General features: G+C 47.4%; 2 protein-coding genes and 1 long non-coding RNA gene across 5 annotated transcripts; 2 read left to right on the forward strand and 1 right to left on the reverse strand.

The window, feature by feature from the left end:
- Window positions 1–4618: 4618 nt before the first annotated feature.
- MAP6 (microtubule associated protein 6) lies at window positions 4619–93379 on the forward strand. Its single transcript, XM_032640713.1, has 4 exons — window positions 4619–6187; window positions 63868–64081; window positions 66389–66585; window positions 92256–93379. The coding sequence occupies exons 1-4, from the start codon at window positions 5277–5279 to the stop codon at window positions 93235–93237; spliced, it is 2304 nt and encodes a 767-aa protein (XP_032496604.1). The 5' UTR covers window positions 4619–5276; the 3' UTR covers window positions 93238–93379.
- A 4633-nt stretch (window positions 93380–98012) lies between these two features.
- SERPINH1 (serpin family H member 1) lies at window positions 98013–117306 on the reverse strand. 3 transcript variants are annotated; one of them, XM_032640200.1, is made up of 6 exons: window positions 117113–117266; window positions 112359–113014; window positions 111069–111167; window positions 110722–110954; window positions 107610–107921; window positions 98013–98879 (listed from the first exon to the last, which is right to left on the reverse strand). In XM_032640200.1, the coding sequence occupies exons 2-5, from the start codon at window positions 112978–112980 to the stop codon at window positions 107619–107621; spliced, it is 1257 nt and encodes a 418-aa protein (XP_032496091.1). In that variant the 5' UTR covers window positions 112981–113014; window positions 117113–117266; the 3' UTR covers window positions 98013–98879; window positions 107610–107618. The 3 variants fall into 3 exon arrangements, with proteins under 3 accessions (XP_032496091.1, XP_032496090.1, XP_032496089.1); XM_032640199.1 differs by lacking the exon at window positions 98013–98879 and adding an exon at window positions 115568–115611 and having other exon boundaries at window positions 106890–107921; window positions 117113–117185; XM_032640198.1 differs by lacking the exon at window positions 98013–98879 and having other exon boundaries at window positions 106890–107921; window positions 117113–117306.
- On the forward strand, window positions 98868–102252 carry LOC116757843. The gene is made up of 2 exons (XR_004351099.1): window positions 98868–99750; window positions 101915–102252. It is a non-coding gene; the product is annotated as an uncharacterized LOC116757843 (long non-coding RNA).
- Window positions 117307–127072: the final 9766 nt, after the last annotated feature.

The following is a 127072-nucleotide window of genomic DNA, read 5'->3' on the forward strand; positions in this document are numbered from 1 at the left end:
TCACATGGCTGATAGCAGGAGGCCTCAGTTCCTCATCATTTGCAGCCGAGCTTGCCTGAGTACCCTCCCAGAATGGTGGCTGGCTTCCCCGGCGTGGGTATCCAAGGGAGAGCAAGACGAAGCCACAATGTCTTTTCTGACCTGGCCTCGAAACTCACACACCATCATTTTCACAATATCCTATTGGTTGCTCGGGTTAGCGCTAGGCAGTGTGGGAGCGGACTACACAGAGCTACGCCCTCCAGGAGGTCAAGATTATTGTGCGTCATCCTGGAGGCGCCTACCACACAAGGTTTTTCAAATTTATCAGCAGACAGTAATTCTTAGTATTTGCCGATGAGTCTTTAAATCTCTGCTATATCTACAATTGTCCCTCCTGCTATCCTAAAATTGTTGATGTGTGACTTTTGCTTACTTGTGTGTTTTTGTTTCTGGATGAATCTGTCAAAGGTTTGTCTATTTTAAAGAAGCAACTTTTGAATTTGTTGACATTCTCTAACATGTTTTTTTTTTAATTTAATTACCTTGCATTTTCTTTTTTTTTTCCTCTTCTACTTTCTTTATGTTTGCTCTGGATGGTCTCTAACTTCCTGAATCTGTTCAGTAGAGTATTTTTAATCTTTCTTTGTTTCTAAAGTATGTATTTAGGTGATTAATTTCCCTGTGAATATTGTTTTTAGCTGCATCCCATAAACTTTGATGTATAATGTTTCATTTTCTTTCAGCACTGAATATTTTCTGGTATCCATTATAATTTCTTTTTAAACCCATGAATTATTTAGAAGTATTTTTTTTGCTTAATTTCTAAACATGTGGAGGTTTGTGATTATCTGGTGTTACTGGTTCCTAATATCATTGCACCGTCATCAGAAGAAGTGATTTGTAGGAGTCTTTCGTACTTGTTTATGTTTGTTTTGCAGCCTACTATATGGTCAATTTGTATATATTCCATTTAAGTTTGAAAAGAATGTGTATTCTCTAATTGTTGGATGCAGGGTCCATTAGATCAAGCTTATTAATTGTTTAAATCTTCTACATTCCTAACAATATTTTATGTTTGTTTTACCAGTTACTTAGATGTGTTTTTTTTTAATCTCTCTTTTTGATGATAATAATGGACTTGTGCATTTTTTCTTAAAATTCTAGCAAGTTTTGCTGTATATATTTTGAAGCTATATTGTTAGATACAAACTATGTCATATATTTCTGGTGAATTGTTTCTTCTATTTTTATGTGATGACCGTTCATTTTTATCCCCAATTATGATTTTTGTTTTAAGATCAATTTGTCTGATATTAATATAATGGTATCAGCTTTCTTTTGGTTAGTATTTGCCTGCTACACATTTTCCGTCACTTTTTAATCCATATTTATGTGTCATTATGTTCTAAATATGTTTCCTGCATACAGTGTACAGTTGCGTTTTGTTTTGTGTTTTTCTCCAGTCTGACATTCTCTTTTAACTGGAAAGTTTTGATCATTGACGTTTACCTCAATCACTAATATATTTGGAAATATTCCTACCACCTTGTATTCTATTTTCTATTTGCTATGTGTTTTCTTTGCTTATTTTTATGTTTTTTCTGGCCTTAATAAGGTTTTCTATATCTGCTTTTCTTTCCTTCCATGTGCATTTTTAAGTTAATAAACATTTTAGGTTAGTAAGTTAATCAATAACTCTTCTCCTCACAAACAAATAAGGACTTTGGACTACTTTAACTCTGATTACTCTCTCCCATCTTACATGTATCTTAGTTCCACACTGTCTTCATGTTCCTCAAATTAGTTCAATCATGGCCAGATCCACATGCTCAAATGGCTAAAAGACTGAAACAGAGACCCCAGAGCAATGGTTCAAAGAAGAGAAAAGTGTGTGTCTTTCTCACATAACAGTGCAGAAGCAGGCAGGTGGTCCAAGGCTGCTGGGAGAGCTCAGTGCTAGGAGGTCATCCAAGATAGGTTTCCTCTATCTTGTTCTCTATCCTCCCATACTCAGGGGTGAATCCTGGCACCTGAATGTTCTTATCCACCATGTCATAGGCACTGTAACCCCCAGATGATAATTCACCTCTACTGTGTGGAGTCTTCCATAGACATCATCAGAATCTTGCAGCCTCTTCTGATTTTCTCTGTTTGAGTCAGCCTTAGGCAGGCAGCCTCCCCCAATGATGGCAAAGATGGTCACTAACAACAGTAGCCTCATGGTCTCGCGTGTAGCAATTCAGTAGAAAAGAGAGTGGCTCTTTACAGGTAGTTTCAGCTAAAGTCTAGGATTTCCTCCAATTGGTCCAATGTGGACCACATGTCAATCAGTAAACTAGTCACTTTGGCTAGCGTGTTGCAGTGACTGGCAAACAGGTGTGGGTCACATAGTCACATCTGGAAGTGGACTGAGTAGGTTAACCCCACCCAAATCATATGGACTGAAATTAGAAAAGGAGCAGTCTCCAAAACCAAATAATGAGGTGTTATCATCAGAATTGATGCTAAGCAAGCCACGTAAGAGATAACCATTAGACTTGACTATATCCCACTGAGCCATTGTATGGTTGAAGAAGGTTGTACGATTGAACGTGTTTAGAAAATCCAAATGTGGGAGGTGATATTGATGGTGAAGTTGCCTGGAGCACTCTTACTTACACTTCTGCTAGGAGAGTTCCTACTCATCTGTTGTTAGTCATTCATTCAGCACCTTGTGAATGAACCTCTCTTATGCTGACCATACTATTTGCTAATTATTTATTTATGTATCTATCTCCCAGTTCTTTCATAATGCACCCCTGTAATTGAGGGCTCCCCCAGAGCTAGAATTCATCTGTGTTCCACAGTGCCCAAGGCACAGAGTGGGCGTCTAAATTAAGGAAGGATAAAATCTCAATGACTCTTAATGACCTCCAACTCCAATTGCTAGTCCATTTTTTTACCTTTGGAAATAATTATTGGAAAGACAGAAGCCAAATCCCAGGGAGTTCTGCAGAATTGGGGAGAGGAAGGGTGAGAGCAGATTATTTTGTTTATAGAAATGTATCTCCTCATGACTGAAAACAGTGCCAGGCATCATTTTATTTGTGGAACTCAAATCAAATCACCAAGAGGCCAAGACCCAAGTAGGAGGAAGTTCAGCAGACAATTGACTAATTAGAGCTGTCTTCTCATCCTGTTTGATTCTAAGGTTTAAAAGAAAAGCTGTATTTTGCAATCAGTTCCCAATCTAAACACATAAATGACTTTTTCCCCCATAAATACCAATGCCCCCAGCTTAACTGAGGCTGAAAACTCTGTCTGTATTGGAGAGAAACAGAGCTGTAGGCCCGTGAATGTAGCTAGGGGTAGGGAGTGGAAAACAGTGCAAGGAGATACCAAAAGGAGATACTCAGAAGAACAAGAGGTCTTCCTGGAAAAGGTGTCCAAGTGCCTGGCCTGCTTGGGAAGCTCCACCTATGGGTTTCCCAGGGTGGGTCCTGTGAGTACTAATAGCTACCATTTATTGAGCCATTAGTATATTCCAGATATTGTGGTAAGCACTTTTAGTGATTATCTCATTTTAATTCTCAGAACAACCTTGTGAGTTTAGAGCTGGCACCCCCATTCAAAGATGAAACTAAAGGTCAGAAAGTTGCAGTGATGTGCCCATGGCCATGAGCTAAGGCATGCAAAAGCCAGGATTTGAATCCTCTGGGATCTGATTTGACTCATAGCTTCTGCTCTGAGTCCTTAGCTATCTTCACAAAACCACTTTGAGGTAGCTATTATTTCCTCCATTCTATAGGTGAGGAGACTGAAGTTCAGGGATGACCCAACTTGTCCAAGTGACACAGGTAGGAAGTATCAGAGCCAAAGCAGGAACATCTGACCCCAAAATTTTTCTGCCTCCCAGGTAGAAGAAAAGCAAAGGCTAGGGGTCAGGAATACGGCAGAAAGCCACTGCATGTCAGGCCTACCCTTTCCCAGGACACGATCTCGCTGTTTCCCACCCTCCGTGACCTCCCCACTTAGGCCCCTTTCAAGAATTTACTTCTCACTCCCTCCCCTCCAGTGTGGCCCCTGGGCTGAACAGGGATTGGATGGTCCTTGGGAAGCTGTAAGACATCCCTTCCCCCAAGGGTCCCCTAGGAAGGGAACAGCTAAGGTACCATCAGTCTGCAGGTTCCTCTTCCCACATGTGAGCAAGGTCTGTGGATAAGACTGACAAGTGCTTGGATCAGAAGCCAGCCAAAGGGTTCAAATCCAGGCCAGAGACTTTGGCCAATAACAGGAACTTCCTTTTTAAAAAACCTATATTCTGGGACAGACATTTCACTAGGGGTTTCCTCCGTATTTTTAAACTGAATCCCCCCCACCCTTCCCACATGTTTGACCCTATTTCACAGAAGAGGAGCCTGAGGCTCCCAGTTGGGAAGCAACCAGTGTAAGGACAGCAAGTCATAAGGAGCCTGGTACTTGAACCTACCTAGGCCCCAGATTCTGTTGTTGCCTAGGAACTGAAGAGGGAGGAGCTGCCAGATCAGAGGGAGGAGGGAAAAGAGAGAGGGCGAGTTCCCAGCAGCGCGCGCTGACGACAGCAGGTGATTTTTTTTTTCTGCATCGCGCTATCTCTCAGCATCTTTCCTGGATTTTTCCCCCCCTCTACTGACCGGCAGAAAAGGGTGGGGCCGCTTCCCCGCAGCAGAGACAGCAGCGGCGGCGGCGGCGGCTGCAGCATCATTGGGAGCATTGGTGGCGGCAGCAATGCTCGGTCTCCTCGAGAGGTGATCTCCTCTGAGCCCTGCTAGGTGGCCGACTGCGACTGGACGCCGGCGGGAAGGAGAAGATAGAGCTTTGTCCGCGGCCCCTGCGGCCACACCGCCCGGTCCTTCCTCTGCGCCATGGCTTAAGCCTGCAGTCACCTCGCCTCGCGTTGCCTTGCTTGGCAGGGGTCTGAGCGCCGCAGCAGCCGCAGGGAGGGGCGCGTCCCAGACGCCCTCGCCTGGGGACCCGGGACGCGGTGTCTCACGCTGCGCAGCCCACAGCAGACCGCGCTCCCGAGACCTGTGCGGCGGCTCCCGGAGGCGTTTACAGCCGGGCATCGAGGGACTTTACGGACTTTCTCAGTGATAGCTCTGCCCACCCAACCTTCCCGGGTGCTCTCTGAGGTAGGAGGGGGCGGTAGCTCAGGCCACCAAGGAAAACACGGTGAGAACCAGATTGGCCGGACGAGGGCCGGGGGGCTGAGGAAGATTAGGGACTTGCTTTAGAATCGAGCAAGAAGAGGGAGGACTAGCTCTGAGGCGAGCACCATGGCGTGGCCGTGCATCACGCGCGCCTGCTGCATCGCCCGCTTCTGGAACCAGCTGGACAAGGCAGACATCGCCGTGCCGCTGGTTTTCACCAAGTACTCGGAGGCCACCGAGCACCCGGGCGCCCAGCCGCCGCACCAGCAGCCGGCGCAGCCTGCACAGCAGGCGCCCGCGCCCCCCTCGGCGCGCGCGGTCGCCATAGAAACGCAGCCGGCCCAAGGCGAAGGGGATGTGGTTGCCCGGGCAACAGGGCCGGCGCCGGGGCCTAGCGGCGAACGCGAGGTTGGGGCCACCTCTGGCCGGAGCGGCCCGGGACCGGGCTCTGGCTCCGGCTCCACCTCCAGCGCGGGGCCCGCGGACTCGGTGATGCGGCAGGACTACCGCGCCTGGAAGGTGCAGCGGCCGGAGCCGAGCTGCCGGCCGCGCAGCGAGTACCAGCCTTCGGACGCGCCCTTTGAGCGCGAGACCCAGTACCAGAAGGACTTCCGCGCCTGGCCGCTGCCGCGACGCGGAGACCACCCGTGGATTCCCAAGCCAGTGCATATCCCCACCTCCTCCCAGGCGGCGGCGCCTGTACTCGGGGCGCCTCAGCGCCGGCCGCAGAGCCAGGAGCGCTGGCCGGTGCAGGCCGCCGCCGAGGCCCAGGAGCGGGAGGCGGCCCCTGGAGGAGCAGGTGGCCTTGCGGCTGGAAGGGCGACCAGTGCGGAAGAGCGCGACACACGCAAGAAGCCTGGGCCCGCCTGGATGGTGCGTCGCGCCGAGGGCCTGGGGCACGAGCAGGCGCTGCTGCCCGCAGCCCAGGCCCAGGTCCAGGCCACGGGCCCCGAGGGGGGCAAGGGGCGTGCGGCGGCCGACGCCCTCAACAGGCAAATCCGCGAGGAGGTGGCGAGTGCGGTGAGCAGCTCTTACAGGTGAGACGCAGCCCGTAGCTCAGGCCACGGGGCTGGTCATCCTTACCCTTTCCCACAGATTCTCTGCATCGCAGGCCTCCCTGTCAGCCTCCCCCTCCAGCCCAGAACACACCCCCTCCCCTCCCCAGCCCTGGCCGACTGCTCTTTGGCTCTTTCTTTTGTGAAAGCTGTTAGTATTATCCATCTCATCTTGCCAAAGTCTTTCACTTAACCACTTCAGCCATCTTTTCCCCATCTCTGCCCCAGCCCGAGTCCCTACCTGCCCAACAGAGACCTTTGCAGTTTCTTCACTGGCTGTGCTTCCATTCTGCCCCACCCAACTCACTGGCTGCATTAGCCTGGATGCTGCCCCTTGCTGGCTCAGCTGCCACCCAAGGGCCTCCATGCCTTCAGCATGGCCAATCCCCCCCAAAGAAGAGTGATCTCTCCCCCTTCCCCTCCTCCCTAGCTCGGTTCACTTGGCCCTTCATTCTTACCCCCTCTGTCTCAATCCCTGGGAGACCACCAAGCACCACACCCTTTTCTAGATTCCCTGCTGGTCCCTTATAGAGCACCCTCCTCTTTCAGCCACTTATGCTGAAAGCAGATTCCTTACACCTCTAGCTGTGACTCACTGGGCAAGTTTCTTAACATTTCTTGGCCTAGGGTTCTTATCTGTAAGACGTGATGGATAATAGATTCTTCTCTTAGATTGTTTGCTCATGTATTGATTTAATATTAAATACTCAACATATTTTTGAGCACCTACTATATGCTAAGCACTATGCTAGACATTTTGAAGATTAAATGAGATGATTCAGGAGAATTATGCCTGGCACGTGGTAGGTAATTAGTACATCTTGGTTCCATTCCAGCCTTCTACATGATGCCTCATTACTTTGATTTCCACTTCCCAGACACTTCCAGCCTTCTCCCCTATTGATGCGTCTCCTTTCCTTTCATGTTTGCCAAATGTGGTTCTCATTCTGTTACCACCAAGAACCCCCTCTTCAGCACATTTAAATTCCCTTTAAATGAATGCCTTCAACAAGAGCATATTTATTCATTCATTCTCTTTCTCCCTCTCTGTTTTTCTAGAATTCTCCCTCTGCTGCAGCCTCAGTCCTTCCAGTCTGCTTTCTCACCCTTCATTCATTTAATAAGTATTTCTGAATGCTAAGCTTTCAGTCCTGCCCTTATGTTTCAAATGGAAACAATTAGCTAGCAGATCACTGTTGACTCTGAATATGTGGCATTGGGTTTGGGATCTCTGGGGAAGAAGATGTACACGATGAGTAATTGAGCTAGAGGTGTTCAAAATGTGGCTTATGGGGTCCTTCATCAATGCCACAGCCAGTTGCCTCCTTCCTGCAGGAGGGTGTGGACAGGAGGACTGCAGAGTTAGTGTCTTTTGCCAGGACCGTATATATAGCCTCATCAGACTGATGTCCTTCTCCATTAGATATGACAAACACTCCCTCTTATGCTGAGGAAGAATAGCATTGATAGACATCCTCTCTTGTTAAGGCAAAATCTGCCCCCCACTCAGGTATTACCTCTGGAAAGCATTTCCCAATGAAACGGGGCAGTGAATCAATTGGCCCCTATTCCTTCTTCCTGAATTCCACCTCCCACCTGGCATTTGTCTCTTGGTGTCTTGTTATCATGACCACACTGGTCCCCCAGGAATACACCACTTCCTTTTAAAGCTCTGGGTCAGGCAAGGACATGGATCCTTTTCCTTGGTTCTAGCTATGAGAAGGTGGAATTTTCACAAAATCTTTATGCTGTTACCAAGGAGAATCAAAAAGAAAAGAAAGGAAACGAATAAGCAAGGGGAATAAAAAAACAAAGCCAGGATACAATTTTATGACTCTGTCATGGCTTTGTTGTTTACAAGGCCCTACCTTTGTTCTCTAAGAACCCTAAGGTTGGCCTAACATCACAGATTTCTGGACTGGTCTCTTCATCATCCTACTCGCAATCTACCACCCTGCGGCAGGTGGAACCTTACCACCTACCAGACAGAATCTACCTCTCCTCACCTCAATACAGTCAGTGCCAATCAAGAGAGATCCAGATTCTCAAATCTCATTTGATGATCCTACTCAGTTTATGTTTCCAGGCTGGTAGGACTTGCTTTGTTCATAAATGATGGTTCAGTCAGGGCGTAAACCACCCTTCAGACACAACTCACTCCAAATATTTTGGGCTGTACCTTTGTTCTGTGTAGCCTCTTTCCTCCCAAACAACACCTTAACTGTGCAGTAAGCATGTCATGCTTTACAGTTAGAATTACACACATCCTGCAAGTGATTTGATTGAATAGGGGCAGGCTATGCTCTTGCAGCTGGTAAGAATGATTATTTTTCATAGCTATCAGAATTTCATCAACCTGTCAAGAAAAATCTCTGTGTACCTCAAAAAACATTTTTTTCTAATTTGAGTCTTCTGTAAAATTTAATTATGCATATGACTTTGGGATCAGCAGTTCCATTTTGCTGTATCATCAGAAGGGTTTTGAAGCATTAGGAGAATGAGTATTGCTAAGAAACGTCAATTTCTTTAATGGACAATTTAAGTACTTGACAAATTTGATGTGAAATTTAACATTATTTTTTGTTCCAGAAGAAAAATTAACTAATAATAGGGAAATGCACTTTGGGTGAAAGTAGATATGAAGAAATAAGATAATCAATTAATTAAGTGTACAATAAAGAAAAAAATGCCTGGAAATTATAGGCTTATCTGGAACATTGATTATTTCTTCCCCGCTATTCTCTCACATCCTTTTCCTTGCTAGGATTCTAAATATCTCCTGAATTTAAGTACGTTCCATGTCTTCTGTAGATGAGCCTTACATCACCTTAGAAGCCAAGCTGGGCTACATTTCACTGATAATTTGACAAATCCTTTTCTACTGCCACTCTACATAAATCATGGTGGTTTACACCATGGTGACTGGTACATCTCATGGGCTTTACAAGTGACATCTGTCATGTAACATCAGTGTGAGCAGTTTGCTTAAATAGAGAAAGGATATACAATCCATCAGCTTGATATATTGGTACATAATATAAAATATATATTCAGCATCCAGAGTCATATACATGCTATTTGGTGTCCTCCTGCAATGTACAATCAGTAGATAACATCAAATGTCCTTTGACGCTATGGTTTTGAGAAACCTTCCCTGTTCAACAGTTCATTTAATTCATAACCTATCCACACTAGCCTGAGACTTTTTGCATTCAAGCGGTATCTGAGGTATCTTTAGAATTATTCTCAATCATGAAGTTGATTTTCAATACATTCATATGACATAAATGACATTATAAAATTGAGAAACATGTCTTTGTTATTTTTAATGTTAAGGATGGATTTTACTGCGCAGCTATTTGTGACTTTAGACCTAGCATTCTCAGTTAGGAAATAGATGAGTCATAGGAGGGGATTAAAATTCCTCTCTCAGCCAACCCCATTGCCCCAGCCGTCGGTTAAGAGTGATAGATGGGGTAGCAGGTGCTCCCCATAGAAATGCTAATGAGCAACTTTTCCTGGAAGAAATCAGCTGGGGCACCAGGAGGTAGAATTAATAAACCAGAGGCAAAATAGTACTTGAAAAATGAGAGCGGTAACAAGGAAATCAGAAAGAAAAAGAGCCTTTCCTATCTACCCTGCAGTCTTCCATAAAGGTTAGAGAAAGGCCCATCTGACTTGGCTTATGCCAAGTGCCTACAGGGCAACTGCCCGTTTCCCTAGGATCTTCCTAACTAAATCCCAGCAATACTTCAAGGCCAATCTCAGATACTAGTCTTCAACAACGCCTTCCAGGTCCTGCCACGCAGGACTAATTTTTCTCTTATTCCCCTTTCGTATTCTGTACACTTCTCATTGTCTGCTTGATTGTAAGATACTTTTGTCTCTGTCTGCCTCCCCTACCAGATAGGAACACTTGAAGGGAAGGGGGCTGTATTTTGTTCATCTCTGTATCTCTCACAGTGTAACATTGTGCCCAGCTATCATATAGATTTGTTGAATCCAGTGAAAGTTTTAAAGTTAGATGAAAAATTTATTCACCTACATATCGATTCATTTCATTCAGTTTCATTTAGCTGAATTAATTTTGGAAAATGACCACCAAGCCCCTGCAATGTATCAGACAGGATACTGGAGATACCAAAAAGTGATAACCCTATGTGAAGAAATTGTGTTTTCCTTAATCAAAATAAAGGGGGATTCCTACTCGGTTAGCACTAGAAGTAAATGTTCAAATGGGGAAGGGCAGCAAACCTTACAGACCTGACTCTAGGTGCACCTTCACCCAGGGCAGTGGTCCCCAACCTTGGCTGTACAATGGAATCACTGGAGAACTTTAAAAATGCTGTTACAGGGCTTCCCTGGTGGCGCAGTGGTTGAGAGTCCGCCTGCCGATGCAGGGGACACGGGTTCGTGCCCCGGTCCAGGAAGATCCCACATGCCGCGGAGCGGCTGGGCCCGTGAGCCATGGCCGCTGAGCCTGCGCGTCCGGAGCCTGTGCTCCGCAACGGGAGAGGCCAAGGCAGTGAGAGGCCCGCGTCCCGCAAAAAAAAAAAAAAAAAAAAAAAAATGCTGTTACATAGCTGCCTTGCCCAGAGATTCTGATTTAATTGGTCTGGGGTATAGCCCGCGCATGTGAATCTTTTCAAACTGCGCCAGGTAATTCTCATGTTCAATTCAGGTTATGACCTCTTCCCTTAAGACGGAGGTTCTCAAAATTTAGTACACAAAAAAATCATCTGGAGAGCTTTCTAAAATGCAGATTCCCGGGCCTCATCCTCAGACGTGCTGACTCAGTACTTTTAAAATGGAGCCTAAGAATCTGTATTTTAAGAAGCACTCTAGGTAATTTTTATGCAGGTTAACTTCAGACTTGCTTGTGAAAACACCGCTTGGGAAGATTTGCTATCTTTAAGGTATTGAGTTTTCCCATATACGAACGTGGTATTGCTTGCCATTTATTTGTCTTTTTGTCCTTCACTTACATTTTGTAATTTTCTCCACAAAAATCACATACACACACAATAGTTTTTAAGTTTTATTTTTCTATATTTAAGCCTCTAATAATATAATTGGATTTAACTTTATGTATGGAATGAGGCAGGGAACTGATTTTCCTTTTTCCCATATGGAAAGTCATTTATCCCAATACCCTTTTTTTTTTTTTTTTTTTTTTGCGGTACGCGGACCTCTCACTGCTGTGGCCTCTCCCGTTGCAGAGCACAGGCTCCAGACGCGCAGGCTCATCGGCTGTGGCTCATGGGCCCAGCCGCTCCGCAGCATGTGGGATCTTCCTAGACCGGGGCACGAACCCGTGTCCCCTGCATCGGCAGGCGGACTCTCAACCAGTGCGCCCCCAGGGAAGCCCCCAATACCCTTTTTAACAGTTCAACTTTTCCCCATTAATATCCCCACTGATATCTCTTCTATCACATAAGGGTCGCATATGCTTGAATATATTTCTGAGATCTCTGTTCTATTCCATTAATCTGAGCTAATGCCATACTATCATCTTTTTTTTCTGAGCTATTTAAAATTAGTTTTCCTATTTTCAAGCATATATCTTATTACATTTTCTAATTTGTTATTGCTCATATGTATTAATTTTTATATGTTTTTATTGTATTCAACAATGTTACCACACTCTAATTTTGTTTGTAGATTCTCTTGGACTGTCTGTGGAGATAATGTATACTTTTAGCAAATATCAGTTTATTGTCTTCATTCTGATATTCATATATTTTTGTGTGTATGTATATTGCTACACTGGTGAGGATATCCATATAGTATTTTTTTTTTAATGCTTTTTCTTTCTTTTTGGCTGCATTGGGTCTTCGTTGCTGCATGGGCTTTCTCTAGTTGCTGGGAGTGGGGGCTACTCTTCATTGGGGTGCGTGGGCTTCTCATTGTGGTGGCTTCTCTTGTTATAGAGCATGGGCTCTAGTTCAGTAGTTGTAGCACGCGGGCTCAGCAGTTGTGGCTCGCGGGCTCTAGAGCACAGGCTCACTACCTCTTTGTAGTGTTGATTTGCATTTCCTGCACGGCCTTTGTTGCTCCGCGGCATGTGGGATCTTCCCGGACCAGGGCTCGCACTCGTGTCCCCTGCATTGGCAGGCAGATTCTTAACCACTGCACCACCAGCAAAGTCCCTCCATATAGTTTTGATAATAGGCTTCTTTGTCTTGAGACATGGGAATGCTTCTTAAGTTTCATCATTAAGTATGAGGATTGCTCTGTTATTATTGCTCTGTCATTATAATATAGCATCATATCAGGTTAAGAAACTTGTCTTTATACTAGTTTACTAGGGGTTTCTAAAAATATGGATTGGTATTGAATTTTTTTTGAATTCCAGTTTCTTTATTTTTTTATACAGCACGTTCTTATTAATTGGTATTGAATTTTATTAAATGATTTTTTTGACATCAACTGAGAAAGTCTTATGGTTTTTATTTTTAATCTGCTAATAGATTTTTCTGATACTGAACCATCTTTCCATTCCTAGGGTAAATCTTACTTAAAAATATAGTTTATGGTGCTGAATTCTTTTGCTACTTTTTATTTGAAATGTTTGCATATATATTCATAAGTGAAATTAATCTAAAATTTTTTCCTTTTTTATATCAGTCGGGTACAGTATTGGAATCATGGTTATGTCTATAAAGTTAGATAGTTAGATTTTCCTCTTTTTCAGTTATTTGGAACAATTCTTATATCAAGTACTCCTCCTCAAATATCTGATAAGAGTCTCCTGTAAAGCTCTCTGTACCTGGTGTCTTTTTCATGAATAGACTAGTTTTTAACTACCAGTTTGATGTCTTTAATAGTTATTCATTTATTCAGCTTTTGTATTTCTTCTTGAACCAATTTTAGTAATTTATATTTTTCTAGGAAATGTTATAATTTTTTTTAATTTTTAAATTTATTGACGTAAGAGTCACCATAGCACTGTCTTGTGGATTTTAAAATCATCTCTACTTCTCTGCAGTTACATCCCCTTTCATACTTAATATTAATTGGTGCCTTGTCTCTTTTTTTCATAATTGTCTTATTGAGGTTTGCTTAGTCTTTTCAAAGAATCAAAATTTGGTTTTGTCGATCATCTCCCTTTTCAGTAAGTTTTGCTCTTATTTTTACTATTCCTTTACCTTTTATGCTCTGAGAGGTAGGCATAGGTCATGTTAGGAACAGTTTTATATCCCTGGCTGAGGAGTTTGGATTTTTTTTTTTTTTTAAAGAAATGAGTCACTGAAGGAATCTAGGTAGAGGAACTACATGATAGTTTAATATGATTTAAATTTTATTAATGTCCCACTGACCGGTGACCAGGGGAGGTTAGAGAAAGAGTGGCCTTTCAATAACGAGCCTATTGGAATAATCCAGGGACAATGATAAAGCCTGAACTGAGGCTGTGGGACTGGAGATTTATAACATAGTACATACAGTTACTGAAAAACAGATCGTAATGACCAATTGAGATGCAAGGAAGAGGGTAAATCCAGGGTAACTCTTTTCTGGTTTGGGTAACTAACTGGTAGTGGTCCTAGTCATTGGAACAGAGGGATGGGATAGGGAGGGTGGGAGGGAGGCTCAAGAGGGTGGGGGTATGGGGATATATGTATACATATAGCCGATTCACTTTGTCGTACAGCAGAAACTAACACAACGTTGTAAAGCAATTATACCCCAATAAAGATATTAAAAAAAAAAAGCAACAGACTTTTATTTAGAATTCTATGATGAATGTAGAGGAGAAGAAAGTCAGGAGTGGAAGTTGAGCTTAATTTTAGTATCTAGAATTTGAGTTGTCTATGAGATATCTGACAAGAAATTTCAAGGGGCAGCTGAGTAAATGGATCTGAAGTGTATAGAGAGATCCAGGCTGTGATTTGAAACATCCTGTGGATATTATTATTATTTTATTTTTATTTTTTTTAAGAAGATGTTGGGGATAGGAGTTTATTAATTAATTAATTTATTTTTGCTGTGTTGGGTCTTCGTTTCTGTGCGAGGGCTTTCTCTAGTTGTGGCAAGCGGGAGCCACTCTTCATCGCGGTGTGCGGGCCTCTCACTATCGCGGCCTCTCTTGTTGCAGAGCACAGGCTCCAGACGCGCAGGCTCAGTAGTTGTGGCTCACGGGCCTAGTTGCTCCGCGGCATGTGGGTTCCTCCCAGACCAGGGCTCGAACCCGTGTCCCCTGCATTAGCAGGCGGATTCTCAACCACTGCGCCACCAGGGAAGCCCTGTGGATATTATTAAAGCCATGGGAGGAGGTGAAATCATCCCTAGAGAGGAAGTAGAGAAAATTAGCCATCAGAGAATGGAGCCCTGAGGGATACATGTATTTGGGGTACTGACAGCAGAAGGGATAACCGTGAAAAAGACAAGAGTGATCAGAAGGGAGGGAAGAAAAGCAGGAGAGAGTCTAATCATGGAAACCACATTGGAAACCTAACTCAGCAAAGCCTTATGCTGCCCTGGAAATTTTTACTGAGGAATTACTGTGTGCAAAGCATTTTTCTAGATCATTGGTTGACCTTGAGCAGTTAGATATAATGTTACTGAAACTAACCCACAAAGAGGAGAGGAGATAAGATATGCACAATTAATCCTTGGTTGCCGTCCTAGAAAAAAATGGCATCTAATGCATCTATGAACTTTCAAAAAAAGTCAAGCCAGTGATAGTTCTAAATCTATAATCACAAAGAATCACTGTGTCCAGGATATAAAGCTAAAATAATCCAACAATGTCCACTAGGATTAAAGAGCCATCTCTGTAATCAATGCAGCTTTGGCTTTTCAAATTAGGTCAGTTGTAGACATCTAGACAGGTGAGCTTCTAATTCTCCGCCAAATGAAGAAAACTGCAAATGGACCGCGACCAGCAAACTAAAAATTCTCTCGATGTTCACTAAAGATGCTAGTTTTCACCATTAGAAACAATAGTAGTAGTTAATCAAGTGCCTCCTATACGCCTGGCAGGCTGCTAGAAACTTTAGACGCATTTTCGCCTGCAATCTTTATAGTAGCTCTGCAGAAGTGGTACTGTTACTTCCCTGTTAGAGCTGAGGACCCACAAGACCTCTTCTCTGTCTTTAGGTTTTAAAACTGTTGAAGGCACAGACTTTGTCTAACACTAATCTTTCTCTACACAGGGCACTTCCTCCACGTCATATTAACATGTATTGTCTCAAACCATTTTCAATCCACTGAATATTGATTAGTGTCTGCTCTATATCTGGCTAATTCCTAGGAAGACAAAGTAGTCCTTGCTCTTGGAAGACTTATGTTTATTAGGCAGAGACAGGTGAGCTGAAAAGTTACAGGTGCCCTAACAAAAAGTCTATGCAGGGTTTGGTGGGGCGCAGAGGAGAGAGAAGTTAAGTCTACTTGATTTGAGGGTTATCAAGGAAAGGGTTCAGTAGAGAAGGGACTGGTAGGCTGAATCTTCAAAGATGAATGGGCATTACATGGGGAAGGGATCAGTCTGAGTAAAAGTACAGAAGAGAAATTGTCAGCAGTTCTGAGCAGGTAGAACTTAGAGGTCTCATTGGATGAGGATAGAATGGCGAGAGGTGGACCAGGTAGGTAGGCTGGGCCAGCTCCTTTATCCTATGAGCAAATGAAGAAGGAGGATTAGGTTTTGGATTTTAGCAAAGGTGACTTTGGCAGCAGTGGGAAGGATGGATTGGAGGGGATTAGACTGGGAGCATGGAATCCAGAAAGGAAGCTGTGGTCTAGGTGAGAGATGATGAAGACCTCCAGCCACGAAAGGATGTAAACAAGCACTGATGGTACAGAATAACATAAGGCTAATTGAAAGTCGGCAGAAAGGGAGAGGGAAGAGTCTAGGATGTTTCCTTTAGATGCTTTGGATGTCTGGGGAAACAATCATTCACTGAGCTAGATAGCAGAGTTTTGGATAAGTTGAATTTGAGGTGTCTTTAGAAAGACTACATGGAGGTGTTCAATAGAAAATGAAAATAGAAACCCACACTGCTGGTAAAGGGTGTAAATTGCTACAGTCACCTTATAAAACTCTTCAGCATTATCTATTCAAGTTAAACATATGTTTACTCTATGACCCAGCAATTGCACTCTTGAGTATATACCTAGCAAAAATGAGTGCAGAAGCCTTGTACAAGAATGTGTAGCAGCTTTATTAATAATAGCTAAAAAGTAAAATCAACCCAAATGTCCATCCGCAATAGGAGAAATACACTGTGGTATATTCATAAAGTGGACTATCTCCTGGTAGGGTGTGGTAGACAGAATCATGGTGCCCTTCCCCCACCCCAGAATGTCCACATCCTAATTCCTGGAACCTGTGAATATGTTATGTTACAAAGCAAAAGGGACTTTGCAGATGTCATTAAGTTAAGGCTCTTGAGGTGGGATGAGTATCCTGGATTATCCAGATGGGCCCATTGTAATCGCAGGGACCCTTATAAGAGAAAGAGGCAGTGTCACAGTGATGCAGTGTGATAAAGACGTGGCCAGCCATTGTTGGCTTTGACATGCACCAAGGAATGCACCAGCTTCTAAGAAGCTGGAAAAGACAAGGAAATGGATTCTTCCTAGAGCCTTCAGAAGGAACACTTTGCTTCTGCTGACACCATGATTCTAGCCAGTGAGACCCATTTCTGACTCTTAACTACAGAACTATAAGGGAATACATTCATGTGGTTTTAAGCCATGCAGTTTATGGTAATTTGTTAGAGCAGCTATAGCAAACGAATACACAGGGTTTCTCAATCTCGGCACTACTGACATTTTGGACCAGACAATTCTTTGTTGTGAGGAGCTGTCTTGTGCACTGTAGGATGTTTGGCATCATCCCTGGCCTCTTTCCAAGCCTTGCCAGTAGCGTTCCCCACATTATCCCCCTCCAAGTTGTGACAATCAGAAATCTTTCCAGACATCGCCAAAAGCCCTCTGGGTGTGCCAAAATTGCCACTGGTTGAGGTCCACTGTTACACAGCAGAAAAAGAAAGTTACTGGAATACTCACTAATATGGCTAGATCTTACAGACATAACGATGAGTGAATGAAACCAGATATGAGTGTACTTACCGAATGATTCCATTTATATGAAATTTCAAAAACAGGCAAAGGTAAGTGATGGTGATGGATGTCAGAATAGTGGTGATCTCTGGGGGGGGGGTGGTGGTAATTGACCAAGATGTTGGAAATGTTCTACCTCTTGATCTGGATGGTGGTCATGTGGGTCTATACATACGGACAATTAAGATTTCTGGGCTTTTTTCTGTTTATTTTAACTCCACAAAAAATAAGAAACAAATTACAAGCTAAGTAAACGGAGATATAAATTTGATGCTCAGGAGAAAAGGCAGAACGGAAAAGAAATATGTGGATATCGAGCTGTCAGTGAGGATCAAACCCGTAGGGGTCAGGGAGGGTGGGAAGAAAGAGAGTGAGGAGAATAACATGCTGCGGCCACAGCCCAGCCTCCCCGACGTATCAGGGATGAGCAGAAGAAGAGTCAGGCGAGGAAGGAGCTTGTGTGTCTGTGTTGTTCCCATCCGAGAGCGAGAGCATAGGCCCGCCAGAGTCCCACAAAAGCTACCCACACATGTATAACGTAATAGTAGCCTTCTCCATCCTCCCTATCCCGGCATGGTCCATTGTCAGTGTGTGTTTCTCTTCAGACTTAATGAAGAGGCTTTGCAGGAACAAGCCTGATGGAACCTCTTTTGGTAGGAAAATAGGACCCAAGCCCCAAACCACAAAAGCCACCATAAGTGCCTCCACTGTGCCGTTGCTTGTGGTCACTGTCTACTTTGTGCAATGACTTCAAAAAGCTGGCCCATGTCGTGGCACATCCTAGAGTGCCTTTTTGCAATCTTCTTGGCCCCTAAGAATCGTTTTCTATTAAACCGTAATAATGGGCGAGAGATAGGCAACGGCAGAAAGCAGAAGAGCAGAACGTTAGAACAGAGACATAATTGAGTTTCAGCCTCATTTGCTGAGTGCACAATGCCGATTGCTTTAACATATTTTTTTTATTTAGACTTTATCATGACCTTTTAAGGTAAACATCTCTCTCTTTAAAGATGAAGAATAGAGTCAGGGAGGTCTGGGGACTGAGGTCACACAACCAGTCGGTGACTGGGCTGGTTCAGGAACCTGGTTCTCCTCATTCCGGCCTCCAGCTGTGTCTCACTCGTGGGCTCAAGCTGACCCCTGCCATGTCTCCGCAGTTCAACATGCCATTCCTGGGAGGGCTGCTACCTGCCCCCCAACTCCCACTCTCCTAAGCCCATGTCATCCTCCTTCACCACCTGGTTCTGCAGGGGGAGAGGGATTGATAACCATCCTGAGCTCTCCATGGATCTCCTTCCCTTCCAGGGCAAGGCCTTGGCAGCTCAGCCTGTGGTCAAGGCTTTCCAGGATCGGACCTATCCGGTGCATCCAGCATTTTTGCCCACTGCTCCCTTCACAACATCTGATGCTTTTTCCTGCAGGTTCTCAGCTCTGGTTGTACCTTAAAATCTCAGGGTCCCCAGCGGGTGATCTAGCCAAATCACAGGCTGAGCTGAGCCTTGACAAGCTCCACACGTAACCATTGCTGGATTTTGCTCACAATTTTCCCTCCTGCCCACCTTCCATCTTCTTTCTAAATCCTTCCTATCCTTCGGGGCTTTTAGTCCATTGTGAAAGAGGCTTATACTATAAAAGCAGGGAATTAGGCTGGATTTATTTGATCATAATAGCATAATAATAATGTAGTGGGCTTAATATCATTTTTATTTCAAGTTCAATGCATCATCTTAAGAGCATGCAACGGCTGGGGCTATGGGCTATGAGGATTCAAGGTGCAGAGCACACGGTCCCCCATACAGGGACTTGCCGTCTTGTGGGGGAGGTAACATGGATGCAAGTATCATAAGTACCAAGCAGGGCCTAGTGAGGTTTAATCAGGGCCAGAGTTCTCAAGGGCCACAACAAGGGCCGGTTAATCCTGTTGGAAGATTCATGGAAGAGATGGTTGTATGAGTCCTGGTGGCCAGTAAAGGATTTGGTAACCACTAAAACTGGGTTTGAATCATCTCTCTCTAACTAAAAATCTGTGTGACCTTGAGAAAGCCTTCATATTTCTCATCAATAAAAGGAGATAATTACAGTAGTGAGTTCACAGAGTCATGATGAAGGTGCAGGGAGGTAATGCTCTTAGGAGTGCATGCCCATCAGTAAGTGCTGCCCACTTTTGTTATCACTGAGAGAACAGAACAGATTGGTTACCAATAAAAGTCTTTCATTGATTGATTCATTCATTGAACATCTGCCACATCTTGTATCAGGCACTCTGCTAGAACCTGGGCATTTAGAAATGAATTTCATAGTACCTGTCCTAAAAGAGTTCCGGGTCTAGTGAGAGAAACTATAGTTTCTAGTGAGAGAAACATATTAAGTTTCAATAGTTCCTAGTGAGAGAAACATATTAAGAAAATTATAGTAATGGTAGCAAGTACAATAATAGAAATATGCACAAGGCATTGAGGGGATATAGAGGAAAGGGGGGTCTGATTCATTCTGAATCAGGGACCACTTCCTGAGGAGGTGTTGACCTATGCAGTGTGTCAAAAGCATGGAGTTAGTTCCACTGAGAAGGCAAAGATTAGGAACTATATATTCCTTCCTAGAGGTCTTTACCAATGAGATAAGAATGAAGAAGGCCTTTTAAGAATACAATAGTTGGGCTTCCCTGGTGGCGCAGTGGTTGAGCGTCCGTCCGCCTGCCGATGCAGGGGAGACGGGTTCGTGCCCCGGTCCGGGAAGATCCCACGTGCCGCGGAGCGGTTGGGCCCGTGAGCCATGGCCTCTGAGCCTGCGCGTCCGGAGCCTCTCCTGCGTACCGCAAAAAAATAAAACAAAAAAAAGAATACAATAGTAATTCCAGCCCCTCCCAGATATCTAGCTTTATTTGGAGCTTTGCGTTCAAATCCTGCTTACCATTTATTAACTGTATGTCTTTGGTCAAGTTGCTTAACCTCTCTTCTCTGATTTTGTTTCCTGGTTGACAATGACACCTACCTTGCAAGGTTGTTGAAAGACTTAACATTTCATTAAGTCTGTGACTCTTTTTTTTTTTTTTTTTTTTTTGCGGTACGCGGGCCTCTCACTGCTGTGGCCTCTCCCGTTGTGGAGCACAGGCTCCGGACGCGCAGGCTCAGCGGCCATGGCTCATGGGCCCAGCCCCTCCACGGCATGTGGGATCTTCCCGGACTGGGGCATGAACCCGAGTCCCCTGCATCGGCAGGCGGACTCTCAACCACTGCACCACCAGGGAAGCCCAAGTCTGTGACTCTCTTACCTGTAATATTTACCACTGCACCCCAAGCACCAAGCTTAGTGTATGGTCTTTAGGAGATGCTTAGTAGGTTTTAATTGAACAAATGAATGAATGATGTATGTGCAGTACTTAGCATAATGCTTAGCCCATAGTGAGTGCTCAGTAAACAACAACTGTCCTCATCATCCATCTCCCCAGTGGGTTCGAGTACCACTTGGCTAATATAAAGAGGTAACTTTGCCCTTCTGTGCACACATTCTGTATTTCTGGGAACAGAACCATGAACTGCTCAGATAAAAGATTTTCTGTGAGTGTTTTTAGTCTGACTTGAAGGATCAGGGAAGACCTCAGAGAGGAGGGTATCATCTGAGCTGAACTTTGAAGGATCAGCCGATTTCAGTAGACAAAACGATCAGTGGGCAGGGAGGTGACACACTGCAGGCAGAAGGGATAGCTGGAGCATGTGGAACTAGATGTGCATTTGGGGACCACAGCTATTCAGATATGGCAAATGTTCCCAGCGTGAGGAATGATACGGCAGGAGGCAAGTCTGAAAAGGTCTAGACCAGTGATCAGAAAATTTTCTGTAAAGGGATAGATAGTAAATATCTTAGGCTTTACTGGACCTTATATAACTAGAAAGAAAAAATTTCCCCAAAATTTTTGTTGATGAAATTCAAAATATAATAATAATAATAGAATATAATCTTTTGCAATATGGGTCTACTAATGAGAAGAATGGATTTTTTTTTTAAGAAGATGTTGGGGGTGGGAGTTTATTAATTAATTTATTTATTTTTGCTGTGTTGGATCTTCGTTTCTGTGCAAGGGCTTTCTCTAGTTGTGGCAAGTGGGGGCCACTCTTCATCGCGGTGCGCGGGCCTCTCACTATCGCGGCCTCTCTTGTTGTGAAGCGCAGGCTCCAGACGCGCAGGCTCAGTAGTTGTGGCTCACGGTCCTAGTTGCTCCGCGGCATGTGGGATCCTCCCAGACCAGGGCTCAAACCCGTGTCCCCTGCATTAGCAGGCAGATTCTCAACCACTGTGCCACCAGGGAAGCCCCGAAGAATGGATTTTTTAGGGGAATAACATTTGCTGAAATCGGGTTCAAAATTAGTGAACTTTTTCATCATATTGATTGCAAACATTTATCTACAAAAACCATTCTTAGCTCCTGGCTGCACAAAAACAGATTGAGGGCCAAATTTGGTCCATGGACCGTAGTTTGCCAATCTCTGATCTGTATCACTGAGGACGGAATATTGTGCTACCAAGGTTCAGACTCTGTATTTAAGCAGCAAATCACCTCCTGAACAGCGTGCCTGAGAATACTTGGTTTGACCATGCCTTATTAAGCACATCATTTATTCTCCCCAAGTGACATAGTCACTCTCTTGTTTCCTTACGACTGAAAAGCAACAGGGCACTGATGTACGTGTGAGAGTCTCTTTGTCTTTATATATAATGGGTAACCAACCCATCTCTCATAGCAACCAAGGATACAAGGTACAGGAGTCTCCATTGTGAAATATTATTAGTCTCTGGCTGCTATGACCATCCGTTTGGGGTTTCCCCAGGTGCTGAAACAGACTTTAAAAGAAATAGACAAGGAAATAGTGGTATTAAAAGTTGTAGAGGGACATAATCCACTTGCCTAGGACTCAGCATCCAAGAAAAGTATGGAAGAGAGCTCTGCCATGAGAGTTTTGTTCTGACTCCTCAAAGAAGCACCTGATCCAGCATTCCTCCAGAGTTGGCCAAACGCTGGCTGTGAATTGGAGAGAGGTTTGGTGATTCTAGCTGCTAAGAATCTAATCTAACACCATTCTCTGGGGAGCCTTTTTAGCACATCCTGATAGTCCTAATTCAAACAACATTTGTGAGAAGGTGATACTTTATAAGTGCTACCTTAATCTCTACCTAGATGGAGGAATTTTGGTAGACAGTATTACTCTGTGAATGAATGGGTTCAATTCAATTCGTATTCAATTCATTCATTCAGTTTAATTCAATTCCTATTTGTTGAGTACTTCCTATGTATAAGACACTGAGCTCAGCTCTGGGGATATGACTGTGAGGTCCACAGTTTGAGACATCTTGATTTACTCTGTGTCTGTTCCTACTTTAATAGCAGGGAGATACATGAGGAGGAGGAAGATGGTGATGATGATGATGGAAAAGGAGGAAAAGGCAGAAGATCTTGCACTGGCAGAAGCATGAGTGCTTTTAACCAGAAGGGTATTTAGGGCTGGGGGGCAATAGAAGAGGGAAGAGCTCTGAAGAAATTGTGAGGAATGTAAGGGAAATTAATAATCACTGATAGATGAATGGATAAAGAAGATGAGGCACATATATACAATGGAATATTACTCAGCCATAAAAAGAAACAAAATTGAATCATTTGTAGTGAGGTGGATGGACCTAGAGTCTGTCATACAGAGTAAAGTAAGTCAGAAAAAGAAAAACAAATACCGTATGCTAACACATATATATGGAATCTGAAAAAAAAAAAGGTTCTGAAGAACCTAGGGACAGGACAGGAATAAAGACACAGACGTAGAGAATGGACTTGAGGACACAGGGAGGGGGGAGGGTAAGCTGGGACGAAGTGAGAGAGTGGCATGGACACATATACACTACCAAATGTAAAATCGATAGCTAGTGGGAAGCAGCCCCATAGCACAGGGAGATCAGCTCGGTGTTTTGTGACCACCTAGAGGGGTGGGATAGGGAGGGTGGGAGGGAGACGCAAGAGGGAGGGGATATGGGGATATATGTATAGGTATAGCTGATTCACTTTGTTATACAGCAGAAACTAACACAACATTGTAAAGCAATTATACTCCAATAAACATGTTAAAAAAAGAATAATAATCACTGATACTGATCTGGTAGCCATGGTGCAGTGGATCAACCAAATGTCTTGGCATCAGATAAACCTCAGTTCAAATCCCAGCCTTTCCATTTACTATTCATGTAAACTTGGTGAAGTTATTTCAAGTCTCTGAGCTTCAATTTCCTCTCCCAGAAAATGGGCAGTATTATATGTCACAGTTTGTGTGGATGTGAACATGTTTTGTAAACCATTAGGTCCTGCAGTTTTAAATATTTATACTCAGAAATGAGCATGGAATCTAAATGCACAGCACTTCAGAGGCCAGGAGAGCAGTCACTTCAGGGATCAGGCTCTTCACTTAAGTTCCTGGATTACCGCTATGAGCAAGACAGATGCGGTTCATCATGGGTGAGCAGTACAACAACAGATGTGGTGTTAAGCATGCATTCTGATAACTAGTATTAAACACAGCTGTGAGGAATTTTAGGCAAGGAAAGCACAAGGTGCTAACAGAGCACTTAATGAGAGTTGACAGGCCTAACCTAAACCAGGAGTTGGAGCTGTCATCTGAGGAAGTAGCATTTGAGCCGAGCCCTGAAGGATGAAGATGAGCCTTGACGTCTGCCTTCCCGTGTGACCCTGAACAAGCCTCTCCTCTGGCTTCATTTTCCTCGCCTGTCTCTAGAAGCCTGGCCCAGTCCCCTCTCAAGTCCTTCCCAGTGCTAAAGGACCAGACTCAAAGACCCCCAGTGCATGGTACCAGAGAGCCCTTGTCATTGGCTTGCAGTAGACAACACAGGGTAGAGGAGGGAGCACGACCGTGACTGGAAAATCCAATGACATTGAAGAGGGAGCTTGTGGCTAAGGATTTGGTTTCATCCATTTGATACTGCTCTTATTCCCTGCTAAATAGCTGATGCTATCTTGTCTGAGAAATCTTCAAAGCACTTTCTCTTTTCTTTCTTTTTTAGAACTTTAAAAAATACTCTACGAAGAATAGTATAACACCCATATTGCTACTACCCAGAATTTTTTTAATTATTATATTTACTTCCTGTCTTTTTTGTGTTAAAACATTTTTTCTTCCATAGTAAAGGTCTTTTTGCCCACCTGGCCAAAAGACCCATTCTGTTCCTCCCTCTGCTCCCCAGGAGGTTACCACTTTTGGTGTACACACCTCTTTGTCCATAAACTATGTAAGGCATTGCTGTATGTGTGTGTGTGTGTTTACTTAAATGACCTCCAACGCTATGTATCATTTTGTGACTTTGTTTTTTTCATGCAGCATTATATGTCTTGAAAAAATACAAACATGCATACGTAAACATCCACTCATATAGTTCCTTCGTTTTTTGTTTTGCGGTACGCGGGCCACTCACTGCTGTGGCCTCTCCCGTTGCGGAGCACAGGCTCCGGATGCGCAGGCTCAGCGGCCATGGCTCATGGGCCCAGCCGCTCCGCGGCACGTGGGATCCTCCCGGACCGGGGCATGAGCCCGCGTCCCATGCATCGGCAGGCGGACTCAGCCACTGCGCCACCAGGGTAGCCCAGTTCCTTCTTTTTAATGGCTGTATAATCTACCAGCATATGAATATATTACATATTATTACTTATCTTTACTTATATTTAGATTTTCCTAATTTTTAACTATCACAAATAATATTGCAATGAATTTTCTTATGTCTCTCTGTGAATATATTTATGAGTTAAACATGAAACTGTTGAATCTTGGGTTGTACACATTTTACTAGATATTGGAAAATTACTGGGTTCATTTATACTTCAATGAATAGTGTATAAAAATACCCCTTTTTCTTCTAATGTCAGAATTTAAAATTTTTGCAATTTCATAGTGTGGAAATGGTATATTGTTTATTTCGTATTTCCCTAATTTTCAGTGAAATTAAGAAGCTTTTCATGTGTTTATTGGCCATGTGCCTTCCTCTTCTGTGGACTGAATATTCATACCCTATGCCTGTTGTCCTATTAAGAGGTTTTCTTTTCTTTTAATTGATCTACATCGATTCTGATTATTAATCCTTTTTCCTGTGTCTTGTCTTTTACCTTTATTTACAGAGTCTCTTGTCACACAGAAATTTTTCATTTTAATGTATTCAGTGTATTTAGTCCTTGCCTTCATGGTTTATGTTTTTATTCCTAATTGAAGAAATACTTCACTATCCCAAAGAGAGAGACGCATTCTTTTATATTTTCTCCTGATAATTTCAAGGTTTATTTTCACACATTGAGGGTTGTAATACATCTGGAATTAGCTTTTCTGTATAGTGTGAGACAGGGATATGTTTCACATTCTTCTGTGTAGAAGGCCAGTGATCCAAATCCACTTGTTTAAAGGGTCATTTTCCTCCAGATTTAAAAAGTTCCCTCTGTCTCATAGCAAGTTCCCTCATTGGTGTGGATCTGCTGTGGGCTCTTTATTTTGTTCAATGACCTACTTTTCTGTTCCTCACAAACACCACACTTACTATAATAGCCTTGCAATGTGTTTTGATTTTTAACAGGGAAGTCTCCGTCTGGTTGTTTTTTGTTTTTTTTTTAGAATTGTCTTCATCTTTCTTAGGCATTTACCCTTTCATAATTATTTTGGACTCAGTTTTCAGCCACCACAAACGTTACTGTTGAGATTTTGATTGGACTTGGGTTAAAGTTATAGATTAATCTGAAAATTGATCTTGAATAATACTGAGTACTTCTATGTGTAAACAAGGTTCTGCAGATGCAGAACCTAGGCATATGGAGGGCAGGCTGGACTGCACCATTTTATCTAAAGGACTTGAGCGTCCTCAGATTTTGGTATTCATGGAGGTCCTGGAACCAATCCCCTGCGGATACCGAGGGATAACTATACGTCATTACATTTACACAGGTTTTCTTTTACATACTTCAAAAAGGTCCTTTTCTCTTTGTTTTTCCTAGATGTTTTCTAGATTTTGTTGCTGTAGTGAATGAGATTGTTTTCCCATTATCTTTTCTAATTGGTTGTTGGTGATGCATAGGAACAGTTTGATTGCTGTATACTTACCTTGTGCCTATAAACTTGCTGTATTCTCCCATTAATTCTAATATTTTCTCTTCTGATTGTCTTAGATTTTCTATTTGCCATGATTTCCTTTGCTCCTGCTTTGATCTATTCCTGCCTTTTATTGAATTGATTAAAATTTTCTGTATTTCCTTCTGTGTAGTAGTTATACATTCTATTTCTGTTTTTTATTGTTGTTGGGTAGTTTTGGGGCGGCTATCCTTATTTTTTCAATCTGTATATCTCAGTTTCCAGTTAGTCAAACTTTATACCTCTGATCACCCCCCCCCAACCTGCATGTTCTTGTTGTCTTATATTTTAGCTCATCTTTGCTTTATAAGACATTTCATATAGAAATAATCAATAATACATTTTTTTGGCTGCGTTGGGTCTTTGTTGTTACGCACGGGCTTTCTCTAGTTGCAGCGAGTGGGTACTGCTCTTCGTTGTGGTGCACGGGCTTCTCATTGCAGTGACTTCTCTTGTTGCGGAGCACAGGCTCTAAGTGCATGGGCTTCAGTAGTTGTGGCTTATGGGCTCTAGAGCGCAGGTTCGGTAGTTGTGGTGCACAGGCTTAGTTGCTCCGTGGCATGTGGGATCTTCCCGGACCAGGGCTCGAACCCGTGTCCCCTGCGTTGGCAGGCGGATTCTTAACCACTGCGCCACCAGGGAAGCCCTAATCATACATTTTTATATTCAGTTCTTATTTAGACTTGCCTTAATATTCAGCAATATTTTGCTCACCATTGTTTTTTGACTATCACTCTTGCCTTCTGGAGTATGTCCTTTGTCTGAAATATCTTTATCTCACTTCATGCTTTAGTGATAGCTGAGTGAAGAATCTAGGTAGACAAACGTTTTCTCTAGCTCTTTGAAGACTTCATTCCACTGTCTGCTGGGCTCTGTCATTACCTGTGAGGAGTATGTCATAACTCTAACAGTCATTCGTTTCTGTGTGATCTTTCTTCCTTGTTTTTATTTAAATGTTGTTCTCTTTGTCTTTGCTGTCCTACCCTTTACTATAATGCATCTAGGCATGGATTTATTTTTATGCTTAAGGCTCACTGTTTTCCTGAGATTGAAGATGCATTACTTCTTCAGTTCCATGAATTTCTCAGGCTGTATCTCTGAATAATGCCTCTCTCCTTTTTCTCTGTTCTCTCGCCTAGAACTTACATACACTGTTTCTTCTCATATATCCTCCTTGTCTTTGAAAGTCCTTCTTATTTTCATATGTCTTATCTCTTTGTGCTTAATTCTGGATAATTTTCTGAATTTGTCACTAATTTTCACATATATGATTTTACCTCATCCACTGAGTTTTTCATTTCTATGGTATTTCATTCTAGAAGTTCTATTTCATTTTTTCAGATATGCTATTCTTTTTTTCATAGTGCCCTGTTGTCTCATTATGATTTCTCTTTCTTTGTGTCTTTAAACATTTATTAAATAGTCTCTTTCAGGTCATGATGTTATTTCAAGTTCTTAGGACACTAATCATCATGGCAAACCATTTCCTCATATGGTTTTAAAGTTTTTATTGTGGGTTGTAAAAGTGGCCTCCTAGAGCAATTATGCACAATTAGGGACTCCACACCCATGCTGAGCAGATTGATTAGTTGTGATAGGCTTCCCCACCCCTGCCATCACCCCCACCTAGACCCTTAGCAGAAAGGGGCTTCCTTGTTACTTCTCTAGGCCAGCAACTCCCTTACACAGCAGGAGTGCCTCTGTGGCCCTGCTTCATGCTGGAGTTTCAGTTTCCACTCCCCAGACTCCAGAGGCCTGGTCTCCTCCCACTGCCTTACCATTAGAGCTGATACTGGGGTCTAAGGGTTCCCCTCGGCCATAGTGGTGTCCAAGGGTTCCCCTCGGCCATAGTGGTGTCACTTCTCAGGCTTACTGCTCTGATGTGGGGATGCCTTTGTTTTTGGCATCTGAGGTTTCCCATTTATTTCTTTTGAGCTCATCTCTGAATGTAAAAAAGATTTTTATTATATTTTATTATAATTTATCCAGCATTTCTATGTGTTTTAAGCGGGGGGAGAACTTAGCATACTCAACCAAATTTCCATTCTTGGATGATCATATTATCTGCAATTAATGACAGTATTTTCTCTGTCTTCACAATCTTTCTCCCTCTTATATATTCAGTTTTATCTTATATCACTGTCTAGGAACACCAGTACACCATTGCAAAGCTTCTCCATAGACTAGTATAGAGACCAAGGAAGTATAATATAGTGGTTAATTTTGGTATCTAGCAAGTCTGGATTGAATTCAAGCTCTGTGACTTAATACCTCTGGTTTTGTGCGGGTTGCTAACTTGTTTAAACCTAGTTTTCTCATTTATAAAATGGGATAATCATGGTATTTACCTTGAAGAATTATCTTTAGAATTAAACTAGTTACTATATGTAAACCACTTGGATTAGTACCTGACACATAATACAAGTATCATAAGTATTAGCTATCAGCAGTAGTAGTTGTAGAAATAATAGTAAAAGTTTAGTATACATTATAGCTAGTCTTCCCAAATCTGTTGTAGAGGTTTGTTATCTGAGACTCAGAGAGGTCAAATACCTTTCCCAGTGTCTCATAGCTAATAATGGGAAGCATAATTTACACCCCAGAGCAGGTCTTCTGAAGCTGTATCTTCCCCTCCCTAGATTATCCTGCCCCCATCGGAGTAGTGGTTTGTACAGTTGCAAAATCAGGCCCTGGGCAGAGTACTTGCTAGGCCATCTGTGGGAAACTGGCTGACAAGGGTCCTGGTACCTTGCTCAGCACTTCCAGAGCAAACAGGGAGAAAAAGCTCAGGGCCAGGCAGGATTCTTGAGAGGAACCTCAAAGAAAGAAATAAGCTTATAGCCATGCGTCTCTAAGAATAAGAATTCCTGTTTGCCAGTGTGTTGAAAACGTAAACGATAATATATAGAATCAGAAGCTACCTAGGAGAGGAGCTGCTTTGCAAATCATCTGTCCGTCCATCCACCCATCCATCCATCCATCCACTCACTTCTGGATGCCTAAAGCCAGGTGACCTGGGTTCTAATCCTGGCTCTGCTCCTTAACCTTGGACATGCTTTTTGACCTCACTAGACCTCACATTCTTCACCTATAAAATGAGAATAATCATAACAGCACCTACCTAATGGGGTGGGGATTAAATGAGTTAAAGCACTTAGAGAAGCACCTGGCACATAACATATGCAGGACATGTCGGGTTTTATTATTATTACTTGGTTCTGCATACAGTCAAAGGCCTACTCTGAGCTCCATCTCTAGGACCGCCAGGAGGGACGTGTGAGACGTGTGGAAATCGCTGCAGGTGCACAGTTGGCTGGTTCTATCACGTGTGGGTTTCAAGAAAGATTTGGTAGATGAAGTCGGATTTGCCTTCAGCACCTATCAATGTCCTCCTTTGTGCCAAGAACCCTATTAATCAGCGGGTTTGTGAAGATAGAAAGTTCGAGGTCCCTGCTGTCAAGGAGTCTTCATTCTGGGTGAAGAAACAAATATGTAAATCAGGGATTTTATAGACTGTGGGCTCATAAGTATTAAAAAAAATGCAAGGTTGGGCTGCTGTAAGAAAACAGAGCAGGGGCATCTGCAGTGTTGTGCTGGGAAATGGTTAACAACCAGGTCCCCAAGGAAAAAAAATACATTCTGTATTATTGACATAAAGGATGTGAACACACTTGACAAATAATAAAATACACAATATTTTTACTGAAAACTCCAAGCACCTATAACTTCAGTATGATTTTATATTTCTTAGCAAAAATCCACCATCAGTTTTTACAATTCCACCACCAACAAATAGGTCACAGACCAGACATCACTATCTGACTTTACAAAGAAGGCACTAATGTTACTGACACACGAGTGTAGGTCTGACAAACGTTGGTTGCTACTCTTGTTTATATTAAGGAGGAGGTGAAAGGGAAGCAATGAAGATGCAAAGACACGTCAGAACTTCACTCAGTAGTCACTGCTGTGAGCGTCTTTGCTCAGATAATAGTTTTGAATACTGGAAAAATATCTCCTCAACTTTTTGTGCTGTTCACAATGGAACAGCCACAGATATAGCACACTTTTAAGTTTAATCTGCTTCATTAACATTTACCCTATCACTTCCTTAAGTCTGGACAGTCAGCAAAACAAGAAAGCTAGTGCTGATTTGTAACATTTGCTGATTTCCATGGTGTCAACATCCCACCACATCCCACCACGGCTCATTTCAGGCTGCCCACCTGACATCACCCGCTACAGGGTGGGCAGGAGCATACCGGTATGTAGCCTTTCCATCCAGTGCATACAGTCGATCTAAATCATCCCCAGAGCATAGATAACAGTAGAATGTGGTAAAATAATTAGAAAGTTGTGCGTTTTGAGCATTTGTTACCTTTATTTTTAATATAATTTATTTAATCATAGGTTGATATAATTACATTTCTATAATGGCTGTGCTTAACAGCTAGCTCAGAAAATCTAGCAGTTGGCTCCCTCCAGATAGTATGAGCTGGCTGCAGCACATCACTGACATCTGAAATAGACGTGGAAATCAGAGAAAGCTTCTGAAGGACTGATGTGTGAGCAGGGTTCTGAGGGTTGAATAGAAGTCTGCTGGGTAGAGGGAGGCATCTCAGGCAGAGGGAACAGAATGAGGGAAGCTCATTCCCAGGCTTCTGAGGAACAGGGTGGGAAGTAGGAGAAAACCAGAGAAGAAAGGCAGAGGTAATTCATGAAGGGTCTTGTGGACCCCTTATCCCCAGAATTCTAGGGAAGCATTGAAGAATATTAAACAAGAGAGTGAGTGATTGGATTTGCATTCTCAGGAGACCTGTCTGGGAGCTGTGTGGTGAGAGGTTTGGTGTGCCATGATGCTGTGGTGCAGTCAGCAAGGTGCCAGGTAATGGAGGTCACGTGGTAAGGGAAGTGCACCCCAAACAGCATGTGCAAAGGCTTGAGGCGTGAGAAACCAAGCACAGGAAATGAGATCGTATGGGAGGCCTGGGCATAGACTTCCTGCTGGGGAATAGCAGGGATGTGACTGGAAACCTGGGCACTGTTGGCACAGTGCCAAGGACTCTCGTGCCAGTGGATGTGTTGGATGTAGTCCTGCTCTCGGTCTGCCCTGGCAGGAAGTGGGGTCAGTGTTCTGCACTCTCTCTGAACCATACTACTGAATAATTGCTAAGTCCAATGGTTTACCTAATTGGGCTGTTGGCAGGTAACTGCTGCATGCACCGGCCTCTGGAAGACTGACCATTTAGTTTCTTACTGCTCAAAGTGTGTTCCAATGACTTGCAGCACCAGCCTCACCTGGAAGCTAATCAGAAATGCAGAAATTCAGGGACCACCTCGGACATCCTGAGTCAGACTGCATTTTAACACACCCCATGGGTACTCTAAAGTCTGAGCATCCCTGAGTTAGGGCAGGCTTTCTCTCAAGTGGTCCAGACCACCTGCATTGGAATCCCTTGGGCCCCCTCCCAGACTCCTGGTCCTACGCCTGACCTTCTGAATCTGAATTTCTAAGTTTGGGCCCAGGAACCTGAAATTTCAGTATGCTTCTGAGATTAGTCTTAGGCACGTCAACAGTCACGTTAATCCCCAAAAGACTTGGTCCAAACAGCCATGTTTGAATTGGGTCAGAAAAACTGAACTGCTTAAACTGTTTTGGTAAATTATTTCTTTTGCTTCGTATGCAAAGCACTTCGTAGGTCAATGACTGGCAGATGGTTGGTGCTCGATAAATGTTAGCATTGTTGTTGTAGTATTTGTGATACTTAAAACATCATGAGTTCCTTGTCAAGGCCAGAACCAAGCAGGATCTAGGGAAAGACGTGTGTGTGTGTGTGTGTGTGCGCGCGCGCGCGTATGTGTGTGTGTCCGTGTGCAGTGCGTTGGGAGGGGGGTAACAGAAGGATGCAGGGTGCTGGGTAACTCCCATGTCCCCCAGTCTGTGCCCCACCCAGAGCCGGCGACCATCTGCTCTGAGCAGCTGCCTGTCTGGGAGTTGAGGGTATCCATGGGAACCAGTATGGAGGTTGCCAGGAGGGCTCCAGGGCCATCAGCCAGAGGGGAGAATGGAAATCAAGTGGAACTGAAAGTGACAGACTCATGTGTGTTCAATAGAGTGGGAAGCCGTCAGCTGTGAGAGCAAGGGTGAGGCATGAGCAAAGCCAACCCAGCATCTGGCCCCGGAAGGAAACCTCCAGACAGCACTGTGACTTGCACCCAGGAGGGTCTCTTGAGGCAATTTGAATGTTAGCATTTCTCTCCCTCTCTCTTCCTCCCTCCCTCCTTCCTTCTCTCCCTCCCTCCTTTAATAGGAAATTTAGGTTTTTTAAAAAAAGTACAACTTAGTAGAAAAGTAAAACATGAATTTTTTTTTTTTTTTTTTTTTTTTTTAGCGGCACTTGGGCCTCTCACTGTTGTGGCCTCTCCCGTTGCGGAGCACAGGCTCCGGACGCGCAGGCTCAGCAGCCATGGCTCACGGGCCCAGCCGCTCCGCGGCATGTGGGATCTTCCCGGACTGGGGCATGAACCCGTGTCCCCTGCATCGGCAGGCGGACTCTCAACCACTGCGCCACCAGGGAAGCCCAAAACATGAAAATTTTTAATTGCCTCAAATCCCACCACTCATAATTGGGTGCTTTAATGTTGGTTAGTTTGCCTTTTTCTCTATGCATATTTTTGTAAGGTTGAAATCATGCATTTTCAGTTCTGTATTCTGCTTTCTTAAAGGTTCTTTTGAGTCAGGCATTTAGCTTCAAGAGAAAAAAACAAAACAAAACATGGGATGTGTAGTGAGATGCCCCCCTGCATTCGCATCGCAGATCTGCCGGGTTGAAAATGAATGGCTGAGGCCAAAAGGACAAATTGATACAAAATCGATATTCCTAAGTGATTTCTATTGTGCCATCTGAGCCAGTGGTGCCCATTTTAGTAGTTTCACCAGTTTTTGAATTGGGCATTTCTTGTGTGTTTAAGCAACTTTGATAAAGCTTGTGCATAAAGAAAAGCAACTTCCAAAAGGAGAAGAGAATGGAGATTGTTTTGCTGAGATATTTTTGAAAAGAGCATTGAGATTTAAATGCTGTATAGAACATAGAATGTGGCATAGTGGGTAAGAACTGTGTATCTGGATCATTTCTCCTGAATTTCCCGATACAGCCAAGCCCAATCATTCCTGTTACCCCAAGAGCACTTACACCACATGGCGGGTGCTGTGTCCTCAAGTGACCAGTCATATTTGAGGGAAAGTGACATCACCAACTGAAATATGCAAACTGCTGGTGAGACCAAGATGCCATTTGAAAGAGTGTTTCTCAGATTGAATCGTTGTTGACACCAACTCTTTTCTCATGGGTTCACTCAGTTCTGTATGACCTTGAGCAAGACCTCCACAGGGATGATAGCAGCCGCCATGAGAGCTGTAATAAGGGCTATTGGTGATGAGTGAGGAGAGTGTGATCAAATAAGGGCTAATAAGGGCTACCTTAGTATCCTCAAATTTTCCTGAAGCATTAAACTCCTTATTTGCATCATTTAAATGACTGCACACTATTCCATCACGTGGGCATAGTACCTTTTATTTAACCATTCTTTTTTTTTTTTTGTTTTTTTTTGTCTTTGCGGGCCTCTCACTGTTGTGGCCTCTCCCGTTGCAGAGCACAGGCTCCGGACGCGCAGGCTCAGCGGCCATGGCTCACGGGCCCAGCCGCTCCGCGGCATGTGGGATCTTCCTGGACCGGGGCACGAACCCACGTCCCCTGCGTCGGCAGGCGGACTCTCAACCACTGCACCACCAGGGAAGCCCAACCATTCTTCTATTACCGCACATTTCACCTGCTTTCACTTTTTTACCACTGTTAATTCAAAACATCATGATGGACGTCATTTTCCCTGCTGCACCTCTTCTATCCCTCCCTCCCTCCCTTCCTTCCTACTTTCCTTCCTTCGCTTCTTCTTTCTTTCAGAAGAACTACATTTCAAGGCCTTAATTTTTATCCACTGGCAGCTTGGTGACTGGAAGTAGTTTTAAAAGTAATTTGTCTGAACTCCCATTTTACAGATGTGGCAGCTGAGGCTGACATCTGGGTTTGTGATTCGCCCAGTGACACACACAGATGGGTTCAGAGTAGGGAATCAAATCTAAGTCTTTTTGGACTCCTGGTCCAGTGCTCTCTTTTCTCTCACCAAGCAACCTGCAGCTCCATCTTTTTAATTTGCCTGCTCACGTATTTCTCATCCCATTGCACAGAAGTACTCCCAACTTAGCCCACTGGAGACTCTATAAAATAGCTGAGTTTATTTTATTGGGTATGTTTCTGCCCTTTTAAATATTTCTGTCCTTTTACATGTTTATTAATGAGTAAAAACTGTCTGTTTTCATGGCAAACTAGAAAGCAGGAAATGTGTCTTTTTCAACTCAGTGTCAGTAAATACTGTCCTTGCATGATTGAAGGGAGCCTGTGATAATGTTACCAAACTAGGTTTATTTCCCCCTACGCTCAGCAAGCCAAAACACTGAGACATCAAGGTTTGCTGCAAAGAGAGGGTTTATTCACAAGGCAGCGAAACGAAGAGATGAGAGAAAAGTCTCAGATCTGTCTCCCCAAAGGCAAGGGGCTCAGGGTATTTATGGGGTAAAGAATAATGAAGCAGGGCGGTCTGAGGCTTGGGGAGCAGGGGAAAGGTGATTGGGAAAAGGTGCGACAACTGTCTTCTGCGCAGGCGAAAGTAAGCTTCAGCCCTCGGCACATTCAAAAGGTTACTGAGTGGAGAGTGGACATTTACGCATGCTCAGTTGAATGGTCAGTGGTCCTATCCAGCTTTAATCAACTCAGCTCGAAAAAGACACAGGTGACTCCAAGTCCCTGGAAAACAACTCAGGCAGACATCTTATTGTTTAGGCTAAGTGCTGCTTCGAGGAATTCCCTGCTGGTGCAGTGGTTAAGAATCCACCTGCCCATGCAGGGAACACGGGTTTGAGCCCTGGTCCGGGAAGATCCCACATGCCGCGGAGCAACTAAGCCTATGCGCCACAACTACTGAGCCTGTGCTCTAGAGCCTGCCAGCCACAACTACTGAGCCCGCCAGCCACAACTACTGAAGCCCGTGTGCCTGGAGCCCGTGCTCCGCAACAGAGAAGCCCCCGCGATGAGAAGCTTGTGCACCGCAATGAACCATAGCCCCTGCTCGCCACAACTAGAGAAAGCCTGTGCGCAGCAACGAGACCCAGCGTAGCCATAAATAAACAAATAATAAATACATAAAATGACCTTGATTAGTGAAGGCAGATGAAATGGATTTGACCCACAATTTCAATAACCCAACCATCATGTGACCATATGTTGTTCACTTGTACACTCCTGCTTGAGAGAAACAATGTAAGTTTGGGAGTAGCTTCAAATTTTACTTCAAATTCTAACCCCCAAAATGAACAAAGTCACTGAAGCTTCATTTAAGCTTCTCGATTAAATTTTAGAAACAATTCAACAAATATATTTTGAACACCCGTAGTGAACAAGACACTGAGTTAGTCTAATAGCTGTTCGGAGAGAGACAGAATTTGTCCTCAAGTCGCTTCTAGTTTACTATGGGACACTGCTAGAAAATGTAGGCTTTATTGTTATTCAGGTGTGATAAGCCAACACATCAGCAGAGGACGGCCATTGAAAAGACAGTTTGTTGTCAGAGGAGGGGCAGACCACACATGCACTGCAGGGCCACGTGGGGAGGCACGGGGGCTGGTCAGGAGGCAGAAGGAGTGAGGGAAAGCTTGGGCAGGAGCCTTTGTTGTGGGTTTCACAAGAAGGAATGGGTGAGGCAGAGTAAGCAGGCTGAGCAGGGTCAGGATTGGATAGTTTCAGTAATTCCAGTGGCTCTGGGGCACAGAGGTGGTCCATGGTTATCTGGTGCCTTGGCCCTGCGGCAGTTAGGGCAGGAGGGTAGTGGCCCAGGAATGAGAGCCCAGTAAAGGAGGTGGGGGGGTGGTGAGCACTGGATTTGGGGGGTTTGCATGTGAAAGGCCTGTCTGCTCTCTAGGAACAGCTAGCCCTGGGGTGGAGGTGGGAACAGTCTCCCCAGGGTCAGCAAGTCCCCAGATACCAAAACACCAGAATAAAAAGACATGCTTAATGCAGAGACAGGGCAGGTGCCTATTCTAGCATTGTATTGTACAAGGAGGAAAGCTATAAGTAATAAAAACAGAAGCACACTTGGGATGTAAAGAGGAAAAGATTATTTCAAGAATACTTGTTCTGACAAAGGCTAATGGAAGAAATGGCTTTTCAGCAGGGCGGGGTGAGGGGAGAGAATCCCAGCTCTGCATCCATTGGCCAGTTGCCCACCCTGGGCAAATCACTTAAACCCTCTGACCAAAGTTTATTCTGTTTATATCTTGTGTATATTTGTGTATATTCTGTTTATATCAAACTTGTGCAGAACAAGTGAATACCTCAGTTGTTTCTCTCCCCGTGACCTGCATCAGAACTGCATGGTGGGCTTCCCTGGTGGCGCAGTGGTTAAGAATCCACCTGCCAATGCAGGGGACACGGGTTCGAGCCCTGGTCCGAGAAGATCCCACATGCCGTGGAGCAACTAAGCCCGTGTGCCACAACTACGGAGCCTGCGCTCTAAGAGCCCGTGAGCCACAACTACTGAAGCCTGTGCGCCTAGAGCCCGTGCTCTGCAACGAGAAGCCACCGCAATGAGAAGCCCGCGCACAGCAACGAAGAGTAGCTCCCGCTCGCCGCAAGTAGAGAAAGCCCGCGCGCAGCAGCAAAGACCCAACACAGCCGGAAAAAAAAGAAAGAACTGCATGGAGGGTCTGTTTAAAATGCAGCTTCCTGGGACTCAGAATCAGACTATGAGGATGGGACCCAGGAGCCTGCATGTTAAAAAGCCCCTCATTCCCACCCTAGCTGATCCTCAGGAACACTGAAGTTGGAGACCTAGGGAAAACAAGCTAGGTGCATTCTAGAACCTAAAGAGTAAAATACTATACATATGTAAAGAAATCTTAGGTACTTATTCCAACCATTACCTTTGCTGTGCTTCAGTATCTTCTACATGTCAGCTCTTAAACAAGAATTATGTTTGGGTTGCCTGCCTCACGTAGCATCTGCTGAGCTAGGTGTTAAACACAGGACGACAGAGGTACAGCCCCGGCTCTGCCTCCTCTGCCCTGGCTGTCTGAGGCTGGCTGCTGGGGAAGGCTGGTACTACAGATGCTCTGATGGCCTCAGGAGGGAACACAGCCAGGGCACCAAGTCCCCTCAGAAGGCCAGCAGGCTCCACGCCCAGCTTGGCCTCCAGTGCAGCTGTGTGATCTTTCGAATTCCATGTTTATCCCCGGTATTTCTATTTTTAGCTCAGATTTTTTAAAAAAAAATAGAACTGACAGACTAACTGCAAGTGGTTGGGGCACTTTCAAGGGAAAATACGTGGGTAAGAATTATGAATAATGCTAAGGCCTCTGGCCTTGCCTAACTGGGGTCTCGGCAGATGGTACTGTGGCAACCGGTGGTGACTGGGAAGGCTGAGAGGAAGGCTTACTAAGCGGTGCTAGTTTGGCCTTGGGGTTGCTGTGTTAATCCTCCCAGAAGACCTCCAAGGTGCACTTCCCCCTGTCTCTCTAGTACAAAGAGGCTCGGGCGGATTCAGGTGCTTGCGCAGGATTCATGGAAGGAAGGGGTGGAGGGGATTCCGGGCAGCTGTTCGATTACAGAGGCCCCTTGCTTTCCCAGCCAGGCTGCCTCAAGAAGATACCGGAACCCCGGGGGCTGGAGTTAAAAGGCATGCTTCTAGCTAATGACTTTATAGAACCCTGGTGATGTAGCTCTCACTTTATGAACTGAAAAACTTTCAGTTTCTGCCTTTCACAGAAACCATGCTTATCGGATCTCTGACAGAACAACCCAAACCCTGGCTGCAGCTTTTGTTCTGCGTTTTCCTTCTACTCCCCTAGTAATCATGCAGTAATTATCGTGTTGGTAATTACCTCATTAGTAATTTGGTGTGAGAAAGCTCCGGGAAAGAATAATGAAAGGGGTGTCTCTTTATAGCGAAAAGATTACAAATGACAATTGCAGTTTTCATAGCCCTTAAACCCTCACTAAAAGAAAAGGGAGAATTTTTCCTGCACAATGTTTTGAAAAGTGTCAGCATAACTCTTAATCAATACATGTTTCTCTAAGATTTCCTTGTGCTCCGAAGAGCCCATTCCTAAGTGAGTGAAAGCCCTCTGAAAGTTCTAGAAAAGAAGAGTAGCAGCAACAATGATGAGCAGCCTCACATGCCCCACTGCCCCTCGTAAAACTGAGAAAGACACACCCGCCAACGGAACTAGTACCCTGGTCATTGGTCTCCGGCGCCAGCCCCTCAAAGTCCATTCTGCTGAAGCCAGGTCAGAAGCCCCTGGAGGCCAAGCCTCTGTCCTGCCTGGGCCTACCCAGCGTGGCTTTTGGCCTGAGGAGTGGAGGAATGTGAGTGGGCTCTCAGCACAGCAGGGCTGGCTCCCCACCGTCTGGTCATTGACTGCCACGCGCCCCCGTGCTCCCTACCCTCAGGACTCTGACCACAGGGGTCTTTGTGAATTTGCTTTCACCATTTTGACCTTGAAAAGCCCGATGTTCTGCATCTTTGGTGAATTCTTAATCATCAAGCTTCAACGGTAACTTCTTTGACATTTCTGCCCCCTCTCCCATAAAGTGGAATCAATCTTCTCATTTATCTGCCCTTAGCACTTTTTACATACTTCTGGTGTGAGATTACTCATTCATTTAGCACCTATCTCTACTCAGAGTGTCTGTCATCTGCCTGGCCTGGAGATGGGGACACAGCTACTGCAGCCCACTCACCTGTAATCTCTCACGGGGACTGTTGAAGTAGCCTCTCCCTGGCCACCCTGCTTCCTCCTTGCATAAGTAGTGGCTGTTCTTAACTTCCTAAAATGACCAGTGAATCGTGGTGCTCAACACTAGATGGGGTCTCCTCACATCCTGCAGTGACTCCCGACTCACACAGAATAAAATCATATCCCTCGCTTGTATGTGCAAGGCCTACCCATCTGCCTGTCCTTTTCTGCTCCCATCTCCCTTGACCTTGGTCCCTCACACGGCTCTTGCCTCAGCATCTTAGCATCCTGCTGGAGCACTCTTCCCTACACATTCATGAGGCTCACCCATCAGGTCTCTGCCAAATGTCCCTTCATCAGAGAGGTTGTCCTTGACCCTAGGTAACACAGCACAAACTGACACAGGCATATGTGACTCTCTGTTCACCTTTATTAGTCTTGTTAGAACTTACCACCACCTGACCTATTACATAACTGCTTATTGCCCGTCTCCCCTCACCGGAATGTATGTCACTCCCTCCAAGACAGCAGGGACTTGGTCTCTTCTGGCCTCTGTTGTATCCCAATCTCCTGTCCAAAGAATCCAGGTTAATATATGTCGAAGAAATGAATGAGTGAATTACTGAGCATCACTCAGTGATCCCTCAGTAGTTACTGATGGAAAATCCTGTGTGCTCAGGTGATCTGCCCGAGGAGGGAGATTTAATTTCAAGTCATATGAGGATTAACCTAAAGAACAATAGGCAGGTGGGCCTGTTGGAAAGATCATTTGCCTTCACAAGTCCTGCAGGATAGGGATTTATGAGCAAACACCAAGGAACTTGAAGAACACAATGGGATGATTTCTAATGCCCTCTAAATGGTAACTCAAGTGAAATACTTACATAAAGGTACGTTGCAAACTGTTAGGTTCTGCGCAGATTGTCATTTTTAATGACAACATATATTAGCAACTTTAAAATAATCAGTCTATTCTGGTGGGGAAAATAAAATAAACAGACTAGGACTTGAGCGACTTGATTGCTGGTTCCCTCTCTGCCGCTAGTTTTTATGCCACTCCATGGAGTTACTTTCCCTCTCTCCACTTCATTTTCCCAATTTGTAAAATTAATATACTGGATTAAATCATCTCCAGAATCTGCCAGCTCTAAAATTCCACCACATTTCCCCAGGATTAACTCTCCTGATTGGTTCTAGTTTCTTCTTTCTACTCTTTCCTAGTTGGTTCTAGTTTCTTCTTTCTACTCTTTCCTAGTCCAGAAGATCCCTGTTCTTTACCTGAAAATTTGTTATGTATACCCCTGAGGTCCTTATGTCTTTTTTGAATAGTAGACAGTTAGCAACCAGTAGATTATAGAATAGTAAAAAGCAGAAATGATGGTACCTGAAGCATATTTATTCTGTGAGAAAGGAAGGAAGAAGAGGGATAAATATACTGACTTACTTCCAAGAATTGGGGGAGAAGATAAAGTTCATGGGGCCTGCTTTAGTTGTTACTGTCTGTTTTTGAGAGTCATTCCTTTACACGCTTTTGCACAAGAATTACAGAGAATTACACATTGACTCTTCCCTCTGGCAAATTATAATCCCAGATAGCTGGATATGGAAAGACCCAGAAGAACATGTGATGGAGATCTTGCCCACCTAACTTGGTATCCTTGGGCAAATGCCCAGAATTGGAGTGGATGAGAACACAGAGGAGCCTGCCCAGTTTCAGTCCACCAGTCACTTTCTAGGTGACCTTGGGTAAGGCACCCCCTACACCTCATTTTCTTGGAAATGGAATAGAGTTAATAGGGTTGACGTGAGAATTCAATAAAAAGGCTCGGTGAAGTAAAGTAACATGCCTCCAAGGTCACAGAACTAATCATTTGGAGCCCAGAGCTCTCGTAGGAAGTGGATATAAAAGGAATCAAAAGAGATTCATAGTTTTAGACTATCTGTTAATTAACAGATTTAAAGTAAGAAATGTCTATATGGTGCCCGCAGAGGTAATTTCACCATCGCTGGAGATTTACTCACTCACACACTTGGTGTCCATTGCAGCAAAATATGCCAGAAATGCCTTGGCAGGTGGTATTTGCTGGATGGAATTGTATGATCCCATCTAAGTAACATAATTGGATACTCAGTGCCTATCTCCTGGGACAGCAGAAATGATCACTTTACATTGATCTGCTTTTAGATCTGACCTTGGTATTCCTTCCTGTCTCCCCCTAAATATATCAAAGCACCAAGGATATAAGCGTTTTCTCCTTCAGTTGAGTTTCACTGCTCTCATGCTGAGGTTTGTGTTCAGAAGCAAGCCTGTGATCTTCTGGTCACCAGCCTTTGAGTCTGCCTCTCTTTCCCCCTTTTCATGTTTGAGTTTTGTTAGCTCAGAGAGCCACCTGACAGTCATCCATTGTCAGGGCTGTGAAAGTGCATCTGTGCCGTGTCCTGCTGGCTCTGTGTTAAATGATCTCATCTGGAGGAGGGGCAGGGAAGGGGGTTAGCAAAGGGCGAAGGTCAGGTAAGAAAATACTTTTGCTGTATTTCATTAAGTCATCACACTATCAGAGCAAGGTAGATGACATTACCACCGTTTTACAGATGAGGAAACTGAGGCTTAGAAAGGGCAGGTGACTCTCTTGGTTACACAGCTGGTCAATGGCATGTTTGGGATTCAAACCCAAGCTCTTTCTGATAGGCCAGGCTTTGTTGGGAATGAATGGAGATTGTGAAAGAGTGACCCCAAATACTTGGATATGGCCTGCGAGCCTGCCAACAGTTAACTTTTTACCCAGCTGCAACCCTCTTGGAGGTAATTCAGCTGGTACTTAAACTAGTCACACTGGCCCCTCAGCATGTGCCTTGAGCCTGGGGCTGTGCCCAGCCCTCTCCAGACACGGTTTCTTTATTCATCACCTCCCATCCACACGGTCATGGTAACTTTAAAGTGATGTTTCCCAAAATGAGTTCCTCTGACCAGCTGTATTAGAATCACCGAAGGAGCCTGTTAAAATACAGATTCCAGGACTTTATCCCGGGGGTGCGAACAGTGGAATTTTCACTATTAACAAATTCTCTGGTAATGTTTGCCACTCAAAGTTGGAGGACAGTTGTTTTTAAAAGGTAATAAGTTCTTGTGACTAATGCAACACTGAAAATCACTACTTTTTTGAAGGCTTTCTGAGCTAAGCATTTTGTATTTGAAGTGCAGTTATAGGTTCTTCTAGTGAACAGTGAGTGAGTTTAGGAAAGAAAGGAGGAAGCTGGAACTCAGTACAGGCTGAGGCAAGTGAATATTTCTGGGCAGTCAGAGGAATTTGAGGGAGTTTATTTTTAGGACTGATTGTAGTCACAACTATAAAATTCAAGTCCTGGTATAAATAGTTTGGAAAATGGCCTCCATTCTGGACTTGTGTAATATTCTATGATGTATCGAGTAGCCTCTTACATATTTAAGTAAAATATTTATAATAAAATTTATAAGATGCAAAATCATAGAAACAGATTCATTTCTTCAATATCCCTTTTTTAAGTTAAAAAGTTTTGATAGAGGTATAGTCGATGGACAATATTATATGTTTCAGGTGTACAACATAGTGATTCTCAATTTTTAAAGACTGTACTCCATTCATAATTATTATGAAATATTGGCTGTATTCCTTGTGCTGTACAATATACCCTTGTAGCTTGTTTATTTTATACAGAGTAGCTTGTACCTCTTAATCCCCTGCCCCTATTTTGCCCCTCCCTCTTCTGTCTCCCCACTAGTTTTTTCTCTGTTTTTCAATATCCTTTAATGAATATCAATTCTGTGCCAGGTGCAATGGGTTACCAAAAATAAGTAAATAAATAAGCTGGTGAATTCTACCAAATGTTCAACAAGAATCAATCCCAATCCTTCACAGACTTGTCCAAAAAATAGCAGAGGAAAGAGCGCTTCACAATTCATTCTGTAAAGCCAGTGTTACCTGTTACCAAAACCAGACAAAGGCATGAGATTCACCTGCAAAGGTGGGAGGTGTGAGCCCGAGTCACCCGCTCATTCTCTGACTCTGGCAGGCAGATTTCAGGGAGCGGGTGGGACAGAAAGATCAGCTGTGATGAAAACAATGACAAGACGGTGGTAGTGATTATAATTACAACAGGGCGGGCACACTGTCACACGCACAGACTGAAATTCAGCCGTGTGATTTCGTGAGACATCTTCTCTAAGGTAGATCCTGGTCTTTGCCTTTCTCTAGATAGCTCCTTTCTGTGGATAATTATAATGTATTAACAGACGATATTAAAATTAAATATTTATCTTACGAGCAACGATCGGGACTCTTGCTCCTGTGTCAGCGAGATTTACTCTCCCTGACTTCTCTTCTCCCCGCCTCAGCCGTCGTTCCCCTCCTATTCTCTCCTGTCCTATAATAAGAGCTCGCTGCATAGAACCCCAGCACACCCCTGCCCATATAGCTCCAGCCTTGTTTCACAACTTGAATGCAGATCCAGACCCAAATCCAGCCTCTCTCATTGTTTTACTTGGTTATGACTCCTGCCGTTTATGGTAATCCTTTGACAGCCAATCAGGTGATGGCGTCTTCAGAATAAACTGTTTCCTTTCCAGTCCCTTTGGTCTCAAAATTTTAAAATACATTTGAGTCACTTAGTATTTAGACCAAAGCCTTTTATCCTTTGTAGTGAAGTCTTTATTGAGTGAGAGCGGAGCTAACGCAGAATAAATGTACTTGTGGTTCAGAATGTCAAAGAAGCTCCCATCCCGACTTTCTTCGGCTCAGGTTGACCTGCCAGCATCCGGAGCAAAGACATGCGAGAAAGATCCTGGGGTGGAGTCCCTGTGAGTCTGGGCCCCGGCACTGCCACCTGCCAGCTCTGTGACTTTAGATGGGGCACTTTTCTTCTCTGAGCCTCCATGTTCTAATGTGTAAAATAGGAATAGTCACTTCTATCTTGAAGGATTGGTTTGAGATTAAATTAGATCAAGGGTGTGAATCAACTATGAAAGCTTCTGGCGCACAGTAGGCTTTCACTAATTGTAACTCATAGGGTAGGACAGAATAGTAAGGCGACTTTATTTTTGCCTCCACTATCCCTTCAAATTTATTCTGGGACAAGCTCTTCCCGTACCCTGGCATGAAATTTTGGGCAAGTCCCATCACTTGTACATCAGATTTCAGTGAATGAAAGTCCTTCAGTCATTAAAAAGTCCAGTCCCGGGCTTTCCTGGTGGCGCAGTGGTTGAGAGTCTGCCTGCTGATGCAGGGGACATGGGTTCGTGCCCCGGTCCGGGAAGATCCCACATGCCGCGGAGCGGCTGGGCCCGTGAGCCATGGCCGCTGAGCCTGCGCGTCAGGAGCCTGCGCTCTGCAGCAGGAGAGGCCACAGCAATGAGAGGCCTGCGTACCGCAAAAAAAAAAAAAAATAGTCCAGTTCCCCTGTTGTAGTTTTGGGTCAGTCTAGTTCAAGTTAAGGCTCTTCCCCTCCTGCAGCTCTGCCTGCTCCAGAGTGGAAGTCTGTGGTGGGACTTATGTCCTACCTGTCCTGCTCCCCTCCTCCAGCACTCCACCTGCCCAGGTTGGTGTTCAGGGAGCGAGAGCCAAGGGAGGAGAGCAGGAGGGTTCTAGCCTGGACTGACGCAGTCGTGGTGACCGGTGCCGTCCGGACCGGCAGCTGTGTGGGGTAGACTCTCTCTTGTGGGCACCGTGCGGGGTTCTCTGGAGACCCCCACTCATCACGCGGATCTCAGCCTGCAGGTCCCTTGATAAAAGACCTCCAGCAACTCCACTTATTGCTAGCCAAGGTCGTGACCCTTAACACCCTCAGCTCCTGTTCCCTCATCTGTGAAACGAGAACGATAACAAGAGCACTAGCCTCATAGGTCCTCTGTGACCCCTGGCACTGAGAAGGTTCTCTGTGATGTGAGCTGCCTGCACTGCCATCACCATTATCATGATCAATCTCAAAGCAAATCAATCTCTAAGTGGGAAAATTCCTCATTTTCATGTCCTTTTGTTGCCAACCCTCCCTCCTCTTACTGTTTGGCCAGAGCATATACACGCACACACATAGGAACACAAATGGGACATACAGGCACGGCCACATGTGCAGAGTAGTGGCTGTTTGGGGGTGTCTCAGTTCCTGACTCCCTTTGATGCTGGCTCTCCTGCAGAAGCACCCTAGGTGCCCTGTCCCCCACCACCCCTGACTTGTGTCTCTCTTACACTGTCCCTCACTAATTAAGTGGTGGGCCTGTGTGAGGCCATCCGCTGCTGGATTGTCAGCCATCTCTCTCCCACGATCCCTGGGACTCCCCTAATGGCCCCGGAGTTTCCTGCGGCAGAAAGAAAGGGCTCATCCCACTGCTGGGAAATCACACACAGGAGCCTCTGTGTTAAATGATTATAAGCGTGAAGATGATTTTTGAATCTCATGCAGTGATGCTCTGCGTACTTTTCCTTCTGCTTCGAGTTATTTATTTTTAGGTTTTGCATAGCCTGGTTTTGCTCCAAAAAAAAAAAGTACTAATAGGATGATGGGCTGTTTCCAACTTGTGATGCATTTCTCCTGTCACCTGTCACAATAAGACTTCATTCGTCACCCCCTAAGAGTGATTAGAGCCCTGCTCTGGCCTCCCAGCCCCTGTGTTTCTTGGTTACAGCACCTCTCATACCACAGGTCTCAAGGCTGCTTATCTTTCTCCTCTGCCGTCACTCGAAGGGGAGCGCCTTATTCTCTCTCCCCAGGGGCTGACACGGTGCCTGGCCCCTAGGCTCTCTGAGGCCTTAGACACTCACTTCACCTCTATGAGCGTCCTGTCCTCACCCTTAAAATGGAAGGTAATCACGTCCATCTGAAAAGGTAGTTCTGAGGATTAAATGAGTGCAAAGCATCTGGCACACCGCAGGCCCTCAGCAGAGGAAAACCATCTTATAACTGCTATAGGCACTAAGTGGGGGATTCAATAATTTGTTAGCAGAGTTGACACTAAGTTTGTAATGCTGTCATCATTAACTGAAACGTACCTGAAGCCGCAGCGTCAGTCCCTCCATATCCCCAACCCCTCATTGTCCCCAGGTGGCCCGAGTCACCCCACCAAAGTACCTCCCAGGCCACATGATCACATCACTCCCCCGCTCCCAAGTCTCTAGTGACTCCTGCTGCCTCCAGAGTCAAGTCCAAGTCCAGTACGTGTTCCCACCTCACCTCTCCACCTTCTTTGCCTCCACTGCCCCTCATGTAATCCTCTGCTGTAGAATAAGGTGAGAGTCTCCAGGCACCTGTCTGGCTCTGCTGCTCTGTGATTCTCATGCAGTTGTGTTCACCCAACATGCCTTTTCTGAGTGTCTGCTCTGTGCCTGGCCCTGGGCTCAGCTCTGGGGACACAGCTCCTTCCGTCAAGAACCTCCAGTTAGAGGAGGAGGCAGGCTTGTCGAGAGACGAAGGCAGCAGAGAGGATGTGCTGTGGGGCTGGGGTGGGAGTCCTCTGCCTGCCTGGGGATTTAGGTGAGAGCATGTTTTTGTGAAGCACGTGGCTCACTGTGGTCCCGACACATCCCTTCTCTTCTCTCCCCCTCAGTCGCCAGGCTGATGACCTGCTCAGTGTGTCAGATAGAGAAGGCAGGGCACTGATCTGAAGGAGGCTGCCTATGAAATATTAATTGCTTCCCCCAAAGACTAGGTGTTCTGAAGGGCTTTGCTTGCCCAGCTGAAAGCTCGTGACCTTACCAGCTAGAACCTACCATTCCAGGCTGCTGGGGGAGGAGGCTGCTAAGACGGCTCTGTGCATAGACAATGTTCATGAGTTTCTGGACGGGATCTCCTTCCTATCAAGGGCCCTGGAAAGCTCAGAGGGGGAAAGGATTGCAGGAATTTCAATGCTTCTTCCAGAAATGTCAGTGCCTCCCCTTCTCTGAAAGCCCCTACTCACCTTCTGAACCCCCTCAGATTCCTCTGTGGGACCTTCAGCTCCCGAGCACTTGCCCTCCTCAGGCCCTGCCGTTCACCTTTGCTTTCTTGTGTTGGTGGGGCTTCTGCAGAAAGTTCCTGAAACGCAAGTGCATACTTCACCTTACTCAGGGATGCTTCACGCATGCCTATTGAACAGAGAGCTAGCAGAGGCTCAGAGGCATGAAACAGGACTTGAAATATAGTTTGGGTGCCTGCTGTGTGCGAGGTGCTGGGTTCAATCACGGTTGCTGACCGGGCCGTGGCCAGGGGTCAGGCAGGATCTAGTCCCAGCCCAACACGTGCCCGTCTCAGGAATGCAGACCTTTTCCTGACCTCTTTTGGGGCCTGTATTTGAGTTGCATCTTGACACAGCGGTTTCCCCAGTCAAAAGGGGGAGGAAAAAAATTCTAGGTTAAGGACAAGCCTACGCAACACACAGAGTAATGGGAGTGTTTCGGGTTTCATAGGGCAGCTTATGGAGGTGAAATGTGGAGTTGAACAGACCTGGGCTCACATCTGGCCCTGACTGACAGACACACCCCAAGTAAATTGTTGCCCCAATCTGAGACTCAGGGAGCCTCCAGCCTTAAGGGCTGCACTGATGGTTGAAGAGCGAACGTGTAAATTCCTCCTGCCCCTGGAACAGAGAGGAAGAAGGATGTAATGCAGCCCTACCCTTCTCTGGCCCCTTAGCAACCAGCCTCTGAAGGCGCCTGCCACACCAACTCACTGTGACGCTGGTCCCTGACCCAGGCAAGCGACAAACAAGACTGCAGCGTCATGAAGCAATTCTCGACCCCAGTTTTGAGGAAGCCCCTCCAGATTGTGTGGCCTGAAAACAGCCTCACGTTTTCTCAGACCCTGATGCCTCTGAGGATGTCTCTCGCTTCCTCAGACCTAGCAGGCTGCTCAAAGACCTCCTGCAAGTGAATTTACCGTGTGAAAAGAAAGAATGATATTGAAGCCATAAAGTTTAGTCTGCCTGGGTCAATGAAGTCCTTAATTCACTCACCCAACTGCCCACCCCTTTCCTGCCAGGCTGCTCTCTCCCTGACGCATCCCAGACTTCCCCTGACCTCAGACAAGATGGAGCATAGGCAGTCAAAGGCAGAATTTAAGGGGTACCACGTCCAGTGAATCACTAGCAACAAGAAGCACACTGACATCCAATGCACGAAAAATGGCATCATGGAGATCACTTACTTAATGTTGTTAGGCTAAATATTATTTAATAATTTCTGAGATTTAGCTGTGCTCCAGCGCTGTCAGACTTGGAATGCATTCGTATTTCCAAACAGAGGATTGATTTGCAGCCTTCACACATGATGATAATCCAGAGTTTGTGATACTTGAAAAAAAGACTTTCTTGTCCAGTTGTTTCTTTATGGCAAGTTCCTAGAAATGGAATTACTAGATCAAAGGATAGCAATTTTAAAGGCCTCATTCACTAATTCACAAATTCAACAAATACTTATGATGTTCCAGACCCTCTCTGGGCCCTGCAGTTACTGTAGGTGCCCTGCTGCACTGGGCCAGGCTACACTTTCCCCACATCCTTGATAATAGTGGGTACTGTGATTCTTTCTCTGTTTTGGCCGTCTACATGAAAATAGTAATATATTCCCAATGGCTTAAGATTTAAAGGTAAAAAATAAATACATAAAGAAGAAACTCTAGGTAAATATTTATATGATTATGGCATAGAGAAGGGTTTTTAAAGGTTTTTAACCTCAAGAGTGAAAGGATAAAGGAAAAGATTGATAGAATAGGCCATGTGCAAATTTAAAGCTTATATATGGATGTAGCCACAAGTGAGGAAGTCACGCTGACTCTTGTCCCTCCTCAGGCCTTATGTACACAGCTTTCCAGTGATGCTCAGGAGACTGCTGAGGAACACTGGGGTCTCTCATCATGGACTTGTCTAAACACCCTGAGGCCCCTAGAGCAGAGCTCTAGTCCAAACAGGGGGCCATGGTAGGTCACTGTTATGTAAGCTGGGATTTGCATAGACATAGATAGAGCCATAGAGAGGCAGGCAAAGGACAAGCTGGCAAACACAGTGGCAAAGAAATATTATGTCTTATTTTTATCTCTAATACTTATAGAGATTCATACCAATTAATAGGAAAAAGAATAGTAGACAACTAATTGTAACTGCTACGTGTTACTTTTACAATTAAAAAAGTAAAGACAAGGGTGTTTATTTACATGTTCAGCAACACTGACTGGGCGAATGGTCAAACGTTCCAGCCTCCAAACCAGGCACCTGGGACACAGAGAGGGCTTGGGAGCCCTGGCTGTCCTCCCAGGCCTCCCAGATGGGCTTGGAAACAGCCAAGAATGCAGTGTGAGCAACCAGACAAAGAAGCTGGTACAGAGAAGTCCCAGGGCACTAAAGGAGGCAGGGGCCAGCTCCCTGCAAGGGGAGGGATGTCAGGAAAGAAGACAAGACAGCTGGATGTTTTAACAGCTTTATTGAGTTATAGTTTACATAACATAAAATTAACCCCTTTTAAGTACAGTTTGATGAGATTTAGTAAATCTATGCATCAGGGCAACTGTCCCTGAAAAATGGTATTAGGATATTGTCATCTGTCCCACTCATTTACAATCAATCCTCCTTCCCACTCCTGGGCCTAGGCAACCATTGATCTTTCTGTTTCTATAATTTGCCTTTTCTATCAATTTCATATAAGCAAAATCATATATGTCATATCTCTGTCTGGCTATTTCATTTAGCATGATACTTTTGAGATTCACCCTTATTATTGCTGAGTGTTATTCTGTTGTGTGGATTTACCATTTTCTTTATTTGTTTATTGGATGATGAATATTTGGGTTGTTTCTAGCTTTTTGGCTACCATGAATAATACTGTTATTAACATTTGTGTATCAGTTGTTTGTAGATGTATATTTTCATTTCTCCTTGGTACTTAGGAATAGAATTGCTGAGACATGTTGTAAGTGTATGGTTAATTTAAAAACAATGTTTTTTCCAAAGTAGCTGTACAATTTTACATTCCCATCAGCAATGTATGAGAGATCCAGTTGCTTCACGTTCTTGTCAACACTTAGTGTAGTCAGTGATCTTTATTTTAGCCATTTTAGTGAGTGTGGTGGTATTTCATTGTGGTTTTAATTTGTATTTCCCCTTAAAATGTGGTGTTGACCATCTTTTCATGTACTTATTTGCCATTTGTATATCTTCTTTAGTAAAGTGTCTATCAGTAGTTTTCCCATTTTAAAATTGGGTTGATTGTCTTTTATTATTGAGTTTTAAGAGATCTTTATATATTCTGGATACAAATTTTTAATCAGGTATATGTTTTGCAAATATTTTCTTTTAGACTATGATTTGTCTTTTCCTTGCCTTAATGGTATCTTTTGAAGACTAAAAATGTTATTTTTGGTGAATTGAATTTATCATTTTTTAAATTTTATTGTTTTTGCCTTTTGTGTCATATCTGAGAAATCTTGGCCTACTGCAAGGTCACAACGATTTTCTTCCATGTCTTCTTTATGAAGTTGTATCATTTTCAGGTTTACATTTAGTTTAGGTCTATAGTACATTTCTAATTAATTTTTGTGTGTAGTGTAAGTTAGTGGTTGAGATTAATTCTCTTTCCATATGGATATCCAGTTTTCCCAGCACCATTTGTTGAAAAGACTATCCTTTCCTCTATTGAATTACCTTAGCACCTTTGTCAAAAATAAATTGACCATATATGTGAGCAATGATATGATGGTAAATGTTTAACAACTAACTCTCTGGGAAAAAGAAGGGGCTTAATTTGTAGTGTTGGCCAATTTCCTGGTATGAATACTCTTACATGGCTCATTTCAAGCTACCAATAGTTTAACAGTCAGCTCACCAGATTCCTGAAAATTTGACAGTCAGCTCTGTAAGCCAGGATAGGCCAGCTTCAACATACTACCGTATACAAAGATCAATTTCTGAACTCTCTATTTTGTTCATAGATCTATGTGTCTATTTTTATGCCAGTAACATACTTGATTACTATAGCTTCATAATAAGTTTTAAAATAAGGAAATATAACTACTCAGACTTTGTTTATCTTTCTCAAAAAATTTTTATCAATTCTATATCTCCTGTATTTCTATATAAACTTTAAAAATCAGCTTGTCATTTTCCACAAAAACTCCTGCTGGGATCTTGATAATATTTGCTTTGAAATTTATAGATCAATTTCTAGATTTGCCATCTTAGCAATATTATTAAATCCTCCAGTTTATGAACATTGTACATGACTTCATTTGTTTAGGTTTTCAATTTCTCTCAGCAATATTATGTAGTTTTCAGTGTTCAGGCATTGCACTTCTTTTGGTAAACTTATTCCACAGCATTTTATTCTTTCTGATGCTGTTGTGAATGGATTTTTAAATTTTTTATTTTCTTGTTGTTTGAGACTAGTCTATAGAAATATAATTAATTTTTGTATATTCATTGTGTATCCAGTAACCTTGCTAAACTCACTCATTTGTTCTAGAACTTTTTGTAGATTCCCGATGATTTTCTAAATGCAAGATCATGTTATATGCAAATAATGACAGTTTTACTCTTCTTTTCTAATCTATATGCCTTTAATTTCTTTGTCTTGCTTTATTATACTGGCTATGGCCTCCACTACAATGTTGAATAAAAGTGATAACAGTGGACATCCTTGCCTTATTCCTGATCTTAAGGGGAAAGCATTAAGTCTTTCACCATAGAGTATAATGGTAGTTGTAGGGTTTTGGTAGATGTCCTCTATTAGGTTGAGGAAGTTCCCTTCTATTCCTAGTTTACTGAGATTATTTTAATCATGAAAAGGTGTTAGATTTTGTCCAACATTTTTTCTGTATCTATTAAGATGACCATATGGTTTCTGTTCTTTATTCTATGACAATGGCATATTACATTAATTTTTCTTTTTTTTTTTGTATCTTAAACCAAGCTTGCATTCCTAGGATAAACTTCACTTGTTAAACCTTCTTATATGTTGCTGGATTTGATTTGCTAATCTTTTGTTAAGGGTTTTAATATCTATATTCATGAGTAATATTGGCCTGTAGTTTTCTTAAAACGTGTTTGACTAGCTTGGTATCAGGGTAATACATGATTTTACCCATCTTAAAATGAGTTAGGAAGTGTTCTCTCGTCCTCTATTTTGAAAAGAGATTGTTAGGCTGGGTGGTTTTGTTTGTTTGTTTGTTTGTTTGCGGTACGCGGGCCTCTCACTGTTGTGGCCTCTCCCGTTGCGGAGCACAGGCTCCGGACGCTCAGGCTCAGCGGCCATGGCTCACAGGCCCAGCCGCTCCACGGCATGGGGGATCTTCCCAGACCGGGGCACGAACCCGCGTCCCCTGCATCGGCAGATGGACTCCCAACCACTGCGCCACCAGGGAAGCCCTAGGCCGGGTGTTTATTTTTTCCTTAATGTTTGATAGAATTCAACAATATGAATTTTAATTCTAATGCTTGATAGAAGATCACCAGGGGCTGGATTTTCTTTGTGGAAAGATTTTAAGTGACTAATTCAGTTTCTTTACTTGATATACATTTATTCAGATTTTCTATTTCTTTTTTGAGTCAGCTTTTGTGATTGGCATCTTTCTAACAATTTGTCCATTTCATCTATATTGTCAAGTTTAATGACGTGAAGTTGTTCCTAGTATTTCCTTGTAATGAGCTACACTTTAAAGAGTAACTTAGCATAGGTCTCAAGAAGTCATAAAATGATATTATCTTTAGCACCAGCTTTATTTGTTAAAAAAAAATTCATCAAACCCCTCCTATACACAGAGCAAAGAATGAGGAAACCTGGATTTATTGAGCACTTCACTGGATGTATCATACAATGTCCTTGGCACTTTATATAGATCATCTCATAGGAGTATCCTCCCAGAATTCTAGGTTTACCCAGAAGGAGGCAGCAGTCTTTCCCTCCTTTCAGGGCAACTCTCAGGGTTCCCATTTCCTGTCTTAGGAACCATTTTTCTGCAAGTAACGGACACGGGTCCTTGGGGACCCAACCATCCAGAAGAGAGTGGCCTCAACCAGATAGCTATGGTCTTGTAGCACAAGTCCCGCATTCCTGCGAATAGTAAACGCAGACAATAATGCGAAAGTGGGGGCTGGCAAGCAAGGAAGGGGAACTGTAATTTTCTTATAACCTCTCATCTAGCTCTTACTCTTTTCTACGTGAGGTGTATTTGTATGTGCACTTACTTTAACTACCACGTTCCCCCACTCTTATCCTCCACCTCTGCCAACTGTAGGTTTCTTATTTTGGACCCTTTTTCTTCCCGACAGTTCCTAGCGTAGTGCCTGCTAGACACTGCAACCTAAATTAATTGGTGTAGAATCAAACTGACTCCTACTTTGAGCAGTTTTCATTTTTAACTATCTGTACTCGTAATTCATATATATCATACTCATATATATCGTGCACATGGCTTTCTCTGTGTGAGGCACTGTTTCCCAGGTGCACGGGGGCCTGTGAGCCCCATGCAGCCCGTGACAGACTGAGACAGCAGTTAGCTGCAGAATGAGCCATTTGCCTAATGAGGGGAACCCACATCCCAACACTTGTCATTGCCAACTGATGCCCATGCTAGATCTTTCCATGGCAGGGAAAAGGGGATTCTTTTCCTCTCATTCTCTGTTCACATTCAATAAGCTTCAAACTTTATATACTGACAAGTTTTTTGCCCAGTGTGTGCTTTCCTCATTTCAAAAAAAACTCACACATGGTGTGCATGTGTTTATTGGGTTTTAATGGATAAGAAGAGCAATCCTAAATGATTAGAATGTTGGCATTCTCTATAAGGTTCCCTTTCACACAAAAGAAGCTGAAAGATGCATGCAGTACATTTACGTGCATGGATCATAAAACTCCTCTCTTGACCGAGTCATCTCTAGCGGGAAGAAGCAGTCATCCACTCCCCCTAGAAGGAGAGAGAAGCCTCTCTAAGCCCCCTGCAACCCACCAGGCCCAGGGATGTTCTTTTCTTTTTAATCTACAAATCCTACTTCCTTTAACCAACTCCTGACAATAGCTTGGCAACCGACAGCATTCGCTGACTGCTTCCAACCTGAGTTCAATAAGGAGCCTGCTTCCCTTCTTCTAGAACACTTTAATATAACAAGTGTGGACACGATTTTTGAACAAAGGCAATGTTTCCATGGCAACATAAATTACTGATGAAAATCTACAGGAAGATTTTAAACCATTAAGATTTAAAAGGGTGGTTTTCTTCCTTCATAAAGCAGTTGAGGAATGTTGTTGAAAATTTCATTGTCAAGAGAATGGGGAAAGAAGTATCTTCCCCAAGGACTTAGACACATAATAAATAAATCTGGGGCTTATGGGCAGAGAAGTAGAATTTATATATGATTGTAGTTGGCAATAATCTATTATTCTAAGACTCCACTTCTGTCAAGAGGTGATCTGTACTAATTAACACATGTAGATATTCTTCGCAGCAGTAAAATTGTCCTTCTATACTTCTGTTTCATTGTTTCTTGTAAATGTCAGGCTTTTCCAAATGAGAAAGGAAGGACCAGCCTCTGTTCTCTTCTTTTACAACACCGTCTCTCCAAGGCCAAACCCTCTCTGCATTCTCCTGATGCCTCCCCCCTTCCTCTTCTGGGACCTGGCTTCATCAATCACCCAGCTCTCTCCCGTCTTCAGTCTCTCCCTCTGTAACTGCTCTTTCAATATCTCCCCTTGAGTCACTGCAAGAAAATGTGCTTAAGTGGGACAAGGCCTTAAGGAGTGAACATCTGCTTACAGTGGGCCCTCAGTATTGGAGATTCAATTAATCAGGCATTCATTGAATGCTACTTTGTTCAAGTCTAACGTGAAATGCATTCAGAAATGAACCCGCCACTGGAAGCTTCTGTCCAAATTTTGTCCACATTGGGCACCAAACCGTTGACTGCAGTGGTCAGAGAAAACAATAGCTGGACAGATATTTGATGTCTGTGTAATTGTTTAGACCTTCCCACTAACTGCAAGGTCAGTGAGGCTGGAGCAGCATCTGGCTTTCACACTGCATCTTCAGCTTCGTGACTGTGATGAAGAAGATGTTCAATCATTTTTCTTGAGCACGTGACTCTGTGATGAAAACCAAATACATTATGATACAGTTATCCACCATAGACTTGGTAATTCTGACGTTCGGGTCTTCTGCTACTAATACGTTCTCATTTAACCTAACCCCACATCAATCCTGTGAAACAGGCCTTGAGCAAATCCTTTCCAAATGAGCTCACTGAAGTTCAGAGCAAGTGAGGGACTGACTGGAGGGTTAGAGCCAAGATGGCACCCAGGTTTATTTTATTCCAGAGCCTGTGCTCTTGCCAGGGAACCACCGACTGTCTTCTGGCCCAGGTTCGATGCTTGTTCCCACCTCCCTGCCCTTGGCCTGTGCTTCCCTGAGCCCTGGCATGTGCTGTGTGCACTGAGGCATCATTTTCTCCTGTGAGGGCCTGAGTTTCTTTGTTTCTGCTTGTGACCAGGCCCCCAGCCACGTATTTCTCAACCAGCTTTGCTGCATAGGAGGCTTTGCTACCTCTAGTGAAGGCTGCAAAATGTTCCCCCTCAGGTTCTTACAACCGAAGCATGACCGTCTCTATTCACTTGATGCCACAGCTCTGCTGGGAACTTGAACTTCCTGGGCTCTGCTCACACCAGTGCTCTCTGCCTTGCTGACCTGAACCCTGGGTTTTTAAAACTCCTTTCGATGGGAAGAGTAATTTCTGATTGGGGTCTGTATTAGAATTGATTGCTATGTAACAGATCACTCCAAAACTTAACAGCTTAGGCCAACAAACGTTAATGATCTCAGACAGCTTCTGAGGGTCAGAAATCCAGGAACAGCTTAGTTGGGGAGTTCTAGCTCAGGGTCTCTCGTGAGGTCCCCTGAACGCTTGCCTGGGGCTGAGGGTCCACTTCCAGGACGGCTCACTCATACGGCTTTTAGCAGGAGGCTCGGTTCCTTGCCCCATGGACCTCTCCCTAGGGGCTGTTTGAGTGTCCTCGTGATGTGGCAGCGTGCTGTCCCCAGGCTGAGTGATCCAAGAGAGGGAGAGCAAGGACGAGGCTACAGTGGCTTTGTGGTGCAGACTCGGGAGCTACATACCATCACTTCCACCGTATTCTGTTTGTTGGAAGCAAGTCACTAAGTACAATCACATTCAAGGGGCGGGGAATTAAACTTCACCTAAGGGAAGAATGTCAAGGAGTTTGTGGACATACTGTGGGAAGTGGTATATAGGCCATGAGATGCCCGTGTAGCAACTTTATGCCCCCTCCCTGGCTGGGGCAGCCCAGGGACTTCCTGTTTAGCTGTTCACGGGGGTGAGGTGGAGGCTGCATTCTGAATCCACGTCCAGGGCACAGTGAGGATTACACAGATGCAGAAAGACAGTCCTGACCTTCAACAAGGGCACAGTCTGGGAGGGAAGGAAGATATCTACACAGGTGGCCTAGGACAAGCTGGAAGACAGTGAGTGCTACCAAGAGAAGAAGGTCAGAGGAGGAAGGCCTGATTCAGCAGTGGGCCTGGGGACTCCCTGGAGGGGAGAGCACCGGATCCTGGCACGCAAGGTCATGTAATGCTTCAGCAACTGGAGGCGTGGAGGGAGTAGCGTGCCAGGAAGGGGAACCGCACAGCAGGAAAGTGCAGTCTGTGTCTGGGGAAGGGCAGCGTGGAGTCCTCCCGGGCAGAGTCGGTGGCGGTACCCGTGGCACAGTGTCGTTGTGCGGACAGCATAAGACAGTGCAGTCAGAGAACCCAGCACGCAGAAAACACTCCCTTACTGATGATGCGGACGACCGATGAAGGGAGAGAAACGAGGCTGGAGTGGTCACCTGGGGCCAAGTCACAGGGCTCTGCCTATCATCCTAAGGAATCGTGACACGTGGCAGCTAGAAGGGACCTTAGCTGGGACTTGGTCCTTTAGGACACTGGGAACTGCTAAGGTGTTCCCATAGGGGCAAGTGCGCTCACAGCCGAGCAGATTTATCCTGCAGCGTGTCTTGGGTGGGTCCAAGTGAGGAGCTGGGGGCCAGGACCCTGATGCTGTGGTCCAGGGAGAGGAGGCGTTGAGGGCCCAGGTGAGGTGGGCACAGGGGCTGCACAGGAGGAGGTGAAGGTAGAGCATTTGTTGACTCCTTTAAAAACTCTGCCTGGTCAGCACAAAAGCTCTACTTCAGCAGCTGCTCTAAGTGTGACTGTGCTGTGATTTGAAGGTCCCAAGGGAGCAGCCCAGGAACATCTTGTCCACCAAGTCCCCACACACTGAGACGGCTCACACCGGCCCAGGCTCCCCTCCATAGGTTTCCCCAGCACACAGGGGCCATCAGCGGAGTCCTGTAAGGATTCCTTATGCCCAGACCTGAACATAGCAGTGGAGCCACTTCTCTGGGCAGTTGACTCACCCACAGAGGGACATCATAGTCCCAATGCCATTCTCTGCCCCTGCAGGGATTATTAGGACATCAGTGATGCCCTAAGCCTCAAGTGATGGGGTCCTTCTAGGGGACAGTGAGGCCTTGGCAACGTGGTTGGATCATCCAATCCCCATGACTTCCTTACATCCGGATACAGGAGAAGCCTTGGCATGAGGAACAGCTCTGGGAGGCCAGCGCAGCAGCCTGCAGATGTGGATCCTCCCAGTTTGCCCAGAGCCTCACTGTGGTGTGTACCAGACAGGCTGAAGGGCAGTGCTTTTTTGTGTTTGCTGCCAGGATCCAAAGTCGCTATGAGCCTGAGGTGGGTTACACACCTACCTCCAAGTGTGGAGAAGCGGACAGAACGAGGCCTTTGAGTCAGGCAGACTGCAGTCCAGTAACTGCCTGACTTACGTACTGGCTTGTACTGGCTTGGCCTGGCGTCCCTTCGTTTCCCCGTGCTCAGTTCCTCACACACAGCATGGGGTGAGTAACAGTGACCACACAGCGTGTTCAAAGGCTAAAGTAGGGTTAGATTCTTAAAGGCTCAGCCTTTTAACAAGTAGGTGTTGGGCAAGTGTTTGTTAAGTTTTCCTCTCCTTCCCTGTCCTGATTCTCCGTGCGGAGGCCCCCAGCCGGCCCCTTTCCCACCTGAGGCAGCTTCACTCAGCAGGGGCGCTAGGTGCCTTCTGTCAATCTAGGGAGGATGGATTCTGTGGAAGCTTGGGTGACTTGGCATGTTTACTTTCATGAGGGAAACTCTTCCCGACAAGAACTTAAGACTTGCGGCTCATGGGTTTTAGGGGCGTGGTTTAAGCAGTAATAGAAGCCCCACGTGTGAGCAGCCTTCACAAGTCTCTGTAGTAGAACAGAACCCTTGATTCTCCAAATGTTTCTTGGATGTTTTGCTCTATGCTATTCAGGGCAGCAGGGAAACACAGATAAACAGAGCTCAGTTCCTGGTGAGAATGGCCTCTGGCTAAGGCAGGAGACAAGTTTGTGAGACCATCATCATTTCAGCATGATGGGCACTGGATAGAAGCATAAGATGTTCTCTTGCCTCCAAGGAGCAAGCGCTGCACCATCTAGGCAGGCAGGAAGGGCTCAGGAGGAGGGCCAGTTGCTGACCAGAAAGGACATCAAATAACAGCTGTTTCTAGTAAATGCCAAACCCTTCAATCCTGAGAGGAATGTAGGAAAGATATGGAGTGTGGCTCTCAATGATGGCCCAGGGGGAGGGAAGGGTTCTGGCGGGCAAGTGAGGACTGAGGTCCTCGCCCAGCCAGGCCCCTAACCTATAGTCTGATACAGGGTAAGTTAAAGAATATCCCTCTGCAGCCACGCAAATGAGATTGGACTTGAAGGAGAGTTTTGTCATGAATTTTCTGTTATATATCTTATCCCTCGAGAGAGACAAACGGACTCATGAAAGAATTAAAGAATGTGAAACTGCTAGGTAACCACAAAGTTGGACAGTACAGTAGAGGGTCCAGGAGCCAAGAGCTGGGAGACTTTGGGCTGAGTAATCCAGGAGGGCTTCCTGGAAGAGGAGAGCCCTGAGCTGAGCCTTGAAGAATAACTAGAATTGGGACAGTCTGAGAGGAGGAGGACACCATCAGTGGAGGAATAGGAATAGTGCTGCCTCGCTCAGAAGTGTTCAGCGGCTCCCCAGCCCTCCCACTAGCATCCAGGCATGGCATTCCAGGCTCTGTACAGCCTGCTCCTAGCTCCTGCCCACCCGGTCACCTTGCCATCCCTCCAAGAGCCCCACCCTCCCGCTCCCTGAGTGGTTCAGCCGCTCTGTGAACCTGCCCCAAAGACCTCACTGCTGCCTGATTCCCCCCACCCACTTCTCTATCTGCATCCTTCAGTGCCCCCTTCCCCACTTCACCCCTCAGAATAAAGCATCCTTTCCCCTCTGTCCTTCTGAGCTCTGTCCCATTTGCTTCATTCTGCCTTTTCTTAGGGTCACACATGGACAGACCCTGACTCACTAAACTGTAGAGACCTCAGCCTTGGCTTACTCCTCTCTGTGGGCCACATGCCATGGCCATGGCTGGAGTTTGGCAAATGCCAAACAAATGAATGAATGAATGATCAAGCTGAAATCTGGTTGCACAGAAAGGGGAGTTGATGGTTACAGGGGACCATGAACTCGTGGCAAAAGGAACTGGACATGACTGACCTGAGAGTGTGGCCCATACTGCTCTGGGAGGAGCATCTCAGGGCTGGGGGAGCTCAGGTATTCTCTGTGCAGTCTGTGTCATATAAGCCCTCCACGGCCTTGCAGACAGCAGGCCACAGCCTGCACAAGCACCTCCAGTGAGGACCGCCAGCACACTGCAGCTCCAGCACATTGTCCGAGTGCAGTGGGAAGGATGTGGGCTGTGGAGCCCGACTCCCCTGGGCTGAGAATCAGCTCTGCTATTTGCCAGCTGTGTGGCCTTATGCAAGCCACTTAACCTCTCTGAGCCTTGGTGACCCTCTTTCATAAAAGGGAAATCATACTGCTTCCTTTCAAAGTTGTTGTAAGGATTATAGAGAATATACAAAACAGAAACAACCTTCCAGCTTATAAGAGGTGACTAATGAATGGTACATAATTTTTTTATGACATACGATTAATTGTTCCATGTGGCTGGGGAAGGTTTTGTGGAGAGTTCAAAGAAAGTTCTAGGTAATAGAATTTGGATTTAAACCTAACAGCCTATTATAAGTACAGTGAACTTATTATGGGACTCATTAACACATCCCACGTGAAGATGATGTACCAAAGTTGTTCAAGACCAGGGTGACCAAGCTGTCCCCACAAGGACACGTCCCATGGTTAATGCTCACAGAGAGACACTTACCAGCCCACAGGGGCCGCTGCAGAGAGAGAGAGAAAGCTGCAGAAGCTGGCCTGGGAGAAGTGACCCAGAATCAGTGCTTGGGGCCAGTGTATACCTATCTCAGCCCTCATTCTGCAAGCAGGCAGGCAGGCAGGGGTGGGAGCAGAGAATCCGGGTTTCTGCCATCGTATTTTGGGAGCCAGGTTGTCACTGCTTTGGCTACTGAGAGATGCAGGCCAAGTATCAGGGCCCGAGGGTGGGAGGAAGGAAGGGAGTCCTGGCGCCTCAGGCAGGTAATGGGGCCCGAGCCCCAGAGGCAGCCCGGGCCAGCACTGGGCCTGTGTGTAGAGCCAAAATGGCTCAGAAGTCGGGTCATGGTAACTGGTTGAGGCTACAGAGGCGAATGGGGGGAGGAGGAGGAGGGAGGAGAGGCTCCAAAAGCAGCCTTGAAGCCGAGTAGGTGGCTGCCATTAACAGAATCAGGAAGGTCTCAACCCTCCTCCCAAATCCCCTCTCTTCCCAGGTTCCACGGCTCAGGGGGGTGGTGTCCCCACCCACAAACCCAGATATCTCTCCAAGCCTGGCCTCCCTCAGCTCAGCCATGTTCGAGTCCCGCCCATTTCCCTCGACTCAGTGCCGTGTTCCGTCCCCACTGCCACGATCCTGGTTCAGGCCTCTGCTTTCCTCCCGGCTCACTGCACATCCCTTCTGGCCTCCCACTCCACCCCTCCCCCTCTGTCCCCAGTCACACTGCTACCAAAATTCTCCTCCCCAAGAAGAATCTGGCCACATGCATCCATGGCTTGAACTCATCTGGCAACTTCTTGTTACAGTCCAGACCATCCCCTTGGCATGGCTGGCGGGACCTTCATGACCTGCCCAGCCTCTCCTGTCCTTCTCCACCAAGCTTCAACCCAGCCGCCCGAGCTGCCCACAGGTCCTCCTGGGGGGCCGGGCCTCTCGTGAGCCTCTTTGTATGCCCCCCATTTTGCCTGGAAACCCGCCCCGCCACGTTCGGCCAGCTCCCTGTCAATCTCCGTGACTCCTTCCAGAACCCATCCTCCAACTCCCGGGCTGGTGCAGGAGCTCCTCCCCTGTGCTTCCCACTCCCTCCTCCTTCATGGAACCTATCTTATTGTCCTGGAGTAAACTCCAGTCCCTCCCTCTCCCACACCTTGAGTTCATCCTGCCAGGCAGACCTTAAGCACTCAGTAAATGTTTTATAAATGAATGAATAAATGAATGAATGAATGAGTGCAGTGGAGCAGTGAGGGAATCCAAGAAGAGTAGACAACTTGGCAGGGGAGACAAGATGATTTGGTTCTAGGGATGCTGAGTTTGAGTTGGTGGGGCATTTAGAAGTAGGTCCAACTGCACTGGAAAGGCAAGTCTAAAGCTTCGGGAGGACCTCTTAAGAAACTGTGGTCAGTCTGCTCACACGTGAGCCAGTGCCCCTCAGGAGCTCAAATGACCAGGATATGGCTCAGTGTTAACCAAACCAGCTTTATCAACTCAGAGACCCTCAGAGCCTGAAGGGCATTATAAGGACATTGTCTGGTCAATTCTTTTTTTGACAGATGAGGAAACTAAGGCTCAGAGAGGGGAGGGGCCTGCTCAGCATCTACCTAGAGGCAGAGCTAGGGCTAGAATTCGTGTGTCTCCTTGGCAGCCTGAGCTCTCTCTACTGTCCCCTGTGGCCTGTTGTTTGTGGCACTCATGTCTGAGCCCTGAAGGAGGGAGTTACCATGAGGATGAGAGAGGGTGCTGGAGAGCCTCACTCCACAGATATTCGTACACTGGCTCTTCCTTTCCCACAGCACAGCTTCTCATGGCCCCAGATCAGGGGAGACTGATAAAGACCTCAGAGCCACAGAGCTTATGTATTGGATGTCTTGCACTCAACAAACAGGATGGACCCTGTGGCCTACATCAGCAGCGACATTTATTTTACCCTGTTTTGAACACTGTCACCATCTACTCTCCAGTCCTGTAACAGATCAGATATGGCTGATTAGAAACCAGGAGAGAGATTGCTATGAACAAGCAAACTGACACACTGACTCAAAAATCACCAAATAGGGATCATTTAGGGTAAGGACCAATAGCCATTCACACCAAACCCACCAAGACTCTTACACATCCTGTATCCCAACACAAGTCCCCATGGTGACATCTGGTTGTGTTCAGTACATTTTGCTTATTTATGACCTGCAGGCATTTAGACATTTCATAAGGATTTTCATCTAAAGTGATTGAGGTTGTTAAGGTTCAGGTAGCACAAGAAGCAAGCCCTCTGCTATTGAAGAGAAGTATTAACTTTAAAGATCCAGGGTTACAGAGCATCTTCATCATGACAAAGGAAGGAACAGAGCTGGCTTTTTTTTGATGGTTAGTTGTGGGTTTTTTTTTTAGAGTTCTTTTTTTTTTAACATCTTTATTGGAGTATATTTGCTTTACAGTGGTGTGTTAGTTTCTGCTGTATAACAAAGTGAATCAGCTATACCTATACATATATCCCCATATCCCCTCCCTCTGCGTCTCCCTTCCACTCTCCCTTTCCCACCCCTCTAGGTGGTCACAAAGCACCAACTGAGCTGATCTCCCTGTGCTATGCGGCTGCTTCCCACTAGCTATCTATTTTACGTTTGGTAGTGTATATATGTCCATGCTACTCTCTCACTTCGTCCCAACTTACCCTTCCCCCTCCCCGTGTCCTCAAGTCCATTCTCTATGTATGTGTCTTTAATCCTGTCTTGCCCCTAGGTTCTTCAGAACCTATTTTTTTTTTTTTTTTAGATTCCATGTATATGTGTTAGCATACGGTATTCGTTTTTCTCTTTCTGACTTACTTCACTCTGTATGACAGTCTCAAGGTCCATCCACCTCACTACAAATAACTCAATCAGAACTGGGACTTTTTCGTTCGGCCACAACGTACCAGGCACAATGTCCAACACGTTGTCTCATTTAACAGCCACAGCTTTCTAACCTCACACACAGCAGCATTCGGTCATATGTGTTGAACTCATAAATGACTGAATGGATTGAGTTTTTTCAGCCTCATGTTAGGTATTGTGAAAATGAGGCCTAAAGATGAGAACTGCCTGTCCGTGGTCACACAGTGGGAGCTGGGAGCCCGTGCTCTTTCTCTGAACTACTGCTGCTGTTGTCACAACCTGCCTCGACCGGGCAGGAAGGAACACTTACACTTACGCAGGAGGAGAGAGTGAGTTCACTCTTCAGCCACACGTCAGTCAGCCCGACAAGCACTAACTGAGAACCTGCTGTGCTTGCCGCCCTGTGTGAGAGCACTGCTTCTGGATATAGGATGTATCATATCACTTAGGCTTTCTTTGATTTGCAGGAATGAATTCAGAGCATGGACTGACATCAAGCCTGTGAAACCCATAAAAGCCAAGCCCCAGTACAAGCCCCCGGATGATAAGATGGCTCATGAGACCAGCTACAGCGCCCAGTTCAAAGGGGAGGCCAATAAGCCAACCCCAGCTGACAATAAGGTCATCGATCGCAGAAGAATACGCAGCCTCTACAGTGAGCCCTTCAAGGAACCGCCAAAGGTGAGACTGAACTTCTGGGCACGCATCGGCACTGCCTGGCATGGAGGGGTTAACTGCAGCAGAGATTGAGGGGTGGGGAAGGGGGTACTGCCAACTCTGGCCCCGCCCCCAAGGGCTTCTTTAAAGCCCCTCCTTTCCTTCACAGCACACAGAGACAGAGGGGCTTCTTACCAGGGACCTTTGCTAAATTCAAAGTGAACTTTTGAAGGAACATTACCTAAAATGAAAACAGCTTAAAGACTGGTAGGTTTCCAGAGAACTAGCTTCTGATTTTGAGAACACCCCCCACAAAATGGCAGAAAATCTCACATGAGCCCTAAATCCCCTTTTCTTAAAATAACTGTGCTTCTGCCCCTGAAGTGCTGACCCAGCCTTGGAGGCTTCCTTGCCTGACTTCTTTCCCACCCAGCCCCTGCCTCATCCTCAGCTCCAATCACTGGACACCTCTTTACCTCCCAAATCCCTAAACATCACCTGCCTTTTGTTATCCTTTCCCTCCAGCCGGCAGCAATTCTCAGTCTGTCACAATACACCTGTCACATCAGCTGCAAGATGTGTTCCAAGTAATTTGCTACTATAATAAACAGTTTGTGAATGATTTTCATTCCTAAGTAAGTTACAGTGGGTTCAGGGATTTTCCAGTGACATCAGAGCTTTGCCTTATTTGCATCGCAATATGCATTCATGAGAGGGAGAGTCATGTTGGAGACTCTGCTGCTGAGGAAGGAATCATACACGCCGTAGCTTATTCTATGATGTCAAGCCATACGGAATTGTGCAATTATCAGCTCTACTCTCTATAATAGCAGTAAAAGTCTGAAAACCTAAGAGCCTTTGCTCTGCTTTGCCCTAAAATCTTGCAGTCAAGTGGAGTCTCCTCTTTGGCCCAGGACTGGTTTACAGGTAAGGCAACTACCCAACCCAGTTTGCCTGGACTACTCCAGATGAAGCATTGAAAATTCCATATTCCATGAAAGCCCTCAGTCCTGGGCAAACCAGGACGATCGGTTACCTTATTTCCAGGTCAGGGGTGACTTGAAAACCCCTAGACTTCATTGAGTGGATGACCCGGCCTATGAGGCCCAACATCATCTCCGTCCACCTTCCACAGATGAAGTGGGACCCAGGACATGGGATTGACTTTGGACAAAACAAGATTCAAGTAGAGGAGCGAGGGAAGATTGGGGAAAGTAAATCCAGAGGTGGGTGGGAGGAGGGTGGCATATTGAGGCATCATACCCAGTGGCCCAGAGTTCTTGAAAAAGAGAAGAAAAGACCATCTTCCGGGAATGAGGGGGCAGAACTGGCAGGAGGTAGCTTGGGGAGAGGGAAGTGGGCTTGAACAGCAGCCCTGGGGAAGACCGTCTGGGGAGCCAGCCAGAGGGGAGGAGGGGATGGCTGGACAGCGCTGGAGGCCTCACTGGGCGAGACTGCCCGCCCAAGCCTCTCAGTGAGGACGTTTGTGCACAGGAGCTCAGAAACAGGAAAGGCCGGCTCCTGCTGTGGTAGTAAACCGCCCAGAATCTCAGTGTCTTCCATCAACAAAGTTTATTTCTTTTTTATTTTTTGCGGCACGCGGGCCTCTCACTGTTGTGGCCTCTCCCGTTGTGGAGCACAGGCTCCGGACGTGTAGGCTCAGCGGCCATGGCTCACGGCCCCAGCCGCTCTGCGGCATGTGGGATCCTCCCGGACCGGGGCACGAACCCGTGTCCCCTGCATCGACAGGTGGACTCTCAACCGCTGCGCCACCGGGGAAGCCCAACCAAGGTTTATTTCTTACCAGTACGGGCCCACCGTGGGTGGGCTGCAGCTCTCTTCCTCGGCACCTCTTCCGTCTAGAACTCAGGGTGAAGAGCAGCCTCTCTGTGGCAGAGGAAAGGGGCACATTGGGAAGCACAGGCTGACTCTTGATCTTCTGTCTGGAGGTGACCCGTCACCTCTGCTCACATCTCATTGCCTAAAGCCACTCACGTGCCTGCCTGAGTTGAGCAGGATGGTGAGGTACCGTCCTCCCACGGGCAGGGCCAGCGGGGAGTGCATCACAGAACACAGTCCACCTGGCGGGGCCCAGGACGCAAGGGCTGGCGGCGTGGCCAGCGAGAGGACGGCCAGAACGGCTGACCGGGGGCTTCAGAGGGGAGATGCCGGATGCCCTAACGTCCCCGAAGAGGCTTTACACGCCATGCCCCTCCGAGTCCTGCGTTGTTACTGTTATCCTTTCACTAATCACGTCTTCTCTCTAAATTCGCCCTCCTACTCCCTCCCCTTCTGTGTTTCTGTTCGCCGTCTGTCTGTCTCTCCGTGCAGGTGGAGAAACCTAGTCTCCAGAGTTCCAAACCAAAAAAGACCTCAGCGAGCCATAAGCCCCCGAGGAAGGCCAAAGACAAGCAGGTGGTGTTGGGCCGGGCCTCCAAGAAAAAGAGCGCGGAGGGCGCCAGCGCTGCCCCGCCTGCTGACAAGGAGCAGAGCGCAGAGATGAACAATAAGCTGGCTGAGGCTAAAGAGTAATGCACTGCACTTCCCTTGCTTCTCCTCTTCCTTTTCTTTTTTCTTTTTCACTAACCAACAAAAAAGGCCACAAAATTGATTAGAGGCTTCCCATCTGCATGGGTCCTGAACGTCCCAGGAGCTCTTTGGTTTCTTTGAACAGACGGATCCTGTTTCAGAGACTGGGCGGCCTGCCTCCTGTGCAGATCTAGAGCAGGTCTGCGCCACGGGCCCCTGGACCAGCCGGAGCCTGTGTGCAGGGCGGTGCCTCCTGGCGGGGGAGAATATACCTGCCGAGGGAGGCCCGGGGACCACAGGGGAACCGTCCTGGCGGTGCTTAGACATGAATGTAGGGCGTTCCCCTCCTGTTCCTCCCCAGGGTCTGTGCCAGTGATCAATTTTGAACTTTAGATAAAAGTGTTCTTTTCCAAAACTCATGCGCTATAGAAGCTTGACCTGGGCTTCGGCAATTGACAAAATGTGTGGAAATATTTAACAAGCAAACAAAAATATTCTGGCCTTCATGTCAATAAAATGAGTTGCGTCTGTTAGGTTTAAGTAATTTTTTCATAGGCTCTTCTGTTAGAAACACGTGACTGCATTTAGTTTCCTATCAGTGGGCTTTAAATCGTATACCAAGTAAATGATGTGCCACTGATGACCAAAACTAGGCCAGGGCAAAAGGCTTAGGTGTTGTAGGTACACTCCAGACATCATAGGCAGATGACAAAAATGAGATTGTTTTCCTGTTAACTCTCCGCCTATCCAGTGCTGTGGATTTTGCAAAGTGACTGGTTACGGAGGACTGAGGAAGAAAGCTCAAGGTGTAAAGATAGTGTGTTTAGAATGTGGCTTTCTTGCTTCTGAGAAACACACAGCAGGAAGCAGATGTAGTGGCTGCTGTGACGATGTTTACTGTTCCTGCCTGGGCTCTGCTTGCTCTGTTCCTCAGAGAGGACAGGAGATGCTGAACTTCAGGTTATGGGAAATTTCTGTGACTTAGCCTAAGACGAGGACAGTCCCCTGCTATATGATTAGCAAGCGTTTTGGACCTCATTTCTGAATAAAAGCAGCTCTCCCTGCATTGTGTGTCTCGTGTCTGTGTGGCTAAAGCTGCCAGTGGCAGCAGTGCCACCTTAGCTGTGCTAGAGTTGTGCTGTAGGCATTAGCCAGGGAGTTGTGGAAAGACCCCACATACCTACTAGAAAAATTACATTTGCAAACCCCGTGGCGGCGCGTAGGTTGCGCAGTACTCTTTGTTTCCCACGTCCCCAGGGTGCTTCCTGTCGCCGTCACTCAGAAATCGCTGGGCTGTTGTGTGACACCAGCCTCTGCTCAGGCGTACTTTTCTTTTGTAATAAAAGTGGTAATGAGTGAAGTTCTCACGGTTCCCTACCTCAAAAGTCCCGTTAGGTCCTTCAAGTTGGAGGAAATAGAGCCTCCACAAGCTCTCTCATCTTCTGACCATTCGGGCAGCAAAATCCCCATTTACACCATTTTCTTTGTCACCTTTGGGCTGATTGGGAAGTCTCTTGCAAATTAATTGAGCCTGTGCTATGCAGGCCCTATTTCCTAAGAGGACAGAACCTGCAGAAATGAAGCGCTTGGCCAGGCCTCTCTGCCATCTTCCTTTCTGTCCCAGGGAAGGAACTGTGAGGAAGAAGTACCGAGCAAGGTAGAAAACGTTAGTGAGTTTCACGGTTTATGGATCACAGATTTTGATGCCTAGCTGGAAAGGGCTGGAGTAGATCTCGGTACTGATTCAGGTATTTGCTAGCTGATCTTAACAATAATCTCATGCTGAGAGCTCGGTCAGCATGGTCTTAACTTTGTCCAGAGAATCTGCCAACGTATGTTTGTTCTCTTGAGATCCGGCATTCGTCAGACATGTTGGTGTTAGCCACGATTTGGATTTCTCCGTAGAATAGTCCTCTATTTTTTTGCAGATCAAGTAAATCAAACTTTACGACGCACAGGGGACCATTCACTCAACGTTCGCTTATTGGATGCCTGTGTACCCGACACGGGGCCAGCCGTAGTGGGTAGCGTGTATAAATGTCTCCACCACAGCACAACCAGGATACGTAGGATTCCACCCCTGTGTCTGATTCAAGTTTGTGTTGCCCCAATTGTAGAGTTAACCACCCACCTTGTGGCCCCAGGCCCTGAGTTTCTTCCCTGCCCCACCTGACGCTTTAAATGACCTGTAGGGTGTCTTTTCAGGCCTTTAGTCTCCCCATCTTTTTAGTGCCTCCAACTGAGAAAACCCTGTTGGTAGTTCGCTTTGACTCTTGAATGTGTCACTTCACTGGCAAGAAACCTCCTTTGATTTCTACTGTTTACAAATAAAACTCAGCCGGTCTAGTTCTGCATCCCAAACGCGCTGACTGAAACTGATTTCAGTTTCACAAGCAGTGTTTTAGTGTTGCCTTTCTGAAGGTGGCCAAGCTTCAAATGCCTGTTCGCCCCATTTTTGTACACTTCCCTGTGGTTCCCTGACCTCCCCTGACAAAAGAGCTAGGACTGAAGCTTTCTCACCTTCTGCTTCACTCACCTGCAAAGATGATCCCTAAAGCTGTGCATTGGGTCCTTAAAGCTTTTTGTTATCTGCTGGTGCTCCCGTTACGCCTTTGCCTCTCTCAAGGCAGACCGGAAGCGTCTAATTACGATTTTGTGGCCTGGGTTTTGTTGCGTACCACAGATTGTCTATGTATGTGTAGCGCACACCTCTCTTGGTGCTATTTCATTCCTGCTGTTAGTAAGAAAATGACAAAAATATTCATGTATAGCCAATTGATTGTGACGTGCTTGTGGTCTGTGCTTGCTCAGAAAAAACAAACAAACAGTTTTTCCAATTATAAATAAATGCTAAAGACGAACACCACTTTCTTGATCTTATTTCCTTGGTAAGGCCCAGCTGAGTAGGTGAAGGAACCAACTTTTGCCATTTGAGCCGCTCTCCACGAGATGAGCTGCACCCCGCAGTTTCTCTGGGGTTCTCCGTAACGCAGCTTGACTCTTTTAGATACTTGCCTCTCAGATACTAATTGCAAGCAGTCAGAGCTAAGTGTTGGGAAAGGCGACGATGGACCGGGAGACCCAGTGGCCAACAAGGTAGTGTAACGATCTGATCCCATGTAGCTGGGGGTGAGTGGCCAGCACCACCTCGCCACACTGGGAGGCTGGCCCCCGACCTCCACCCTCTTCCCGTCAACCCGCAGGACTGTCTGTTATGGCTTTTCTCCTCCCAAGAGATGGCAGAGGTGCCTTCATTTATTTAACCTGGTCACTGTGGAGGCTCCACGCTCAGGGGCTGGCTCACTGTGTGGGTGATGGCGTGACAGTCGGGTGTGCGCCTAACACGGGGGTGTGGAAGCTGCCGTAAGGGAGTCCAAACAAGGTAACGACAGGCCAGGGAGCTGGGAGCTCAGATGGAGGACAGGATTCTTCCCACCGGGAGTGGGGAATCTGTAGTCTTCATGGGGGGGAACCTTGGAGAGTGGGTGGCATATGGGTATGCGGGGCACGCAGGGGCAGGCCTACAGGCAGGAGAGCAGAAGGGTGGGCACCTCAGAGCCAGGGCCGAGGGTGCCCACTTGGATGTCCTTCTGCTGGAATGGGAGACAAAAGATTCTATCCTTTGGGATCCCGCTTCCTTGTGCCAGTGCATGTTGATTGAATACCTCTCATGTGCCAGGCATTGTGCTTGGAGCAGAGAAGCAGGATGGCTGAGACCCCACCTCCAATCACAGTGAAACATGAAGAAGGAGTCTGTTCTAGCAGATTCTGTGGATCAGGGAGGACCTCAGTGGATGGGCAAGTGGCGACCTAGTGAACAGAGCCGGGTTGGGGGCGGCCAGTCATGACAGGCAGAAGGGCTGCAAGAGCAGAGATGTGGGAGCCAATGCCAGGTGAGCTCAGTCCTTGGGAGGGTCGGGGTGCCGTGGACGTCCTGGTGCTGTCGGGGGAGGGGGAGGTCACTAACCAGGGTCTCTATTCACACCCCCAGCTGTACCCCACCTACGCATGCTCCCACCATCGTGCTTCTCACCCTCACCCTCAAACCGGGCACCAGCCACAGGTCCCCTCTTGCTCTAGGCTGGGAGCTCTAGGCTGGGACTCATTCTGTTGCTGTTTCTCAAAATCTGGGCTTTGAGTAGGAGCCGTGGTAGGAATAATCAAGGATCATGTATGTGGAACAAAACACTATATATTTGTTTTCCAGATGAACAGAAAGCATTCCACCCACCTGCCTGCTTTTGTATGAGGCAGAAAATGCAAAATACTGTCCAATAATAAAACGTACCTAAAAGTATAACATTAGCTCTCTTTTGATCAGTGAAGAATTGTTTGATCAAAACTAGGGATTGAGAGATGAAAAGACAGGAGAAGTAGAAACAGGCAAAGAGAGAAGACACCCAGAAAACACACATGTATGAAGACACTGAGGATAGCCCAGGAGAAGGTGAGACACACTCAGAATCGAAGGGCAAGAATGGGCAGCGGAGAAGCAGGAAGGTGGGAACCACCCCGTGGTCAGGCTCACCCGGAGCCTCAGCCTCACTTCCGCTGTGCTCCCTGATGCTGCCCAAGCCCAGGAGGCAAATCTCCACCCCTTACTATCATCACCTCCCTGAAACAGCAAATGAAGTTAAAACCAGCCTCTAGTTTTAAAATAGGTCCCCACTGCTACATTCATTATAAGCGTAGTTTAATCCTTCCTTAGAGTTTGTGTTCTTAGTGAGGTTCTTCCCTCATTTTTTTTTTTCCACTAGGGTTTAAAAATGCACGGCCTGCTTCCCATAGATTCAGGGAGTGTCAAGTGGACGCCCTCTGTGTGCGGACTCCCTCTATGTGCATCATGGTTTCAAGGCCCTCTCCCTGCCAAAATGCTTAGAGCAGTTCACATTTTCAGGACCTCAGGTATAAAACGTTTCTTTCAGGATGTAGACCGTGGACCATCTACAGTTAAGGGGAGACCTAGAGCAGCCCCACCTGAGGCCAATAGGGCAGGGACAGCGGCAGGGACAGCTGAGCCGAGACAGGAGAGGCAGCTGTTTCCAACCAATGGAACCAACCCTGCTCGGCTTCCCCTCGGGCAGAACCCGGCACGTGATCCCAAGCTCTCCATCGCACTGCCACTGATGCATCGATCCTCATGACACCTAGACCATCCTAGAATAGCTCTAATAACAGAGTTGCCATCCTTACATATTTTCTTCCTTAGCATGTGAATACAGGTTAACGGTGGCGGTGCCCTTAGGCCTTTACCGGGTTCATGGATGGACGTCGGTGGCAGCTATGCCAGTCTGTGTCTTTCACTAAACACAGACTGTCCTCCTCTAAAACTTGGGACACTAATACCCACCTCATATGAGAGGAGTGAGGATGAAATGACTTGATGGCTATAGGGAACCCATAGTGGACACTAAGTAGAGCTCATTTCAGGCCCCTCTGCCTTCCCTGTACAGTACTTGAAAGGTCTGTGTTCTCTGTCCTTCTGATAATTACTCTGACAGTATATGAAGCTGATTGAGGCAAACACTGATCAAGAAGAACACTTTTAAAGAATCCCAGCTACTGAATTACCTTGAGTTCACAAACCTAAGCAATAATATTCTAAGAATTTATAACTACCAATTGCTTACGAAACCTTTCTTTCTGTGCAGTCCCGCTGAGCCCTCCTGATGTAGTGGAGCAGGTGTTTGCACCAGGTGACAGACAAGAGAGGGAAGCTCAGGGAGGAGGGTGTCTGCCAGCTGCACCTGGCTGCTCCACAGCCTGGGCTGCTTCTCCCTTTCACCCAAGGGAGGAGGCCGGCCTGAAGGGAGTCAGGTTTCAGATAAGTTGGACTCCTAAGCTATATCCTCACCTCGAGGTGCCCTGTCTGCTTGGGCAAACTGCAGGCTAACCTAGGATCCCCTCTAAATCTTGGGAACCAGATACAAATGAGGGGAAGTAAGAGTTGGGTCAGGTTTTCACACACAACTGGCTCAGACATCCTGAATGAATTGACCAATTGTCTCGGCCAAATATATAGGTTTTCTCCTTTGGGTGCTAAATTAACTGACTGGGTTATTGAATACAGAATGATCCAACTGTTTTCATTCATAAGAAATATACTTGGTACTAGAGATACCAAGATAAAACAGGTGCCCAAACCTGACACTGGAGGTGTTGGATCAGAGACCGCCAGCTTGTGCATTTTATTTCAAGCAGTGGAACCGAGCTTAACTCTGTGTCCCTTGTCCTCATATAAGTGGCCCTCAGTCGCTTGTTAATTTGGTATTGTGTATATCTATTTCAAACTGGACATCTTACCTGGGGCCAAGGGAGCTTCAGATGCTGAGATACACAAATTACCGCCACTGGTACTGGTTTAAGCTGCCAGAGGGATCTTTAGAACATGCAGTTCTGACCATGTTGCGCCCTGCTTTACACCGTCCGTGGGTTCCTCTCTCGGCCTGCAGAAGCTTATGTCTGCTCAGCGCGCCATGCTGCTTCTCACCTCCATGCTTTACCCACGCTCACCCACCTGCTCAGATTGCCCTTCTCCTGCTTCTCCACCTGGCTAACTCATCCTTCAAGACTCCGCTCAGGGGACAGCTCCAGGAAGCCTTTCCCGCACCTCCCAGGCTGGGTAAGATGCTCCCTGTGTGTTCTTCATCGTGGAACTTAGCACACGTACTGTGTCATCTGCTCATATGTGTGTGTGTGTGTCCCCCCCCACTAGACTATGCTCCCCCAGGGAAAGACCCTGTCCTTCTGCTCATCTTGTAGCCCTAGCTCCCAGCCCATTGTCTTCCACAGATAATGTCTTCTAAAGTGTTTGCTGAATGAACAGTGAGCGAATGAATGACTGATGATATCCACCATCTGCCTCCATAGGCACCACCGAGCCTCCGCAAGGCTTTATTCTGCCTAGTAACTGGTTCTGCTCACAAGACAGGGGTGGTGTCAAGAAAGGTCACGGCAACGGCTGAGCACGGAGGAGTCAACCGCTGCTTTTATACTGGCCAGCCTCTGGGCCAGCCTCCTCTGTGCGTCATGTGGCCACTTTTTCTAAACAGTCCTGACTTCATAAAATCATAGACTCATGGTTAGAGGGTAATCTTAAGAGGCTGGCTGAGCCCAGCCCCTGCCCAGTGCAGAGCTGCTAACTCCATGATGGCAGAGGCATCCTCCAGGGGCGTGTCTTAGCAAAAAGGGCTGGGAATTAGAGCCAGCAGGCCTGGTTCTAAATCCAAGCTCTACTAGTTACTAGCTGTGTAACCTTGGCTGAGTTTCTTACTTTCTTTGAGCCTCAAAGAAATAACAAGAATACAAGTATCAACCGCTACCCAGATCTATATGACTCCCAAATTCAGAAGGTAGGGGTTCGGTCAGCAAGGAATAGAGTGTGACCTGAATCTGTTTGGTTCGAGTGTGGGTAGCAGGTGGTAAGAGGTCTGATCACAGAAAATCCTGTTTGTGATTCAGAGGACTATTACGAGGGCCCCGTGAGGGTGCATACGAAGGCCTCTGTGAACTGTAGGTGGAACACCCTTGTCACAGTTCACTTTATGGGTAATTTGCTCACCACCACTTCCCAGTTACTTACCACCCTTAGTCCCAACGGAGTGGTGGTGGCTGGAGCTACACGTGGCAAAGCCACACTCTCTGCCACACAACAGCTTGAGATGATGCCCCTCTAGTACTGGCTCTTGCTGCCCCCTCGCGTTCCCAGCCCTTCCCCAGCCCCTCCTCCCTGAGCACCTTATTAATCAACCTCCTGGTGCAGATTCCATTTCTGCAATTACATGGTCATTTTCATTGATCCCCTCTGGACACACCAAACCAATTTTTGATTAATGGCTCAAGATCCCATCCTTTGCTTTAGATGGGGTGGGGGGAAGGACAAAGATTGATTTGCAAGTTCCCAGGTAGACAAGAACTGAGCTATTACTGTCTGGCGGCCTTAGTCCAGCACTTCACTTTTTTTTTTTTAACATCTTTATCGGAGTATAATTGCTTTACAATGGTGTGTTAGTTTCTGCTTTATAACAAAGTGAATCAGCTATATGTATACATATATCCCCATATCTCCTCCCTCTTGCGTCTCCCTCCCTCCCACCCTCCCTATCCCACCCCTCCAGGTGGTCACAAAGCACCGAGCTGATCTCCCTGTGCTATGCGGCTGCTTCCCACTAGCTTTTGGTTTTACATTTGGTACTGTATATATGTACTTGCCACTCTCTCACTTTGTCCCAGCTTACCATTGCCCCTCCCCATGTTCTCAAGTCCATTCTCTAATAGGTCTGTGTCTTTATTCCCATCCTGCCCCTAGGTTCTTCATAACCATTTTTTTTTATATTTCGTATATATGTGTTAGCATACGGTATTTGTTTTTCTCTTTCTGACTTACTTCACTCTGTATGACAGACTCTAGGTCCATCCACCTCACTACAAATAACTCAATTTCGTTTCTTTTTATGGCTGAGTAATATTCCATTGTATATATGTGCCACATCTTCTTTATCCATTCATCTGTCGATGGACACTTAGGTTGCTTCCATGTCCTGGCTATTGTAAATAGTGCTGCAGTGAACATTGGGGTGCGTGTGTCTTTTTGAATTATGGTTTTCTCAGGGTATATGCCCAGTAGTGGGACTGCTGGGTCACATGATAGTTCTATTTTTATTTTTTGTTTTTTTTTTTGCGGTACGTGGGCCTCTCACTGTTGTGGCCTCTCCCGTTGCGGAGCACAGGCTCCGGACGCGCAGGCTCAGTGGCCATGGCTCACGGGCCCAGACGCTCCGCAGCATGTGGGACCTTCCCAGACCGGGGCACGATCCTGCGTCCCCTGCATCGGCAGGCGGACTCTCAACCACTGCGCCACCAGGGAAGCCCTATTTTTAGTTTCTTAAGGCACCTCCATCCTGTTCTCCATAGTGGCTATATCAATTTACATTCCCACCAACAGTGCAAGAGGGTTCCCTTTTCTCCACACCCTCTCCAGCATTTATTGTTTCTAGATTTTTTGATGATGGCCATTCTGACTGGTGGGAGGTGATACCTCATTGTAGTTTTGATTTGCATTTCTCTAATGATTAATGACGTTGAGCATTCTTTCATGTGTTTGTTGGCCATCTGTACATCTTCTTTGGAGAAATGTCTATTTAGGTCTTCTGCCCATTTTTGGATTGGGTTGTTTGTTTTTTTGATATTGAGCTGCACGAGCTCAATATGGAGACTTTGGAGATTTTGGAGTAAATTTTGGAGATTAATGCTTTGTCAATTGCTTCATTTGCAAATATTTTCTCCCATTCTGAGGGTTGTCTTTTGGTCTTGTTTATGGTTTCCTTTGCTGTGCAAAAGCTTTGAAGTTTCATTAGGTCCCATTTGTTCATTTTTGTTTTTATTTCCATTTCTCTAGGAGGTGGGTCAAAAAACATCTTGCTGTGATTTATGTCATAGAGTGTAAATGCCTGTGTTTTCCTCTAAGAGTTTGATAGTTTCTGGCCTTACATTTAGGTCTTTAATCCATTTTGAGCTTATTTTTGTGTATGGTGTTATGGAGTGATCTAATCTCATACTTCTACATGTACCTGTCCAGTTTTCCCAGCACCACTTATTAAAGAGGCTGTCCTTTCTCCACTGTACATTCCTGCCTCCTTTATCAAAGATAAGGTGACCATATGTGCGTGGGTTTATCTCTGGGCTTTCTATCCTGTTCCATTGATCTATATATCTGTTTTTGTGCCAGTACCATACTGTCTTGATTACTGTAGCTTTGTAGTATAGTCTGAAGTCAGGGAGCCTGATTCCTCCAGCTCCGTTTTTTGTTCTCAAAATTGCTTTGGCAATTCGGGGTCATTTGTGTTCCCGTACAAATTGTGAAACTTTTTGTTCTAGTTCTGTGAAAAATGCCAGTGGTAGTTTGATAGGGATTGCATTGAATCTGTAGATTGCTTTCAGTAGTATAGTCATTTTCACAATGTTGGTTCTTCCAATCCAAGAACATGGTATATCTCTCCATCTGTTTGTATCATCTTTAATTTCTTTCATCAGTGTCTTATAGTTTTCTGCATACAGGTGTTTTGTCTCCTTAAGTAGGTTTATTCCTAGGTATTTTATTCTTTTTGTTGCAATGGTAAATGAGAGTGTTTCCTTAATTTCTCTTTCAGATTTTTCATCATTAGTGTATAGGAATGCCAGAGATTTCTGTGCATTAATTTTGTATCCTGCTACTTTACCAAATTCATTGATTAGCTCTAGTAGTTTTCTGGTAGCATCTTTAGGATTCTCTATGTAGAGTATCACATCATCTGCAAACAGTGACAGCTTTACTTCTTCTTTTCCGATTTGGATTCCTTTTATTTCTTTTTCTTCTCTGATTGCTGTGGCTAAAGCTTCCAAAACTATGTTGAATAATAGTGGTGAGAGTGGACAACCTTGTCTTGTTCCTGATCTTAGAGGAAGTGAAGTCAGTTTTTCACCATTGAGAACAATGTTGGCTGTGGATTTGTCATATATGGCCTTTATTATGTTCAGGTAAGTTCCCTCTATGCCTACATTTTGGAGGGGTTTTCATCATAAATCGGTGTTGAATTTTGTCAAAAGCTTTTTCTGCATCTATTGAAATGATCATATGGTTTTTCTCCTTCAATTTGTTAATATGGTGTATCACCTTGATTGATTTGTGTATGCTGAAGATCCTTGCATTCCTGGGATAAACCCCACTTGATCATGGTGTATGATGCTTTTAATGCAGAACTTCACATTTTTAAAAGCATCATTAGCAGGATTGTCAGATTCATGGTAGCTCATCGAGACAGTCAACTATGCCCCTGACTTTGCCTTCTTGGTGTTAAAACAACCAAGGGAGGTTTTAAAGTATTTTTTATACAAATGGGAATTTATTTAGTTCTTAGGAGGTTATATCCAGAAAAGGTACTTACCAGCAAAAATGTAAAAAGGAAAACACAGGGACTTCCCTGGTGGTCCAGTGGTTAAGACTCCATGCTTCCACTGCAGGGGGCATGGGTTCGATCCCTGGTCAGGGAACTAAGATCCCACATGCCACCCATGGCGCAGCCAAAAAATAAATAAAGTAAAAAATTTTTAAAGAAAAAGCAACAACAACACAGGGCAGAAAACAAAACTATCTAGCTATGTACTGCAACCATCTCCCTGTACTTCAGGAGAACACATCTACCCACAGGGGACCTGGAGTGGTGGAGAAAAATCTGAACTAAGAATCTGCCCCAGCTGTCTGGTGCCACTTCTGTAAAATGCAGAGGTGGCACAACCTAGGGGAAGGGAAGGAGCACTTATTTGACCTTTACACAGTTGTTCGCATTTAATCCTCACAATAGGGCTAGAGAGTCTGTTGTAGGCATCATCCCCATTCACAGATAAACAAGTCTAGACTAGGTGATTAAATAACAAAGTCACACAACTTGTAAGTGGTGAGCCAGGATTTGGAGCCTGGTTTGGGTGACTGAAACCCATTCCTTGTCCAGTACTTGGGACCATCTCTAGGATTCCTACTGTAGAGAATTCCTGAAAGGGCAGTCTCTTCATCCTCTCTCTTCCTTGCTCCAAAACCTTCGGTGACCCTAAGTATTCTCATCATCTTTGGAAAGTGAGTCAGATGAAGGTCACAGATGCTGAGTTTGATCAGCACAGTCACTACCTCCTACCCCTCCCCCACCCAGAATTAAGCCTTGTGGTGGCAGCCATTTTTTTAGCCATGGTCCTAGCCTCTCTTCCTGTGCAGATGAGCCACATCTGGGTGGACTCCCTTTGTAGCCCCGGGCTGGTAGACTGGCTGGCAGCCATACAGGTAGGGTTTACAGGTGTGGGTGCAGATGGGCACTCTTAGACCAGGATGCCCCTGTTTTCTGAGACGATCTTCTTTGCCAGGGTCTGCTGAACCCCAGGAGGTAAACCAGGGAGGTCCTCGTGTAGTAGATGCGGGAAGGGCTGAGGCGAAGAGGGACTGGTTCTTGGAGTCCCAGAGGGGCAACTCTCAGGAGAAACAGTTGGGAGCTCGAAGCTGGGGACCTGCAGAGGTCAATGGCTGCAGCCTCCTGGACCAGGAAGAACCAGTCAGAGTCATGTCAAGCCAGACGCAGTTCAGACCTCTGCTGACAAATTTGGAATCTCTATGGTTGAAGCCACACCCCTGAGGGATACTGTTGTAAAAAGGAAAGAGCTTGACCGAAAGTCTGTCATCCTCAGTTAAGGTCTTGACGTTGCCACCGACTCACTATGTGACCCTTCGGAGCCCCGCTTCCACCTCTGGAAAATGGGGGCACGAGTGACCCCTGTCTGCCTCGGTGACGGGCTGCTGTGAGAATACAATGTGCCACATTGGATGTAAAGTCCTCTTAGAAAACCATAAAGAGAGGTTACAGTTTGGGAGGACAAAAAAGGTGCTAAGGCAGTTAAGAATAGGAAAGCATTTGTGTGTCTTGTAAATGCAGTTGTTAGAATTTGATCTTGTGTGAGTTTTTGTTTTTAATCTTCCCATTTGGGGTGCAGGCCTCCTGTATGTGCCAGCCCTATGCCAGGGTGCTCTGGCTCTCCACTCTCGTCAGTAGCCTGGCACTGAGTAGGCATTTATTAAAAGTTTGTGGAAAGATGGAGTGAGTAAAGAGGAGGGGAGGGCGAAGGGTGGGGAAGGAGAGAGGGAGGGAGGGAAAGACAGAGGAAAGAGAGTGCAGCAGACATGGTCTCTGCCCTAAAGAGCCCCAGTCTGGAGAGGCAGCTACAGAACGGTTGGCAGCTCATCTGATGGAGGCTGCTGTGATGGGGCGAGGGGATGGGGACAGAGGGGAGCTGCGGGGACACAGGAGAAGGAGTACTCGACCCCTGGAGGTGGAGGGTCAGGGTGATCTCCCTGAGGGAGTAACCCCGGACCTGAACCTTTAGTTGCTGAGGGCGTTACTAGGCAGATGGGCAGTGGTGCTGGGCAACAGCACTGACATGCCTTAGAGAGAGCTGCCGAGGGCCGTATCAGTAGAGGTGCCAGGGCAGAGGCGCCAGGTGCTGCTTCTTGGAGACTGTAACTGCGACATCCCTTTCAGTTCTGGGGGCACACTTTCCAAGGGAGGGAAGCCAACGGAGATGTGCAGTGAGGAGAGCAGTCAGGACGGTGCGGGCTCTGAGCTGTTGGGGGACATGCGTTGCCCAGAGAAGCCAGGAATATCTTCAGATCTCAGTCCTGGGTCAGGCAGCGTGGCATTCTCTGGAAGGGTGGCCCCACGGCACAGAACCCGGATCAGGGCAGGGACACAGGGAGTGGAGCTGACAGAAATACAGGCTTCTGCTCAGGGTCCAGGCTACAGAGGGTGGGCTGCCTCACCCGCTGTGTGGCCCTGACCCCCCCGCCAGGGCAGCGCAGGCAGAGGCTGGGGCCAGCCAGCGGGAGACAGCATCACAAGTTCGGGAGACCCGATGACCCCCAGGTCTGTCCCTTCAGCCTGGGCACCTTTGAAGTGGCTCTGTGGAGTTGTGCTCTCAGGGCCCAGAGAGAAAGGACTTCTCAAGCAAAGTGACGTCTTCGCACTGAAAGGACTTCCAGCCTTCTCCAGTTGGAGAAACTCAGGCAGGTGAGGGCTTGGGGCCAGGGCTGATGGTCCTGGTGCACTGGTAGCTTTACAGTGTTCGTGGTGTGCACCCGACACGGGGGGCTCCGCAAGTCAGGGCCCCGGGCTCATTCCCACCTGTTCCCCCAGCAGAGGACCTAACCCAGAGCGCAGGCTCAGCAGACTTTGTCCAATGAATGGATAAAAGAGAAAAAAACATCAAATAGAATAAAGAGAAAAACTATATGCCAGCCACCCATTACTCCCACAAATGGCCGCCAGGTGCTATGAGCCAGACACTAGGCACTGACGATGCAGAGATGAACAAAACAGCCCATGAGCCAGGGGGAGAGGCAGGCAATTACCAAACACCATGACAATTGCTAGAATAGAGGCCACAGAGTCCTGTGGGGGGGAGGGGCGGGGCGCGAGTTCTTGTTTTGAGAAGGCCTTGTCTCCTGCAATTCTTCATAAGAATAACAAGCCTTTCAAAGACGGTTTCCTTGACACCCCGCCTCGGGTAACTGCATCTCTTATAACGTGTTGGGAGCTCTGTCTGTGTCTAGGGAACATGGGTGCCTGTCCAGGGCCCTTGGAGGCAGACAGGAGGAGACAAAGCTGTGAAATCGCCTGGCCCACTGTCCCCCCTCCTCCTGCAGGGCCCCTCTCAGCCCCTCCTGCCCATCTTTGTTTCAAGTGAGTTTGCTCCATCCCTTCTACCCACCCAGTGAGATTTTGAGAGGCCTCTATTTAGTCCTGGACCTGCTATTTCTAGCTGTGTGGCTTTGGGAGAGCTGCTTGCCCACTCCGGGCCTAGTTTCCCATCTGTAGAGTGAGACATTGGACCAGATCGCCAAGTCCCTTTCTGGGACTAACATTTAGTTAATACTAAATATCACCTGTATTCCAGGGGTCATGCCATGAGTGTTTCCATAAATGAATCCTCCCTGGAAGGTGGGTGCTGTAATCCCCATTTTATAGATTAAGGAAACTGAAACGTTGCAGCCTGGATGCCCATGATGACACCATGGCTAGGATGGAGTTGAGTCAGCCTTCGAACCCAGCTCTTCTGGCCTCGAGCACAGTCAGTGCACTTTCTCCTCCAGCAGCCTGCTCTATACCGTCCAAGAAATGACCATACCCAGCACCGAGCCTGGCACATGGTTATTGCTCAGGAAATATGAGTTTCTTACTTTCTCAGGGCTTTTCTAAGCTGTGGAAGCAGGGGGTTCAAGGACAGGGTCTATAGGTCCCTGATTTCTGAACAGGGCCCTATACCAGGAGCACTGCCCCAACTCTGGGCTGCTGTGATGGTGCATCAGGAGAGTCTGAGAAGAAAAAAAAAACCAGGTGGATTATGGGATTAGAGCTGTGTGCAATGGCAAGAATCAGCCTTTCTCCAGATAGTCTCGGGGCAGTGCTTGGTAATTCTGTTTACAGACTCTAATAAAGCTTGGATCCAAGGTCAGCGTGTGTGTACCCAGGAGGCATTGCCTGTCACCATGGAAACAGGAAGAAGGGCAGAAAACTAAGTTCCTAAGACTTTGGTTGTCTCATGTAACCTTGGAACGCTACATTTTGCAAATAGAACAGAGCCTGGCACAGAAAAGTCTCTCATTTATTCATTCATTCGACAAGTATCTAGTCAGGGCTTTCCCTGGGTCAGGCACTGTTTTAGGTACAATGATTTACGAAATTGACACGGTCCTGCCCTTTGAAGCTTCAGTCTAGTAGGAGAAACATGAACGGAAAAGAATGCAAGTAATTAGCTGTGGTAAGGGATGTGAAAGAAAGTGTCAGAGACTAGGAGAGCCTGTAGCAGGGGCCTGGTCACATCTGCTTCCCTGGGAAGGTGAGCTGAGAGACGGAGGATGAGTAGTATGAACAGGAGACGAGGAAGCAAGAGAAGGTCACAGGAGGAGACAACAGCATGTGCAAAAGATGTAAATGGAAAGGAGCAGGGCATGGGAGGCTGGGGCGTAGAGAGCTGGGTGACGGTGGGAGCAGGCTGGTCAGCGAGGTGAGGCCATGGAACAGGGTAAAACCTCTTTATTCTCAGCGCAAGGACAAACCTTGAAGAGTCCTCAGCAGGGGAAGGGTTTGCTTTTTTGAAAGGTCATCCTGATTTCTGTGTGAAGAATGGATTGGAGGAGGGGCCAGGGATACCAGTTAGGGGACGGTGACAGTGGTCCACAGAGATGATGGCACAGCTGGTGGGGGAAGGGAGGGAGGGAAAGAAATGTCAATATTCAGGAAATAAATGTTAGGTACCGGAACAGATGGTTCCTGATGGATTGGGTGAAGGTTTTGAGGGAGTCGAAAGTATCTAGGATGACTCTGAGTTTCTGGCTGGGACCATGGGATAGATGATGAACCAGGTTTCAGCAACAATAATTTGTACATCTTTCTGTTTGACCTTCTTTGCTCCAGGTACTGTGCTGAGCATTGGGGCTGCAGGCCAGGTGGATGGCCCCTGGCTTCAGGGAGTTCACAGTCGAATGGGGGGAAAACTGACATGCGATTAGGGTATCAATGAATGTGGGGAGAGACTGTAAAATGGTGCTGCAAGGGAGATACAGACAAAACTAATTTGGAGAGGTGCATCCAGGAAGACCTTGTAAGGTGGGATCTGAGCCAAGCCATCAGGGACAGACAGGAAAAGCGGGTTAAAGAGGGCAATCCAGGCAGCAGCAACAAAGCAGCAGCGGGGGGTGGCCAGAGGACAGTGCAGGAGGGTGAGGCTGCAGGGCTGCCCACCACCTTCCCTGCCTTCTTCCAGGGCTGCCAGGAGGCTCCAGTGAGCTAAAGTAATGAGCGTGTGATCATCTGATAAACTCTTACACAGTTATTATGGTCATGGACTTATTCATGTAAGGCACAAAAGCACTCTATAGATGCCACAAATTATCATTTCAGATCCCTGGCCAACAGGATCATCGAATCCTCTGTCATAATTGTCCCTGACATTTGTATTGCTATCCCCATTTTACAGGTGAGGAAACTGAGGTCTATTGTGGTTGGGTAATTGCCCAAGGTCTGGCAGGCAATTAGCATCACAGAAACCAAGAGAAAGCCAGCAGGTCGTTCTAGTTTCTAAGAGGGTACACAGGCTGGGAGGTGAAAGGAACCTGTCTCATATGCTGTCCTGAGAAGATCTGCAGCTGGCTCAAGGCACCAGACTCAGACTCAGTTGTGCAGGTTGGGCTGCGCCCCTGGGCAGCTGGCCTGTGGGCTGAGTGGAACTGAACCCAGCCCATCTCCACTCACCTACCACGCATCGGCTTCCACCCTGGGGGAGTGGCTCTGTCTCATTCACACAGATGGCACTGTGAGTGGTGGGACATTTTACAGATGGGGAGCCTGGCAGGCCACCATGGAACGAAGTGATGGCCAGTCAGTGTCAATGAGAGTTTTATGTTGCCCCTGAGAGTGGTTTTGTTCACAGGAAAACCAACCAAGACTGCATTCGTTTTAAAAACAAAAGCTTAATTTATAAAAGTAACAAACTTAAAAATCTAGTAAAATTTAACAAACTCTTTTAAGGAGGATTTTATAACTTAATTCAATTCCCCTAAATATTTTAAAATAAATTGTAAGTAATTTAAAATAAACTAAGCTTAAAAATATGTTTACTACTGGTAAATAAAAGTTCCATCATTGTTTACAAAATTTATAAAATTGTCTTATATCTTTCTTTTTTTTTCAACATCTTTATTGGAGCATAATTGCTTTACAATGGTGTGTTTGTTTCTGCTTTATAACAAAGTGAATCAGCTATACATATATCCCCATGTCTCCTCCCTCTTGTGTCTCCCTCCCACCATCCCTATCCCACCCCTCTAAGTGGTCACAAAGCACCGAGCTGATCTCCTTATGCTATGCGGCTGCTTCCCACTAGCTATCTATTGCACATTTGGTATTGTATATATGTCCATGCCACTCTCTCACCTCATGCCAGCTTACCCTTTCCCCTCCCCATGTCCTCAACTCCATTCTCTACATCTGTGTCTTTATTCCTGTCCTGCCATTGGTTTCTTCAGAACCATTTTTTTTTAAGATTCCATATATATGTGTTAGCATACGGTATTTGTTTTTCTCTTTCTGACTTACTTCACTCTGTATGACAGACTAGGTCCATCCACCTCACTACGAATAACACAATTTCATTTCTTTTTATGGCTGAGTAATATTCTATTGTATATATGTGTCACATCTTCTTTATCCATTCATCTGTCGACAGACACTTAGGTTACTTTCATGTCCTGGCTATTGTAAATAGAGCTGCAATGAACATTGTGGTACATGACTCTTTTTGAATTATGGTTTCTCAGGGTATATGCCCAGTAGTGGGATTGCTGGGTCGTATGGTAGCTCTATTTTTAGTTTTTTAAGGAACCTCCATACTGTTCTCCATAGTGGCTGCATCAATTTACATTCCCACCAGCAGTGCAAGAGGGTTCCCTTTTCTCCACACCCTCTCCAGCATTTATTGTTTGTAAATGCTTTGATGATGACCATTCTGACTGGTGGGAGGTGATACCTCATTGTAGTTTTGATTTACATTTCTCTAATGATTAGTGATGTTGAGCATCCTCTCATGTGTTTGTTGGCTGTCTGTATATCTTCTTTGGAGAAATGTCTATTTAGGTCTTCTGCCCATGTTTGGATTGGGTTGTTTGTTTTTTTGATATTGAGCTGCACGAGCTCAATATGGAGATTTTAGAGATTTTGGAGTAAATTTTGGAGATTAATCCTTTGTCAGTTGCTTCATTTTCAGATATTTTCTCTCATTCTGAGGGTTGTCTTTTCATCTTGTTTATGATTTCCTTTGCTGTGCAAAAGCTTTGAAGTTTCATTAGGTCCCATTTGTTTATTTTTGTTTTCATTTCCATTTCTCTAAGAGGTGGGTCAAAAAGGATCTTGCTGTGATTTATGTCCTAGAGTGTTATGCCTATGTTTTCCTCTTAGAGTTATATAGTGTCTGGCCTTACATTTAGGTCTTTGATCCATTCTGAGCTTATTTTTGTGTATGGTGTTAGGGAGTGTTCTAATTTCATTCTTTTACATGTAGCTGTCCAGTTTTCCCAAGCACCACTTATTGAAGAGGCTGTCTTTTCTCCATTGTATATTCTTGCCTCCTTTATCAAAAATAAGGTGACCATATGTGCGTGGGTTTATCTCTGGGCTTTCTATCCTGTTCCATTGATCTATATATCTGTTTTTGTGCCAGAACCATACTGTCTTGATTACTGTAGCTTTGTAGTATAGTCTGAAGTCAGGGAGCCTGATTCCTCCAGCTCCGTTTTTTGTTCTCAAAATTGCTTTGGCAATTCGGGGTCATTTGTGTTCCCATACAAATTGTGAAACTTTTTGTTCTAGTTCTGTGAAAAATGCCAGTGGTAGTTTGATAGGGATTGCATAGAATCTGCAGATTGCTTTCGGTAGTATAGTCATTTTCACAATGTTGGTTCTTCCAATCCAAGAACATGGTATATCTCTCCATCTGTTTGTGTCATCTTTAATTTCCTTCAGCAGTGTCTTATAGTTTTCTGCATACAGGTATTTTTTCTCCTTAAGTAGGTTTATTCCTAGATATTGTATTCTTTTTGTTGCAGTGGTAAATTGGAGTGTTTCCTTAATTTCTCTTTCAGATTTTTCATCATTAGTGTATAGGAATGCAAGAGATTTCTGTGCATTAATTTTGTGTCCTGCTACTCTACCAAATTCATTGATTAGCTCTAGTAGTTTTCTGGTAGCATCTTTAGGATTCTCTATGTAGAGTATCATGTCATCTGCAAACAGTGACAGCTTTACTTCTTTTCCGATTTGGATTCTTTTTATTTCTTTTTCTTCTCTGATTGCTGTGACTAAAGCTTCCAAAACTATGTTGAGTAATAGTGGTGAGAGTGGACAACCTTGTCTTGTTCCTGATCTTAGAGGAAATGGTTTCAGTTTTTCACCATTGAGGACGATGTTGGCTGTGGGTTTGTCATATATGGCCTTTATTATGTTCAGGTAAGTTCCCTCTATGCCTATTTTCTGGAGAGGTTTTTTTTTTTTATATCATAAATGAGTGATGAATTTTCTCAAAAGCTTTTTCTGCATCTATTGAGATGATCATACGGTTTTTCTCCTTCAATTTGTTAATATGGTTTATCACATTTATTGATTTGTGTATATTGAAGAATCCTTGCATTCCTGGGGTAAACCCCACTTGATCATGGTGTATGCTCCTTTTAATGTGCTGTTGGATTCTGTTTGCTAGTACTTTGTTGAGGATTTTTGCATCTATGTTCGTCAGTGATATTGGCCTGTAGTTTTCTTTCTTTGTGACATCTTTGTCTGATTTTGGTACCACAGTGATGGTGACCTTGTAGAATGACTTTGGGAGTGTTCCTCCCTCTGCTATATTTTGGAAGAGTTTGAGAAGGATAGGTGTTAGCTCTTCTCTAAATGTTTGATAGAATTCGCCTGTGAAGCCATCTGGTCCTGGGCTTTTGTTTGTTGGAAGATTTTTAATCACAGTCTCAATTTCAATGCTTGTGATTGGTCTGTTTATATTTTCTATTTCTTCCTGGTTCAGTCTCAGAAGGTTGTGCTTTTCTAAGAATTTGTTCATTTCCTCCAGATTGTCCATTTTATTGGCATATAGTTGCTTGTAGTAATCTCTCATGATCCTTTGTATTTCTGCAGTGTCAGTTGTTACTTCTCCTTTTTCATTTCTAATTCTATTGATTTGAGTCTTCCTCCTTTTTTTCTTGATGAGTCTGGCCAATGGTGTATCAATTTTGTTTATCTTCTCAAAGAACCAGCTTTTAGTTTTATTGATCTTTGCTACTGTTTCCTTCATTTCTTTTTCATTCATTTCTGATCTGATCTTTATGACTTCTTTCCCTCTGCTAACTTTGGAGTTTTTTTGTTCTTTATCTAATTGCTTTAGGTGTAAGGTTAGGTTGTTTATTTGAGATGTTTCTTATTTCTTGAGGTAGGATTGTATTGCTATAAAATTCCGTCTTAGAACTGCTTTTACTGCATCCCGTGGGTTTGGGTCGTCGTGTTTTCATTGCCATTTGTTTCTAGGTATTTTTTGATTTCCTCTTTGATTTCTTCAGTGATCTCTTGGTTATTTAGTAGCGTATTGTTTAGCCTCCATGTGTTTGTATTTTTTACAGTTTTTTTCCTGTAATTGATATCTAATCTCAGCGTTGTGGTCGGAAAAGATACTTTACTTTCTTAAATTTACCAAGGCTTGATATATGACCCAAGATATGATCTATCCTGGAGAATGTTCCATGAGCATTTAAGAAAGTATATTCTTCTGTTTTTGGATGGAATGTCCTATAAATATCAGTTAAGTCCATCTTGTTTAATGTATCATTTAAAGCTTGTGTTTCCTTATTTATTTTCATTTTAGATGATCTGTCCATTGGTGAAAGTGGGGTGTTAAAGTCCCCTACTCTGATTGTGTTACTGTTGATTTCCCCTTTTACAGCTGTTAGCATTTTCCTTATGTATTGATGTGGTCCTATGTCGGGTGCATAAATATTTACAACTGTTATATCTTCTTCTTCTTCTTGGATTGATCCCTTGATCATTAGGTAGTGTCCTTCTTTGTCTCTTGTAATAGTTTTAATTTTAAAGTCTATTTTGTCTGATATGAGACTTGCTACTCCAGCTTTCTTTTGAATTCCATTTACATGGAATATCTTTTTCCTCCCACTTTCAGTCTGTATGTGTCCCTAGGTCTGACGTGGGTCGCTTGTAGACAGCATATTTATGGGTCTTGTTTTTGTATCCATTCAGCCAGTCTATGTCTTTTGGTGGGAGCATTTAATCCAATTACATTTAAGGTAATTATTGATATGTATGTTCCTATTACCATTTTCTTAATTGCTTTGAGTTTGTTATTGTAGGTCTTTTCCTTCTCTTGTGTTTCCTGCCTAGAGAAGTTCCTTTAGCATTTGTTGTAAAGCTGGTTTGGTGGTGCTGAATTCTCTTAGCTTTTGCTTGTCTGTAAAGATTTTAATTTCTCTGTTTAATCTGAATGAGATCCTTGCTGGGAAGAGTAATCTTGGTTGTATGTTTTTCCCTTTCATCACTTTAACTATGTCCTGCCAGTCCCTTCTGGCTTGCAGAGTTTCTGCTGAAAGATCAGCTGTTAACCTTATGGGGATTCCCTTGCATGTTATTTGTTGTTTTTCCCTTGCTGCTTTTAATATTTTTTCTTTGTATTTAATTGTTTATAGTTTGATTAATATGTGTCTTGGTGTGTTTCTCCTTGGATTTATCCTGTATGGGACTCTCTGTGCTTCTTGGACTTGATTGACAATTTCTTTTCTATATTAGGGAAGTTTTCAACTATAATCTCTTCAAATATTTTCTCAGTCCTTTTATTTTCTCTTCTTCTTCTGGGACCCCTATAATTCGAATATCAGTGAGCTTAATGTTGTCCCAGAAATCACTAAGACTGTCCTCAATTCTTTTCATTCTTTTTTCTTTATTCTGCTCTGCAGTAGTCATTTCCACTATTTTATCTTCCAGGTCACTTATCCGTTTTTCTGCCTCGGTTATTGTGCTATTGATTCCTTCTAGAAAATGTTTGATTTCATTTATTGTGTTGTTCATCATCATTTGTTTGCTCTTTAGTTCTTCTAGGTCCTTGTTAAATGTTTCTTATATTTTCTCCATTCTATTTCCAAGATTTTGGATCATCTTTACTTTCATTACTCTGAATTCTTTTTCAGGTAGACTGCCTATTTCCTCTTCATTTGTTTGGTCTGATGGGTTTTTACCTTACTGCTTCATCTGCTGTGTGTTTCTCTGTCTTCTCATTTTGCTTAACTTACTGTGTTTGGGGTCTCCTTTTTGCAGTCTGAAGGTTCGTAGTTACCGTTGTTTTTGGTGTCTGCCCCCAGCGGCTAAGGTTGGTTCAGTGGGTTGTATAGGCTTCATGCTGGAGGGTCTGGTGCCTGTGTTCTGGTGGATGAGGCTGGATCTTTCTGGTGAGCAGGACCATGTCCGGTGGTGTGTTTTGGGGTGTCTGTGACCCTATTCTGATTTTAGGCAGCCTCTCTGCTAATGGGTGGGGTTGTGTTCCTGTCTTGCTAGTTGTTTGGCATGGGGTGTCCAGCACTGTAGCTTGCTGGTCATTGAGTGGAGCTGGGTCTCAGCATTGAGATGGAAGTCTCTGGGAGAACTTTTGCCGTTTGATGTTACATGGAGCTGGGAGGTCTCTGGTAGACCAATGTCCTGAACTCGGCTCCCCCACCTCAGAGGCACAGGCCTGACACCCGGCCAGAGCACCAAGACCCTGTCAGCCACACGGCCTTGCCTAAAATTTCCAATGTATCAAGTGGGGTGAGTTGAACGGCTCAGGGTTAGAGCAGCTGGGAGCTGGCTGGGTACCTCTTGCTCTCTCCATATGGCCTTTCCAAGTGGCTTTTCCAAAAGTCCAGACTTGGCTTCTTTACAGTATGAGAGCTTCAGGACAGTTAACTTATATCTTTCAACTTAAAATCAAGTCTAAATTAATTTTTAAATTACACCTTTTTTATAGGAATCACAAAGCTAATCTGTTAGATATAATATGCCAAATTATTTTAAACATTACAAATACTTTCAAACTAAATCTACACAAATTTTTCCTAAATTTAATACCCAAAAAAGGTAATATATAGATTTGATTTAATTTATCATTTCTAATTTTTTTTCTAAAACTTTCCATGATTAATGACACTTACTAAGGAAACAAGTTTACTAAGCAGAGCCACATAGGGGTGTATATCTGAGCAAATTTAAGGTTAGTTCATGAGAATGCTTATTCAGAAGAATGAGGCAGGGCATGGGAGCCAGTGCCCCAAACATCGGGAAACTATACTTTGCACCCCATGCTGTGGGTCTGGCCCTCTTTTAAATCTCCATGCCAGCAGGGGACACTGAGTCCATGTCCTGCCAATGGGATAGGTTTTGCAACCCAAGCTCCTGAGATCAAGTTAAGCCCTGGTCACCTCTTTTGTCTCCTGTCTCAGCTTCATCACCCCTTTCAGGATGACTCTACCCAAGTTGTTCACTTGCGGATAGGATTCATCTAATCAGTGTCCTGCTGGATTCTACTCTGAATTAGGTTTTTATTTTTCCTTTCTGGCCAACCACCAGGTATTAGAGGTATTTTAATGCCATCCTTGGATTCTGCATGTTTTTCGTGGCCTTGCCTGGCTCCCTCCACAGACACTAAGGTCCTACTGATGGCAGCCAGCTGGGTTCACGTGGCCAGGACAGCTGTGCTCTGTGATGTGCTGAACCAGCAAGCCACCCCAGCCCCTCTCTGTCCACTGTGATGCTCAGAGACATCAAGAGGGACTGGATGGACAGGCTGCCTGGGGCACTGTGTACTCTGCTGAGAGATGTCAGTTCCTAAGGGCTCAAGGCGCTAAATATAGTAAAAAGCCTCTGGATCAGGATGACATGTCGGAATAAAAATAGTCCAGATGTGTGTAAGTAAATAGAAAAATAATTATAATATTACATAGTAATATGGTACAAGGTGTGCTCTGTGTACATAATTTCTCATCATCATAAATTTCTGAGTCAATATCATTTTACCCAATGAAATAGATGACACACTTGGGGCCCAGAGAGACGAAACCATAATGAGCTAAGAAAGTGTTACCAAGTAGAAGTCTTACTGGGCCAGCTTTAAACTATAGGAACTGTTAAAATACTGAAATGATTTTAAGCATAAAGACTTGACTGCAATGTGTAAAAGAGTAATAATAACGACCAAGATTGAGCACCTGCTATGTGGCAGGTGCTATAAGGGAAGGAGCACAGGCCCCAGGAGTGGAAAGACCCAGACTTTACAGTCCATGCAGGTCCCCTCACTTCCCGTATCACTTGCCCAATCGACCTCAGTTTCTTCATCTGTATATCATACAAGTAAGGGTAATAAATCCTCCCTTCGAGCTCCACAGGCTTGCTGGGTTGCTGAAATGAGCTTTGGAAAGAAGTGATTTGGAAAGTAGAATGTGCTGTAAGTGTGCATAGGCTTGTGACAGTGTCTGAGCCCAGCCTGCAGGGCAGGAGGGTGCACGCTCATCTTGACTGGGGTGGTCTGAGTGTGGCAACGTTTGCCCTTGGTGTCAGTGATGTCACCTGCTCTCCATGATGTGGGTGGGCTGAGAGGTGGGGCGGGGGTCCACAGTGAGGCAGGTGGAGCAGCCTGTGAGGGTTCTGATGAGAGGCCTGGACTCTTGGTTGCCGGGAAATCAGCCCCAGAGCCTTGGAGTAAGTGAGGCCAAGGGCCCAGGGAGAGTAGAGGGAGCCAGAGTGGGGACGGAGCGAGGGGAGCAGGGCCTCTTCACTGCCTGAACTACCAGATGTCACCTACCAGCCAGTCACCTACCAAATGTGATACAGGCGACAATGGGGAGCATTGTTTATAGAGAATTTAAAAGCAGTAATAAAACCAGTTAAAAGCTGGTCTGTTTTTTATTGTCACCCCGGCCGGCTGGCTGTTGTAAGCAATGTCGGTGATAAAATACGTTTTTACGTTTTCCCTTTTCAGGGAGGTGGGGAAGAGGAACATTCCCTCTTTCTTTCATGCATGCCTTGGACCCTTTGCCCCTCCCCACTCAGCACTTAACTAGGGGGTTGGGGAGGGAAGGAGTCTGGGAAGCCCCTGAGAACAGGAGCACCCTAGCCCGTAGGATCCTCTGAGAGAATAGCTAAGATGGGCCCCCAGGATGGGCCCAGATATTCTGGAGGAAGAAAGCATGGCCTGTAGAGTGTGGGGTGGACAGGCTGCTAGGACGCTCACTGGAGGACTCTGAGTCCCGCTGCGGTGCTGCTGCTGTCACCCGAGGACTGCCCTCCATGCCACGCGCAGGTTATAATCAATTGGCAAGCACATTGAATGACCAATTCCCAAGCCTACTCCCCACCCAGCCCCACATTCTGTACTAAGGATGTGGAGATCAGGTTCTCCTCCTGACTCTCCAGCAAGAGCTGCCCTGCCCAGCCTCCACTAGGCCAAGACTTATCAGGCAATCTGTGCTCTGCCCTGTCCCTGGCCTGAGCACTGGCCCTCACAGTGACCACCTCTCTCTCCTCTGCAGGAACAAGGTCGAACGCACCAGTGATTCACGTAAGAGTCAAGGTCCTGTAACCACAGAGCCAGACAAAGATCAAGGTCCCGTGGGCCCTGGGCCTCTGAAAGATCAAGGTCCCGTGATCCAAAAGCCTTCAAAGGGTCAAGACCCCACAGTCCCAGAGCCTCTGAAAGATCAAGTTCCTGTGGTCCCGGGGTCTCTGAAGGATCTAGGTCCCATAGTCCCTGCATCAGCTAAGGATCAAGATCACGTGGTCCCTGAGCCTTTAAAGAATGAAGGTTCTGTGATCTCAGCACCAGTCAAAGACCAAGATTCCTTGGCCCCAGTGCCTCTAGAGAATCAAAGTCCTACGGTTCCAGCAAGAGTTAAAGATCAAGGTTCTGTGGTACCAGAGCTTCTGAAGGATCAAGGCCCCGTGGCCCCAGCACCTGTCAAGGATCAAGGCCCTGGGGTCCAAGCACCTGTCAAGAATCAAGGCCCCATGGCCCCTGAACCTGTGGGTAAAGGCCCCATGGGCCCAGCACTTGTCAAGGATCAAGGTCCTGTGATCCCAGAGCAACTGCAGGATCAAAGTGCCATGGTCATAGCACCTGTGAAGAATGAAGTTTCTGTGCTCTCTGAGTCTGTAAAGAATCAAGGTTTAGTGGTCCCAGAGCCAGTCAAAGATCAAGGTGGAGGGGCCCCAGAGCTTCTAAAGGATCACGATGCTGTAATTGCAGAACCTGTAAAGAATCAAGGTCCAGAACTAGTCAAGGATCAAGGCCCCGTGGTCCCAGAGCCTGTGAAGAATCAAGTTCCTATACCCCCAGTGCCTCTGAAAGATCAAGGTCCTCTGGTGCCACCACCAGCAAAGGACCAAGGTCCTGTTGTCCCTGAGCCTCTGAAGATTCAAGGTCTCAGGAGCCCTCAGCTGCCCACTGTATCACCTCCACCCCCAGTCATGATCCCAACTGTCCCCTATGCAGAATATGTTGAGAATTCTCCTTGACACTCACCCCTTGACATGCCAAAGAAGGAGCTAGCAATGAAAATGCTCCCTCTCAGGGGCAGCAAAGACACTTATTTAATCTGCATGAAACACGTATTGTATAGTCTTGCTGGAATCTAATAAAACTTGTCCTTCTGGCTCAGCAGTGTCTCTCTCCCTGTCTGGCTTCATTTGAGTGTGTGTGTGTGTGTGTGTGTGTGTGTGTGTGTGTGTGTGCACGCCATGCACATTTGAGGGTGGGCATTCAGGGCTCTGCATTCATCCATCCGGGCCATCTGAGAAATTCCCAGCTCCTGTGAGCTGTCGGTATGAGATGGGAGTGGGTGGGAGTTGCTTGGAGACTGAGGACAGGACCCCATCGGGAGGGTGTGGGAGGGACACACATGTGTTTCCCTTTTACTCTCACACTGTGACCACACTTCACTTCTGACACCAGAGGTGGTTGGGGGGGGGGGGGGTGCGGATGGAGGAGGTCCCTCACATCAAGCAATTATCTAACACCAACTGGGGGGCCCTACATTGAAATCAATTCTGACGCTATCTACCTAGAGACAGCGTCAGCTCCCACAGGTGAAGGGCTCAGTCCCACAGGACTGTCCCCCCGCCCTCCCCCAACTTCAGATGCCAATTGCAAGTCCCAGGCTATCGCTTGTACTTCTGACTGACTTGCTGGAAATCAGCATTCCCACAACTCCCTGCTTGGGTTCAATAATTTGCTAGAATGGCTCACAGAACTCTGGGAAACACGTACTTATGTTTACTGATTTATCCTCAAAGGATAAAGAATACATCCAGATGGAAGAGATGCATAGGGTAAGGTATAGGGGAAGGGGCACGGAGCCTCCCTGCCCTTGCCAAGCACACCACCCTGCCAGTGCCTCCAGCAACCCAGAAGCTCTCTGAATCTCAAACTTTGGGGATTTTTATGAAGGTTTCATCATGCTGGCATAATCAATGATTAACTCAATCTCCAGCCCCTCTCCCCTTCCCAGGGGATGGAAGGTGGGGCTGAAAATTCCAAGCTTCTAATCGTGACTTGGTCTTTCTGGTGACCAGCCCCCATCCTGAAGTGATCCAGAAGCCACCAAGAGTCCCCTCATTAAAACAAAAGACACTGCTAGAACCCAGGAAATTTCGAGGGTTTTAAGAGCTCTATTATTTCACAGGTCAGTTTCCATGAAAGCCTAGGTACCCAACAGGTACCAAACTGCAGCAAGCTGACTGTTCAGAGTTGAAACCTGCGGAGGAAACGGGAGCAGGGACCCAGCTGGCCCAGGATAATCCTGGATGACAGCTGTTTGCCAAGGGCTCAGTCCTAAAGATCCTCCGGAGGTCATGCTTCTTGAGTAAACCAGGCCTCTGATCAGAAGGGTCCCGGGACACTCATGAGGGCAGAACCTAACATTTGCTGGTCCTCATTCAGTATCCAGGACAGCTCAGCCAGGGCTTTTAAAACAACGCCTGAAGTCCCCCACTCATTCATGCCTGCGGTTGACTTGTCCTTAGCACTCACTTTGTGCCTTGCTCAGTGCTGGGCGTGAGGTCACTGTGGCACAGAAGTTCCAGTCTTATGACAATAAAAGGTGGTGTGGGATGAGGCCCTAGGACAGCTAAAGGCCTGGCTTTGAGAGGACAGTGAAGAAAGAAAATCTAGTAGGGGCATCCAGGAAGGCTTCTCAGAGAAAATGGCTATGAAGTAGAGAAAGCCCGGGCAGCAGGGGTAGGAAGGGGTATCATGGATGTGGTTGGGAGGGCCAGGGTAAGCCCTCTCTGGAAGTCCTTGAATCAAAGAAACCTGATTTTCATGAGGGTCTGACCAAAGGGTGTAGCAGGCCTCTGGGGCAGACAACGGAGACCAGGGAGGTGTGACCAGTTTTCTGAACCCCAGGACCTCAGGGAGGGAGTCAGGGAGTCAGTCCTGTAGGCTGTGAGTGTGTTACTGGGAAGAAGGCTGGGGGCTAAGGCTCAGCCTTGCTCAGAGATGGGTCCTGCTAGGATCCCACTGGTGTGGGTCACAGTAGCCTCCCCTTTAAAACCCAGAGCCCTCAGGGGCCTGGGGGTGTGGGGAGAGCTCCACCTGTTGACCCCACCAAAGCTGGCTCCCAAGGAACACTCCTACCCCTTTAAGACCTTTGAGACCCATTATGAACACTAACCCCTTTTAAAGGTCTCTTTTTTAAGAAGCTCAGCTTGGTTCTAACAGAGAAATCACAGGAAGTACTGATGACTTCCAAATGGTGACGTTTTCTGAGCAACAGGCCCCAGTCCCGCCTCCTCACCCCACTCCCAACAGCACCAGTGTTTTCTGCCCCACAAGCCACCTCTATAAACACACACACACACACACACACACACACACCATGAGGATTCTTCCTGGCTCACCCAACACAGAGTTTGCTGCCATATAAATTCTAATAGGGCTCCGCAGATAAGAAAAGACCACACTGAGGCTAAAGAAGCCCCTCCTTTCAGTTCTCCCTCTGACCCACACACCTGGTCCCATGGCACACACATTCCCACGGGCCAGGTAGATGGTGCTCTCTCTGTGATGGGCAACATCCAGGGGCAAATGTCCAGAAAGCCATTGGCTACCAGGGCTCCCTCTGAAGAGAGAGCTGCCTGGAAACAAGGTGTGGGGGTCAGTCCCACATGGGGAGGCTGAGCTCCCTCAGGGACACTGTCAGAATGGAAAGAGAAATGGGCCCAGCCCAAGGCTCTGGTGACTTTTTAAAGGTAGGAAGAGAAGGGCACAAAGGAAGCTGAGGAAGGGCTCGCCCAAAGCTGTAAGGAGAGACCAGGGCCTGCGGTGCCAGGAGTGATTCAATAAGGAGAGCGATGCCCAGGGTCCAAAGCTGAGGGAGACAGTGCAGACGACTGAGAGGCGGCGGTGGCGGAAGCAGGTCGACCTCCAGCCCAGCGCCAGCCACCTCAATTTCCTCCTGATGATAAAGTGGCTCTGATGATAAGAGGTGATACTGAGGCAGAAAACCTCCAGCTCAGGATTGAGCTGCAGGCCACCGCCTCACCTGCATCACGCCCAGCTCTCTACTGCATTGGAAGAAGGCCCAGTGACGGAGGTGGTCGGCTCAGGCCCCCGCCCTGGGCTGGGGCGGCGAAAGGCGGGAAATGAGCTAGATGCTCTTGGCCCTTCTCAGATGCAGACTTCATCCTAAGCCTGGTTCTTCCCAGCTGCAGCCATTTCCCAGCCCCTCCCCAGCACGCGTCGTCTCCACCCTCTCTCAATCCCGCCCCTCGGCGGCCTGGCGAATCCAGATAAAGGACCCCGGCGGGCCGCGGCCAGTAACCCCACCCAGACGCGGCGGCCTGAGGGAAGGAGGAGGGGGTGGCGCCCCTTCCCCGCGGAGCGGCCTCGGAAGCGCGCCGGCATCCGAAACTCGGATCCCGAAGATGCCCAGGCTCCGCCCAAGAGCCCTTAACCAGGCTCCCGGCTCTGAATCTGACAGCTGGGGATCCGACATTCCCCCCGGGCGGGCGGCGCTGAGCCCCAGTCCCCAGCCGCGGCCGTCCTCGCACGCGCACACCGTCTTGCCCGCGCGGCCAGGTCAGCTTCCCCGTCTGGGCTCCGGGCCCAGTTGCCGGAGCTTCTCGGCGCGGGGTCGGGCCAGGGCCTGGGAGCGGGCTGGCTAGAGAAGCCTGGGGACCCGCGGGCGCGCGCCCCCCGAAGGCGGGTCTGGGGGTCCCTCTTGGAGCTGGGCTGAGGCCTCGCTGGAGCCCCTGGTGGCGGATCCAGGGAAACACTGCGATTTTACTCCTCTCGCGCTGTGATCCCCGCCCTGAACACCTGCCGGGGGCACCCCCGCACTGCCTGGGCACTTTTTGGCATTTTTGTGTAGTGAGGAGGCGGTGCGTGCGGATTCAGGGTAGACCATGGGGCCAAGTCGTACTGCAGCGGCACCTTCCGTAGTCTTTGTCTTTGTCGTGGCGAGGATGGATCACCTAGAGGAAGGGGATGGGGAATGCACGCCATTCTCAGTCCGAAACCTGGAAATATTTTTTTGCACCAATTTCCAGCCTTCCACTTCCAATCCGTCACTAAGACCTGCGCCCTCTACCAGCTAAATAAATGGTGAATCTGCCTTCTTTTCTCTATCTCTATGGCCACCCGCTCTTACGTCACATATATCACAGTTTGTAATTCTGTATGTGAATTACATGATGGCACTCAGGGTGTAAGAAATGAGGCATTTCTTTATTCTGATAAATCAAATTAAATCAAGTTGGAGCCCCTCCTCTCACTGCCAGGGTGGGCAGGAACTCCAATATTAGTCATTTTCCTAGAGCCTCACTCTGTCCCTAGGTCCAGGAGGCTTAGGCCATCCTGAGAAGACACATAGGTTGTCACTATGGCTGCCCCAGCCCAGCCAGAGGGGCACTGGCAGCCCCACACCCCCTGCACCATGTTTGGCTGCGGAGCTCCCAAAGCCTGCCCAGGTTGTGTGGTGTTAATGCCATTCCCCAGATACTCCTGTAGCCATCCACATCTGAGCCCATCCCTCAGAGGCCCCATAATCCAGACCCCCCAGCTCCCTGCCCTTTCTACACACCCCCATTCCCAAGTCAGGCCAGTCTACCCCCTCATCCATCAAAGCACCTACACTTTTCCCCCCTCTCCATCTCAGCCCATCCAGTTTAACATCCTCTGTGAGCTTAGACCTGATTCTTGGGGGGCAAGGGCTGCACCGTCTTATATTCTCACCAGCAACATATGAACGTTCTAGTTTCTCCACATTCTTGTCAACACTTGTTCTTGTCCATCATTTTTATTATAGCAGTGATTTCTTTGCCTATTACAGAATCTTCCATTCTTGCCTACACACCCAATAGATATGTAATAACTATGTGTTGAGTGGATGAATAGGAAAGCAGGAAACGGAACGTTTGGGCAGGAGGATGAACTCAGTTTGGTACATGTTGAGTGGGAGATGCTTTGTATCTAGGAGGCTTCTGGATATAGTGGCCTCAACCTGGGACAGGGTCTAGGATGAAGGTAGAGATGGGGACCTCATTAAAATGTGGGCCTCACTAGCCCTGGGAAGTTATGTGAGGCCATAAGAAAGGGTGCATTTATCCAAGGAGAGTGTGGAAAGTGAGAGAACGATCCAAGACAGAACTTTAGGAAACACCAACATTTAAGGGACAGGAGAGGAAGGAGGCCCCAAGTGGAGCCTGCCACAGCGCAGCAGAGAGGTCAGAAGAGAACTGGAGAAGATTGTCACCTTGGAGAAAGCATCAAGGGGAACGGGTCAACAGGATCAGAGACATGAGTGCTTCCCTATGAGATGGATTATTAAAAATGTCCATTGAACAAAATGGGTAAAATGTCAATACATATTGAAGTTTTGTGATGGGTACGTGGAAGTTTACACTATTCTCTCAACTTTCATGCACATTTGAAATTTTCCATATTTCCAAAATAATTTTTTAAAGTATCCGTTGCACTAACAATGAGGAGATCACTGGTGAACCTGGCATTTGCAGAGTCTCTGGAGTGGAGGGAACAGAAACCCAATTCCAGTAAATGGGGGACTTTAAAAAGGGAGAAATCATGTATTATCATACCTGACGCCTGATTCACTAATATTCCAGGAAGCAATCACTGGGCACATATACCCCAAGTATTCCTGTGAAAAGAGAAGATTGTGTGTGACAGGCATTAATTTTTCATAGTTGCTGGTGCCTCCCACACAAGGACCATTCTCAGCAGGCCCAGCAGCCAGCCAAGAGCTCTTCCTCAAAAGGAGGAAAATTGCTTGCCAAGGGGTGCCTGGCTTTGCTCCTAACTCCTAGGTACTCCATTGCGGTTCTTTTCTCGGGGTTTGCCACAGGCTCAGACGTCATCCCCATCTGCTACAGATACCTGAATCACCTTTGAATCTGCTGGGTCATCAGGGCTATGAGCAAAAGCTGCCTCCCCTCCAGCCTGGACACCTGGAAGCCTCCTCTTGCTCTGGGCTCCACTCAAACCTGGCAGCCTTACTAGTTACTCCATAAGTCAGAGTGGAACACCAAAATGTGACATACATTGCCACCAAAATACACAGAAGCCCAACGAGTGTGCTTCTTTCTTACCACTAGGGACAGAAAACAGCAAATTCCTTTCACTTTTCAGGATGTAACAATTTTATGTGTCAACTTGACTGGGCCATTGGGTGCCAAGATATTTGGTCAAACATTATTCTGGGTGTGTTTGTAAGGAATGAGATTAACGTTGGATCTGTAGACTGAGTAAAGCAGATTGGCCTCCCCAGTGTGGGTGGGCCTCATCTAATTTGTTGAAATAGAATAAAAGGCTGAGTAAGGGAGAATTTGCTCTCTGCCTGGCTGTCTTCAAGCTAGGACATTGGTCTTCCCCTGCCTTAAGGCTGGAACTAAACACCATCAGCTCTCCTGCTTTTCAGAACTTCAAACTTCGACTGGAACTATACCACTGGCTCTCCTAGGTCTCCATCTTATAAACAGAAGATCCCGAGACTTCTCAGCCTCCATAATCCTGTGAGTCAATTCCTTATAATACATCTCTTTGTATCTATCTCTATATACACATATCTGTAGCTGTATCTTCTATTGATTCTGTTTCTCTGGAGAACCCAGACTAATATATGTTTCCTGGCACGATCCAGACCACTGAACACCCAGAAACTTCACTCAGGGGGCAGGGCCCTATGTTCTTATGGGATTCATCTCCCATTCTCAGCACAATTTGTATCTTATCAGTGCATCTAAAGTACCTGCTACTTTCCACTCTCTGAATCCTAGGAACATGATGTAATCAGTGTAGTAGACAAGTATGATGCTGTGTGTTATGGGAGGATGGTCAAAATCCCCACAGGTTACATTGTAATAGAGAATCAGAGACTTGGGGAGTTTCAAGACAAGATGAGAAAGCTGTATTGCCGTCCCTGCCAAGAAAAAGAAAGCTGCTTCTGGTATTTGCCGCAGAGGAAGTTTAAAAAAAAAATGCTTTTTCAGATAAATAGTTTCATATTAAGTAACAAAATATATGTATATTTGCTCCCATAAAAAGACCATACCTAGAATAGTAGCTGCTGGAATCATCTGAGTAAGCTTATGATAATTCTCTGTCATTCTCCAAGACCTGTGCCTTCTGCACAGACCAAAGAAGTAAATTAAGTAGGATGTAATAGAAACCAGCCTACATCTCTCAAGTTTTGATGAAGGCACAAATTTCTGTGATTCTCCCAGATCTGTACCAGTTTATTGATTGGTAAAAAGAAAAAGTTCCAGAAGCTTCCACCTGGCCCTTTCTACCATAATGGCCCTTATTCCACAGGTCTAGAGGCTCATGTGTGCTGTAAATTTCAATTATACACCCTGAAACCAAAAATACAATTACAGGATGAGTCCAGGCACCATGCCTGGACTTGAGTCAAAGCTCCAGTTGTCACCTGACGCACCTGAGCCTCTACACAGTGGCTTTCTGTGGCCTCAGGAATTAGCATTAGACAAGCTCAAGGTCTGCTAATCCCTGAAAAGCCTGTGTATTTTCCTTTCACAGAGCACAGGTCTCTGGCAAATGGCCTAGGGCCCTTTGTGGAAGGTAGGCTGCTAAAAGGAAGATTTACAGTATGTATCTGGGGTGCTATTGAAGGGGCCGCTCTGAAGGGTACTGACCTCTCTTCCATTCAAGGGGCTTTGGGTGAGGGACCAAAGTTCTCTTTCATAGTGGGTCAAATCAGGCTTCTGCTACCAGGCCTGGAGGGTTTTGTTTGTTGTTTTGCTTTGTTGTTTCTGTTATACATTAAGGAGGACTTAGAGGCTGCCTATCCATTTGGTCCCTTTGGTCCTATTTGGCCCTTAAACAATTAGTCTTTGCTAAAGACACCTGTGGGTTAGACCATTCTGAGTACCACTTGGCATCTGACGTCCCAGATGGCCAAGTGCTGCTGTCTGTGCTCTGCTCCCCTGGGATCCCATCATTTCCACTAAAATCATGGAGCCCATTTCTGTGGCAGTGTCTTTCACTAGTATCCCTAGCCTGCAGGGAACAAGTACTGCATCACGTTTCAGAGATGCTCCCCTCACTAACATGTTTCTTCATGCCTTGGTGAAGGGAATTTCCTCCAGGCCCTATAAGAGGAAGTCGGGAGTGTGCAACTTGGCTTGGGAGTATGTGAGTGGGTCACACAGGGTAAATCCACATCAACATTGCTCCCTGCCTTAGCACTGGATTCCTTTATGTTAAAGCAAGGAATTCTGGCATTTCAATATCAATTAAGCATAGGCCTCAGTTGAATCCAGGTTTCAGTCAACCAGCTAAGCAAACAATGAAAACCACTCCTAGCTGCTGAAACTGGCACACTGACTCTAGAATCTTAGGTAAATGTACCCATGTTAATAAATCCAGCCCAGTGAAAACTGAGTTCCTGCCTCCATGAACTAGCACCCACAGAAAACATTCCCACATATATTATCCAGACTTCTTGGTGATATAAATTAGCAAAACCTTGCAATTCTTCTGATGTGGCTGCTTCTTCCTCCCCCATCTGACTCTGGAACTAGTCTTCCGAGACAGGAAAGTGTCTAATCCCAGTTATGGGACTGGAGACAATGGGATTGGTGCGTGAAGAGACTTGGCCTCCCCCTGTGGGGTAGGTTGAAATCATGCCCATGATATTTCGCTGCTCTTTCCATCCAGACGTGAAGTCTCGTTTTCACCCCTCGAATCCAGGCTGGCCTCATGACTTGCTTTGACCAACAGGATGTGATGGAAGCGACATGATATAAGCTGCAGAGCCCAGGCCTCAGAGGCTTAGCTCCCGCCTTTATCCTCTCAGAATCCTGAGGCCACCACTGTGCCAGGAAGAAGACGGGGACGCGGGCCCACATAAGAGAGAGGCTCAGCGCCCAGCCATCCCAGCTGAGCCCAGCACCCGGTGGCTACAGTCACCCGAGCGAACCCAGACAAGACCAGTAGAAGGACTGCCCAGCCAACCCGCAGAACTGTGAAAAAGAATGAATTGTCATTTTAAGACACTAAGTGTGGAGTGGCTTGTTTCTCTGCAATAAACAACTAGAACACTTTGCAGGGTAACTTCCAAGACAAGGTCACTTCAAGGTCTTCAGGCAGGGCAGCTTGTGCTGCGCGGGGATTTACTGGAGCTGGGGGTGCTCTAAATCATCCAAATCCTGCCATATGGCCTCTAATTCCCTCCCTGAGATCAGTGCCCTAAATTTCACCTGAGATCTAGCAGCACTGTGAATTCAGCTGACAAACGGACAATGGAATTTGTTGACTGCAGCATCAAACTCCCGTCTTGATAAGTTATATAACATAGCTTAGCTCTCCCCTCCTGTTGGGCCTCCTCTCGGCTCCCCTGTTGAGTTTGTCATCTCTGGTTTACACCAAGACAGAGGAATGACATGAAAAAAAAAAGGAAGTCTGAGAGCTGACCACTTCTCAGTAGGTGTATTTGAAGTGTCAGAACACTTTCTAATTCTTGCTGGAACAGCCAGGTGGATCAGCTCGTGCCCGGACATGTGGACTCTGTGCTCCCCCGACAAATGAAACACTGGTGGTAGGCGTGTAGGGGAGATGAGTAGACATGTCCATGTCACAGAGAGAGAGGAAGAAAGGTGACAGCAAGAGGTATTGAAGGACCAATTCCCCCCAAGAGCACCTGGAGGGAAAATGCGGTGCATGCTGCCCAGAGATGCTTCCCCAGAGCTCTGGGAGCACAGAGGCAGCTGCGCTTCTGACAGGGGCCCAGGAAGGGTCTCTGGAGAGTCGGTAACCTTTGAGATAGGCTTTGAAGGATGAGGAGGGCTCCACTGGCCGAGATGGGGGGAGGCATGATACCAGCAGAAGAGGCCACATGAGCAAAAGGAGAGGGAGGAAAGTCCAGGGGAGGGGATAAGTCAAGCGGGGGCTGTGGGAAAAGGAGGGAAATTGGAGGGGTGGGAGTGGCAAAACCAACTGCTCTGCTCCTGCAGAAGCGTTCACTGACCTCGGGGCCTCCCCGTCAGCCGCCTCCTCCCAGCCCCTCTCAGAGCAGTTCAGCCCAGCACCTAGCAGCCAGGCCTCCCTCTATCTCGCCCCCACCCTCCCCCGGGCCCCTTGCTGTGTCCCAGGCTCCCATGGCCCTTCCAGCAGCCACATCTCTGCTCACTCTGGGCCTCTCTTCCAGAATGCCTCTTCCCCTCTTTCCTACCAACCTCTAGCACCTCTTCTTCCAGGAAGTCTTCCCTGACCACTTCCGCTCTGCCTGACCCCCAGGTTGTACGGCATGATGGAAAGAATCAGGCTTTAAAGTTGTGGAGATCTGGGTTCAAATCCCAGCTCTGCAGTATGATCTTGATTTGTTTACCTTCTCTTATAAATAGTTAATATTTCTCGGCCACATATTATTTGCCAGGTACCATGGGTTACCTCATTTCATTCTCACCACAGCTCTATGAGGTACTTACTATTATCATTCCTATCTTCCTAGTGAGGAAACTGAAGCTCAGGGAGGTTAAGTATCTGGCCCAAGGCCACACAGCTAGGAGTGGCAGAACTGGGATTCCAGTCTGGTCTGCCAGGCTCCAATGCCTCTGCTGCTAAGCGCCAAAGCACCCACTGGACCACTTCCTTTGAGTGAGCATTTATTAGGCATCTCCTATGTGCCAGGCGTTGTGGCCAGGGCATGGGCAGACAAGGGCTACTCTCAAGGAGGTTTTAGCTGCAGGGACTGGAGTAAAGATTATATAGAATCCCATTGGTTACTGACCGCCTCCTGTAAACCGTGGAGCACGGAGCTCACGTGTACCGACCACCTCTCTCCTCCACAGCCAGCTGACCTGCGCTCCCATACTTGCCAGGCTCTGTCACTGACCTGCTAGGTGGCCTTGGGCTGGTCACGTTATTCTCTAAACCCCAGTTTTCTCTTCTATAACTTGGGATGGTAATAGCTACCCCTGAGGGAAGCTCTAAGAATTAAGAGCTTCCCTCACGTGTACCCGGCAGTGCAGGGCACATAGTCGGTGCTCAGTAAAAGTTAATCCCCGTCTCCCCACACTTGCACTCATGTCCAGGACCCACACAGTGCAGCAGGGTTATCATCTCTCTGAGACTTTTAACAAGCACAGTGGTGGAAATAACAAGGAGGTCCCTTCAGTGGCCTCCAGGTGGCAAGAAAGCTCCACACAGAGCTGTGATGGGCCATCAAGGGTGCTGACATGGCTGGTCCAGCCCCAGCCCAACCTTGACCTATCCACCTCCACCACCTGCCCTGCCACCCTTCACGCCAGCAACCCTACCCCTCACTGTGAGGTGGGAGCACAGACCTCCCACCACCCTCCCGCCTGTGCCCGGATGGAGGCAGGTGGCCTCAGGGCCCCCTTTGTGTCATCTGGACAGCCCCACACTCAGCCCTGCCTTCCTTCACTGCCCATGCCCACCTGGTGGGGGAGCTGTTGCAGGCTGAGCTTTGGGTCCAGGAGTCCCAACTTCTAGTCCAGTCTCCCCATCTCTGAACTATACCTGTGTGAGTAGGAAGACTTCCCATCTAACTGGGCTATTGTGGGGACTAAGTTGGACAATGTATACAGACTGAGGTTATGTACCTTTCCTGTTAAAATCTGGCCAGTTCCTCTCCTGCCCTTTCTGTGTGTCATGGAGGAAGAACAACTCTCCAGCTGGCTAGGAGCATTTCCCAGCTTAGCCCCACTGGGCTCTCAGCCTCAGTTATCTCACCTGTAAAATGGGAATAATCCCTACCTAGCCAAACTGTTAGGAGGCTGGGATAAAATTTATATATATCAAGTGACCGACATGGTGTTCGGCACATAGTAGAAGCAAAATACAAAGGAAGGACCAGCTGGTATTACTAAAATCATTATTCTGATCAAGAAATGCCTACTTACCCTTCAAGGCAGCCTACATGTCACTTCCTCCTGGGAGTCTTCCTTGATCTCCCCATGGCAGACATGGCACCCACCCATAGCACCCTTCTGGATTCCCGAAGCCCTGGTGCCCTTCTAACACAGCTCTTTCACTTAATAAAATGTTTTGAGTGCCTTATGTGTGTATGACACTGAATTTGAGTGCAGGACATACAGTGATGAACAAGACATGGGGCGCAGTGGTTAAGAATCTGCCTGCCAATTCAGGGGACCTGGGTTCGATCCCTGGTCCGGGAAGATCCCACATGCCGCGGGGCAACTAAGCCCACGTGCCACAATTACTGAGCATGCACTCTAGAGCCTGTGACCTACAACTACTGAGCCCACATGCCACAACTACTGAAGCCCGCGCACCTAGAGCCCGTGCTCCGCAACAAGAGAAGCCACCGCAATGAGAAGCCCGGGCACTGCAACGAAGAGTAGCCCCCGCTCATCGCAACTAGAGAAAGCCCGCATGCAGCCAAAAATAAATAAATAAAAATTTTTTAAAAAAGTCATCGTCCCTATTCTCGTGGAGCTTCCATTCTAGTAGTGGGGACAGACCAAATGTGTCAATAGGTGGATAATTTAGGAGCACTGAGTCAGTAAAACAAGAAAACATAGTAAAGAAACTGATGTTGTAGAGGAGCTGCTTATACTGGGTGGTTAGGGAAGGCCCTTGTGGAGTAGATGACATTTAGGCTGAGTTCTGGACGACAAAAAAGCAGTCTTGCAAAGATCTAGAAGAACCACTTGCCACAAAGAACAGCTAGTGCAAAGGCCCTGAGGCAGGAGAGTAAGTGTGGCATGTCTGGGAACAGAATGATCCAGGGGACTGGAACAGTGTACCGAGCATACCTGTCACTGTCCCTACGTCTCCACTTCTAGATGAAGCCTCCTGAGGGCAGAGATCTAATTTATTGGGTTCACAGCACAGAACAGACCTGGAGTTCTAAACAGTTGTGTTGCATTATGGTAATAATGGGAGTGAATCAGCTGGCCCTTCTGCAGCCCCATTCACATCTGGGAGGACTCCAACTAGGTTGCCCAGCCAGGCAGGGATTCCCTCCTCGGACCAACAACCCCCAGGGCAGAGTTGTTGGCAAACAGAAGCTGGAGAGGTGCCCAGAGAGAGGTAGTGACCTTCCCAAAGTCACACAGCCAGCAAACAGCAGAGATGGGACATGAATCCAGTTTCCTCTGTTCCTCTGCCTCCCTGGCCACTGGTCTTCTGTCCCGTGCATCCCACTTGCCCTCTCCCTCCCTGAGCTGTGATGTCAGGAGCCCCAAGGACCATGAAAGGTAACCAATGTGAGGACTGTATCAGGTCCCTCATCTCCTGCTGCAAACCCAAACACAGAGCAAGGTTCCCACAAGCTCCTTCACAAAGTCCTGCCCAGCTGGGCAGCCTGAGCTTGTGCCCTCTGGCCCTGGATGTGGATGAGGTCAGCTTTAAGTGAAAGCCTAGGGGGCTGAAGACTGGGACCCTGGGGCCCTGCACAGCAGGACAGCAGAGTCTGGGCTCCAGGTCCAGCGCTGTCACTCAGGCCCTGCAGCCACCATCTCTCCAGGGTAGCCCGAGCCAAAACAATTTCCAATTCAGCACATAGTGGGCCTGCCACACGGTATCATCTGCATTCACCTGCCAGGATTTCAGGGCCTGACAAAAGCTATTAGTAGCAAACATGGCTTAACAGAAGGAGCCCTTATCCCCGGGGAAGAATGAGATGGGAATCTCTGATCCAATCTCCTTCCATGCTCTGACAAAATTTCACTGGAAAATTTTATTGAAAAAAAACAATTGTACAAATAAGATCTTTGTCTGACAGCAACAAAGGCTCATTTCCCCCCTTTCCTCCCCATCTTTGAAAATCTATAAAAGGAAAAAAAAAAGTTCATCCCCATGATGCCTGACTGGAGTCTGCCCAAGAGCTCCCCCTGCCGCCCCATAAGCTATACCCGACCCCCTCACTGGGGTCGGACCCATGGCGGGGGAGGGGGTACATGTCCCAGGGGCTGCAGCACCTAGTTTTATAGTTGAGGGAAGTTAGAAGATTGGGAGGAAGCCGGGGAGGGGCCGAGGTGGTGGTAGTATCAGGAAGAGCGCCCCCATTCCATGAGGGCTTGGCTGAACCCCCAGCTCGATTCTGTCTCACAGATGAGAAAGCACACAGCTATAAATATGAACACTGACCGAGGCAGCCTGGATCCCAGGGCTGGGAGCAGGGCTCCATGACTACTGCCCAGCTCCCACAGGATGTGGGGTCTCTGGGCTCAGCATCCTGACATCTGGGGGCCTGTGTCCAGGCAGAGTGAATCCTGGCTGGGAAGGTCTGCTCAGACACAGCCAGCCCCCCTGTTTTCCCACCCCCACCCCGTGGACCATCCAAGGTCAGTACCTCAGCTCCCCACCCCCATAGCACCCATGTGTCTCAGGAGCCTCCCGCTGCCCCGTGCCATCCCACACCCACCCTGGGGCCCTACAACTCGTCTCGCATCTTGTCACCCTTGGGCCGGACCAGGCGCCCGATGAACAGCAGGGAGCCGCTCTGGGTGTCTCGAACCAGGAAGATGAAGGGGTGGTCGGCGTAGAAGAGCTTGGGGCTGCGCAGCTCCTCACGCCCATAGATGTCCTGGTCGAAGGGGTTGCCGTCTGTGTCCCACTCGAAGGCGGTGGCGTGGAACACACTGGCCAGGTACAGGTCCTTCTTGCCGGACATGCGAGACAGGTCTGCCTTGTTCTTGTCGATGGCCTCAGTCAGACCCAGCCCAGCCAGGTGTTTCTGCAGGACCAGGTGAGTGCCGGTGAGGCCACGGTGGGTAAGGCTCCTAGACCCTCACCCTCCACCCACACCGCCTGCTGTCTCCTCCCGTCTCTTCCCTCAGAGCAGAGATTACCACTCCCTGCCACCTTCTGTGTGCCAGACATGGTGTGGGCACTGCCAAGCACTGCTTTCCTAATTCTCATGAAAACCCTGCAACAGCCTCCAATCACCACTTCACAGATGAGGAAACTAAGGCTCAGGGGGAAAAGGCAGAATTTATGCCTGGCCCCGCCGAGCCATCTTGACCTGTGCTTCTCGAACTGTGGGTGGTGGATCGCCAGCATCAGCGTGCCCCAGGGACTTACACGAAGCGCACATTCCCTGGCTCCAGCCCAGAGCCACGGAATCACAATCTCTGGGGGTGGCCTGGGAACTTTTTTGAACCAACTCTCCAGGTAGTTCTTGACACACTCAAGTTTGAGAAAGACTCCTAAGGACAGCTATGACCACATCACTCTGGGGCTTAAAATCTTTCCAGAGTGATATGATGTCTGCGATTTGCTTCAAAATAATCTGATGGGCGAGGAATGGGTGTGTATAAATGAATCCTTATTGGTCATGAGTTGATGATGGTTGATGTTGGGTGATGGATACATGAGGGTTCCTGATACTAATGTCTCTATTTTTAATATATTTTTATACATTTCCATAGTAAAAAGTTAAAACACACACACACACACACACACACCCTCTTCTAAGGCTCCGCACAACCCCTGGAAGCCAAGAACAAGCTCTTTCCTGTGAACTGTGCTTGCATTGCAGCCTTAACCCTCAGTATGTCCCACTCCGCTCTCCACTCAACAGCCTCCCTGAAACTGCATCCTCGATGGCATCTCAGTGGCTACCCTGTCTCTGTAGGGCCCTTTAGACTCCATGTCTTCCGGGAAGGCTTCCCTATCCCACAAGACTGGAGCCGCGCCTCTCTGGGCCTCAGCACCCCTGGCCTCCCTCTGGCTATCAGTGTGTGGTCCTGTCTGTCTCTCCCACCTGGCTCAGAGCTCCCTCAAGGCAGGGCCCATATTCAGGGCTCTCCCTGGCTCTCAGTGCAGAAGAGGTGGCAGTAAAGGACTGTCGGCTGAGTGAAGAGCAGCCTTCAGGGCCCAGGCTTCTGCGGGACAGTGCACTTCCCCAGCATGGCCAAACGGGCACGAGACCTAGGGATCTGAGAGTCAGGGTGTCCTGAGACAGGCATTCTAGGCCCAGCTATTCCAGTCCCCTTGACTTTGCACAAATCACCCTCTTGGGATTTCCCAACTCAATCTATTGCAGGATAGCGGGTAGTGTGTCCAACCAGGGTGCCAGGAAAACACGGGAGAAAGAAGGGGAGTCAGATGACAGCAACTGCAGGAGAAAGGGCTGGGGTAGAGTCGGGACAAGCACAAGAGGGAGACAGTGGCTCCTCTGGAAACCCTCAGTGCTGTCTACAGTACAGACCACACAAGCTCCACTAGTCTCCAGTTTGGAGCCTAAGCCCCATCTCATCTCAAGCTTTCTCCACGCTCTCTCAGCAACAAGTCTGAAACAATTCTGTAGGTGAGAGACCTGCCAAGGAATCATTTCTGGAATCCAAGGAAGGAATGAGATGAAAGTTTTCCCTTTCGAGTACAGGAAAAGATCTTTCTCTCCTGATTGACAAAATGGCCACCCTGAGTTTTTGCCTTGAGAACTAACTGCAGCTCCACTGCTTACTAGCCAGGGTGACCTTAGCGAGTCACTGCTTCTCTCTGAGCCGCTGCCCACCACCCGGAGTGGTCATGAGGGAGAAATGACGTTGGGCGGGTTTGGTTAAGTTTCCAGCCAAGTGACTCAGAGCTGAAAGCCAAGATTAGTCTTATTACTGCACGGGGGACAATCCTCCAGCTTGAACAGTCTATACACGCATACCCCAGAGATATTGCGGGTTCGGTTCCAGACCACCACAATAAAGTGAATATTGCAATAAAGTGAGTCACACGAATTTTTTGGTTTCCCGGTGCATATAAAAGTTATGTTTACACTATACTGTAGTCTATTAACTCTGCAATAGTATTATGTCTTAAAAAATCAATGTACATATACCTTAATTAAAAATACTTTATTGCTAAAAAATGCTAACCATCATCTGAGCCTTCAGGGAGTCAATCTTTTTGCTGGTGGAGGGTTTGAAATATTGCGAGAATTACTGAAACGTGACACAGAGACACGAAGCGAGCAAATGCTGTTGGAAAAGTGGAGCCAATAGACTTGTTTGACGCAGGATTGCCATACGTTTTCAGTTTGTAAAAAAACGCAGTAAAGCGAAGCACAATAAAATGAGGCATGCCTGCAAAAACGTCTGAGTTATTGACTGTGTGAATGTGGATACGTTATTTAACTTTCCTGAGCCTCACTTTCCTCATCTGTAAGATAAGGTTGATAGTCCTACCTAATAAAGTTGTTTTGAGAATTAAGAGTTTAATACACACAAAGGGCTTAGGAAGAGTGCCTAGCATACAGCACGTGCTCAATTATACTGGGTTGGCCAAAAAGTTCGTTTGGGTTTTCCATATGATGTTACAGAAAAACCTGAACGAACTTTTTGGCCAACCCAATATTTAGCTATTGATGTTATCACCATCTTCCCAAGGGCAGGGACCATGCCTCCTCCCCCAGCACAGCCCAGGTACTGCCTGGACAGCCAGAGGGGTTCAGGACAGACCTGCTGAGCTGGTGAATGGTTGCCCCATGTGCCATGCCCCCCTCCAAGCCCTGCAGGCCCTTGAGTTGGGCCATCCCTCACCTGCAGGTCGTGGGTCACCTCTACCACACCCTTGGGCAGGGAGATGGCAACAGCCTTCTTCTGAATCTTCCCCATCCAGATCTTCAGCTGCTCCTTGGTCAGCAGCTTCTCAAGGCGCTCGAGGGGCTCCACGTGGTGGGGCATGATGATGATGAGGCTGGAGAGCTTGTGCGCCAGGGCCATCTCCACAATTTGCAGCTTCTCCTTCTCGTCATCATAGTAGTTGTAGAGACCTGGGAGAAGAGCAGAAACGGCGCTGGCAACACTGCGGGGTGGGGGCGGGCCAGGCCCCAAGCACCCTCAAGCCCCCACTTTGCCCCCCCAACCCCACCCTGCAAGGCACCTACCTGTCCGGTGCATCATGGTGACACCCACGGTATAGGAACGGGTCACCATGAAGCCTCGGTTGTCCACCATCTTGTGGTGGAATCTCTCATCCCAGTGTGCTGTAGTGGGAAGTAGAACACAAGGTCAGAAATAGATGCCCCCATCTTGTCAAGACACTCCCCTCAACTGCATACCCTGGATTTTTCCCTGCTCAAGGCCTCTGTTAAAGTCTTCTGGGCTCACCTGTGGCCCACCTCCCCCCGAGCACCCAGCCCACAGAGTACATGTTCCCTGCTTTGGGGGTGTGGGTCTTGGCCCCAGGACATGCTGCTTGAATATATGGCTCTCTACATTTAGGGCCTACCTGTTTCCACATGACAGGGCGTGCCTTCAGAAGGAGGACCCTCAGCTTAGCTACCACCATGTCCACCTCCGCCCTGACAGCCGTCAGGCATTTGCGCAACATGCGCTGAGCTAGATTGCCCACCCCACCTGCTAACTGAGGTCTGTGCCCCGGGCAGGGGATGCCCCAAGACCACCCTTAATTCTTGTCTGCAAGCCCTATCTCTGTGCCCCCAAAAATGACCCAAAAAACCATGAATACGTGACAGTGGCATGAGCCCTGCCCTATGTCACATACAGACGTGTATTCAAATTCAGTCTCAGTCACCAACTGGCTGCAAGACCTTTCACCCCTATCTTGGTCCCTTCATTTGTAAAAGAGGGGTCACCTCATCCTCACAGCATGCCGTGAGAGGAACAGTGCTATCCATATAGGTACTCAAAAATACACATTAAGCCCAAACCGAATCTTCAACTCAAGATGCACCTGGACCTGAGTCCGGGCTCTCTCCTCCTAGCTGAGCCTCAGTTTCCTTACCTGTGAAATGTAGGTAACACCACCTGCCCCCAAAGTTGCTTTGAGGGTTAGTAATGATCACAGATGTGGAGCCTTTCTCCAGCTCGTTACTGAGATAGAATTGATTACTAAATTTGATTCCAAGACAAGCAACAACACTCTGATGTGATGAAACACGGCAGGAGCACATCTTATGGAGTCCTTCGGTGGGGCTTGCATCTCTGTCCCGTTCCTTTAGACACAACACTACACCTCTCTGAATCTAGTGTCTCGTATGTAACAAGAGTTCAATAACAGTGCCTCCCTCTGGGTCCACAGGTTGTTAATGAGGACTGAAGGAGCCCCAGCTGTGGTGCTCAGCACGGGAACACTGACCTGATTTGCCAGGGGCGGGGCTCCGGGGAGAGGAGGCCCCGCCCCACCGCGCCCTGCCCCGCCCCTCCGGACTCACGCTTGAAGAACATAGCATTGACCAGCAGCGCGCCATCGGTGCGCTCCACGTCCTTGGTGACCTCGGGCAGCTTGCCGTCGGTGGTCTGCGCCGCCCACTCGTTGATGGACTGCAGGGCGCTGCGCTTGTCGCGGAAGTTGATCTTGGAGTGCTCGCAATTGTAGTGCTGCTTGCTGCTGCGCACGAAGTCCTCCGCGAAGCTCACCGAGCTGGGCCCATACAGGCGGCTGCCCAGCTTCCACGTCACGTTGCGCGCCGTGCTGTTGCTGAGCGAGCGCAGCAGCTCGCCCAGGCCCGCGTGCACCTCCTCGTCGCGCAGCTGCTCGGCGCTCAGCACCGCCTTGGCCTGCGACGCCGTGGCCGCCTTGCCGCCCAGCGACACTAGCCCCAGGGACGAGGCCACCACCACAGGCGACAGCAGGATGTTCTCCACCGCCTGGTCCTTGGCCATGGCCTGGTACAGGCTGAAGGCCAGGCCGGCGCTGCGCTCAGCAAACGTGGCCGCTTTGGGGCTCAGCTTCTCAGCCGGCCCGGGAGCTGCTGCGGCCGCGGGTTTCTTCACCTCGGCGGCCAGGGCCCTGGCCAGTAGGCAGAAGGTGCTGATGAGCAGAAGGGCACGCATGGCTGGGAGGCGGGTCGTGAGCACCACGGAGGACCTGTGAGGGTGGCAGAGAGAGGGCGGCCCTGAAGCCCTAGTTGTTCCTCGCCAACAACCATCCCTAGCCTTCTGGCTGTCACCAAGTCCCCTGGAGATGGGAGCAAGACGGCCCAGAGCTCTAGGGAGCCCGTACCTAACTCCGGGTTGCCCAGATTGGGGGTCTCGTCTGCCCACTCTCTCAGAGGCCCTCTTTGACTCCCTAGCCAAAGTAGGCAAGTCCCCACCTCAGCTCTATTGAGTTCTTGCACTGAACTTAACATTTAGACTTACGTTTATTATGTACTGTTTCCATCCCTAATTAGTCTGTGACCTCCAGGAGGGTAGGAAACCTAGCCAGTCTGGCTTCCCTCTATATCCCCAGTGCCTGGCACACAAGAGGCCTCAGCTGTTCCTTAATGAACAAAAACCAGGGCCACTTGCCCAAACCTGGGGTCTTTAGTTATTAGCTCTGATCTCATACAACCCTGGGGCCCTTTTCCAGTGGGAAAAAAAAAAAGTGGTAGATGGGCTCAGCGTCTGCATGAAACTCAGGGGCCTGGACAAAGGATGTCATGTGGGGTGGAGGTGTAGGCCTGCACCTCCCCGAATGCCTTTCTTTCTGCCCTGGGATGTTAATGAGTCACCAGTTGGTTCACTCATTAAATGAGAGAGTCCAGATGCTCTACTCTGCTACCCCAAGGGTGACCTTGAGTTCGCATGTGTGCATGTGTGTGTGCTCCCCTCTCTGAGCCTCAGGCTCCATTTTCCAAGTTATATGGGTCTAGGTCTCCATGCCCAGGCTTCTGTCTCAGCAGGGACTTGCCTGCCCATCTGCCCACAGCCCCTGGAGCGGATGTGAAATCCCCAGGACAAAAGCTGGGGGGGGCGGGGGGGCCGGGGAGGTTTCCTGAGAGGAAGGATACTAAGGGAGAGGGTAAGTCACAGCTCAAAGGAACAATGACACCGACACCCCTTCACCAGAGGCTGGTGGCCAGATGTGTGTTCATTCTCCCAGGAAGCTGGGCCACCTCAGATTCCATTCTTCCCTCCCATCTGACAGTCATCACCACACATGCCCATCTACTCTGTGGCTTCAAGATTGCCCTCAGGTCCCCTCCTCAAACCACAGCAGTAGCAGTGGCCCCTAGGACAAGCCCCTCTCCCCTCTCTGGGGCCTCCCATCAGGACAGTCTCTCCACATGGACTTATTTCCGGACTTATTTCCACACTCGTCCAATTTGAGGTCATTTCCACTTCTCCAGGCAGCACAAGGGAAGAGGAGGTGACATGGCAAAGGGAAGGTTTGGAAGGAACCGCGGTGATCCCACGGCTCTGGGAGATCCCATCTCATGGTCCTCAAGAAGACGGAAAACTCAGAATCCTGGTGGACGACCCTCAGGCCTTGAGCCTGCCTGGGGAGCACTGGCTTTCTGCGAAGACTCTACTGCTGCAGCCATCCTGTGAACCAAGCCAAGGCCCCCCTCCCTGGGCTGCCACCTCCTTGGAGGTGCAGTGCAGAGGAGAAGCAAAAGGTACATGGGGAGAGGTGGGGGGAGGAGGGAAGGCCACTGAGCCCCACAGCTGCCTGGGGGGAGGTATCAAAGAGATCTGTAGCCTAGAGTATGGATTGCAGAGGTAAGACAGAATTTCACCCTAAAGAACGGATTGGGAAGGGAATATCTCAGGGCCCAGGCCGCCTTCCTCCCAGCCCTAGCTACTTCCCCACCAGGCCTGGAGTCTCAAAGGCAGAGCAGCCATATAATTATTGTACAAAAAAAGACACTTAAGAGAGTAAAATGGGACACCACTAATTATTAGGCCAGGACAACAGGCATATATATAGGGTCATCCTATTCAAAGGCCGCCTTTAGTCCAGACAGCTGATGCCAGAGCTGGGACCTCTGCAGAGGCCACCAGCATCCGCTTGAGAGACAGTCTCGGAGTCTAGTTCACAGCCTTGCCACGTGGCAGGCACTGTCTTGACAGCCCCACCCCCAGCCAACCAGAACCTTAAAGGGCTGGGAGGGGCTTTTTAAAAAAGCTCCAAATGACTAGTTTGGGATTCCTCAGGCAGCCACACAGCCGCGCTCCTGCGCCCGGTGACGTGGCAGGCTGGAAACTGAATTCTCTGCACCCGCCTGCAGAGGGGGGCTTCCAACCCGGGAAGCGGGAGGCCTGGGTTCAGGTCCCAGGGGGTGCCACGGAGCCTCCCTGGCCCTAGCTTCCAGCCCGCAACGTCACTCTCTGCAGGGAGATGTGCAGCTATGGGGAAGGGCTGCCCTGTTAACCCATAAGTAGGAACGGAGGAAGGCATGTCACTGCAAGCAAGCCAGCCTCCCACAGCCCAGCCCCTGTTGCTACAGAGAAATCCTAGCCCTTAGGCTAAGGTTAGAAGATTTATAGTCCCATAAAGAAAAATACACGAGCCCAGAACCAAGGGCTGTGCCCACAGCTAGCCAGGCCAAGTTGAGACTGGGTTCCAGATTTTTGTAAGTAGAGGGAAGGGAAGCAGATGCTGGGCGGGGGGGGACCACCAGAAGGGCTCTCGAACACTTGAGGAGGGCTAAAGTACCTTGAAACTGCCTCAGGGGGAGGTCAATGCCTGCCTTTTTCATTCTGAAAGAAAACAGAAGAGTGAGGAGGATGGGATAGGGCAGAGCTGGCGTGATGGTGAGGAGGGGGCCTGGTAGGGCCAGCCCCCATACGGAACCCTGTCTGCACTGCCCCTGGCAGAAGGAAGACGTAACCAGTCCCAGATCTACAATGACCTTGGAGGTCATTCACTTCACCAAACAGTGGGAGAAACTGAGGAAAGAGAGCGGGCAGGGAGCCACCTCCAGTCCACCAAGGATCAGTGGGGGTCAGGCTTCCTAGCACACGGCTCCTTCCTCCCAGAAGCACCCACAGAGCCCCTCTGGAGAGCTGGATGTGGTGTCCTGTTACACAGCCCGTGAAAAAACATTTCTGCCGGGAATCCCGGTGACCAGAGACAAAAGGAGGGGACGCGGAGGCCTCAGGAAGGGGGGATGGGCAGATGAACTGCCTGAGGACGGGAGGGTGTGGTCCCAGCCAGAGACTTCCAGGGAACCAAAGCCCCCTGATTTTCCTTCGGCCTCCATCCGGCCTCCATCCGGGCCCTGCAGACCAGCGGGACCAGCCGGAAGCCCGGGAAGAGGAGGGGCCAGGCCTTTCTGGTCATGCTGGAAGCGGTTTCATTCTTCTTCCACCACTCCAGCCGTCTCAGGAATGTCCCTAAGCTGGGGGCAGGGAACCCCAGCCTCTTAAGTAGCCTTAACCCTGCAGTTACTCTAGGAACCAGGTGGCGGTGGACAGAATTAGAGTGGGTGACTCAAAGCCTTCTAGGGAGCGCCCCGTTGTCCCTTCTGTGGGACGATGCAGACCTGGTCAGCTCCTCACCCCTTTTTGGAGGGAAGTGGGGGAGACTGGTGCTGGCTGCCATAACCTACACGTGCAGGCTGCTGATCAGAAATGGAGCCGCGGTGGGGGACTCCTCCCAAACCATGGGGACCCCAAGAGCCAAGTAAAAGTCAAGGCTATTTCACCTTTTCCTACCACCCTACCTCAGGAGGCTCAGATGCCCCCCCAGCAAGCCTGTGAGGAGGGTGGTCCACTGGCCCTTGGGCCTCAACCCCACAACTGGAGGCACCCCGACATGCAAAGCCAGCCTGGCCTCCCTGTCCCTGCTGGAAGGCATTCCAGACCCCATCTTCTCCCTCCTTGATCCTGCAGAGGGACGAGCCTCAGCATCCCGGCTCCCAGCCCCACTGTTTCCTCTCTGCCACCAGCACCCCTGCCCCACACTTCTGCGGAACCCTGCACTTTTTCCGGGCCCTCTGAGTGCCCCGACTCCCCATCCCGGCTCTGATCTCTGCTCTGGCCCTCGGGTTCGCTCCGCCATCACCCCCCAGCCCCGGGTTCTCCATACCGAACCCTCCAGCTGTCCCCAGAGTGCCAGGGACTCCAGTTTGCGGGCTCTGAAGTGGCCCCTAAACCCTCCCGCGGGCCGCTCTCCCCTCTCGTTTTCTTGAGCACCCCCAAAGCTCCCGCCGCTCTCCCCGGCCGCTCCCGCCCCACCCGGGCCGCCCCCGCCCCTCACCTGGCCGGGCTGTGCTGGCGCCGGGACTGCAGTCACAGTGCCGCACTCGAGCCGCGAACGGATTCCACTCTCCGCCGCGCCCCCGCTCTCCAGATCTATATATGGCGTTCCCCCACCCCACCTCCCTCCCGTCCCGAGAAACTTCTGGAAAGTTAGAAAAGCTTCCGGAGGGCGCCCCGGCTCCGCCAAAAAAAGCCAAAGACCTCCCCCAAACCGCCCCGGCTCCCGCCTCTCCCTCTGCGGGCAGTCACCCGGCCCCTGGGTCCTACTGCCCCCCTCATCGGACGGGGTCGCGGCACCCGGGGAGCCCCTGCCTTGAGGCTGGGCGCCCGGGGCCCGCACGACTGCAGAGCGAGCAGGCATCCTTTGATTCAGCTGAGACTCTGCACCCTAGTGGGAGCTCGGAACACTTAGCTGGAGGGGACATGGGTCTCCAGGGTCCAACTCCCCGGAGAGGAGCCCCCTAACACCCCAAGGCTCTTTGCACAAGCCAGCTACCCCTGATTGCACATTCCTTCCAGCACCCCTGTCCCTGCAGCAGCTCTGCCTCCAAGTGGATCCATTCCTTCATTTTTGAGCTGAAACTTAATTGGGTTCCCCTACACACCCCCTCCTCAGTCAGGGCCCCTCTCCTTCCTCTCAGGGGAGGTGGTCAGAGGTTGGGAGGCAGCACCCTTCTCCATGTGCAGTTTATCCTGAACACCTTGGAGCTCAACCTCAGTGGCCAACCCAACAGGAAGAGTGGTCGGGCCAGTCCCAGTACCTGACCCTCACCTAGGAAAGTATTGGAGACACCTGGGAAACACCACATGGTCTGCCTGGGCCTGGAGGGGTGCACAGGAAGAAAACCCTGGCTGTCCACTAAGTAATATGCTGTGTGCCCCTAAAGAAGTTACTTTCCTTTCTGGGCCTCAGTTCCTTTGTGAAATGTCATTCCTTGCTTCCTTTCCTTGTCTGTCTCTGTCTGTCTCTGTCTCTCTGTCCTTGGTCGTCCCTGCCCCCTCCCTGTCTGGGTCCTCTCCCACAGGTCTCACTATCAGCTCCTCTTGCCCCACCCTTCCCCAGTTGATAGCCTCTTGAGCTCTGAGCTAAGCTGGGGTATTCATTTCCGTTCCAGGTGCAGAAGACACAGCTAAGAACAGGACAAAGTCCCTGCCCTTAGGATGAACATTCTGAGGGGGGTATGCACATTTTAGTAGGGAACTTGAGAAGGTAGAAGATGATTTAGGACATCCCCCTCCCTCCCCCAAATCTTTAATAGGGAAATCATAGATAACCCATGGACCCCAGTATGGAGAGGAAGGGACAGACCCTTCACTCACGCACTCATTCATTCAATCAACAAACTGTGCTGAATATCTTCTTGCTTCCAGGTGCATCTCTGGATCTTGGGGAGCAAATGAAGCCCAGCACCCAAAAGATGAATCATCCAGGTCCCTGGCAGCAGAGGTGAGGGGAGGGCACTTTCTGGCTACCCCAGTGGTGGTAGTGACTAACTTCTCAGTCTGGCTTAGGTTCAAAGTCTGATTACAAGGATTGTGGGAAACCTTAGATCCCAAGAGCTTCAGACTCTTCAAATCAGGGTCAAAGAATCAGAGATCACTGAACCTTAAGGTAGTCATCACAGAATATGATATCCCCATGAAATCTTTGAATTTATACAAGGAATCTTAGAATGTTAACTCTCAGAGTCAAAGAATCTTAGAATAAAAGTATTGAGGACTCTGGGCTGCAAGGCATCTCAGAGGTCATGGATTCCTGTCTGTAGCCCCTAGCGGAAGTCCTCTCTGCAGTACCCCAAAAAGGCAAGCACCCAGGTTCCTCCAAGAACAGGGAGCTCACCCCCCTCAGAGGCAGACCAGTATCCTTTTCTTAGGACATGTCTGATTGTTGACAAAATCTCTTAGCCTCAGGGCAGTGTCCATCTCTTTGGTGCAGCTGTCCTGGTTTTCCTGTACTTCCCTCTGCCTCATCTGTGTACTGTTTTTAAGAATAAGTCCTTGCTATTCAAGGAAACTGAGAAAATCGCCTGGGTCCCAGGCCCAACTCCACCCTCTACCCCACCCCCAGCTTGGCCCTCAGGTGGTAATTGGCCAGTCAGCTAAGGGTCCATTGAAGCTGGTGTAATGAAAGAGAGGTTTGCCTTGATTTTCAGCAGGTCCAGATGTCAAAATCCCGCAGAGATTTCCTTTCCTCCACACCCTTTCATCTCTTAGCTCTCTGAAGCCTCACCAGAAGTTTGGGGGAAAGCTGAGTGCTACGACCCTCAGTGACGGCCCTGAGGGGGAAGGGTAAACTGAGGGTCACTCTGTTAGATAAACCCAGAATCCTAGAAGGTCAGAGTAGAAAGGACCAATGCCCACCATATACCGATAGGGAAGCTGAGGCCTAGGGAGGGGGCTGGGTCTGGAGACTCTCTACCAGACTTACTAGACCGATACTGTAGCTCAGACTGGGTCAGAAGCCTCCTCTATGGCATTGTGCTGTGTTATCTCCGTGTCATCACCCTGTATGGTCACTGAATGTCATTGGAGATTTTGGATGGGCAGAGATTTCTTCTCACTCTGAGTCCCCAGTACCCAGCACATGGCATGCCCAGAAAAGGCATATGGTGAGCGTGGCCAGTGAGTGAGTGATGGGAAGTGTCTTCCTGAGTCTACTGGACTCCAAGCACAGCCTCCCTGCAACCTCCCTGAAGAAAGAAAGGCAACGGCTCCTTTAAATTTCCAAGATCAGCAAAAAAAAGTTTGGAGAGCCTTTGCCACATTATTCTTAGCTCTGAGCCCAGCCCAGGCCCTGCTGACTGCAGCCCTTCCCCCACACTCCCAGGCTGCACTTTTTGGAAAAAGCACTGTTTTTGGAAGGAGGAAAGAGTCTGAAATGCAGAGAAACTCTCCAGCATTTCAGGTCTGGGTTCCTCCAATGCCTCTGCTCCCAGCAGGAGCGGTTCCTGCCCACCCCCACCCCCAACAGAGGCTCAGCTGGAAATCCCATGTCCCAAGAGGTGTGGGCAGCAGGAAATAGAAAACCATGGAATCCAACTGCATCACATCATACAGAGAGGAAAACTGAGGCCCAGAGAGGGACAGAAACTTGCCCAAGGTCACACAGCAAGTCAGAGGTGGAGCTGGGCCAGAGCCCATGCCCTGGGCCCCAGCCCTCTTTCTCCCACACCATCTTCTAACTGGGCCTTCCAGGTACACAGGCCTAGTTCTGCCAGATATTGCAGAAATGGCTCTCTAGCCCCAGTGGCTAGATTGAGGCAGTCCTCACCCTACAGAATCCTAGGACAAAAACTAACATGTTAAGTGCCCAGCACGTTCATATTACCATATTTAATACTCTCAGGTTAAGTAAGAATGTCTCCATTTTAAACACAAGGAAACTGAGGTTCAGGGAGGCTAAGTTCAAGACCTTACAGCAAATTGCAGTCAGAACTGGGATTTGAACTGTTTGTCTGTGGAAGATGGGGAGTTGGGACAGGGAGAGGACAAGGAAGTGACATTCATGGGCCCCTTTGCTGTGGCCAGGTACCCTAAACAATATCTCACTTTTAATTATTGGACGTTAATTGGAAGGAAGCGTCATCCCTTTCTTCTTTTTTTTTTTTTTTTTTTTTTTGTGGTACGTGGACCTCTCACTGTTGTGGCCTCTCCCATTGCAGAGCACAGGCTCCGGACACAGAGGCTCAGTGGCCACGGCCCACGGGCCCAGCTGCCCCACGGCATGTGGGATCCTCCCAGACCGGGGCACGAACCCGCATCCCCTGCACCGGCAGGCGGACTCCCAACCACTGCACCACCAGGGCAGCCCCCCTTTCTTCTTTTAACAGAGGATTAAACTGTGGCCAAGAAAGGCTTGGATAGCCAGCCCATGGTGGGCCTTCTCCCTGGGAAACCAGGGCTGCCACCGGCAGTTTTTCTCTGAGATGCTGTCCAGGAGCCAAGAATGTGCTTGCAGCCCCAAGCATGAGTCAGGGAAATGCAACTTCTGCAATCGCTGATTCTCTCTCGTGGAGTTTGGGGCCTTCTGACCCAAAGGGCTGTCCTGTGAGCTGCCACGTTGGAGGGTGGGAGGCTGGTGAGGGGTGGGCAGACGCATGACTCCTCCCTTCTCCTCCCAGAGCAAGCCCCACCTTCCTACCATCCTCCCGGTGCTAAGGCAACTCCAGGGCCTTCACCCACACGCCTGACACCCTGACAGGACACCCCAGAGACACACGTCCACTGACACATGACACTGCAGACACACGTGTCCACCCACCCACTGCGGCCGCTTCATGCAATCCACATATACACATGTCTGCATAACTCTCTAGCAATACAAATGCACCACATGTGGCACACATGCCTAATAGGTACCTGTACACAGGCTCAGGCTCAAGGGGAGGCGGGAAGGACAGCCCGCAGTCGGGATTCCACTCTCTTCACCCCTTATTAGCTGTGAAGCCTTGGGGAAGTCACTTCCCCTCTCTGGCCTTCAGTTTCCAGTTGTAAAATGAGAGGGTGTGACTCCTCCTTGCCACCTGCCTCCCTGCCAGTTGACATTCTCCCCTGCCTTCACCCGCAAAACCTGCAGACATTTCTTGAGCATCTACCATGTGTGGGGAATGAGCCAGGTGCAGAACACAGGGACAGGGCTCCTGACCCCAGCCCAGGGCTCAGTCCATTGCACCAGCTCCAAACCCTTCTGTGGCTCCCAACAGCCCCTCCAGAAAGTCCAAGCCCCTTGGTGGCCCTTTGCAGCAAGCCAGTTTGCAAGTGCAGGTCCTCAGTGCTCCTGGGCAGAGACTCTCTGCCTTCTTAGGGCCAGAGCAAGGGAGGATGCTCTCAAGAAAGCTCAGCTTTGGGACTGGGAGCTCCCTTCCTTCTGCCAGTTTCCCTCTCCCAGGCCTCCTTTGGCAACTTATGGAAATAGCTCCAGCTGCCTGGAGAGCCCTTGGGGTGGTCAGATGGCTTTTAAGTACCACTTGCCTTTTCCCTTCCCCTGTTGCCTCTCTACCCACCCCCTTACCCAGCACCCAGCTCTTCTTTTCTCCCCCAGGGGACGCTGACAGCTGTAATAATAGTGATGCCCAGGTTAGCCGCAGGGCTGCCCTCCTTATCTTAGGGTCTCTGACACTCAGAAAAGGGCCCCTGAGCTCTGACCACCCCACTCCCAGCCCTAATCCGCTTCAGCCCAGAGCAGCCACCCCAGTGTTATGGGATACAGTAAGCCCTGGCATGGGGGTCAGGAGACCTGGGATCCTGGCCCAGCTCTGCTGTGTTTTAGCTAGTCTAGCTCCCCACCTCTGTCAAATAGGAATGATGATCTAGAGGATGATGAGAAGCGCAGATGAAACGATGGATTGGAGAGCACTTTGAGAACTCTGCATGCACACTGCTCACCTCTTCCTCACCTGGTCAAATCCTTCCTAACCTTAAGAAGCCACTTCTGACCATTCCTGCTCTGTCCTCTGATCACCATCCTGTCAGTTCCACTCACACCTGGCCTTGCACATACACATGAGGGTAGCAAAAGGCTGGAGTGGGGCCCTTCAGAAGAGGCACAGGCCAAGGGTGGCATCCTGGCAAAGTGAAGAGAATCCAGCCCGGGAGTCAGGAAGGCTGGGCGCCACCATTCAGCGAGTGACCTTGGAAAGTCACTGCACCTCTCTGGGCCTCTGTTTCCTCATCTGTAACGTGGAGAAATGAGGAGGATCTGGAAGGATCTGAGGGATTTCATTTTAAACGGGAAAGTTTAGTTTCGTCCCCACTGTTGGCAAGAGAAGAAATGGACACACCCTTTCTAGAAGGCAGTTCGCACTGGGAGCTTTAAAGATTGTACTGAATATTTCCCTGCAACATTGCTTGTAATTGCAAAACTTGGAAACAACCTAACTGTCCATCAGTAGGGGAGGTGGGAATACCAGGAAGTTGGGAAAACAAAAAGCGAGGAAGTTCTTTATGTCTTGATATTGATTCGATCTCAGAGCTGAAGTGAAGGAGGGTGTTGCTTACATCTGCACAGACTGTCCCAGCAGGTGGGTAGAAACTGGTAACATTCCTTGCTGGCAGGGGAAGGACTGGGTGTGAGAGGGAGAGGGGGAGGAGTGAGACTTATCTTTCATCCCGTATGAATTTGGAGGCTATGTGAATGCATTACCTATTCACACATTTAAAAATTTTTAAGTTATTTGTTCTTTTTTAAAAAAAATTTTTTAATAGTTCTGAAGAAACTAGGGGCAGGACAGGAATAAAGACGCAGACATAGAGGATTGACTTGTGGACACGGGGAGGGGGAAGGGTAAGCTGGGACGAAGTGAGTAAGTGGCATGGACATATATACACTACCAAATGTAAAATAGATAGCTGGTGGGAAGCAGCCCCATAGCACAGGGAGATCAGCTCCGTGCTTTGTGACCACCTAGGGGGTGGGAGAGGGAGGGTGGGAGGGAGACACAAGAGGGAGGGGATATGGGGACATATGTATACGTATAGCTGATTCACTTTGTTATACAGCGGAAACTAACACACCATTGTAAAGCAATTATACTCCAATAAAGATGTTGAAAAAAATATAATAAAATTTACAAAAAATTTTTAATTTATTTTTGGCTGTGTTGCTGTGCGTGGGCTTTCTCTAGTTGCGGTGAGCGGAGACTACTCTCCATTGCGGTGCGCAGGCTTCTCATTGCAACGGCTTCTCTTGTTGCGGAGCACGGGCTCTAGGCGTGCGGGCTTCAGTAGCTGTGGTGCACGGGCTTAGCTGCTCTACGGCATGTGGGATCTTCCCAGACCAGGGCTCGAACCCGTGTCCCCTGCATTGGCAGGAGGATTCTTAACCACTGCGCCACCAGGGAAGCCCCCAAAAATTTTTTAAAAATTTTATTGAAGTATAGTTGATTTACCGTGTCATGTTAGTTTCAGGTGTACAGCACAGTGGTTCAGTGATATATAGATGGATAGATACATATACATATATATATTTATAAATTCTTTCTCAGGTTCTTTTTCCTTACAGATTATTACAAAATATTGGGTACAGTTCCCTATGCTATACATAGGTCCTTGGTGGTTATCTATTTTATATATAGCAGTGTGTATGTGTTAATCCCAACCTCCTAATTTATCCCATGCCCTTTCCCCTTTGGTAACCATAAATTTGTTTTCCATGTGTGTGCGTCTATTTCTGTCTTGTTAATAAGTTCATTTGTATATTTTTCTTTAATTTGTTCTTTTGGGGGAAAAAAATCAGTTTTTAGAAATTTAGCGTAAGGAAATCATTATTTAAAAGTATGAGCACTGGGCTTCCTTGGTGGCGCAGTGGTTAAGAATCCACCTGCCAATGCAGGGGACACGGGTTCAAGCCCTGGTCTGGGAAGATCCCACATGCCGCGGAGCAACTAAGCCCGTGCGCCCCAACTACTGAAGCTTGCGCGCCCAGAGCCCGTGCTCCACAACAAGAGAAGCCACCGCAATGAGAAGTACGCGCACTGCAACGAAGAGTAGATCCCGCTCACTGCAACTAGAGAAAGCCCGCGTGCAGCAATGAAGACTCAATGCAGCCATAAATAAATAAATTAAAAAAAAAAATTAGGTGGAAATCACCTAGTAACAAGAATTGACTTTTTGGTGAAATGTAAACATCCTTCCACACATCTGTGCCTCCGCACATGGAATTTTCGTAAACATGCTGTTTTATAAGCTGCTGCATTTTTTATCCACCAATCCATTAAGCTCTCCAAGGATTAAAATGGCTTTTCCACCTTTATGGTGGCTGCCAATAGTCCTTGCCTTACTGACATTGTCTCTAATTTTTGGCTCTTACAAATGAGGCTATAATGAACATCCTTGTATGTGTATCTATGTTCATATTTTTATTTTTTAATTTTTTTAACATCCTTATTGGAGTATAATTGCTTTAGAATGTTGTGTTAGTTTCTGCTGTATAACAAAGTGAATCAGCTATATGCATACGTATATCCCCATATCTCCTCCCTCTTGCGTCTCCCTCCCACCCTCCTTATCCCACCCCTCCACCAGGGATCGAACCCGTGTCCCCTGCATTGGCAGGTGGATTCTCAACCACTGCACTTCCAGGGAAGTCCCTCCACCTAATTTTTAAACCACTTCTACTATTTCGAGCTTTTTTTTCTCAATGAATGTGTATTCAAAAATATAGAGAGATCTGCAGAATATTCGTAGAAAAAGGCCAGAAGGAAATACTCTTAAATGGTTTAATCCTATCTTTGGAGATGGACATACACATTATGTCTATTTTCAACTCTCTGCTTCTCTGAATTTTTTCAATAGCACATATTACTTTTATAATCACTTTTTGACAATCAATAAAGTAAATAGAAAAGCAACATCCAGTGGGAGATCAAGCCAGGCTTGAAGGCCATGTCTGAGTAGGTGCTGGGGAAGCACGGGCTGTGATGGGGCCTGGGGCTCGGGGCCCCTCACTGCAGCTCTGGGGAGCCTGGGAGGCTGGAGCTGGAGCCCGTCTGGCCAGGGCCGGCATTTTCCACCCCCGTGGCCTCAGGCCAGGCTAAAATGAGCTTGATTGTGGCAGGATTTCATGGGCAGCAGCCAGCGGGGACAGAAGAGTCATGCCAAAGGTCACCATGTGAAGGGACAGGAGTATGTGTGGGCAGAGCTGCAGAAGGTGGCCAGGCCAGGCTTGGTCTAGCAAGAACTTGGGCGCCCCTCCTGAAGGCAGTTTAGCAGGGAAATGGCAAGGTCTCGTTGGAGTTTTTAAAGGAGTTCTGCATCTGCTGAGTGGAGAGTGACAGAGGGAGGCCAGAGAGGAGAATGTCACAATAACCCAGAGCAGGATTCTGGGGCCTGGACCCAGGCAGGGGCCGTGGGGCTAAGAGGGTCCAGCAGTGGACTGGGGCTTGGAGGGCCAGGGAGAAGGAGGGAAGAGGACTCTCGGGGGTGTGGCCTGGGTAAACAGGTGGCAAACTGTCCCCTCTCTGAGATGGAGACTCTAGGGGGAAGGTAGTGAGCTCTGTTGTCTGTAGATAGGAGGCATCCAAGAAGCTGTAGCATCTGTGAGTCTGGCACTCAGGGATTTGGGATTGTGCCACAGGAGACTAATGGATGCCACGGGATGGTCGGTGTGGGTGAGAGCAGGCGCAGAGGCTGAGAAGAGCAGAGCTGGGGAGAAACAGGCCCATGCCAGGCAGAGGGGGGGATATCTTCTGCCACCTCCAGGAGCGAGAATCAAGGAGCAGCTGGCCGGGCCGCTAGTGGGGTGGGTGGGCGGGCAGAGGGAGGAAGGCCATGCTGGATGAGATGGAGCCACGATGCCCTCTGTCCCCTCCTCCCTCTCTGAGAATGCCGAGGGAGGACCAGGCTGCCGCGTGGTGATTCCGTGGCTGGTGGGGTGGGTCAGAGCCAAGATCTGTACACTCGGCCGGGCCCCATTGGCTGGCGGGCAGGAGCCGGCGCAGGGACAGGCCAAGCTGATGCAACGTGGGCCTATCGTTGCAGGCCCTGCTGAGGGGATGCAGCTGTGCTGGCCGCTGCCCAGAGGTTCCAGTGGGGAGGGGGGACCGGCTCTTAGGGCAGGCTGGAGCTGTCTGCTCTGGGTGTGCTCTGACTCAGGAGGGAAACACGCCTTTCATGGAAGCACCCAGAGCCCTCGGCTGTGTGCATGTGCGTGAGGCGGGGGAGGGGCCCCAGCGGATGCTGCTGCCCAGCTCAGGCTTGGCATTCTCAAGGCCAGATGGGGAGATGGGAGCGGAGGAACCTGGTACCTGCAGAGCCCAGGGTGAGAGTCAGGTCCTGGGTGCCAGCCTGTGCTCAGCCTCTGACTCTGTATGTGACTTCGGGCAAGTCCCTGATCTCTCTGAGCCTCAGTTTCCCCATCTCTTCCGCTAGGACAGAGAGTTGTGAAAAAGAACTCAAGGCGTGGGAGCTGGAGGGGGAAGGGGGTTACCAGGGGCACAGCTGACCAGTCTGGGCACCCAAA

The sequence above is a fragment of the Phocoena sinus genome, chromosome 8 (genome assembly GCF_008692025.1).
Source record: "Phocoena sinus isolate mPhoSin1 chromosome 8, mPhoSin1.pri, whole genome shotgun sequence".
Taxonomy (NCBI): domain Eukaryota; kingdom Metazoa; phylum Chordata; class Mammalia; order Artiodactyla; family Phocoenidae; genus Phocoena; species Phocoena sinus.

Bases quoted from the DNA above. Each gene is read 5' to 3' on its own strand.
- SERPINH1 (XM_032640200.1), bottom strand. From the start codon at position 112,980: ATGCGTGCCCTTCTGCTCATCAGCACCTTCTGCCTACTGGCCAGGGCC. The intron at 111,168-112,358 runs GTGAGTCCGGAG...TTCCCACTACAG, and splicing joins CAATGCTATGTTCTTCAAGC to CACACTGGGATGAGAGATTC. The intron at 107,922-110,721 runs GTGAGGGATGGC...CTGGTCCTGCAG, and splicing joins AGGTGACCCACGACCTGCAG to AAACACCTGGCTGGGCTGGG.
- MAP6 (XM_032640713.1), top strand. From the start codon at position 5,277: ATGGCGTGGCCGTGCATCACGCGCGCCTGCTGCATCGCCCGCTTCTGG. The intron at 6,188-63,867 runs GTGAGACGCAGC...TTTGATTTGCAG, and splicing joins GCGGTGAGCAGCTCTTACAG to GAATGAATTCAGAGCATGGA. The intron at 64,082-66,388 runs GTGAGACTGAAC...CTCTCCGTGCAG, and splicing joins CCTTCAAGGAACCGCCAAAG to GTGGAGAAACCTAGTCTCCA.